The sequence below is a fragment of the Gymnogyps californianus genome, chromosome Z (assembly GCF_018139145.2).
Source record: "Gymnogyps californianus isolate 813 chromosome Z, ASM1813914v2, whole genome shotgun sequence".
Classification (NCBI taxonomy): Eukaryota; Metazoa; Chordata; class Aves; order Accipitriformes; family Cathartidae; genus Gymnogyps; species Gymnogyps californianus.
In genome coordinates, this window is record NC_059500.1 from 12,054,996 (window position 1) to 12,199,174 (window position 144,179).

Sequence of the window (144,179 nt, forward strand, 5' to 3'; positions counted from 1 at the left end):
TTCAGCACTGACCTTTCCTCTGGGCAACCGCACTTATAACTGATAATTTTCAGTGTTGCTCCTTGACTGCCTGCTTATCTGCAGCTAACCCTCTAAACATAAGCAGTTTTGATTTTAAACTGAAGGCAATTACATAAACACATTTTGTCCTCATTTCCATATAACAAAATAATTCAACTGTGGCTAGTTACACTGTATTCAAACTGGTGTCAGTTGAGAACTAAAACTATCCTTCCGTGGAAGAGTGCAAGCTGAACACACAGATGTCCCTGCTGGAATATGAACTCCAAATATAGCTCCTCATTTGCTGCCAAGCACTGTCTTGAATCCCTTCATTACACCAGCCACCAAAGAACATAACTGCATAAAAAGTCATCAGTACCCACTATTTCTATAATATAAAGAGTCAGTTTGTTACGACTGACATCTTGAGGTACTACCATCTACGTGTGTTGTTCACAGGCTTATGAACCCATCATCGAAGTAAACTCGACTCAATCACACAGTAAAGATGTAAAAGAGAAGGTGAAAGAAAACAGTTAAAAGCTATACTGCATAAGCCACTTCCGGAATTGTATTCTCACTGGTGGAAATTCACTCTCATTCAATTCAGCAAATAAAATGAATTTAGGAGTATATATATTTTAAAAGGGCAAGAGACAGTTGACTAATTTTTGAAGAATTTCTTCAAGAGCTGGGAAGGGAAAAGAACAGCAAATTAAGGTTAACTGAATATCCACTCAATCAATGGGGCCCAGAAATTAATGCAGTAATTAAACAGCAAATGGACATTGCAATAAAGAGTAAATCCTTCCCTCTCCTCTGTATTTATCCTAACACACTAGGGCATTAACATAGCTACACTGAATAGCAGTCTGCTAGACAGACAGCAAATTAATTTTACTGAATGTGTTTAATTTATTCATTTATTATATCTATTATATCAGCCTCAGTATTGAGTGGTTCATAAAACCAAAGTGAACAGATTCGACACTAATTCTAACATAACAGAACTGGTACACAGCTCCACTGTCCTACCTCCTTGTTGGTAACTAGAATCCTAAGCTAAGTTAAAAGGAGCTCGAGAGCTTTGCAGAAACCTTTCACTCAGATTGCTTACCCATTAAAGCAGAGGACAATACAGTAAAAGACCTGCTCGTGACACTCTTTTCCCTTCAACTTTGTTTATTGATGTACTGAACATGAAAAAGTACAAAGGATCCAAACACAAAAGAAAACATGTACAACCTCTTAAATACTCAACAGAATATATTTTCTATTCCAACAGATGTGAATTAAGTCATACTATACAACTTTAAATAAATACCAGCCTTATATTTTACTAAGTGCTCTGATAAACACTGTAAAGTGAAGCCCAATTTACATGCCTTCTCATCAATGCCGTTAGTTGCTACAGTAGTATAGGAAAGAAGCATGTAGCTACTGTTTTCCCCACATTGGAAAGTTTGTGATTTCTATAGTATATACAATTTTTAATGCAGAGGATTAGCTTTAACAAACTAAATGCACCTAAGAATGAGGAAGTGCTCAGGAAGCCAATTGATTTTTGAATAGCATTGAGTGGGTCAGCATGAAAACTCGCTTATTCACTTTAGCACGCGCTTCACAGTATATGTACTGTACTATACTGAAAAATTTAACTACAATTTAAAAGAATAAGAACCAAAAGCAACTGCAAAGATAGTGTACAACTATGTTATGCATAGAACATTGCTTTTTCTAAGGGGAAGCGTATGAGCATCTCAGTTTATACAAAAAGCAGGACGTAACTACATAGTTGTCAGTGCATCCTGGTGAAGGCATCAAACCCTCAGCTTTTTTTTTAAAAATTTAATTATAAGCTAGATGCTAATCAGAAAATATTCTGTATTTTTTTCTTAAATTTCTTCAATACATGGTAAAGACTTTTTCTATTTCCCCAAATAGTGTTTTAAGCATCATACAAAGTTAAATTTCAATAGCATACAGGTATTTATGGTTTTTGTATGAAAAATGTAAGGAAATTTGTTCAAAACCTATGATTATACTCGTTTTTTTACCACAAACATATTTATAAACAAAAATGTAGCATCACCATAAACAGCTGAAGCTAGACTATCTACAGACAAAAATAGCAACAGATCTGATGCACTGTAAATTCAAGTCCTCAGGACAACAAAAATGAATAAGCAGACCTCAAGTAACAATGTTAATGCCATTTACAAAGAAAAAACTCATACAAAAACATTCAAAATTGAACATCACTTGGCATGTAACTTAAAAAATAAACTAAAATCAAAATTAGCTGAAAAGGTTCATAACTCAAGGTCTTATTTACATTACACAAAGCTCAGGTGTTAGCCTTGAACATAACTTTCAAAATACCTCCAAATATACCCAACTCAGGCCACTTCTGATTTGCTGCTGCGCAAACCATGCTCAATGTCTTTTCTTAAGACAAAACAATTCTTCAAACAATAGCAAGTACATCACTAAACACCATGAGCTCTATCTGAAGGGAATTCTTTAGGAAGAACAGATTTTTTTCCCCCATCTCTCAGTATTTTAAGTTTCCTGCTTGCTCTTATGTTCTTTTTTTAAGTTTTCATTTGTTTCAAAATCACAAATTAATGTGAGCCAGCTATCACTTAATAACCAGGATGATCAAAGACTCCACTGATGATTACAAAAATGAAACCAACAGTGCATCCCATTGACTCTACTTCTTAATACAAAGGTCTCAAAAGTATTTCTACATCATAAATCTTTCTGAATTTTCCCCAACAATTGCAAATTTCCTGGTAAGTTTTAAAAGCTCACTAGGTGTCATATGAAGAGATTTCTCAAAGTATTCAAGTCAAAATATTTGTTCCAGGACCAGTAAAAAGTTTCTCCAAATTTTTTTATTTTTTTTCTATAAAAATAGATGCTTTTTTAAACCCACATCAAAGAGGCTCTTATCTCTTTGGCAAGGTACTGCTTTACGAAAAGTTCTCCAGTATTCTTACAATAAGCTTTTATAATGTGTTCCCATTCCCCAACCCAAATGATAATTATAAAATAAATACTGCTTATAACTTTATAAATAAAATGTAAACTTCAAATACTTTTCTTGAAAAACAAACAGCAATGCATTAACATGTAAATTAAACACAAGGCAAATCAAGAAATAACAGAAAAAAACAACTGAAAAAGTATAACACAAAGCCTCAATATTTACTCATAGGTTAAAGGCAGTCATGTAAAAAGAAAAAACTTCTTCCCTTAGCTGAAACATTTTAAAAGGTCTGCCTTCTTCAAAGAAGGCAATAGAATATGCATTGTGACAGGCAAAAACCCTGTACCTCTTGTCAATATTCAAACACAAAAGATATTTAAGAAGTTTTAATTCAAATATTAGCAATAAAAAATCTCACATATTCTTAGGATGCTAAGTAGTCATTTTATCCCCATTTCCACACTGGCATACAACAAAGGCATTTACTAATGCATAAAGCTTCTTGTAAATTGCCTTTGTTGTATAGTTTTCATGTATTAATGCACTGAGAATAACTTGTTAGGCTTTGTGCGTTTTGTTTGTTTTGAAGGAGACCTGCAATACTCTGTCCCCGAGGCGGTATCCATTCAGGCTGGCTATTGCCATAGCTGCCTCATCATAGTTTGTCATAGTCACAAATCCAAAACCTTTGCACTTGTTGGTGTTAAAGTCACGGATGACCTTCACATTGGTTACTGCTCCGAAGGGTCCAAACATTTGCCAGAGGATACTCTCATCAGCATCAGGGGCCAAGTTGTACACAAAAATGCACCATCCAGTTCCTGCATGTCCAGGGATATTAATGCCGGCCAAACTGGTCATTCCATCAATGGTCATTGGAGGAAACCTACTAAAGAATGGGGGAAAACAAAACAGAATCATAAAGTAGCTGTTCGCAGAAAATCTCAGCAAAGAAATTTCAAAATAAAAAAGAAAATGATACAGGGCTTTTCACAGTATGAACATGTTGGCCAGACTAATAAGGTAACATCACAATTTTTTTTTTTACCCCAACTGCACAAATACTATGTACAATGCTATACACAAGTAGGGGGAACAGTGCTAGGTCTGTCTGAAATGAAGTAACATAGGAAAACAAAAGAAAAGCATGCTGTAAAACCAATGAGGATTAGTAAGTCATTTGAAACAGGAATTCCATGGAATTGCTACAAAAGGCTTGTCTCTCATGCACAATGCACCAAAATGAACAATTTCAGCTGAAGTCTCAACATGCAAAAAACCAACATAAGTCTTACTGGAAAAGTAAGAGTACGCAATATACTTAACAATAATTTGGTTATTATGAACCTAAGTCCTTTATTACCTCTTTACTCCATAAGCCATGTTGAGCAGATTGTCCAACCTGCAAAACATTTAGCAAAGTGTTCAGTCTTCAGACTTTTCCATTCTTTAATCTTAAGGAAACTTGGTATATTACTGCCACGACCCTTGCAATGTACAGAACCTCATGCAAAGTTAACGTATCACCACTGAAAGAGCTGTGGCACTTTACTACACCTGATACAGTTAATGAATACAAAATAGATGTTCTTGTGTAGTACCCACAACCATATATAGTTCAGTTCAGAAAGTGCACCACTACCACAAGTTTAGCTTAAGTCAAATACTGTTAGCATAAAGTTACAGTCAGTGATCACCTCAGTGAAATTTTCCAGATTACTAACTTGTTTTGGATGAAGACTTTACTGAGGATTCTGACAGTCTGCTGACTTGAATACCCAGACAGACGCAGGTTTTGGGAGCAGTAACAAATGTTAAAACATAAACTGTAAAAAAGATTTTTCATTTTCCTACTCTTTTCCAGAATAAAGTGTTTTTAGAATACACACACACACATATATATATTAGACTGTAAGCTTTTTCCATGTATTTCTTCCCTCACCTTCCCCCAAGCTGCTAAACTGTAGCGTGCCACCACAACTCTAAACTCTTTGGAATTACCAACCAATACCCAGAACATGCAGTGCCTACCAATCTTATTCCTGAAGTCCCTTAAGTGCTTCTCTAAGAAAACTTCTACCCTAAAGAAGCTCTGGTTTCTTCCTGGCAAAGCCCAGACATGTGAAGAGAAAGTCTTGTTAAAGGTTCTCTTCAGGACTCCACAAAATATGAGCTTAGGTAAAAAAGGTACACTGGATTTCTTTTTTTAGCTTACAGTTACCTTACAGATCTGTACCTTATTGTGATTTCTCTCCAGTAATGACCTATAGGATTTAAGAACCATTACTGGTATACAGAATCCAAACTCAAGTGCTGCACCAGTGTAACTACACTTGTGCACAAAAAACTTGAAGAAAAAAATATTTGGTCTTGTTTGCAGCTAAGTAAAGATCTTAAACTACAGAGCATTATGATTCTGCAGTGAGCAGGGTTTGCATGATGCACTGACAAGAAAGCAAAGCACTGAACCCCTAAAAGAGCAGAAAAGAGGAAATTAAAAAATGCTTGACTACTATCAGTAGTCTTAGTGTGAGAGAGGTCTACTGTCATTGACATTTGGGGGTGGAGAGGAAGGTGAAGAGTTCCAGAAACACCACCACTTACAGGTCCTTGCTGTAGAGCAGTTGGCTGAGGACTTCTTATAGTAATGGTATCACTGCAACAGTTTTCATCAGTTACGCGGATGACTTAAAAATATTCTGGAATAATTCTCAGGGGCATTCACTGGACAATTTTTAAAGATGCTTTACGTTACACGTTGTACAGAAACTGAGGAACAATTATATATAGCTGCTTTTGAAAGTCCAGCTCAAGATTTTTCTGAACAAGAAAAAAAAGCATTGTAGTGATCCTATTGTTCTTTAATACTAAAGTTTATGCTGAGTGTTTTCAGGCCTCTGTCAACCTCTTAACAGAGACAGGGCAACTGCATCAGGTAATCCTATCTGAAATGTCAACAGCTAAGATATCTTGCATGTGAAAGACACGCAAGATTTGAAGCATTGGTGCAATTTGAACTATGTAGTCAGCAACAGAGCTGGAATGCCACAACAACTGAAAAGCAAAGACTTAAAAAAGCAAAAAAGACAACTTCCCTTTACAGTTATAAAATTTTAAAATTTGGCAAGGCTGCCTCTTTCAGAGATGAAACAGAAGCCTGAAGGCCTTCCCAAGAAAATTATTTAAAAAAATAAATAAATTTTGTCTGCAACTCCAGTTTACCTTTTGACCAGTCAGTTCAACCTTGTTCTTCCTTCCACATCAATAAAAGTGAGAAAGATTTTACTCTCCCTCCTATTCACTACAGACTTGGTACCTAACTCAGTACTTTGTTACCATTATACTTCTAAGTGGAACGAACCACAATATCTTCTGCTTGTTTCAGGCATCACTTTAGACTTAGTATCTCAGAAAAAAAACCAACTTTCCAGTGAAATGTAAATGGGCATTCATAAAAATACACTTCCTTTTTAAAAAAGTCACAAACAATCAAAATTTTTAAGGTTCAAAGCCTAATGTTCCAAGACAGGGGTAGTCTATTGAAATTACTTAACTGCAAAGAACTTTTTAGGTCCTCTCCAAAGAAAAAAACTCCAAAAGTTGAAGAATTCCTACAAATCATGATACATCTGCTTGGAGTATCAGTTAAATACAGATGCTATCCCAGCCAGTATCAGAGTAATACTGAACACAGCCAAGTACCTGGGAACAATTACACTCAGAAGAACTCAAGAAGTCAGCAGGCCAGACTTGCCAGAATATGTTGAATGCTGTAACACACAGGCTGTACAACAGCTCCCTCATGATCTTATTTCATATAACGCACTTGGGTCCACCCTGCAAGTACAACTTCCACCCCTGTGCTCTGCCTATGGAACAAGTATGGCAACTATCACAAGCCTACTTTTATTCAATATTCAGCACACTGTTTAACCCTTTTATTCCCTAAGAAATGGCAAGAAAATTCACCAAATAACAAATAAAATTGCTTATCCCTTCCCTTTGGGCAGAGGGCCTACTCTAGTGCTGACCTTCACACCTGTGAGACACTTGCAGCATGGAAGGCTGAAAAGCTCAAGAAAAGAAGAATTCAGAAGTTCTGCCAGAAGTGTAGTCCATGAACTCTGAATATTTGGCCTAAAAGCAAGGGTAGTCAATGCAGAGCTTTTGAAGTTTGGTATATTCTCTTTGAAGCAAACCGTCAGCTGATTTTATTTCTTGAAAAATAAAATAGAAACTGTTTGAGTATATTACTGTTTAAAACATTCCAGTCACATAGCCCAGGGGCAGAGGGTGGGAAGAAACGATCAAAATCACTGAAAAAATCTGAGGTACTCATGAATGTAGATAAGACAATATTTGCTTCACTGTGTTCTCACCATCTGTTCTTTTCAATACACTAAATATCACAGGAAACTGTATGGCTGTAGTTTCAACACAATGGGAACATATATCCACAAAAAAACACATGGAGAAAATATCTGAATAATCTTCATTACAGAAGTTTGTAGTAAGAGAAGCCAAAGTGTGGCATGCAGGATTTACACAACTGACTAGGAAAAAAACTGAAAGCCAGAACAGGGAGGAAAGATAGGGAGTGGGGAAGAAGAGGCTGGCTGTGGCACACCAGATGGCTAAGAAGAAAACTGAATTGCCTAGGTCAATGTTAACTGAATCAGCTTGCACATTAATCAAGAATAATCTAGGAAATTAAAAGTAACCTTTAAAAAGGGATTGTAGTGACTGTGTAGAAGAAAAAGATGTCATCTCGGCTTAATGCTAAGTAGGTTTATTAGATACTGAAATGCTATCAATAGGATGGAATGCATTTTTGCTTTTAGCTGTATTTTAGGAGCATAGCTGAAGTTCAACATTTTCATATGTTTCCTTCACACAGAAATCAGACAAGCAGGGAAGGGAAAGAGTGAAGGTGAAACAAACAGGCCCATGGGAACATGTGGCTTCCAGCACAGTTGCACACAAGGATTTGACTTACCTGAAACGTTGAGCCTGCTGAGCTAGAGGTGCCGGATACCTTCTGTTTGGAGAATGGTACAGCTGGGAAAGGATGGCCTGATTTGTTTTTTGGCTTGGATTGTTAGCAAACTTTACAGTGATGGGCTCTGTGGCACCTGGAGGTTTCTGGCCATTCAAGCCCTTGATAGCTTCTTCTGCTTCAATTCGCTTGTCAAACCGGATAAACCCCACGCCCCTTGATACCCCTGCACAAGGTGAAAGAAGCATATAATAATGAATTCAGAGACTCTGGAATATTAAATGTTAACATTTGATTTTCGTAGCTAATTGCTATGTTAATGGCCAATTGCTGTGAACGCATGATAATTTTGAGCTTTTTAGAACTGAGCTTTTGCTCAAAGTAGTAAGACTTTTCTACTGTAATTTTTTTTTTTTTTTGAAAATTTAACTGATATAAGATACATTGTGTAGAAAGCTTGGAAGGTTGAGGGAAAACAGTGGAGACAACTTAAACACAGTGAGCCAAAGGGTAATTCTGAAACAAAGCAATTTGGGGGGATGGAGATGAACCCAGAACCAGCTGTACTGTAACCACTGTTCAGTTCATGCTACTCTGCAGTATCTAAATTCAAAGAAATTCTGTAAATAGCTTAGTCATCTGCTCCCTAGCAGCAAGAAATGGCTTATGCTCTCCTGCAGCACTCCTTGAAATTCCCTTTGGGGCAAATATGCTGAGAGGACAAAGAATGGAGTGCAGGTTCTAGATTGCAGTAATGGGAGTTATGGCCCTGTTTTAACAGTCCATGGTTACCTTTAAGTAAAAGATTCAGTTTCAGCATACCACCATACTTTTGTAGGTGTTATTTTTGAAGGAAACTTTTCTTGGGCCATAGATTCCTCCTTGGTATAGAAAAGTCAAAGACAACATACAAGGGAATCAGCAAGTGTTTATGGAAGGTCTTAGGAACACCACACCTCAAAAATTTATACTGTGGCTTAAATATATACACACTAAGGTGTCAATACTTGAACCAATTAACATTAAAGCTACTACAGCCAACACTAGTTAGTTGCATGCTTTGTTGTAATATTCCTAAGTTCATTCAGAGACCCCTTGTCTGTTTATTCATGAACGAAAATATAAGTTAGATGCTTGTCCTCACTTGAGAAAGACATTAATGACAAGAGATGTATTCTGTTCATAAACAATGACAATTTAAACCATCAAAGAGACAATGAGCAGGCGTAAGAAAGCTTTAAAGAGGCAAATGTCACACCTTCAACTTCGCATTTTTCATCTGTCAGTTTGTGTCACAACCTTATTATTCATACCATTTTGAGTCTACCTCTTCCAAATTACTAAGAATGGAAGAAAGCTTAAACCTGAACAATAATCTATGCAAGAGAACTACTGTGCACATACGAGGATTTGTGAGTACTTAGAATTACAGTATACATTTAAAAGTTTAACTACATTTACTTATTTGGCCCATTTGTCAAATCCCACCATTTCTGTGCATGAATATACAGAAACATACTGTAAACAGCTATTTATTGCACAAAGACTGGAAATCTGACCTGCAAACCTGCTGCTTCTACAAGTCACTATTTGGCCTTTAGCTTTCCTTTCCCTGCCTCTCTACACTCTCACCAACTCACACTATTAAAACCCTCCATAAAGTATTATGTGTCAATATTGATATTTCTGTTAACATAATGGAATTGCAAAGGAGTACATACGAGGTCCTCTACAGGTGAGCCAAGTGTCAAACACTGGCATGCGCAACCCTTTCAAATAAGACCATTTGAAAACTTTATGACTTCCTACAGCTGAAAGCTGTTCGTCACCCACGATGATATGCGACTTTGAGAAGGTAAAATTGTAACAAAAATCCAAGCTACCTTATTACTCAGGGAATAATTATGTGTGTAAATGAATTCTTCTGCCCCACACCCCTAGTTTTTTTTGAAAGATGAGAATTTGGAGAGCCCTGCTCCTTTGTATTTTGCTTTGCATGCTCAATACTTCTGTCATGTACTTCTCCTTTCATTTGATTGCTTATTTTTGGAACAGGCCTGCTGGAAGCAGATGAGGCAGCAAATTATAAAGCTCCTCAAGATCAACCATTTGAGCCGGCAAAAATACATGCATTACTGTCCAAGTCTGAAGAGTAACCGCAGTGTCACTGACACACCCACTCACTTGTTAAGACACATATTGTAACAACGCAACTAACCTGCTAGAGCTCAGTTCTTTAAGGCACTGCTAAGCACAGACCTTATCTGCTCCTGAGGAACTCAAAGTTCATGTTCTTCAGCGTGCCCAAAATCAATGAGGCAACCTTGAAAACAGTCTTAACAGCAATTACCAGTCTGGGTCTTTTGTAATCCCAGGCTCAGAGAACCAGCTGTGCATTTCTGCATAAAATTTTATTTTTATAAAAAAAAAGCATTCAACAGCATTTCCTAAGGCACACAGAGACTACTTTCACACAGTAGCTTGGAAAGGAAGATTATAGCAGCTGTACATTTATTACAAGCCATGAAACAGGCTTCAAACCTGCACATTCAGGGTGGAAATGACTCAAGCTGGCTCAGTAAACTCCACAATCTATTTTTGTCCATGCATATTTATGAACAATTTCAGTAGAAAATTGCATTGTATGAAAGGTGTATGTAGGCCAGAAATTCTAGAGACAAGACTATTGTACTGAAAGGTGAGATATTTCTTAAACTGCCAGTCCAAAAATGAGAGGAGTGCAAAACTGCCTGCTTACCAGTAACTTGGTCAACCAGAATACGAGAAGTAATAATGCGTCCGTATTGGGAAAAGAGCTGTTCCAGTTCTTTCTGGGTCATTGTTTTTGGAAGTCCACTAACATACAAATTCGCATCTCTGATAGAAGCCGAACTTGGTCGTGCATAGGAAACCTTAGGAAAAAGAACGTAAAAAATACTAGAAATCAAACATTTCAAAAACAGTTGAAACAGGACAGTGTCACTTGTTCCGAGACATTGAAATGTTTTTAAGGGCAGCCAGAAAAGTTACCTTGCAAAGCCAGTTAAGTGGTTTTTTTGGTGCTGGCTTCTGTGAAAACACTGAAGGAATGCAACATAGACCACGCAGGAGAAGCTGACTACAGGAACTCATATATAATTTAAGGAGTACTTTCAAATAAAGGAGAAAAGATAGGTACAACATTCCAGCAAGCCTTGGTGTAGAAAAAGCGTTCTCAGCTTACTATAAGATTAAAAAGACAAATTTAAGAAGATCCAAAAATGTTCTCCTTTTAATTATCATTAAAAAAATACAAGGAATGAAAATTTCAGTTTGATATCCAGGTCAAAAACACAGAAAGACAGTACAAAGCACTGAGAGGTTTGCAAGTGTTTTTCAAGTGCTGTGTCCTTTGTACATGTGTTGAGCTTGCTATCAAATGACACGCAATCATTCATGAGGTCAAGATAAACTCTGCTACATCACTTTTATAGGCCTAAGAATGAATGGCAGAAGTAGGAACACAACTTGCATTTTGGCTGTTCAGCAGCTCACCAATTTCTGCAACACATAGGTCTTACAACAAAATGCCAAGTAACAGTGAGCTTCTCAGGTCCTTTTGGACAGAAGTTTTTACCTGCTGCCTCAAAGTGTCAGTCAGAAATATCTTATCAATTAGATTATTCAACCCTTAGACATATGCTACAAAAACAGCATGTACAGACTTCAGTGGGAAGTACTGACAAGTGGTTTATCCTTATTACAGGAAAGATTAGAACGTAACATCCATGCTTGTGGAACAGGACAAAATAGTTTATTTGGGGTTTTCCCTGTACAAAACGTAAAGGTAAAAAAGGAGTCCCAAGAAATGGTCAGATTTATCTCCTTTCCTTCCCCCTGCAATGCAGGATCAGCCAACTCTGGGCAGCTGGAACTTAACTCTGTAAGTGTATCTTTTGCCTAATTCTTTGACATTTCTTTTCAAATCCTCCCCGTCTCATTTCCATGCAGATCAGCAGACTCTTAAGACTCCTGTGGAAGCAAAACAAAAAAGCAATGGAGATACAGCACCCCAGAGACTAAACAAGCAGCACCCTGAACACTGCTGCGATCATTTGACATTCTACCCAGAGGCTTTGTGCAAAGTATCTTCCAAAGCTGGCTGAACAGGGCTGACCTACAAAACTTGTAGCTGTCCAAGATAACACACTATCTAACACAGAGCCCTGTGAGCCACAGTGCCTTGCTCTTAACATGAGAGCCACACAAGAGCTAGAGACCTGTGTTTAAAGCGCTTGTCTTCTGATCTCCCACACAGGCAGCTGGGAATAACCTCAGTCTTTTCTCCTAATTTACTTCTTTTTTGTGAAGATGTGCAAATTTAATCATAATAGAAGAGCTGCCAGTGTCCAGTTTTACAGCAGGAATGACAGAATTTCCCAGTTTCAACACAGTTTGTTTCAACTCCAGTAAAGCTGCACTGAAGAACAGTTTATTTTCCACTGGAGCTGAGCCCACTGAACTAAAGATTACTTAGTTCTCTTTCTTCTACATGCCCCTCACCTTTTTATACTATTAGAAATACACACTAGGGAAGAGCTCATGAAAATTACCACCATCAAGGTACCAGGTAGAAAGCCACAGACCCTTTAGCAAAAATGGATTCAGTGTGTATGATGCTAAGTGTAAAACACCATCAAAAAAAGACCCCACCAAATACTAAAAAATATTTCTGACATCTAGTCATGGCAGGAATCTACTATGTGACTTGACAAATTTTTCCACCTCAGTTTCCCATGTCGCAGGGACCTCTTCTATAATCTAGTCACATACACTGACAACGGGTATTTTCAGTAAAAGTTTTTCTTTAAAAATTTCTTTTGATCTCTTGCGATTCTTTCAAGATACAGTGTGAACAGAAAGTAGTAGTTCATTTTGTAGACTAGCTCAGAATTGATAGATTAGATTTTATATTTTGACTTGATTCTTGCCATTTAAGAAAGTCAACATAGGATTATTCCCAGAAGACAGTATCAACTACTAGCTAGAGTCAGATTCACACAGCAGGAGTGTTCAGGACTTAAGTACCTGTAACCTGCTGTAGGAAGCCTCTCTATCAGAATTGTAGTAGTAAAAAGTGATTATGGCCATTTTGCAGCATCAGAAATAATTTATCCATATATTATGCAGTACCACTTTACAAGATTCCATCGTTGCTGTAATTTAAACTACTGGAAACAAGATACCAGATAATAAATGTTACAACAATAGCAGTCGTGTTCCTGCACGTGACAGAATACTTTATTCCCAAGAGCCTTTCAGAAGACGAGAAATTTAACAAGTCCTTCAGGAAAGACAAATATGTAATTCTGATTTCTTAAAACTTACTAGAGTAGATTCAATACTCAAGTCCAAATCTCATCAGCAACATTAGCGCTTTCAGAGGAAGAAAGGAAGAGAGAGACCCTGCTGTTGTATCATTTTGCTATTTTTGTTTAACTAACCATGCCCTTTCTTTAGATGAGTATTTGCAAAGTCAAGGACAACAAGTACCAGTGGAACTACAGAAATAAAGATGAGGGGAAAGCACAGTCTTGCAAGTCAGATAAAGGGAAGAGCAATCAGACTTCAGCTACCAGCTGTATGGCAGATTCTGACACAGCTAGGTCAAGTGACTGATTTTGCCAGTTCTGTGCTGAAGGGTTGAAATGGTAAATCTGCTACCAGTGTATAGATGTGCAGCTAAAGCCCAATACTTGCAAGTTGTGTTTGAAACCAAATTCTTTTTTCATTCTGTATATTCAACCCTCACACTACATACACCTATATTTGAAGGAATAGTTTCTAGATCTTGAGTCATTTTCCTACTCTTCTACAAGCAAAAGTATACACCTATGATATTCTCAGGTGCACAGAGAGTCTGAGAGGTAAGCTGCACCAGAGACAGGAAAATAGAGATTAAAGCTTGCCTACATTCAGCCAAAGAAGTAAAAAGGACAGCGAAGGCTACCCAAGAGGTAGAAAAATACAACATCTAAGGAATGAACGAACTTGCTCAACTTGCCCACTTGGCTATGAGCTTAAGAAATAAAGCTCCATGCCACACTTGGCAGGATGACCCTTAAGGAGACCTAAGGCCAGAGAATGGAGACAGACTGCCTGGGGGACGGACTAGACACAATAAAATCCTGAATTATCAAAAACAAGCAGTTCTCAACAGCTAAGTTAATGTTTGTTTTCCAAGGGAATCCTTCCACACCCCACCCCCCCATTTTAATTGTACATGGTAGGAGGGCACAGCAACAAAGTCCACTTTGTAACTGAACAAAATGAACTGTTATTATGTAAAGTTTGATGCCAATGGAAGCAGGGGAGGGCAGGCACTACTTACAGATAAACTAGATGAAGAAAGATGTATAGCTGCATGCATCACTGGCACATATCAATTTTATCTGTCAGTTTTTAATTCTCTCTGGAATTGAGATACACTGAAAACTGTTCTATCCAGTCCTTAAGCTGTCAGACACAACTTTTTCTTTCCACATGCATTTGGTCAGGCCCTCTGGAAAGAAGTCAGAATTCCTGGCAGTGACCATCAGTGAAGGAAGGAATGAAAACAGTGACTTACCTTTAACAAGAAAGCTATGCGACTGCTGGTCAAACATTTCACTACTGAGAAACTCAAAACACCCCCATGGTATACTGAAGATTAAGGAGGTATTGTGGACTTTATGTTAGCTTTGAACTCAGATAAATACCTATTACTAAGCTGTTTTCTAACCATGCATGCTTGCAAGCACTCAGAACAGAAGTTGCAGAATGTAAGCCTCACAAACTCTTTTCAAACAGGATAAAACAAGTCTGTATGAATAGAAGATACCAAAGGCCTGCCAAAACCCCTAAGCTGTACTTTTTGGTGCTACGGTTTTCCCAGTCTCCAAACTATCTAGACTTTGCTCTAGAAGTAGTTCTATAGATGTTGATAAATAGCTCCATTTTCTAAGCAATCTAATGCAGTAACTGGACTTTCCATCCAGCCGCCCACTGCTATCAAAGTCATTCTGATTCAACACATTAGATAGAATAAAATTGAGGAAGTACAATGTAAGCAGAAATAATAGAGTTGTGTTCTTTATGAACCAAGAAAGATACACACATAAAAAGCAAAGAAAAACCTTAAGTCAATTAAGTGACTTGTAAAGCAATGCTTAATACCTAAAACTTCTTTCTCTCCTGGTCAGTGACACTAAGGTAGGCTAGAAGCAAGTAACTAATTCACAAGGTCCGCCTGATCCGCAGTTCAAGTTCAGTAGTGCTGAGAATGAAATTAAAGTTCTCCCTTCTTACCCATACAGCACCCTGATGGACCTCCCTGGTGATTACCACAGCCCAGCAGTACAGGCGTGGATACCACAGTTCTTACAAAGCAAGCCGCTAGAACAGCTTTTTAGGTCTGGAAACCACGCTGATGTCCCTGCTCACCATCTTCAGGGACTGAAGGATCACCTCCAAGCCAAAGGTCCATCCCAGCAAGCAGGAAATCAAGCAAAGGTCTCTGGAGGCCTGCTTGGATGAACAAGGGATTAAACTCTAACATAAAAACAATGTGTACAGGATGTGAAAGCAGGAATATATAAGTGGTGTCCAATCATGCACACATGAGGTTAGGAAAGCTGAAGCCCACCTGGATTTGAATTTGGTGAGAGATCTGAAGGGCAACAAAAAAGACCTGTACAAATACATTGGCAGCAAAAGGAAGACTAGGGAAAACATGAACAGACTGCTGAACAGGGCAGGGAAACTGCTGACTAGGGACACAGAAAAGGACAGGATACTTAGTACTTTCCTTGCCTCAGTCTTTACCAGTAAAACTGATCTTCAGAAATCCCAGGCCTACGAGACAGTAGAAAGTCTGGAACAAGGAATACTTACCTCAGTGGAGGAGGACCAAACTGAGCAACACTTAAACTGTACAGACAAAAGTCCATGGGGCCTGAAAGGTTACACCCACATGTGCTGAGGGAGCTGATGGATGTCATTGCAAGGCAAATCTTGGTTGTCTTTGAAAGGTCATGGGGAACAGGGGAGGCTTCTGAGAAGTGGGAGGAAGCAAGTACCACCCATCTTCAAGAGCAGCAAGAAACTCTCTTGCTCTCTGGGCAACTACAGGCCAGTCAATCTCAACTCAATCCCTAGGAAGGTGATTGAGGAACTAATCAGGAAAATCTCCAGCTACATGAATAACAAGAAGGTGACTGCAAGCAGTCAGCATGGATTTATAAAGGGAAAATCATGTCTGACCAACCTAAGTCTTCTACAATGACATGACTGCCTTGGTGGACAAGAGGAGAACAGTGGATGTTGTTTATCTCAACTTTAGTAACACTTGACACTCTCTCCCATAATATCCTTACAAAGTGTACATTAAGTACACCTATGTGTACTTAAGTACATACTAGATAAGTATTAAGTACGTACTAGTTAAGTGGGACAGTGACAGACTGAAAGCTGGCTGAACTGCCAGGCTCAATGAGTTGCGATCAGTGGCGTGAAGTTCAGCTGGAGGCTAGTCACTGGCCTCCATTGACACTGGATCCAGTATTTGTTAGCATCTTCACTAGTGACCTGGATGATGGGGCAGAGTGTACCCTCAGAAACTTCTCAGATGATACAAAACTTGGAGGAGTGGCTGACAGGCCAGAGGGTTGCACTGCCATCCAGAGGGACCTCAGCAGACTGGAGAATTTTGCAAACAGGAACCTCAAAGAAGTTCAACGACAGGAAAAGCAGAGTCCTCCCCGGGGGGAGGAATAATCCCATCTTAACAGTACATGCTGGGAGCCGAATGGCTGAAAAGCAGCTTGGCAGAGAACCTTGGAGTCCTGGTAGACACCAAGCTGATCAGGAGCCAGCAGAATGCACCCTTGCAACAAAGACAGCTAACAGCCACCTGGGCTGCGTTAGTAGAAGCATTACCAGCAGGTCAAGGGAGGTGATCCTTCCTCTCTACTCAGCCCTGGTGAGACACTTCTGGGGGGCTGTCTCCAGCTCTGGGCTCCCCAATACAATACATACATTTACAACTAGAGTGAGACCAGTAAAGGGCCACAAAAGTGATTAAGGGACTGGAGCATCTCTGATGCGAGGAAAGGCTGAGAGCAGAGATTGCTCAGTCTGGAGAAAAGGCAGCTCAGCAGGATCTTAGCCATAAAAATCCGATGAAGGGAATAAAGGAGACGGCAGGCAGACTCTTCTCTGTAGTATCAAGTGACAGGACAAGAGGCAATGGGCACAAACTGAAACACAGAAAAGTTGGTTCAGAAATTCCATACAGATTTCATTCCAGAAGAAAACACCTTCTCATGGTATAGGGTGCTCAAACATTGGAAGAAGTTACTCAGATTGTAGAGTCTAACTCTGGAGATGTTCCAAATCCAACTGGACAAAGGCCTGAGCAACCTGCTTATGGTGAACCTGCTCTGAGCAGGGGGGTGGACTAGAGGCCTCCAGAGGTGCCTCCAACCTCAGCTGTTCTGTGAATCTGCAACAACACATAACGATTCTTACGGTAATTCTTTGAAATGGACTTCTACTCACAGTCTCGAAGTAACTTGATTCAAGTGAATGTAGCAAAGCCAGGAGAGAGGATTCCCACTCAGCTTTTTGTATAAAACCAGTGATAGAGTCATTTCCCCCCTATTCCTTCCAAGAGGAATTCAAAACAGCGACACTGTCTTCCAAAGGGCAATTCACACTGCTGGACACATGCTGTCACATATCAAGGATGTAAACTCACTCTGAGCCCCTCAGAAGAGGGTAAGTCCACAAAAAATGTTTGCTAACTTACTGCAAGTTTACCTTATGCTACAGAACTGGTATCTGTCAAGATATAAAACAGTATCTGCAGAACTCCTCTCACTTTTCCCCTGTCAAATGAGTATGAATTCTTTCACAGTGACAGTTGATCCAGTGATGTCTATTGCCCATGCCCTAGCTGGTAAATGCTATTTGGAATAGAGTTTGACATAGCAGTCAAGGCCTATACTGAATGCAATTTAAAGAAAGCAAGTAAATGAAAGCAATAAGCTCTAACCAGTAAATACTACCATTACAAGTTCAGTTTCAGTGTCATTCCCTTTAAATTCTTGAAGTATGTTTACAAGGTATTTTTCACATCTAAGAACATATGCCGATCACAGATTACCCTACATGGAAAGTATCCCAGTGACTAGTCCTGTATCCTAACCGAAGCATACTGGAATCTGAGCAGATTAGTCGCAGGAATAACATACCAACTGAAGTCAGTACTTCATTACCAATATCCAAACACTATCTGTAGCCATCTTGCTAAGCACCAGAAGTTCTGGCTAGGCAAGAAATCTGAAAGAACCACAGAACTTCAGAAACCCAATGTAACTGAAGTTTGACCTTCTTTGGCAAAACATGACTAGTGATCTGTGATTACTGCAAGTCAGCATCACTAGAGAAAAACAAGACCACCACAAGATGTTACTGGCATAAGGGACATCATTCCCATGCAAAAGAAGCTTGCCTGGAGTATGGGATACACAGTTTCTATTCATTATTGATGTCAAAGTCCAACTATTTCACTTGTGATACAGATTTAAAGCAGAGATTCTCCAGATTCATGTCCCTACCTGTATCCTGTCAGTTTGCTTGTTCAGTAATTACTTGCCAATAGTTCTAGATACAGCCTCTTCAAACAATATACATATGCACTGAATTAATAGCTGTGCTAAAATATTACTTCCACAGCTACTTCAACACGTGAATATTTAATAAACATTAAAGTGATGCAATGTCAAAACCATTGACCACAATGCAAGTCAAGAAGCAGCCAGAAAGCCTAGTTTTAAATATTTAATGATGACACACACTGTACAACACTGAACACAGCTACTCTGGAGACACCAATTTAAAAACAGTTTTACTGGAATTTTCCACTGCAGTTAGTAGGAAAGACACTTGTTTCTAGAAATGCAAACATCACACCACCAAATCCAAGTATTTTCACTGCTTTAGTATTTCATTTCTTAACATCAAGATGAACTGATTCACAATTTTCAAGTCAAAACTGTGAAAGTTAGCAGGTTAAACAAAGAAGTTGCCAAAAAGAATAAAGAGACCCAGTCCCTACAAATGAATGCTTCAGTTTCTTACTATCTGCTACTACTTTTAGACACCTCAGCACCATACTTCCATTTTTTTTCTTATAGCTTATTAGTAGTATAGAGGTCAGAGTGTTTGTATTACCTGCAAGAACTTTAGGAAAAAGTGATATTAAATTCTAAACACCTCTACTTAAGATATTCTTGCAAGTCTTTAAATCTGAAATCTTTAAATGTTAAAATCAGGATTTCAATAAATGTTTCAATTCAATAACTTCCAGTGTAAACTTTCAGCTTGGAACACTGTTTGCCTTACAGACAGTATCTGGTTCTTTTAAAATGCATGTTTCAGTGGAAAAAAATTCAACAAAAAATCCAAATAAATTACCATTCAGTCTGTGCAGATGAAAATGGGTTAAACCTTCCTGTGAACCAGACAAATTTATATTGGGAAGAGGAATACATTAGAAATATATAAGCCCCCTTGGCAAGTACAATAAAAACAAGGACATATTTCTTTGTTTTTGTTACAGCAATGTTCTCGGAGACCATTGTGCCAAGCAAGTGTTCTTAACTTGCACTTAAATTGGTATATGAGACACCATGACTCAAGAACTCTTCTTAATTTGATTTCTAGTAACAAGATGCTGCAGCACACAGCAGAGACCAGGTCTCAGCTGTCACTAGTCAGTGATAGGTTGTTATCTGAAACAGGAGAGTACATTGCTGTATATTCATCAAGTTTATTTTCTGTCTCCCCTCAAATGAAAGACATTCCATTCCAAACAAATCTTGAAGGCCACTTTTCCCAGTATACGCAAGACTGCCTTGTTAAACACGTACATGCTGTGCTGAGTTTAAGTTCATGGTGCAAGCTTGCAGCAGCGTCTGTTTCTGTGGGCAAAGCAAATTGGAAACACAATAAACTTCTCTCTGTAAAGGCAATTTAGACTCAACTCTGTGGAACTACCAAAACCTACTACTCCATACAGCTTCACTTATAGTGTGTAGATTAAGCTAATAAAAATAACCATATCCTAATACAGGCTTTGCTTTTACAGCCTGCCCTGCAATAGGTAACATTAAAAAAATGGACACAGAAGTGACAGCCTTTCAGCCCTACCATCAGAACAGGTTTTGCTATTTTAGTCCACGTCTCATGAAGAGTGCCAGCTCTGACAGCTACTACCAGTGACAGAGTCACAGGTCTGAGGTCAGCCATGGGATCCACGTCTGTTCTGTGCCTGTGCAGCCGAGGGCATGAACAGACCAACCTGACAGTTCGTTCCTCCACAAAACAGACACAATTAGAACCAGATCTGGCCATGAAGTAATAACTGGTGGGAATCATGATGAGCTACGCTTCAGAGAAAAACAGCTCATCAATACACTGCCCTGATATCAGAGCTTTCTCTTCAAGGATGGCACAGAACAGGATATATTTATAAGGGACCTGTGAAGACTGTAATTGTCTCAGGATATTGCAGCACAGAGTAATTATGTCAGTTGCTACATGCACTCTTGACAAAGGATCCCCTTCAACCCTGGCACGCAAGGAGAGCTACACCCACCAGGGCAGCCATTTCCACGTCCAAATCAACAGCCTTGCTAGAAACATATTGAAGGTCCAGTTCTTTTACAAGCTTCTTATACATGCAGGCCTAAAACATGGTGTTCAAAGTGATTACTGATAGGCATAGTAGTTCACATGAGCATGACTAGCCAACACAGGAGTAGCTGTATTTTATAAAGCTCTTCCTTTGAACTAAAATAATTTTATCTAGATAATATGAATTTGCCAAAGAGCTGTAAGCTAAATATACCACATCACACCTACTAAGACTCACAAACACAAACTCAACACGGTTTTTGAATTGGGGGAAAAAATAACAGGGATGTGTTTTTCAAAACTAAGGAATGACCTCTCTGCAGGTAACTTCCACCGAAATAAAGTGAAGTCTCCTTGCAGATGTAGTCTTTGGCAGCTTTTGATAACTGCTCACAGGACAGTCTTCCACCTTTACATATTTACCACCTCCACTCTTGAGCATGTTAGTGCACAGTACGGACACTGGATATAAGGTCTCCAGCATCTGGAGCTTCCATCAACTTTCAGATTAGTTACTGGACAGAGAGGAGCATCGCTGATACAGAGAGGAGCATCACTGATACAACAATGAGTACTGGAGCCCAGCAAGATTTCTTACTTTCATTCCTCTTTGACCATGTTTCTCTATTTGACTCTTGTCAGTCAGGGAACAACCACCACAGCCACTTGCACTACTTGCCTGCAGCACAGCCCACGCTCACCCCGCTTTCCAGCAGGCAGTGGGTCAAAAGCCCTAGCTGCACAACTATGCTAGGAAACTGAGCTAGCTGCTCAGGTTATTTGGATCAGCACTAAATCTAAGGAAAAATCTGGTTTCAATTCTGTCTGTAAGTCCCAGCTCAGCATTTTAATCCACTCCTCCCTCTCACCTTTGCAATTTCCTCAGAATGGGACATGATTTTGTCATTATTAAAGCATAGGCAGCAGCAAGTTCAGCACAGCAAAGCAAGTTTTAAGAGGAACTCAGACTATGAGCAGGTCTCGTCTGGATGAGAAGATTGACGACAGCCTAGGACAGCAGTGAGACATTAAAGACAACCAGACCGAGAAGCTGAGAAAGCCCATAATTAATTCTTGAGATGAAATGTTTTTTAAGAAAGTATGGGATTCTCCAGTCTGTGAAGCATTTTTTCCCAGTACTGTTCCCAAGGTTATCTTGAAATGAAGTACCAAAATACCTCCTTGTGAAGCCAAGATATTTTCCCATATGCTGAAGACTCACTATGTAAAGCATGTGAGCACTCACGTTGACATAGGTAAGATGAATCCTTGGTCTTTCATAAGTCATCCACTCATCTTCCCTGTCACCATCGAGGCAGCCATTATGCCATGAGTCTTCTAATAAACTATGGCCAGTTCTCATCACTAGGCAGGAGCAATACTGACCAATAATGGTATGAAATTCAATACACATAGCAATAACAGACCTGATCAGAGCTACAGTTTCAAGAGACTTTTTTAATGGGCCCTTCCCGTCCTCCACCCTATGCTCAAAGTACCCAGCTAGATGGATACCCTTTGCTTTGGATTCAAGGAGCCTTGATTCTAGCTCAGTCTCACACCCTTGGATAACACTACGTTATCCAAGAGAACCATCTTTCATTTGGAAAACCAGCAGTCATGATGTTGGAAAGTGACATCGTTATGGGATTTCAGGCATCACTCTGTGTAGCAATTCCCAGCAGCTAAACCTGCTCCAGAAGGACTTATAACCTCGGTTCTCTTACAAGTCAGAAAAAACTAGCAACTACGGTTCACTGTGTGTCTGACAACACTGTCTGCAAGCAACAGAAGGTTGCTTTGGGTAGTGGAGGTGCTTCAATTACATCAGCAGGCCTGCTGACTTTCAGTAGCTACCAGAAAACAATCACTTGTTCCACAATTCTCAGCAGGAACATGGCTTCTAAAAAAGTTTCTTCCAATTTGTAAAAGAATTTTCTGCAGCCAGCTACTTCAAAGGTATCTGAATTTCCTTCATGTAAGAGTGATAAATTTGTGACTCGGCAAGCAAGAATAGATCAAGTTGATCTTGCACTTAAGAAATACACTCTTCTGCTATCTTGTACGTTTGTACGGTTCTATGAGCTCTCTGAAAACATTCCTTGCAAACATCAGTGACATAGATTAAAAATATGCCTTAAGAGTCTTAAAACACAAAAACTCTAAAGTACAAACAATTTTTCATGGCTAGACTTTTTCCTGAAGTCAAAGCCATGACCAAGGTCAGTGAAAGGATCTTTACAGAGCACATCACAGTACCAGATGAGGTCCTTCCAACATTACAGAAAAAAGCAGTCTTCCTAAATTTGTTTTTGGCCTTACTCAAGCTAGGAGCCAAGTGTAAAATGGTAGCACAATGTATTTTGAATGCGGTCAGCTTATGCAAAAGCTGCATTTGTGTTCTCAGAAAGGCACTGTGAGAGACAGAAAGAGCAATCAAGCCAGAGGACACCTCTGAGCAATGGTTACCATGTTCTGTGAGGATGGCTCAATGATTTTTAGATTAAGTGTCCACAGAGATTGACCTTGCAAAGGGTGAACTGGCTTTCCTTCTCTGTTTCCTGCTATAAGCACCAATGAAGACAAGAGGGCCTGTTTGCTGCAAAGGTCAAGATCAGAAAGGATAGGTATGATGACTAGGTTGTTTGGGCCCTAAACTGCATTGTTTCTATCAGAAGTTAAACTTCAGGTAATTCTAAACACATGTATTCTACTGTAAGAAAAGAATGGATAAGGAGAATAACTGAAATACAGAATTCACCACATTTGTTGGTTTGCTCTTCTCCAACTTTGACATTGCACTTCATCTCCAGTTGGCAGCTCCAGTTCCTAGCTCTTGATTGTATTCTTTTTCTACGTTTTGTTTGTTTTTTTCTCTTGTTTCTCTTTGCCAGATTCAAGGTCTACACATTTCCATTATGCCAGCATTCTCATATGACAGCCTTCTTCCAGGACGAATTTAGACTTAAGACCAGTCTTTAATATGGCTGAGAGGAAGAGGACCAGGAGTCTTCCTTAGGATGTAACTGATTAAGGACAGCACGCTACTCAAAGAGGATGACCTCTTAAAACTGCTGCTGTATATACCACAAAGGAACACCAAAAATAGGCTTTCACAAGACTTGGTCTGAAGCGGATACATGAGACTCAAAATGCCATTTGGTGAACGGAAGCATATGTAATAGTACATACATGTTAACAAACCAACTGGAAATCCTGCTACGGACAAAAACAGAAACAGAGGTTTTCCCAGAAGTACTTGAGACAGTACAACAGTTTACCTGTATTATTAGAAGTTTATCACACTACTTTAAGAGAAAGACAATAATTAAGTTCACTGACCTCTTTCTACACTAAAACAGGAGATGAGAATTATGCACTACAATCACAGAATAGCGACTGCTGTTTTACCTTTAAAAGGACTAATACAGAAGAACATTTTAAAATTTGCAGTTGTAACTATCATTGTCTCTTTAAAAATAAGAAATACTTAACTTAGAATTTAAGTACAAAGAAAAGATAAGAAACAAAAGGAGATCCAGTGTCCAAACATTTTCAGTTTCCTGCTTCTCACTTTCTCATAGTCTGAAAGTCCTTCCTCCATACTTTGCATTCCTGATTCTGATCTGATGAACACTCCCTCCACACTCACGCCCAACCAGTGAGTAAGAGTACCACAAATTTCAGACACATCCAATAAAAAAACCCCATACCTTTTCATACTTTAGAGGAAAAGAGTACACAGGATAATATCCAGCCCTCCACAGGAATAATACGAACAGGAACAAAATCTCAGAACAGCAGACCCCAATTCTCCCTCTGTTTTTGGAGTTGAGGTGAATTTGCTCACAAGTTTTCACTTCTTCTGAAAGATACAAGTATACTTCAGCTTCTCCATGTTGTGTCTAGGGAGCTGCTGCTGCTGACAGAGACACTGGCAAGCACATCCCTTCAGTCTCTCTTGCATTATTCATTTCAGAGGCACACCTTACAGAAATGCACAAAACACATATCCATTGCCACTTACAGTTACCGCTTCACTGGAGTATCTTACGACCTTTCAGGAAAAACTATTACTGCATGGATGAAAGACACCCAGAGTCAATATTTAATTAATATGTCAAAAAACTTGAAAGCCGCTAGCTTAATAGAGATCAATTTGTCTCAAGACTTCCACAATTTCAAAAATAATTGCAGCCATATTTTACAATAGTAAAAGCATTCTTATGGAGAAAACAAGCATTTGGATTTAAAAAAAAAACAAACAACCCAGGCAGATCTCCACACCTGGCATTCACAGCATTTTGGACCCATGCAGAAAGCCATATCCTACTTAAAGGACTTTGCATAGCATGGAGAGGGCAGAGGAAAGGAAGATGCAGCATCGATCTCAGTAGTAACAAACAGTTTTTTGTTGCTTTTGTTGGCTTTTTTTGCTTGCTTAGAGCTTGGCTTTTGATCAATGCTTGCAGTCTTCCTTCAGCTCCATACAGTACTGTTGACCCCTTCTAACATCTCCACTTTTGGGTCAGAAACCCCCTATGCAGGCTCAGAAAGGACCTTACTGCACCACTGACGTTTTTGGCCGCAAACTTGCTCAGCAGCCTTAGGGCGAGCTGCATTGGTCTAAGGATCCTCTGCCCCAGGAAAAGCAGTGACAGACTCCTGCAAGAAACTCTAATCAGCTGCAACACAGTACTTGGGGTCCAAACAGAAAACAAGCTATGTAGTAACTGAAGGTGAGATTACCACATTTTGTAGTTGAGTCTGACACGCTGTCTTATTTTCCTCAGAGTAGTTAGGCATTAATGAACAACCCTGCGGCTGTAATGTGGTTTACAGGAAGTGACAGCAATATGCATTCAGAAGTGAATCCTCCTCTCAGCATTATTCAGCAACATGAAAAACAAGCATCCAGCTTAAGCTGGTTAAGTAACATTCAAAGTCTAAGGGGATTTGAATTTCAGTGAAGAACAAATTTTACCTGGGGGTGAAGAGGCATGTGTGGGGTGGGTAGGGGGTTTAAAATGGAAATGCTGTCAAAGCTTTAACTGTAACATAGCTAAAAGATTGTATAATTACCATTTATATAACTCCTGCAGTAATTTAAGGGGAAAATATACCTTTACCTTTGTTCCAAGACAAATTGTTCTTCTGCTTCAGATCTGCTAGAGCACTTCAATTTTACCTTCAGAATACAGTCCTGAGGTATTTAATTACCCTGTCAAGACCACTAAATGGTCTGGCACCATGCCCCCTCTCTCAGTCTTTGCTGATTGATAGCATCAGTAAAACTCACTAGCTTTAATTAAACCTCCAAAGAGGATCCCCTTTTGCTACTCACTAGATCAATGTTCTTTAGTACTGAGAGAAAAAAAATTGAGAAGGTAAGGAGGGTTTCTTTCACCTTCACAGCTCACTTGCCTCTGGTATTTTAATAGACTTTTTACACAACTTATATATTTCGTTGCTTCCCAGGACATCAGTTAATGAAAAAATTACTACAAACTGTGACACTACCAAAATTTTCCTCTACAAGTATCAATGGCAAAGACAGGAACAATCTCAATCTTTTATCTGCTGCACTAACTCAGAAATCAAACTAGCATGTTTCTTTTTCAGCATTTTGTTATTTTCCATTAAGTGTACACAGCGTTTTCAAGAGTACTATCGTAGGTAAAAGTTCATAAGGGTGGAGATCTTGAGCAGTTAAGTTAGAGGATAATTCCTTTAAAATGAATCTTACTGTAAATCTAAGTAATGGTTTAAGGCACCAAGTGAAATTGCATTGCACAATGCCAAGTTTTAAGGACACTCTGCCTCAGAGGACCGTAATGAAGTTGTGGCACATCTCTTACTTCAAGTTTTCCCTTGCTGTACTGCACTTCTTTGGGCACTTGTAAAGCTGACAGTTCAGTATTCACTCTTCTACTGAAGTCATAACTAGCTCTTCTCACTACACAGCTTTCTACAGTAGGGCAGTTAATTAGGTGATGACAGCAAAGTAGGACATCTGTGCTTGTAGCCAAAGAATTTGTCAAAGTTCATTCCAACAGGAAGTTGGCAGAACGTTACGTGTGCAGCCTGATTTTTTTTTTTAATATATGCAAAGCTATAAAAGGAGTGGGAAGAAAACCTACAGATTTAATACTTTAGATTGAATATTTCTTAACTCTCTATTCCCCTGACAGGTGATGATTACTCATGTAAACACCCTAACAGTCCAAAGAATTTGAGAGGAGGAAGCTTTACCAAATCTGATTTTAAGAAGCACTAGCTAGGTAAAATACAGCTAGATAATCAATGCTCTCTTATAAAAAAGGACAATTCCTGGGCCTCCAGCCTGGAAAACCTATTTTCCTTCCCGTTTCCAACACATATTTGCATACATGTCTATACATGTATCATCAGCATTAATGAGTATGAAAACCATCTGCCAGCTCCCGCATGCAGCGGCTCTGCCACTTCAGGCCCTCTCACACTGCAGAGCTGGGGACAGGACAGTGAGAAGCTCCTCAGCCCCAGTTCACCTTGCGAGGGAGGAACGAGCCCTGCATTGCTGCTGTCTACGGTGCCCCCTTGGCAGCTACAATCCACAAAAGCCATGTCCATCATTCAAGCAGTCTAGCATCCACAGAGAAAAGTCAAAGAGATTTGCCGGTGTCCTCCTGCTACCCCTAATAATCTAGGTAAAAAGCTGCCTCCTATTCATCATCTTACACAGCTCCATGCCAGTTCAAGGATAGGCCATTTGTTTGCCCACTCCTCTTTAGACAGAGGATCTTACTACACTTTCTTGTTAATGTAGAAGTCTTTTATACCACACTGAAAGATATCCCTATTCGGATAATCTCACATTAAATTCACCTGTATTCTTTTTTTTTTGAAGAAGTTTTCCCAGGAACAAGGGGACGGGAAGCGACTGAGGGTTTCCCGTCTCCCAAGCAGAAGCCAAGCCACCAAAACATGCACTGAATTTTCATATCACTATGTGCAAGTCAATGACTCTTATATGCCGTTTGCTCCTCTGAATTTTCCACGTTTGGGAAGAACTGATATTTCCAGGACACCCCAAATGAAAAAACTCATGGACAAGCAAGTGGGTAAACAGAAAAAAAAAAAAAAAATCTCTCCAGGCACAGAAATTGGCATTTTCACTGGCTCTTAAAAAGAACAGAGCTGAAGTGCTTCCTAGCAGCAGCTTCTTCCAAAAGAGAAGCCATAGAAAATGTTCTACCTCTTCTAAGATACAACTTGTTTTCACACTAAAGTTGTACAATTAAATGAAGCCCAAACCTCACAGGCTACCTGCAATACAAATAAGCCTGTTTACATTGCAAATAAACCATAAATTATGCCACAGAGGGCACCATCTAATATATGTAGGTATAGTGCCTAGCAGAGGGGGGTTCAGGTATCTAACATACCTAGATGTGCCTTCAACATCGATGCATACTTACCCCACAGTTTCAATATTCAGTTCAAATCAGAAGGCAACACAACTGCTACCAGGTTAGACAAGACTAAGACTGCTATGACTTGCTTTGCAGGTACGTATCTGAAATTTGGTTAAGATACTTTGCAAACAGTTCAATAAAGTATTCCATAAAGCATTCCACAGGATGATTTTTTTTTTAAAAAGGTATCAGGTAATAGGTTTTAATATTGCTACCCATACAGAAGAACTTAAGCCAGCATTTTGCAAATCCATCTTTTCAATGTATTTTATTTCAAGAAAGCAGTAGGTGGCATCCCCTTTTACAGATCAGAGAAATACATCCAATGACTAACAGGCTAGTACAGCAGCAGTGGATCAGAGGTATGTGTCATGGCCCCAATCTAGAACATCACACATCAGGATCAGGACTATTCCCTCTGAGCGGGAATGCTCTCAGTTCAGCCACAATGCGAGGGTCCATCACCTAACCAACAAAGTTCCTTCCAGTTTTGGAGGCTAACAGGGAAAAAACACTTTCAACCCTCAATCTAGTAAGCTACTTAAACATTTCTACCGAAGTCCCAAAAACATACAGATAGAACAAGAATCTAATTTTTTTCTTTCGAAGTCAAAATATCCACTAACACTATCCTATTCCATCATTTTCATATGAAGTTATATATAAAAATCTCAATGATACCCATTTTTTAAAGCTGAAAGTAAATCTAAGGGTTGGATTCTAAGTTTGCCAGACAGATTTTTTTTTTTTTTAATTGAAGTATCAACTCTGGACAAATAGGAACACTGTGGTCTATAAACTGTAAGTAGTCTCTGCAAAGGTCCTGGCACTGACATTTCCTGAGTGACTCCCTCCACCCCAGATCTTGCCCCCAGAAGCAGCAAAGGCCTCAGACATCAACTTTACCTCTGCTCAGTATTACCTCCAGGCTGATCTAAGGAATATGTAAATTACTAAGAGCTTCACAGTAGGCTGGGCATTTCTGTTGGTTCACAGATAAAGGCAGACACTCTTGATAAATCTCCTTTCAAGTCACTGCCACACAGACATCTTAGTTCTTTTAACGGGAGAAGCAACTGTCCAATGTACAAATGCCTTAGTCTTAAAACATATTAGGGAACCCCCTAGCCTCTGCCCCTTCTGCAGTATGGAAGGAGGTAAAACCAGCCTCTTTAAACGGCATCTTGGGAGAATCCAGTCATGAAAACTTGGCCTGAAACCCAGCTTGTGTCCAAGAAGAAAGAAGAGTAAAAGAAGGGAGTAAAGCAGCTTTTCCCCCTCAAGTCATGCACACTAACACTGAAAGACGCTGCTGAAGTTAAACAGGGCGGAATGGGGATAGCTAGAGTCAGAATTTTACCTGTAACATGAACAAGCAACATTTACAGATACTTTTTTCTAACTAAACACAGATTTTATTTTGGTGAAGAGGTCATCATTTTGGCTTGTGACAACCCAAATGTTTCAGATTTTTTTAGCTAAGGACATCTAAGGCAGAAATCCCTGAAAAATTACACATAAGCTTTAGTCTCACTGCAAGGGTCACTGTCTGGTATTGTTTATAACCTACAATTCTACTTTCATGTCCTGGGAAGGCAGGAAAGGAAAAGCACCAGTGTCACCACCCACATCTGTCTACTCCATTTTCACTTTTTTCCCCAGACTTTTTTTTACAATCAATTTTTAGTTGCAGAAATACAGTGACTGTTTGCATTAACCACTTAGCAAAGTGAAAGAGGATTAAGAATTCATATATTGGCAGCATAAATTAAGTCACTGGAAGCCCCCTTAAGGGATCATTTTGATTTGGGAGACCTGGCTTGATTCTCTAACAATGTACTTTTTTGCCTGGCTATATAGTCACCAGAACATCCAACTTACCACCCCAGACAGATGCATTTTTTTATTTCACCAATCCAAGACATTAAATGCAAAGATACAATGGACCTGCAATACTACTGGAACGCAATGCCATTCCCTTTCTCACCCCCACCCAAAAGACAGCTTCAAAAAACCCGCAGCACGAAATGACTTTCCTCAATTTTCCCCCAAAGCAGAAAATGGGAGAGTGCCTGCGGGCAAGAAGTCTGCCAGAAGCACATCGGGAGCTTTCTGCAGCAAAGCATCTATCCATGTCTTTCATCCATTGTTATTGTGAGCCATGATTCACTGCTTGTTAAACAGCAGTATTTAAGTTTCAAAATAGTAAGTCTTATGAATCCATAACAGGGAGGGCATTCTAACCATAATTACTGCCATATTATTTTTGTCTTGGTCATCTCTAAGTGGCTCTGCATTGCTTTTTAAGTTCAAACCTTTTTAGAGGTGAGCTTTATCTTATAGCTCAAACATGATCCTAGTTAGAGGGCAGTCACTATCCAAGTGATCAGCTAGCAAACTCTGCTGTTTAACATGGAAGAGTGGGCTGGTTGGAACATGGATTGCCTTCAGGCACCAACACCTGTGAAATGTTCAAAAGTCCGCATTCCCTGATAAATTTTATTTCATCTCCCCTCTCTCAAGATTTCAGAGCTCAAACAATTACTCAAATGAATATCCTCACTCTTCTGATAATGCATTAAGACAGTAGGTGAGAGTAACTCTTAAGATTTCTGCTTCTAGAAACTTAAGAAACTGAATTTAGTAAACAAGAGATGTAGGAGTTACAACACAAACAAAAAAACAGGAATCCCAAACATTAGAGACCTAGAGACTAGAGCTCTAGGAGTCCAGCAATTCACAGATAACCAAAATAGTTATTTCAGCATTTCATTTTAAGGATTTGTAAGAGAAACAAGACACTAGCAACCTAAAAAAAGTATTAATAAGCAAGTTATACCATCTTCTTTGAGAATGTAAGGAGAAAGCACATAGTGCAGTGTTCACACTATATGCAATATTGCATTTCTGCAACTAAAGTATACAACACAATTTCTCAGTTAAAACAATTCAAGCTCACATCTAAAATGTTATCAGGTGCATAAAAAAACCCCAAAATTTTCTATACTTAATCATAATCTAACCCTAAATCTAAACAGACAACAAAGGACTAACCACATGCTACGTGCTGAGGTTCTAGTCTATTCTCTTGACATTAGCAGAATGCTTAAGTTACACTTGGAAAGGGAAAACAAATATGCATCTGATCAACAAGAAGTCACAACACTTCAGTTTCAGTCATAATTAACACTACATACTTTTATGGTTTTAGTTTGAAGTCTCAATCCGTTCAGAGTGTTGATAGCTTTTTCGGCATCCTTGGGGTCAACGTAGTTCACAAAACCATAACCCAAGCTCTGTCCTGATTAAAAAGAGGAAGAGGAGTGATCATTAGTACTGCAGTGCTACACAATGGATAACTAACTAATAGTGTTTAAACCTGTATAGACAAACTGAGCAAAAATTGCTTATATTAAAGAACAGTATCTGCCCCAGGTAACAAAGTTTCAAAGGCTCACAACACCTAATTTTTCCAGTAAGGTTAGTGTTTTCTAACTAGCTTCCTCTGTTCCCACGGACTGCCCAAAGTTCAACACAGAAATGGCTACAGTCAGTTTAGTGAAAGACTCAAAAATTGCTATGCAAAATAGGTTCAGGAGATGGTTATGATCTGTTAGAGACCAGAGGACATGCAGGAGCTTAAAGGTTAAGACAACATCAAAAATCCACTACTCACTTTTGAACTTTTTAATTGAACATAGAAAGTATAGTGGCAAAATTCTGGACCACTGCTTGAAAATAAGTGTGTTTCAAATATACTTCAATATCAGAACTTGAGCCAAATTTGAAGCCGAACATTTCTACAGATGTTATTCATAGAGTAAATAGATGCAACACTTTCAGGTTCTTTTAGCATTGGTAATTCCAATGCTAGATGGACATAAAGCATTTTTAATTAGCTCTTAATCACTGAGCCACAGCCCATTTCTAACAGTGTATTCTAAGCACTTAAACACTTGAAAGTTTAGCAGTAGTCATCTCTTGACAACTTCAAAACCTAAAGTATACCATCCTTAACATCCTTTTAATACCTCTTTAAAAATATTTTTAGTGCATAAGAATGCAAATAGGTAGAAAAACTTAACATAGCAAAAGGATACCACTTAGTAAGAATACTAGACTTCATTAGCACTGACCTTTTCAGAAACACTCTCCTATACTCCTTGACCATTCTTTTTTTTTTTAGAAACTGAAACAACGAGGTCCAAAAACCAGTCAACAAGCCAAAGCGAAGCACCCAGTATATCTAATTCACAAAATGCTAGTTTGAAAGATTAGCTTGGAGATACAATATAAAAGGATAAACAATATTACATGAAGCACAAATGGCAAATTCATTTATTGCCAGAAAAGATATAAAAGAACATATGCTGTATTGAGTTCTTGTATGGTATCTATACAGAATGTATTAAATCATATATAAAGCAACAACCTGATGGGAATTTTGTAATTGATTAAATAAGACAAGAGGATTTAGTAACAAGCCCACTGCTGCTGGCATTCATAATTTTGCACAAGTTAGTCTACCATAGCACCAAAAGTTAGAGGACACCACCACCGCCCCACTCCCCAAACTCCTCAAAACAGCACACACAAACACAAATAAACTGGCTAGATGAAGCCATGAACAGGTTAATATATACTAAGCTATTAACAAAAAACTTTCAAAACCCACTGGACAAAGTCCTGAGCAAGCTGCTCTAGACAACCCTGCTCTGAGCAGGAGGTTGGACTATACAATCTCCAGAAATGCGTCCAACCTCAGCAGTTCTGTGTTTCTGTAACAAACAATATGGAAATATGCAGAAGCATTTCTGTATTTATTTACAGCTCTACCTAGATACACGGAAGTTCCTTATCCTAGAAGTGCCTTCTTCCTTATTAGTTTCATCACAGTAAAGCAATTTCTATACCTGTCACCTCCATCACTCCCACTGTCTGCAGAAACTCTTCCCACCAGTGCCTCCAAAAAAGAGCAACTTAAAGGAATGTCTCTCTTTGTGCACGACTTTTATTTTAGTCTTATCTCCTAATACAGAAATGCTGATTTTTGGTGTTATTATTAATCTCCTAGGAAGGAACTCATTTAAATCACAACCTTAAAAGATGTTAAAATCTCAAAGAGAAAGCTATTTCATGTAAGACGTTCCCAATACACTACTCACAAATTCCAGAGTGAACGGAGAAAGATGCGCAGAAATTATTTCTACTACCCCTCTGTCCATGTGATCTATTTTTCACATTAAAAACACCCAGATCACTGCAGGAAAAGAGCATACCCAGCTGTTACAAAAGATATCATTCATGACCAGTTCTTCTGGAGACATTCTATTAGTTAAGCTTGACGAGTATTAGTAGACTAGCCTAGGAAGCTACACAAACAAAATCCAGTAATTTATTCAGGACAAGCTTGAACTCATTTCTGCAGGTTTATTCTGCAATTTTGCAATTACAAAAAGCTTTCACTATGAGGGTGGTGAAACACTGAAGCAGGCCACCCAGAGGAGTTGTGAAGCCTCCATTCCTGGAGATACTCAAAGTCTGACTGGACACGGTCCTGGGCAACCTGCTCAGGGACAACCTGATTGAGGAAGGGGAGTTGACTAGATAATCTCCAAAAGTCCCTTCCACCCTCAATGATTCTGTGAATGATTTCTTTTATTTAATTCAGTTTTGTTTAATTTGGGCTATTGTCTAAAATTCATAGGTGTTCAGATCTGACATTCCAAAGGCCTTATATATTTGAAAAGGTTAAGAAAAGGTGAAACTCCTTAAAGAGATTGAAATTTTGCCTGAAGATTAGTGGTTCAATTACACATTATCAATAATTCAGAGTCAAAAATCACTTTCTTCACAGAAGCACATAGGAAAGATGAATCTTGGCTCTCAACAAGCAATACAAATAATTGGAAATTGAACCTGATTTCTGGAATCAGATGCTTGAGGGACCACTCTTAAGTCTTCCTGCTTGCGTTAAGGGAGGATGCTTGTTTAACAAGTTTGCCAGTTCATATACAGATGGCTGAGTTTTAGAAAATCTAGACAAGCATTTCACAAAATGCAGTAGAAGTAGCTATTTCAAACAACCCATCAGATATCCCAATTATTGCAAAGTATTTCTGACAGCTGGTGGTATTTCTCACTTGGTGGGAAAGTGCCAACTGGGTTACAAGAACTTAGAAGCTCAGTTCTTCCTAAGTGTTTCACTGATGTACAGGACTTCAGTTCAAACTTATGCTAGTACCACTGCAGCTGTACAAGCCAGAGAGAAGTCCCATCTGATTGTGCATTTCAGATGGAGAAAGAGCAGCATACCCACTGCACACAAATTTTATTCAAATAAAGTTAGAGATACCTGGCCAGTATAATTCAAAAAAGTTCTCCTTCTGTGCAGCTTTTTCCCCCTCCTCAATGTCTAAACTTTTTGCTTTCAAGACAAACCAAGTAGAAGCTAGATGCACTTAAACCAAATCAGCCACCACTTAGAATATCTAAAAAGAGAAACGTCATTATTTAATAATTGTAATGACTAATTTGTATTGCCTGAAGCCAAGGATTAAACCGAACACTGACAGAAAATAGCTCTGGACTCTTCCATCTGTGCCTCTTCTACATCAAACTCCATTCACCAATACAGACATCTCCTGCCAAACACACACTTGTTTCCAAGTCTAGTAACACACTTAAAGTAGATGGGTCTGAGTTCACAACAGGGTGATGGAAGAAAGAAGGTAAATCTGTAGTTCTCCACAAGTTAAATAATCCTCAGATTTAAGTGTGTATCAAAAAGCAGCTTAGTCTCCTACTGTTTTAAGACAGGGTCAGCTCCATCTGGCTTTTGCCTCAGCTCTGTTTTTCCACACTGTGCTTAATGACACTATCGTCTGAGAAACTTATGACACCTCTCCAGGTTAGCTGTCCTGGTGCTCTGTCTACTATTATGTGTTTAGGTATTCTGAGTATCCAGTTTAGCCTTTCCTAGATCCTCAAAATTATGGCCTACTCAACCTCAACACAGACAAGAGACTATCTGTGCACATCAGCTATTTATTCCATAACTCAGACCTATAAACAGTACTAAATTCAGCTTATCGTAAAGAAAGGAGTGACTGTGAGTTTCTTGGTTTTGTGAGTTATTACTTGTGCCAGTAAGAAGAAAATATTCACCACCTTCAAGGTGAATACTCCGCTTATTTGCAAAAGTCAGCAATACTTCCGAAGTTACATGCTCAAACTATCAGTTGAGCTGCTTCTCCTCAATAGTTCTTGTGGCTATTCCACAGCACTGTTTAAAGCTGTTTCTGTACACTTTCTACTAGATTTTATGCTTGGGACACTATGACTATTAGACAATGTGGTGTAGAATAAAACAACAGTTAGCTACATGATTGGTAAAAGAAGAAATCACCTGAAGTAGGAAAAGTCAAAATGACAAAATGATCTGGAAGGAACGAGGAAATGAATAAGGAAAAGCAGTTTGACTTGAATTTTGCTTCAACAAAATCTGATGGAAAACCAAAACCCACATAGCAGAAGGGCATCTCACAAGCCTGGAAGACAGTAAAGGACTTAAAGCAAAGGTTATGATTTGAAAGTTCATATTCATTAATTACATTTTATGTTTTATGTAACTGACACAAAGTCAAATTCAAGCATAAGTGGCAAAAAATCCTTTCAGTCAGGCATCTCTTTGAACCTAGGCATGCTATATCTACCACTAAGTGGATAACTGACAAATGTTCACCTCGAAGTATGCAGCCTACGAGAAAACATGAACTGGAAAGCACTATGCTACTCACTTTAATAGGGGAAGCTGTTCCATTTATGTTTCAAGTTTATGAGCTTCACAAATATCACTTGACCACCACATATGATGATGATGCAAATTTAAGAGTAATTTTTAGATAATGCCACATTACCTTTAGGCGTTACAGTCAATATACGGAATGGATTTTGAGAGGAGGGGGCAAAAAGTAATTTCAAACAATTCAATTCTAATCAGTCTTTGAAAGGACTGCTCAAGAGTGAGTGGAGATCCACATGCACATGAGCAAAGTGTAGACGAAGTAATTTAACATTAAATAAGAAGCAAGTGAAGAACACAGTGATTCAGCATTTAGGAAAGAAAAGTAGACAGACTTCACAGGCACTGGTCAGCGAAAGACCAAAAAAATTTCAAGTTGAAGAGGGAAATAAACAAGTAGGAAGGTACAGCCATGGTCACAGTGCTCCTGAATTTACTACTGTGCCTTGAAAAAAGTGACTTTTTTTTTGCTTTAAAGATGCACAGGCTCTAATTCACAGTCCGTATTAGAGGAAGAATCACAAATAAACTAGCTCTATCCTGCCCAAGTTGTTTCTCACATATACTTGTTTACTATAAACAAAGCCTAGTTAAATACTGCACACAGCTGTAAAAGCCCCAAAAAATTTCTCTGCTATACAACATTCTGAGAAAGTCCCAAATGGATGCTATCCCCAAAGGAAGTGGTCATACAAAGTAGATGTGATAGAAGTGATGCCTGTCGTCCATTCTCAGTGTTTGCTTTTAAAAGTAGCAGCAATGTTCCTTCAAGCAGAATAGTGCCTTTTTAATAGAATTGGTAAAACAACATTTTCCTCCTTCTGACAACAAAAATGTTCAACTTTCTGCATAGGAATAATCTCACTCTAGAACTCTACTTATGTGAAAGGACTCCTTGGTTATTTCCAGCAACTGCTTCAATGTTTTTAAGTGGACAGATTCTAGCAGACTCCTGTTGCAAGAACTGAATTTTAGAAGTAAAAATCATGATGAAGACTTAGGTTGGACTACTGGAGATGTGACACAAGTGAAGAAATGACAAGAAGATCGAGAAACTTTACTGGTTGTTTAGCAAAATCCAAGTCAAGTCTAGTTTTTCCTTAAGGTAACTCAGAAGGATTGTGGGATAAAAAAATGTATCACTACACGTCCTGTACATTTCCATGAGGCACAGCTATTTACACCACGCAAAAGAGGTTACCGCTGAATTACTGAATGCTCAAAAGCAATTACAAGCCAGCTCACTTCACTTTTTCACCATTACTTACTTATGCAAAGCTCTCTCATGAACTTGTGGAGGAATAAGAGATCTAGAGATAAGACAATTTTTCCTATTGCCCTGTTACTACCCAAATTACTCATAATGGAAAGAAAAAGAAAAAATAAATACTGCAGCTGTCTGAACACTGATGCATCTTCCTACCTAGAAAAGTCCTCTGCTGGAGAAGTGTTCACGCATAAAACATTTGGTTGCATGAAACAGCCTAGGTGTCCTGAGCCATCCCCCAGTTCAGTGTTGGGAGACTAGCTAGTGAGACCTGTCACATAAGAATAGAGATTGCTCTAGATACAACAATTAATAGACATTATCAAGTAAGAGTGTGGAGCAATGTGTCGCCTATTTGCCTGCCGGTTGCTGTAGTCTAATGGTTTCACTTGAAGTCCATTTCCACAGTAAATACAGCTTGTCTCCCCCATTTGAACGGGGAACCTAACATCACTTGTTTCTTGCAGTGTCTGCTGTCATTCTCAGTTGCATACACACCCCTTTCTACTTTGTTATCAATTTAGAGATCATATATTCTGATTATAATATGAGGCACAATTCTTTCTCTAGATTCAAATGAAGTGTGTGCACTCTAAAAGCTGGTGGTGTCCCCTCACTATTGTTTGCCTACTGACAGACAGTTTTAAGGGCTGGACTGCTAGTGGTGATCGTCTGTCCAAGGCAGCAATTTATGCCTCAACTGGACTGAGGGCAGCACCTGTAAATAGTAATGAACAGTTAAAGACATGTGCAGGATAACATGACAAAGGTTTTACTCTCCCTAGATAATCTATACATAATTACCATCTCTTAGCAGTTTGCTCTTCTCAAATAATTTTTACTGCATCTTCTAAGCTTCCTGTTTCTCTGGGAAATCCAGAGCTTACTTCCAAACAGTCATTCAACTACACTGGAACATACGCAAAACTGAAAGACAGTCCAAACTAAATCATCCACCCCCAGCAAGCCTGTTTTCTTCTTTACAACAAACCTGCATTAAGATTCTACTGTTATGTTAAGGAGTTACACAAGCAGCTGAACTGTGCCATTTAGCCCAACCACACCAGGCCAACAATTAAGATGTTTTACAGCCTCTCCTCTCAACCTCCTTGGGAAGTGGCCTGCCTGACAACTTTTCTTGCAAGAAAAAGTATACTCACCAACATTCATTTCCTTCCTTTTTCTCTTTGGAAGCAGCTACAACAGCCACAGGCAGTGGCTTTTCTTCTAAAGCTTTAATATACCTGCCACATAACAGCTAAATTCCTCCATGCTGCACTTCCAAAAAGGACAGAAAGGACAAGAGCCTTCAGATCAGACAGCTTCCTTGAAGGCCAAGTTAAAGAAATCCTCTCCCTTTGACTACTATACCCATAAACCTGGAAAACAGGTGAAAGGAGATAAAGTGGGACTACAGCATGCAACAAGAGAAAACTTCCATAACAGACCGATACATAGGAATGTCTCTGTGTACCTGCCCCCTTCTGCAGTGGCCAAAAGATGAGAGCCTGTATTTTGTAACAGACATTGGAGTGCAGAATTGCTGTAAAATGCTTCTGTTATGTTTTCAACCTATGAGCTACCACTCAGTTTCGGGAGGAACATTCCCTAAAGCCTGCAGGCACCTCAGAACCAAGAAGAAATACTATTTCAGACACAAGTGCCAAAGGCAGTATCTTCAACAGCTCTTTACTCAATGCTACTGGGCTGGATGCACAGTAAGAGAGAGTTCAGCCATCTGAACTATGTAGTCCTGTTAACAAGAGTTTGCCTGAAAGTGTTCAAGTGTCATTTACAATCTGTTATACCTTAAAAGAAAGGCTTGAAAGGTAGACAAGTATGAACTTTAACTTAACAGATGTTAAGTAAGCCCTTTCAAAAGCTACTTCTGAAACACTGAGAATCGTATCACATAGGAAAAGTCCCTGCGAGGTTACAAATGCACAGTGAACTCAAGTGCTGCGTTTTCAGTAGTCTTGAAACATTTTATCACTCCTGAAAAAGAATGCGCATTGTTTTCTGCATAACAACATGATTAGAGAGCAGCTGATTAGTATGGTAGTTTTATTTCATGACTGATTAAAGCATCTTGGTAATTTATTAGGTCTTCTCTAAAGATTTTTTGGGCAGAAACATGAAGTCTGACCCCAGAAATTTCTGGGCAATATCAAGCCTACTTACCTTCTGCTCTTGAAGTCTTCTGCTGTCCAGTTGTCTACTGAATCTGTGTCCTCATGATTCTCCTCTCTGAACAGCTACTGCTGAAAATAATTTTCCTACATGCATGATTGAGAAGCCTGCCTTTCCAGACAAAATCCAGAGCCAATACCATAGAACTTTGCCTTTGCTTGAGCACACAGCTGGTATTTTTTTTTTTTAACACTGCTCCATTAGTATATAATGGTATTAATACCATAGGACTAACAGGTGCTGAAAAACCAGCAACTTCAGTACTAGAAGAGTTTCTATTGCTGCATTTCTTCCCGGGATCAACTACTTGCATTACTTCAACATACTCTCCCTACTCGCGTGAACCAGAACACTCGCCTTTTAACAATGCAGCAGGAGGCCTTTGAAAGCTTGGCACACCCACCACACGAGGGAGTCCTTGGCTGCTGTTTCCCATCAGAGCTATCGAATACCCAATGCAAGGGCTTGACCAAGCTGCCTTTTCGAGGTAATTGTTGATTAAATTACCAGAGTACTCAGCTAATCCTGCACCTTGTCTGGAATTCTTAAACATTCCTGTAAGGTCTGCAGACCAAACAGAATAGACAATCAACAACTTCAGGTAATCGCTTTTTCCACACAAAAAATAATTAGAGCCAAAACGAATACTACAATCAGCTGAGCTGTCAAAACCTGTTCAGTATGTACTCAACTTCTTACAAGGTAAGACTGAATGAGTTCTGTGAAACAAACTGGTTCATTTTAAGGAGCAAGCAGACCTAGGTTTGCAAGTTCCACCTCCCCTCCTCCACTTACCAATCTCCTTAACAGGTAAAAGTAATGTAAGAAAAGTAGCCCCACTAATTGAGTGCTATCAATGCTAATTCTTAGAAGAACAAGAACTCAAAACTACCATTCAAATGATCATCCTGATATGCATATTAAATAAAAAGCCACAGACTCCAGAAGAACACTTACATTTGGTTAATAATACATCTGAAAACTAATACACACCACTAAGCTATAAAACTAGTTTCATGGTCTAGTACAAAAATTTACCACAAGCACACACTAATCATATTCTGGAAAATTAAAAATCTCAATAGCAAATAACACATTCACACACTTACCTTCCACAGAGGGCAATCAAAAATTCTGAAGATAAGCAGGCATTTAAAAAAAAAAAGGATTTTTCTACAATACAGTCATTGATTTCAGCAGTGACTTTTCAGACATTTCAGGCTATTTCAACCTCTGCAAAAGAGATCTTATTGCAAAATAATGAATTAAAGGCATATAACCAGTAAGAACTACAATGTTACACAGAAGTGCTAAAAAAGCCTATCTTCCAAAAAAATTACATACTATTTGCATCAATATATGACAGTGAAGAACATACTTCTGAGGTTCAGTAATAAAGTCTAGGAGCTGAAACTCAATGCCTGTAAGTCTACAGAAAAAAACATAAGAATTCTAGCGGACTGAGGACCTTATTTTTTTATAATTTAACTTCAGCTACATATGCTGCCTTCAGTGCTTTACTCCTTGAAGATCTGTCAGCCAGTCCTTGACTGAAAGAGAATAGTCCATTTTCTAGTGAATATTAATACACTTTCTGCAACCAGCCATGCAAGTGTTCATTTTACACCAAACACTATTTTCAATACACTAAGCATAACTTTGTTTAAAGCTGTAAATTTCTGTCTCTGTGTATGAAGTTAATTGGTAAAGATCCACTAAAGTTCTGTAAGAACAAGTCAGGTCCTAAAGAGGACCAAGTCAAGTTCACAGCAACTTGACATGAGGCTTTATTCGGCCTTTCATCACTCCTGAAGTTGCACACACTGGTGGAAGAATGCTGTTAAAAGAAATACACATGACAACATTACAAGCCTATGTACAAAGGCTCTCATTTGAGTTCATCTCATGGATCCATATAATTTTTCACAAGTCTCCTAAAATTTCAGAATGGAGATGTGTTCCCTGACCAGCACACAAAAGCAGAAGTGGCACTGCATAAAAGACACAGCACTATGTTAAGATCAACCAAAAAATGGCATGTAGTCACAGCCTATGATGTCCTGAAGGTAAGCCAGTGTGCCCACAGGAAATATCAACAGTACTTCTGGCCTGTAGTCCAACTTCGAGAGCATGAAAAGTTCAATAAAGAGTTTCAGATATAGGAGTAAGAAACACTCAAACCTTTTGTTTGTCTCGATTTGCAATTCAAGACATAGGAATGCTCCACAATATGCTAGGGTGACCCTCCTCCACCCCTCCAGGGTGCCTCCTGGCACTCGTGTGCCAAGATACGGGGACCATTCAGCTGGTACCAGCTCTTTCTCAAAAAAGTTACTGCAACTTCATAATCACCAGTTAACTGCATCTGATTTAAGCCACCGAGATTACCACAGTATTATTTTGACACTGAATAAGGCCAGAAGCACACACCCAGACATGCAATTCACTTAACCGTAGAACTGTACCTAAAACTACCTACATAGCTATGGTCTCACTAACAAGAAGGGCTAAAGGAATAAGCACAGAATACCATCAGTGTTGCTTTCTTCCCACTTACTTTTAACATAAATTATTGTTCAAGTTTCACAGTCCTTTGAAGTCTGCATTAAGGCTTGAACTGCATTTTAAAAGCAGCTTCAGCAAAATGAGGGAAACTGCCTAAGTCACTGAGCAATCCCCAACTTAATCGCAGTTTGCTTATAGTTCCAGTAGATGGATTTTATTTACTGAACACTCATAACTCCTACACCACTGAGCTAGGAAGCTAGGCAGCTTGCAAGAAAACACCTGTAAACCATGATCGCAACTAGATTTTAATACTTGATACTTTGATGCCTCTTTCTTCCAAACCCAGTTTCTCAGCTATTGCTCTGAAGCTGGAAAAATGGAAGTTGAAAACTGAATGAAAAGGATCAAACACTGATCAAAGTATTTGACAGTTTATCCTGCCATACATTAAAAACATTATGTCTGTAATTAAACAGCTATTAACAGAGCTGTAAGTTATCCTAAAAAGCACAATTTTTCAGGAAGAAACTGAAGTTTCATCTCAGCCAGGTTCAACTCTACCCTTTTATTAACTTAGTGCCATCCTCTTGCCTGACATCTTGCATGGTTCTTCACATGTGAGGAACATCGTCATCTGCTGCTTCATCAATACAAGCTTGTTGATGTCAGACAAAAATGAGGGTGCCGCTCTGGTTCTTCCCCACAGTAGACAGAGGAAGTCAAGGGTAGTTGGTATTATGGATGCTAAGATTTACATGAACCTGATCAAAGATGTTCACTAAGCCAGAAGAGACATTAACTGAGGGTACTAACAGATACACCATGTCCAAATAGGAAATCTCAACCCCAAAAAACACAGTTGGAAGCAGGGACTGCATGGGAAGGCGTATGCTTTTGCACAAGCAAAAGTAACATAGCATTTGCTTAAGGATGCTACAGGAGTTTGAACACTGGTAGTCTTGCCTGTTATGACCTCTCGTGTTCAAACATCACTAGTGACAACCATGAACTGTTTGAAGTAACAGACTGACCTAGGGAGCATGCTTTCTTACAAACTAGCTTGTCGTATTACAAGTAGAAGCTCCTTACTATGCTAAGGTGAAAAGCATACCACGGAATTTGCTAAATCAGTTACTTTTTTGAAAGCTGGCTTTACCCTTTAATTTTTACCGCTATTAGTAGTAACATGTTCTATGCAGCTGAGAAGTTCTGTGTTTTGCAGTCAACTTGTTCCTTGTCAGGAATACAGCCAGCAGTGTTAAATGTTCTGCCCTATTGTACCACCTAGTCACCTTAAATAATAAGCAGATGGATAAAGCATCTTGTTCTACTGCTGGGGTGTTTAGAAGCATGCACTGATTTGTGCAAAGTAAAAAACTAGCATGACACTTGAACGTAAATTCTTTTCCCAGACTTCACATGAACACATACTGTTGTTGGGGTTTTGTTTTTCTTTCAGACTATCTGCTACTTAGTCTCAGAGTTTTGAAAGACATCCTGAAATGTGCCATGATCAAAAGTCTGAAAACTACTTTTCCTCCCCTAGGGCACATTTTGCAAAAGTTAACTTGCAGTGTTGCTTTCAGTTGTGTGGGTTTTTTCCTGGTCTTTACTGATGATTGAAAAACAGTAACAAAATGATAAATTGTTGTCAAAAGATAAATTCTTTCCCTAGCACAAGTGTTAACTGTCAACTCAAAAAAATATGTCCTTGCAAGTATGTCAAAGGGGAATATCCTTCTTTCAGTTTTAATAGCTGTGATTACCAAACAAGAACAACTACTGATCTGCAATGCTGAGTGGTAGAAAACAAGCCATTTCTCACTGTAGTTGGTAAATACATACAGGAAAAGGATATGCTGCGAAAAGCTGACATTTTCATTACTTGAAACTGAAATGTTTCCACAGTCATTCTTATAGGAACACAGCAAAATTATTCCAGAAGGAAGCCTTTTTATTTAAAAAAAAGAAAGGGGGGGGGGGGGGAAGGAGGGGGAGATAATCAATGCATCTCACTATAGATGCAAGACTTCATAACCATTGTTTAGCAACATTAGGCTTCAAATGTATTTCAAAAAGGGCTGTGGCTTAACATGCATGAAGCCATAGGTACCAGCAAGAAGTACCTGGTACAAGAAGTGCCTTTTTTCTCCTGGTACCAAGACCAGGAGAAAAAAGCAACTCATATTCGATAGCTCCAGAAACTCAGAAGACATGAAAGAATTCAGATTACAAGTCTCCTTCTGGTTTAGTCAGTTATACCAAATGTCTCAAATAAAAAAAGGTAAAAACAAAGTAACTGAAACAACTGGTCAATAGTGTGGAAAGCTTGAAGGTAACATGGCTGTGCCTTTGATAACTCTAGGAGTTGATAGATTTACAAAAATTGTTAAAGGAATCAAAATGAAATACAGGATCTGAGCTGTATTTGTGTCAGTTATTTTCCCTTTACATGTGGATTAAAGCATTTGTCACTAAAATCAGAGGCTTGCAGATTTTTCTTCTGTTGCCTTTTACACCTTTCTACCTACTTCTACTCACACTTGGCATACTCCAGGAAGACAAAGAAATCCATAGAGAACAGTACAATAAATCCTTTCCTGCAGTTGTGCACCAAAACCCATGATGTCAGCCTGGCAAATCTGTACTGTAAGAACTGCCAGTTGAAGTGTACCACGATGAAAGAAAATAAAATGTAGAAATAAAGTGCTTTCGTATAGCAGGCTAAGTACAAATACATGAAGCTAAAGAAAGTTCCTTGCACGTATTTAAGGTCTTGCTTCTATAATGCAATATACAGCTGCTTCAATATATAATGGACCAACCATGAACCAGTTAGGACCATCTACAGCTTGAAGTCTTATTACTTACCACTCTGCTTGTGGTGGTTGAGAGGAAGTACCACTTTCTGCAGGGATACCCAGGTTCTTATAATCCACATGACATCCTTGGAGTGAAAGGGCTTCAGGGTGTGCAGGTCAGTAACACTACTACCCATACTGAGCTAGACTTCACTAAAACACACCTTGATTATTATAAATACTCTGTACTAATCTCACAGCACAGCTACCCTGAAAGGCAGTGATGCCTATAAAAACTTCAGATTACTCAAGTTCTCTTAACACACACTAGTTTCCACTAGAATTAACATTTTTCAAACAGCTGGCCTAGAATCACTAAGACATAACAGCAATACATACCTACAAGCACCTACGAAAGAGTAAGCAGTGATAAGACATGCCAAACAGGCAGCCTGGGGACTCTGAATTGCAGAAAGAAAAGGAAAATTTGCTTTTCAAGAACTCTCTGCAGAAAACCTGAAAATGAGTAAGAATAGGACTGGAACTAGAGTATTCTCTCCCCAGCATCCACAAACACAAGGTAATCTTGCTCCAGTCTACTTAAATCAGAAGTATTGCTCCCAATGCAGTTATAAGGTCAGACACCACATTTCTCAATCTCATTTATATGAAAATCTTTTGGGACAAGACTGATGCAACATTTTTGCTGGCAGCTGAATGTATGCCTCAAAGCTGAGGAGCTGCTCTCTGATAAAGTAGAAACATCACCTCTATCTCCAGTAGTTCCAACCCTGGCCTTCTCACCTAAGAATGTAGTTTAAATTCAGTATCCTTCTTAGGCATGCTTTATGCTATAGAGAAGACATCACACCTTCAAACAAGAGGATTGCGATTAAGTCTTGCTCCATTCTATTCCCAGGCAAGGAGTCTTTTGACACCAAGTAGCAGCAATGTGAGCTTCTAGCATATAAAACATCAAAACCATCATGTAAGGATGTGGGCAATTTGCACATCCATCATTAAGACCTTGAGGCTCACTTCTGTGTGCCTGCAGCAGCCTCCTAATTGGGAGAAGCATGTAATCCTTAAGCAGTTTTAATAAGGAATGCTAAATATGTGAACTCAGATCTGCAAGACAGAGATAAACACTTTGAATAGCCATCCCACTAACTGATCAAGTACCAGTTATATCTTTCCGCTCCTGGAACAAAAGGTCAGGAAACAGCTAAGTAAAGGACCTTTTGTTTTGAAGCACTGAAGTCATTACCTATAGAGAAGACAGGCTTGTTTCCTACATCAACCAGCTGAAGACAGCAAGGTGTGGCATCAGCCCAGTCTAGTTTCTTTGGAATCCCCAAGTACATTCAGTATACTTCACAGTGAAGAGCAGAGATTGCTTTGAGGTTTGGTCAGCCCAGAAGGACTAAAAACAGTCGTTTCAGTAGCCAAGGCTACTGAATACTACCCAATGCTGAAGCAGGGTACTTTACAGATTTAACCATTCCAATACCTAATGTCTTAAGAGCAAGCCACCTGTTATGGGAAGAAGTGCTGGTCATTCAGAACCAAAGGGGAGGCAAAGCAACCTTCATTCAACAGCACAGAATTCAGCCCGAGACTATGCAATAAGAAGGAAGCCAAAGGATCAGTGTTGGGCTTTAAGCAGCCTCTTAGCTTGACTCTTTTGTGCCACTAAATGGTCCCTACCTCAGGGAGGGTAAGTTGTCAGCAAGCACTAATAGAAATAAGGAACAGCCATGAAGCATGGCCTAGTGAATTCACCAAGACAGAGGTATACGTCCTGACAGTCGTCTTTTAAAAGTCATACTCTTCAGGCAGGATTCCCTTGTTTTGGGGGAATTTGCTTTCAAATTAACAAACTGTGTGTAGAATAGTCAGTAGAAAAGATCAAGATTTAAAAAACCCAATTCTTGCAGTCTCAGAAGTACAGCATCACTTCTCTAGGCCTGAGTATGGACAATTCTCCTCTTTAGTTTCTACTCTGTAAGGTACCTAAGTCAAGCATAAAACTGACTGATGCTGTATAGAGCTGAACTGCAGGAAGTCTAAGAAGCAGGGCTTGAGAATCCACCTTGTGACTGGGGACACAGAAGTGTACTTTGACAACAAAACTGTTTAGAGGACAGTAGCCAAGACCTATAAATCAAGAGTGACCAATGCCAAAATATCCCTTTATATGTAACAGGTTATTCTCACACTATGCACAAGTAAAAAACTTATCAGACATGGTCATAAATGCTGTCTCCAGCATGCAGAGAGTGATGACAAAAAAGCATCCTCAAAAATGATGCTGATTATTCAGTGTCATATCAGTATTTTCACTAATTGTCTATTAGCAGAATGCAGGTATGAGCACTGGCAATTAAAGTACTTTGTATTATTCAAAAAAGGTACGAGCTCTGACTAAAGTCAGTCTCACTGTGCAGCAGACTAGATGGTCAAATTTAGGAGAAGCAATCCCTAACTTAGCTCACACTGTTCACCTTCAGCAGGTGGCGATTTAGATGAACTGAACACTTGGGAAATACTCCCCTTAGTATCTTTTTGTTGCCGGATTCTTGTTTAAGCGTCATCCTTGTACTGATGACACAGTAGTGTCTGCATCAGTGTGGGAAAAGGTGGCATAACTTCTTCCTGCCATGCTAGAGGAGGAAATATGTCATCAGGACAAGAGCAGAAAGCACGTGCTGCATGCCAAAGACAAGTCCTGGCATTAGTGCCAGAGCTACCTGAAGGTTTTTAGGCCTTTCCTCCACTACTCATGTACACTGCTGGGGAACACATCTCTCCAGCATATGCAAGCCACCAACAGAAACATGTAGTAGAAGCTAAAGCAACACACAATCTGCGTCAACAAAAGCTTTTGTCTTCCCACTTCCCACTGTTGCTGCTCAGGGAACACTCAGTTCCAAAAAAGTTTTTATTCAGTGAGAGAAAAGTGTCCATATTCTGCCACTACCTTTCGGTAATAGGAAAGTATTGGCTTCTATCCCTTAAACCAAAGCATAGAGAACATGCAGCCCCGAAGAGGTGTAGTTTTAAACACAGAAGCTAACCAGCACATTCAGGAGTTGCAACCAAGAACATAAATTAAAGATGTTTTCTTGAAAGCTGGATATTTGAGGACTCTGCAAAAAAAGCCAGGAAATGAAGTACCAAAGTCAACATTTCTGAACAAAACTAATGAAACGTTGACATAAATGGCACATCAATGTTTTTTACTTTGAGGAAGCTTAGAGTTGAAAAATGGAGATGAGACAAACTGAACTTTGCCAACCATCCTTTCATTCTTGTCTTGAAGTGCAGGCATCCATGTGGCAGTTCTATCAAAGTTAAACTGGTCTAAATACATGTGACCTGTGCACCAGCTGTTGCTAAAATAAAGTACTAATAGAATTAAGTACTAACAGTAGAACACTGCAATTCACACTTGCACTGTCAGACAGCACACGTTGATTCAAATGTGCATCCAAAAGAAATTGCTCAAGTGCTGCAACGCAAAAGCGGCTCTACCTACAAAGCAAGGTAGTCTGCCCTTTTGCCAAGGTACAAGTTTAATTACCTGCATCCCTGAAAAAGGAAGTTTTGCATCAGCTAGGGCTAATGAAGTCATGACTCTAATGGAGTTGAATAAAAACAAGTAAACCTTGTATAAATATCTGCTTTTCCACATCTAAATCTTCTTTCCAAAGACTCTAAAGCTCACAAGATTTAAATGCCCTGTTAGCATTTATAGCACTCAAACAAACCTGGATGAAATGCAAAGACAGACACTTAATTTTCGGGTGTCTAACCTAGATAATGATGAACCTAAGTTCCTTCTGACTAGCAACATCAGCATTGGTTTCTTCTGCCTTTATTCCATGATTTAAGAGAATTGCAAAACACCACCTGACAGCTCACTGCTTGGAAAATGAAAAGATGCAGAAAACCCCAAAGCCAACATACCTGTTATTTTGTCCCTGACAAGCTTGCAGGATTCTATCTCACCAATGCTGCCAAACAGACTCTTCAGTTCTTCTTGTGTCATGTTCTGTGGAAGGTAGTTGACTATTAAATTGGTCTTGCTGTCTTCCGTGTTTCCAGAATCAACTGGTGATGAGCAATTATTTATGGTGGTTGAACCATGGGCTGTGTTATTGCAAGTTGGTCCATTAGACAGTTGTGTTTCCATGGCAGCAATTACCTGCTGAAAAACACAGAAAACAGGAACCATCAAAATTCCTATTTCACCAACTATTAGGAGAGTCCAGACAAGAATCTAAAAGACCTGTCACTATGCAGAAATGGTATTGCCAGGGCCATATACTGCCTCTGTATGCAAAAAACCCCCACCAATACAGAAGGATTTTAACTGTTAGTCAAGGCAATACTTTAAAAACTTACAAGCAAGTAAAGTTGTCACTAAAATCTTCTAGGAGCTCTCTCAATGAAGTCAATGCTCAAAGCTTAGTTTCCATCCTCCCCCATCCCTTCATTTAGGGGCACCACAGCCTTTCTAGTATAGAAGTTACCAAGCAGAATTGGCCTGTTGCAAGGGTCATCAGTTCTAAGTTAATAGAACTGATAACTGAAATGATATGAAATGTAGCTTTTAAAGTGATAGTATTTACTTTCAAAAGGTGGGTATTAACTGTATCCTGAGCCTATTTCTCATAAGCAATAGCAGAAAGCAAGATTAGTAATTTAAAGAGATACTTAGAGAGATATATGAATGTGCTGGGATGGAAAACAAACTCTTCCTTGATAACCTCTAGGTCAACGTTCTGTCACCACAGGTTGGAAGCAGGTTTCTAAATGCTTTTATTTGATTAAACTGACAATTCCTGGTTCTCACTTCTTCCCTCCCCTGCACCCTGAAAACAGTTAAATTTGATACTTTATTTTGATGTCTAAAAGTAAATCAAGTTAAGGGACTGATCACCACTCCAGGAACTACTGTGTTTCACTCCAAAGTAACTGACTGTATGATTGGCAGATACAGCAGCAATCGTTTGGAGAAGTGTCAGTACTTGCCCACAAGCTATCACATGTACAAAAGCCTCTCTGCCATCCCAGTCAGTCACTGAATGGTAACAGTTAGCAAATGCAGTGGATTTTTAATGGCAGCCTAAGAGCCAAGACTTGAGCAGCCTACCCTCTTTGAGACCAACTATATAGGACAACATCCAACAGAAAATTCTATACATTAGTTCTCCAGTAATAAATATTTCAACACAGAAGCAAGACTCATCAAGAAGTTTCAATTAAAAAAATCCAGCAATCACTGAAATCCAACCTCCTACTTAAGTTTCTAGGAGGAGTTCTCACACAAAAAAGCCTATTGTAAAATTGCAGTGTAATGTCAGGACCTCTGGAGGTTATCTGTCCTAACTGTCCTGTTTATAGCAGCACATGCAATCAATGCATACCCAAACAGCTGATTAGGTCAACTGTACTCAGGAAGTGCAAATCTGAATTTCCTAAAAACATGAGGGGGGTAAGTTGAGTGTCTTAAACTACAATTCAGACATTCCTGGGAACGCATTTCTATGTTCTGCATACAGATGTATTTTCCAAGAGGTTACTTCAGCACAACACAAAAAAGGAAAAATGCATCTATTAAGAACATTTAATATAAAAATGTGATCTAGTTTTTCTGAGGAGCTACAACTAGAACATTTTCTTCCCTTGTGACAAACTCCAAGGGGTAACCTGCTCCTAGCACTGTGATGAAACAAGTCTGCTCAAAAGACTAGGAAGTAGATGATCTCAATTAAGATAAATTACTTTTCAAAACACTAGTGTATCTGGCAGAGCTACTAGCCACAAATGCTGTGCTCTGACTGAGGCTCTCTAGGATTGCTTCCCCGCCCGCCTTTTCTTTTTTCTCAAATTTAAAAGTGTTCATTGACCAAAATTAGCAGGATTTAGCAAGGACAACAAACAATCCTGACTTAATTGCACATTTATTTTCATGTTCAGGTGGCAAGAATGAGATCCTAAGCCAACATTCAAGTGAACAGCTGCAGTAGCCTGTGTGTGCTGAAATTACAGCATTTCTCAGCTATAGAACCATCTGCTCTGAATAAAGTGATACTAATATGTTTTACAAATAACGCATATTCCATTGATAGGTTGAATACAACTGTTCATAAAACACAAAGCACATCTTCAGCAGTTACTAAATATTTTCCACCCAGAAAAATAGTTTGAGATAAATTTACAGTTTTCAAACAATTTCTTAGAATAAGACTTGTAAATATACTTTTAAAATAGTAATCATAAATACATAGTATACAGGTTTTTAAAGTTACTGCAATTTAGTATTCAGACCATACCAAAACTATTTTAATACAATACTACTCTTCAATTATCCACCAGGTATTTTGAATTAGTACTAAAATCTAATTGACATTAGAAGAAAGGCAAGCCACTGCAGTATAATTTCCACAGGAGATCACCATATTATAGAAAAAGTTGTCATGGTACGCCAGTGTGCTCTAGGCTCTCACAGAATAGGGACACAACCTACAGCCTATAACATTCCAAATGGAAGATTAAAGAGTTTGGTATGGCCTCAGCACTATTAACATGTAAAAAGTAGCCTACAGAATTTAAGAAAAATCCCACAGACCCCAGTCCAAGGCTCTGCTGCCCACGAACCACTTCTAAGCAGAGAAGCCACATCACACAGTCTGACTGCCATGTTAGTTTGGAGTTGCCGTCTGCAATGTGGACACAAAAAGTACCGTATGTTAGATTAGCAAGATAATGCAACAAATCAGTTTGTACAAATTTACAGTAATTGCATTTATATTCCCAGCACGTCCATGCAGTGTGGCTTAATTGGATTTGAGGCAATTCCAATCTAATCTTTCCAAATTCAGTTCTGAAGTTATTTTTCTTACATGAAATAAGATGCTTATTTTTAAGAAGATTTAAAAGATAATGCAGTCTAGTTACCCCTGCGCCTGCCCTGGAAACTACTTCCAGAACCACACCATGCCTAAGAGGGACTATACCACAAAACAAATTTTTAAATCTTCAAGACTGAAGGAAGAGGAAAGAAAGAAAACGCAGTGAGTTGATTTTCCATTAGCACGTAAGATGGCCATGCACCACTGAAAAACAGCTCCCCTTACATTCCTTTCCCAGCCCACAAAAAAATACACAAGACAAACTACTTTGCTAGAATCCAGTCTGTTCTTAAAATCATAGGTTTTAAAAATTAAGTAAATTAAAATCTTGCACAGATGGTATTAAGTTTCCTTGCAATAGCTGTTTAAGAGTACCACTGGACATACAAGTGGCACTAGAGTCAAGGATTTCTCAAGTGGAACAACAGAAGCAAAATATGCATGAGATACTTCTTCATAAGGGTATTTTTGTCCCCAAGCACACTGTTGTTTGTTTTTAAATAAAACATCATTGCAAACCCAGTTGGATTTGAATTGAACAGTGCTAGGAGGAAACCACAAAAGCTAATAGGCCATTCACAGATGATTACAAGTAGTCCAGATGTTAAATATAACCACAGTACTGGCACAAACAGGAAGACTCCTGACTGTTGCCACAGCTTAAGACTGGTGTAGATACAAGAGATCCTTCTTGCCCTTAAGTCTAAACTTGATAAAAACCCAAGGACTCAGATTTTGGATGGCTGCAGCATCCAGGGTTTATAAACACATACTTCAAAACAACTTTTCCTGTTTTAAAACAGTGTAAATTAGTCATCATTTCAGTTTGCTACCAAAGTCCATATGGCTAGCTGACTTCATGTCTGGTCTTTATTTCTAACTTAGGTTGATAAAAACCTTTAATCTTCTGTTTTTATGCAAAATACTGAGGCTTTGGTATCAGCTGCAAGCTTGCAAGCCATTCCCTCTGGTCTCAATCCAAAAACAATGCTAACAACCGTACTTCTGAAGCTCTCCATTGTATATAGGCAAGTATGTTTGATGAACTGCTTACTACATGAAGAAAAGCTGAAAGTCTCAACCGACTTCTTTTAAGTCCAGACAAGCTTTATTAAGCAGACCACATTAAAGTAGCAATCTACAAAATTCTCTGTCCTACAGAGACTGTAGTGATGTGCATAAGATGATATATTTCGATCTCTATGGCTCTCAAACCAGCATGACCCGATAGATTATCTGCTTCCTGTGAGCCATGGGCTGCAGATGGAAAACTCCAATAGGACAGCTTACTTGTGTGCAGAGGACTTCAGTGTACTCGCTAAGGAGACTTCACTGTGCCCTCCAGCATCACAGCACTTCTCAAAAAAGCAAAGAGCACCTCTCATTTGAAGTACTTTCAGTTTGCATAACACATCTATCTTCACTGAAGTGTTCCACAAGGTACTCACATCAATGTACAAGTCAGTTCTCTAACTACCACACCATTATGTCACAAAACCAAATTTTGCTCTATCGATTCTTTTACCATTTTTATTACTTTCAAAGCTGTACAGAATGCTCTTTTATATCTAGTTTGGAAAATGAGAGTTCTTACTCTTTTATTTACACTTCTACCTGACCTAAAAAAAATAAGGGATATAGCTAATTACACCAAAGAAAAAAGTCATTTTTTAAAAATCAGTTTCCAGCCTAAACACTGTACTTTAAGATTAAAATGGCACGTTAATGTAGAATTAGAACTGTGAATAGTCTCCAAAAAAGCTGTAAAATACTGAAGTACTAAAGAATCACTAGTACCATTAAAAAAGCTAATACAGTTTTTGACTATTAGCCTCAGAGACAGTATTGCATTGAAAACCTAGGAAATCAGTAAGTTCAGAAAATAGGGCTCTATGCCTATTAAAGAAATGTAAATTTGCCCTAAAATACATTCAGATTAAGAGGAGAACAATTAAATGAAGTTGGAAAAGGAAATCTGTTCTTTCTTTACAGTCCTGAAAGGATGCAGAACTGAAGACTAAGTTGTTCAGTTCGGCAAACTGAGTGGTCCCCTTTGTTAGCATACAGTAAATGGGAGCCATCTACCTTTCAATAAACTTAGTTTTAATTCACCAAGCACAGTTAAGATTTTAAATCCAAACACTTAAACACTGTTTGCAGTGTTAACTAAACCCCAGTTTCTAATTAGCTGCAGTTCAAGTAAGTCATGAGTAAGGTTTGCATAGCAGAGAAGCAAGTAGGCTTTTTTTTTAAAGATCAAAGACATCAGGAGTTAAAAAGCCATATGGTTTATACGATTAGTTCTGGTTGCCATAGAACAGTTCCAATTATATCAACAGTAGATTTTTATATGAGAGCTTTAGAAAAATAAAGCAGAACTAGCAAGATGAAGACCAGCAAAACAATAGTCACAGTGGTCTACTAATTTTCCCTGCAAAACAGGTATTTTGGTATGTAATATACTCAACCGCTCCTGCTCAGCTGAAGAGCCAAGGTGAGGTGACAAAACAGAAAAGCCTTCAACCACTGTTACCACCTCAGGTGCATATGCTAGGGAGAAACCTTTAATGCATCACACTTCTGGCCAAAGCCTTTCTACCACTTGTTTTGATTAATACCTGTGCATCCCTGTCATTGAGGAAAAAAATTATTTCACATAGGTTTTATATACAGAATTTACTACTATTTATAGACACCATACCAAAATCACTCCACAGATGCCTGCCCTGGTTAAGCTATATACTTCTAAATGGTATTATTTCATAAAGGTGACTACAGAAAAATCAGCACCCTGAATTTAAGTGGCCAGACACCAGATATTAAAACACGTCTGCCTCCTCCAACAGGTTACCACTGTTCAGAAGCAAGTGAAGCTGCACCATGAGATGTCTCCAGCCTCAAGGGTCACGGCTGATAGAACGCTCTTGATAAAACCTTAAGAGATGCTAAATAAGCTCCTGAAGATCCTCCTGAAGACCAGGAGACTTTCAGAAAATGCTTTAGAATTCAGTATTTGCCTTTTTCCCTCTTGGGTACAGACAGTGCAATGGAAGCATAGGACAACTATCACAGGTTGCTATTTGGACAAGCAGACTTTACAGATTTTGTTTTCATAATACCAAATAGCAGAACAAGCAGAACCCCATGGCTGAGTACAACGTCCTTTGTATCTTCCAGATATGAAGGTCTAAGCTAGAACTTTAGTCTCGGCTTGTAATAAAGTTGTTCTTTTTTAAAATTTAAATACCCAGTGTGTTTTACAGAGGATTTATACCACCTACTTTGACTCACAACAATAACAAAGGTAATTTAGCAAGGATAAGCCATTTGTTGTCTGTGAGGAGTGTTGATAAACACCTTAAAAGAAAAAAAAAATCATCATTGAGGGCTCAGTGAAAGGCAATAGCCCTGACACAATCTAGATGCTGAGTTTTGCTTTAAAAAACAGAACTCAGCAAAAAATTTTAATACCTCCAAAAAAAAAATTTAAGTTCACGGTTATTTGTACTTTGAATAGCTGCAATTCTCAATGCTTCCCCTTCACTGATGTGTATCTTTACTGGAGTGTTAATTTGAAGGGCTCATTTTTTTTGTTCAAATAGCCAAATGTCTTATGAGCCTGCATGAAAGCACAGCATTAATTCATGCATACTCAAAAAAGCTGTACAAGACGTAATGGAGGCTCTTGAATCCAGCATATGCAAAAACTATTACATAGGCTGCCAGAACATCCCAAACTTCTTTATGGGTAAAGGCACATACAGGCCAGAGGGCATCTCTTCAGTCAACAACCTTGCTTGTCAGAACAAAACACTACTCACACTTTCAGTTTCCCTGTAGGAAGGATAGTTGTCAAGGACAGCTTGATGGTTACTGTGATGTTCACACATTAACAGCATATATTGTGCTTGGTGAGTTTGCACAAAAGGCTAAACAATGCTAATTTCTTAGTCTGTGTTTTCACTGTTATTTTAGAATAGTATAAACCAGCATTTCTGTATTAGCAGCCCTCCCCACTTGCATGTCCATTCATTCGTGTCATTCCTTCCATTACACTGTTGAAAAAAAAAACTGTAGCATGAACTAGATTAGGGCACTGCTCCAGGAGAAAACTCACTCAGCCCAAGAGAACCAACCAGTAGAGTATCTCTTGATTTACGCAAAGTTATGAGGAAGAACTTTGTGACACAATACAGATCAAACACAAAAAAAACTCACAGAAAACTTAGAATTTCCTTCTGATAAGGTGGTCTCAAAATTTTCGAAGTAACTTAGAAAGTTACTAATGTAAACACAGGCAACTAAGACCAGAAAGCAGGATTCCTATGCAACAATGAATCCCAACTACCTAGCCTCCCTATGGTGGCAGGTTAGAAGGGAAACGTTTTCACACTGGCTCTTCTATGAATCACTAAACAAGTAACACCACTTAACACTTCTATACCTTGGCCTCAAAGGTATGGTGAGAAAGTGAGTGAAGAGATTGAAGATGGATATGAAAAAAGACATATGGGAGGTAAGCAAAGGCATTTTAATTCATCCTTGTGATTGGCGCTGCTAGAGTTAATCTGCAGAAGCTTTCAGCAAGGATGAAGAGGCAGCAAGACAGACTTGCCCATTCCAAGTAGGCAACGAGAAGACAAGTTGACAATTGCAGACAGCTGAACAAGAAACAGCCATCAGTACAGGCATGAATTCTGCTATCAGGAAGAGAGCTTGACAGTCCTGCTGACCACATTAAAAGGACAGAAGGAAGAAAGGGCAAGTTACTTATTGAACGTAAAAATTTATAGGGAACATTAAAAATGTATACACAGATTTAAAAAATGTCTCCACACAGTATGCGATGCTTTTGGAAACTCTTAGCATTCCTGCAAAACACCTAAGAACCTATAGGATGTTCTAAACAATGCCACACTAACACTACTAGTGTATTAGGAAGGAAGCCAGCATAAAGATTTGCAAGCGGTTCTGAAAAAATAATGCATGTACAACAAGGTGAGCACATTGCTTGACAATGAAGTAATCTAGAGACCACGCACGAGCTCTTCTGTCTGACTGCAATTACTTACTACCTTGTCAGCTGAGATAAAGGGAGGGAAATGCACAGGGTAAGTTATCTTAGAAACCGTACTAGAAATATCAACTCTAGTCTTCTGTAAAGAAAACATACACCTGCATTCTGTTAAGTGACTAGTTCAAGTGAGACTCCAATAAAGTAAACCCATTTTTGTTCCTAATTATTCAGGTCAATTTAGACACATAACCACTTTACCAACATAACTTACTCTGAGCAAGAGAGTATCAACATGCAGCATTAATTAGTTCATGCACAGGATGAAAGAACTCAGCACAAAAATTACACTCTTTTCATTGCTCTTTCATTTAAAAAAGTTTAAAGCCAGCTGAGGGAAAATGATTACTTTTGTTATATTTTAAATCCTAACTAAATGTCAAGGTGGGCCTGTCTGAACACAGCCAATATTGCTGAAGTTCAGCAAGAGTTCCACCAAAACTATCACTGAATCACAGACAGCTGTTCAGGTCTCAAACAAATAGCAAACCTCAAACAAGTTGTGAACAATTCCAGACTTGATCGATACTTTAAATGAGACTGCTGTTTAAAGGAAAGGATATGCTCAAACTTTTCAACTGCACCCTACCATTCACAAAATCTTGCCTACTACAGTTTTTGCTCTTATTCATTTAAAGACGTGTGCATGCTGTCCCAACCTCATATGCTAGCTCCCAGCCTTCTAGCAAAGTGCTCTCCAAAGCAATACAAATCTGTCAAAATGCATATGTATCCCGCAAGAAGTAACAGTATCTTACTGCAGACATTTCCCTTCAGCCTTACACATCTGCAGTCCTCTTGAGCCTACTGAGAATAACAGAAGAAAACAGATTCAATGGCTTGAAAGGAGACAACTTGAGGACTCTTCAAATACAGCATCTTGATAGCCTGAAGGGTTTCAAAGTCAACATCCACTTTTAGACACACAGCGCCTGCTCCACTTGAACTGGCTAGGATGCCTACTTCAATTTTTCAGCACTTATCTCACTATTCCAGTTGGGCTGTGTAAAGCTTTTTCCCCTTTCACACTGCAGTTACATCCTTCTGCCCCACTGGCAATTTCAAAAGCTGCAGTTTTACCAATAGCCAGAAAAAGGAAGCAAACCAGGTTAGTCTGACTCTGAAGAGGTGCCCAAATTTAAAAAAAAGTTAGAAAAACAGCTTCTTCCTAATCAAGAAAGCACTGTGTCAACTTCAAAGGCACCCAACTACTCCATTTACTCTCCCATTCTTCTCCCTGAAGGAGAATATAGCTGTCGTGGTTTAACCCCAGCCAGCAGCTAAGCACCACACAGCTGCTTGCTCACTCCCCACTACCCGCTCCCAGTGGGATGGGGAGGAGAATCAGGAAAGAAGGTAAAACTCATGGGTTGAGATAAGAACAGCTTAATAACTAAAGTAAAATATAACAATAATAATAATGAAATATAATAATAGTAATGAAAAGGAATATAACAAAAAAGAAAGAGAGAGAAATAACACCCAAGAAAAGACAAGTGATGCACAATGCAATTGCTCACCACCCGCTGACTGATGCCTGAGCAGTGATCTGCCCCTCCCGGCCAACTCCCCCCTGTTTATACACTGAGCATGACATTCCATGGTATGGAATAGCCCTTTGGCTAGTTCAGGTCAGCTGCCCTGGCTCTGCTCCCTCCCAGCTTCTTGCACACCTGCTTGCAGGCAGAGCATGGGAAACTGAAAAGTCCTTGACTTACGATAAGCACTACTTAGCAACAGCTAAAACATCAGCATGTTATCAACATCATTCTCACACTAATCCAAAACACAGCACTGTACCAGCTACTAAGAAAGTTAACTCTATCCCAGTCGAAACCAGGACAATAGCTATAAAGTCTTGTCCCTCATGCACCCAACTTTCCTCAGTGCAACGGAGGGCCCAGCAATGGATGACAGAACTCATCTTCCAGGCTGAAGACGACAAGGTTAGAGGAACACTTCTGCTCCACTGATTTTTCACAGCAGCGCTCCTCTTGCTCACAGCTACCTGGTAAACTGGAGAGATGGCTGGGCCCAAAACCCGGCAGTACTGCAGATACTGCACCAGAGGCATGCCCCAGCAGACCCACAGGGCCAGATTTTGAGAACCTGGTATTCTCCATCACACCCTTCAAACCGCAGGATGAATCCCTTCGATTTCCTCCCTTCAGGGGAGTTTTTGTTCTCTCACAGTAAAGTTTGACCTCAAATGTAGAGTGGACAAGGAAGAAGTTGCATAACTGAATATCCCTACCCCTTAAACCCTCACATACACAGCCAGTTAGCTAAGCAACTGACATCCTCTATCTCATAAAGAGTGAAAAAAAGCAAACAGCTGAAAGTCAAAAACCAGCAGCCTCCATGCCTCTCCCTTCCTCCATATCCTTCTTTACAAGTCCTTTCAAAGTGGTGTCATGCTGGGACAGCAACACAAAGCCTGTGCACTCATATGCCTCCACTAGCCCAGATCATCGGTGGCCTGACAGACAACCATGTCACAAGTTGGAGATGGCATCCTTCTTTTAGTTCTAAAACTGACGATAAGCAAGTCTTACGTGCAACACGAAAAAGTATTCAAACCAAACTGAAATATGCACTATTACACACACATAGAATCAAGTCATTTTTGCACAGAAAAAATTCATCCTTCCATCAAACCTTCCGGAAAAGAACAGATCTTCAGTAAGACAAAAGCTCAACTAGAGGGCAAGACGCACTGGAGTTTGCCATGAACTCAGCATTACAGCAGCTATGACAGCAAGCAAACTACCTGAACAGCCTGGGACATGACATTGTCCAAAACTGCTTCAGTGACCTAGGATCACGTCTTACAAACATTAAACACTATTCAAATACTAAATACCTGCCTTCCCTCATTGGTGAAAGGCCTCAAAGTAGCATGTCAGGCAAAAAACAGAGATTTGTGGCACCAACTGACTTGAGCTGCACAATTTTTTTTTCCACAGCTGGGCATGAGGGGTTGGAGGAGCAAAAGGAACACTGTTCAAAACACTTCCAGTCAGCATTTTCTGCCCTCTTCAGTCAAGAGCAGCTCAGACTTCACTTACAGCCTTGAGGCTTCCATCACTTCTTAAAAAAGATTTAAGATCATCCAGAAAGAGTGAAGACATCAACAAGCCATTCTTGTCCAACAATTCATAATGAACTAATATCAAAAAATATGGCCAAAGCCAGTTTACTCTGAACACCTATTACAGCTAAAGACTGACTATTCAGTCTCTAAGTAGCATTCTTAACAGTCTGAAGTTAATAATCACCTCTTTTAGAAAAAACAACAAAGTTTAAAGACAGCTTGACTCCTCCCCGCCTGCCCCACCAGGAGTAGGAAGTCACTGCAGTTCCATGAATGCAGCACAAAGGCTTCCAGTAGCAGATGAAGAGAACTTCATTTCTTAATCCTGCTATAACATGAGTAATGAATAATGCAACACAGATATAAAATGACAGATCCATATGCTGTACTGAGATTACTTATGTGCAGAAATCTTTATTTGTATAATCCAACTAAAAATGCAAAGACAGATACTTAAGAAGTTTTCCTATTTTAAAATAGTCTTGCTCTTGATTTCAGTCAGCACAGAAATCTTACCCAAGACTTAAGGTTTCTGACCTCTGTGGATGGGAATCCCTGCACAAACATAAATTCAAGAACAGAATTTCAAACACAGCAGCCAAGATGCCAGAACCCTTTGTTAAATCTCTAAGAATTGGATACATCATAATTAATACTGCTAATCATATTTTCCTATCATTCTGTCCAGAAAATATGAAGTTTCTGGGGCCATCTGGCTTCCATACACTCTAGCTCTTTCTCCCAACCTTTTGTTCATGGAAAGCTGTATCTAATTTGTCTTCCACCTCTAGTGTTTTCCAGTACCCCAATTTCCATTAAACTATGTACCACTAAATTGACTTAAGATGCCCTTGTTCCTTACATGGGGTAACCTACAGGTTTTTATTTGATTCTTATGCTATATTATTTCATATATTATCCTATGCTAGGTGTTATACCCCAAACCTATTAAAAGTTCAACTTGATATATATTTATGCAGTAGACATTTCTATTATCTATGTCTAACCCACTAAACATTGTATATACATACTACTGAAATCTAGACCTTGTAACAGCAAATTCTAGATAAGGTAATCTTCTTTCAAATTAGTTTTGAAAAGCTGACTTCACTGTCTTAGGAGATTTATCATTGCATCAAAAAACTGAATACCCCATTTCATGGTAAAACTAATTATATGCCTAATTCAATAGCAAGAGAAACAGTAGTCACAGAAGTATACCACTGCAACAGAGCTCCCAAATACTCAGAATCATATCTTTCCCAATTTATTTTATTCTCCTGTGCACATCTTCAAACTTTAATATCAAAGGAAAATCAAGAGAATTGTTTACAAAAAAGTTGGTAAGAAGTCTCAAGACAGCATGACAGCAAGAACGAAGTCAGTCCAACAGCACACAACTCCGAATAAACTTATACTTTCCTGCCCTGTATCAATGCACATCAAGCACTATAAAGTCCCCTATGCTCTGAACACCACCCTGTAACACACACTACAGGACAAAAAAGAGCCCGGACAGAGAAATCAGACACACAGCACCAACCAAAAATTTATTCTGAGAACATCAACAGGTGGAAAATACAACGCTGATGCTATCTGACTTAAGACATGCAGGGCTAACCTGCATATTTTTATTACCATTTCACTACAGCAATGTAGCAACTCTGAGGCGTAGGAGAAGGGCAGCTGCTTTTACCCAGTGCCCAAGTTTGAGATCAGGAAGTTAAGACCTTGCTTATCTCTAGCACCCTTTATAGCAGACCTGTCAAATCACATTATTTGCCATGGCACCCAAACACTGACCTCTGAAGTGCTGAAGAATACCTCAAAATAAACCAGATGGTGGATTTTATGCTGTGACATCCCTCTGACATGGAGACAGGAATCTGAGTTTGGAAATTTTTGTCTTTGTTTCATAATGAATTACTTCCAAAACAACAAAAAGTCCACTTTCACAGGGTGAACATTATGCTTGGAGGGAAGGGGATGTCTTGTGAAACAAAGGCATCAGTAAATTAATAAAGGCTGTTCAGAAACAGTATGCATCTTCTGTCCCGGCACTTTTACCTTGCAAAAAAGATGACAGCGGTTTATACTGAATCTCCTAAACTACAGGGTACTTACACATACACTTTACCAGAGTCAAGTCAAGAATGTGTTTTACTACAGCAGAAAAAAAAAAAAAAATCAAAAGTAAGCACTGGAGACATGTTGACAACAGGGCAAAAGGCATCAGTGCTATGGAAAAGTCTGAACAAACTCCTATTGTAAGTATTAAAGACCTTGCTGTTATCAGATACAGGTTCTCACTGTCCTATATGATTATACATTCCCACTAAATACACACAGGAGTCCCAAACAGTTAAAAAGGTAGAAGTTACACTACTAAAGTAGTTTTGGTTTTCTCTGTAGGAGTTGAACTTCCATAGATCCCATTTTCAAAAAAGTGCCATCCAGATTACATTGGAACAGATTCTTCAACAAGTTATAACAGCAGCAGCTCTGAGTTTGAAAATGTCTGTTTCGTTAGGTGTCAGCACAGTCTAGCTCTAAAAGAAAGCCTATCGGGGAGAAAACTATTTACTCCACACTATTCATTTGGACAGGCTGTTAATTTAAGCCCTGCTGCCCACATTTTAAATGTGAGCATTTAAAAGAACAGCATAACTAAGAACATAAGGACACAGGCATACGACAATCATCCACTTCCGGAAATGAACTCACAGTCAAGATGGCCAAAATTTGAAAGGATTCAGTTTATACAAAGTGCTATATTGTCTCACAGCCAGAAAGCAATAATTTTTCCTTCTTCGCACTGTAGGTTACTACTTAAAGATATTACATTTTCCTAGAAGTAGTGCCATCATTCCACCTCCTCTCCTGCTACCAAAAAGATGACAAAATATATTGGAACTATCGTCCACCTACTTCCTAATACACAGACCAGCACCTCTAAATCCTGAAGCCCTGATATCAATGACCCACACATCTCTGCCTGAAAGATCAAAACTGTATTTCATTGTTCTATTATATAAATACAACATTAAACAAGAACATAGGGTTGTTAGGTTATTTTTAAACCAACTCAGAAGTCAAAAAGGATGTTTATCTACTTATTTCACTCTGCAGGCATGCTATACCATTCTATATTAAATGGACCTTTCAGTCGACGCTCAACTTTTAACCTTCAGAATTTTATTCATTGCTTTGTAAAGTTTTTGGGGAAAGTAGTAGAAAAATAGGTTCAAGTACACTTCCTAGCAACAGCAGTAAGCAAAAAGGAATTTAAACCTTTCTTACTGCAAATCTTGCATAAATACTGTACAAAATGCATGGTCACTACAAGTTACCTGCAAGTCAGTTCTGCAAGACAGTGCCTCAGCTGAAAGATCTGTAAATACTCAGTCTATGCATAATGGGTAATGCAGAAGCTTTACAGCTCTTTTACTCTAGGCAGAAAGAGCACATCAGGACTAGTTGCCTAAGGCTAGCAGTAGCTGCATCTGCAGTAAACTTGTTAACTTATAGAAAAAAAATATTAAAAGAACATTGGTTTGAGACTCAAGACTGCAGAAGTTCATTTAACCATACCAAAGCTCTGGAGCCTCGTGTTGCAAAGACTTTTAAAAAGCCAGTGCATGGGAAGGCTGGAAAAGTCATGAAGTTGAAGTCACAAACCTGCAAGTCACTTTATCTGAAGTCCATGCCATCAGAAGACACAGGGACAAAAGGAGGGTGAGACCAGGATACTGCATAAGTAAAACATGAAGAGCAGCATCCTGACACTGAGGACCTGCCATCAAGCATTACTTGACTGATGATGAAAAGAGTTTGTTGCACAGTAATTATTTCCAATTTGCAAAAAGTAGACTATTGGTAACTTATCTCCCAAACCTACCAAAAACTGCCAGCAGAAAAACACCAAATAATTACATATACTAATTACAACCTGTGCCACACAATTGTGTGCAAGTTTAGATTTTGCTTTCTTTACTGCACATCTTGAAAGGACATGCAACTGCTCTGTAAGGATTATTCTATTTGTATACAACAGCTTACTGGAAAATGGACTCAGCATAGGCAAGTTAGCAAATGTTCTCTTACTTCTCTCAGCAGTTTGTGAACTCCCTACAGCAGCAATAACAACTACTGAAGTAGGGTCTGGCAGGCATATCTCTGAATAACCTCCATTGAAGGTACAAATTCTCAGTAGGTTGCTAGAAGGTTAAACAACTGTAACAGACAGGCTTGAAACAGATACAAGTCAGGTGTTAAGATTAAAATGTGTTGTATTTTTCACTGGTGTAAGATCAAAGTTTTTTACTTTTTTTTTTAAACTCAGATCTAGAACAGACCCAGTAGAAAAAAGATCAAACACAGAATGCTGCCATATCCACCCCTACTAAATTCAGAGAAAGTAACTCCTTTTCCTCCCAGATCTGTGGACAATGACAGCAGCTCTCATTCAAAGCCATATGACGACTTCATCTAGTTGAAGAAACAGCTAAAAATGTTTAGGCACAGAAAGTGCTTAAACACAGAAAGGTTCTCAAGTAGCAGAGGCTGTCCTCACAATAAAGACATCCCATATGGTAACTATTTTTAGACTGTTAAGTGTCAGAGGTTAGAGAAATCACATGGGTGTCTCCAAACTACCAGCTCCTCAGCTGATTTTTATCCTTTGCATAAAGAAAAGGCAAGTTGGGATGATTTTTAGAACTAACATAGCTCAAACTCAAAAACTGTGTCCCCTTCAAAGTGTATTTAGCTTCCATAACTAAGCATAAGAATTCTTTCTAGTAAGGACCCGAAAGGAAAGCAAGCCCATAACTTTTGACAGAAATACCTAGAGCATTCAAAGCAGATCAGCTGAGTTATATTTAAGCTGGTTCTAATTCACTGCAGCTGCATCTAATGAACCACAAAGAAAAGCTTATTATTACAATAAAAGCAACACAGCTCAGAGCTGAGTGGCTGAACACTCTCCAAGTTTCCAGCATCCTTCAATTGGCTGTACGCAGCATCAGCTACTGAATGAGCTCTGTACTGTAGCTAAGCATGTAGAACCAACACAGACAACAACACCCCCCCATTTGTAATCTCTTGGATACATTATCAAGGGGGTATCAGACAGGGTATGCTACCTCTATGTTCAAATGGTTGCTGGCAGAGAATGTCTGCATTCCTTGATCCCTGAAGCACTCACCTGCTTTAAACATTGAAAAACAGAAGTCCTTCTTGTAAAGTTAACTTATACACAGACTTCAACATAGGAGTTTGTTATCAGCCACGCTGAAATCAGGTGAACAACCCAAGCTACCTGTAGGATTTTCAAGCTCATCTTGCCAAAAAGTGACTATGGTTGATCTAAAAATATCAGGTCTTGATGCAACTTGGACAAACACTGGTTAAGAACAGATCCATGCATTAGTTCTACACAAAAAAATCATTTAGGGATTCCTATATAGAACTATAAAGAAGTTTTACTTAAAACAAACAGAAGTGTACAGTGCACACTAAGTCTCAGTGACAGATTACTAAACTTAAACTCAAGACTTTGGAATACTGTCAGTTATCTCCACCAAGAACTTCTCCAACCTGAGCTTGAGCAGTTTATTGGTAACAAGTGGGAGTCATCAACTTTGATATACTAGTACATTTTTAGGAAGGTCATTGTTTAAGACCAGGGATGCATCAGGAAGTTCACCATATCCTCCTCCAAAATTTTACAAGTATTTTTCCACTCTTACAAAACGCTTCTGGTCTCCAGAGCGTTTCCTGAGTCATTTGACTACAAGTTATCCAGTCCCAAACAGAATAGTACATAAAATACATAAATCTAAAAACATACTAAGCAATCCAAAGTATTCAAGATTAAGTTAAATGCATTTACTTCATTTTCTTCCATCTTCTGTGTCAGAAAGGGGAGAGGGAAGGGAGGGATGTGGTGCAGGAGAAGCTGCAGAAGCTACTCAATGTTTTCAGCTTTGACAAAGACAGATCCATACCAGGTGCTTCAAAAAGCACTGTCTATATGGAAAATTAATAAGATTAAAGGTCTCCCTTCCATCTCTGGTAACAGGAAAGTCACTGTTGTGGTTTAACCCCAGCCAGCAACTAAGCACCACGCAGCCGCTTCCCCCTCCACCCTTCCCAGTGGGGTGAGGAGGAGAGGGAAAAAAGGGTAAACTCGTGGGTTGAGATAAGAACAGTTTAATAACTAAAGTAAAACAAAATATACTACTAACTAAGAATAATAATATAATAATAATAGTAATGAAAAGGAATATAGCCAAAAAAAGAGAAATAAAACCCAAGAAAAGACAAGTGATACACAATGCAATTGCTCACCACCCGCTGACCAGTGCCAGAGCAGCAATCTGCCCCTCCCGGCCACTCCCCCCTGTTTATATACTGGGCATGACATTCTATGGTATGGAATAGCCCTTTGGCTAGTTCAGGTCAGCTGTCCTGGCCATGCTCCCTCCAGCTTCTTGTACACCTGCTTGCAGGCAGAGCATGGGAAACTGAAAAGTCCTTGGCTTAAGATAAGCACTACTTAGCAACAACTAAAACATCAGAGTGTTATCAACATCATTCTCACCCTAAATCCAAAACACAGCACTGTACCAGCTACTAAGAAGAAAATTAACTCTGTCCCAGCCGAAACCAGGAGAGTGACACACTGAATACAAGAAACTTCACCAATTTACTCTTGACAGCTGCACTCCTTATTTCACAGTAGCATTTAACACATGGAAAGATTCACAAATCTACTGAGAAGACACAGAACGAGGGAGGGACAAAAAGCATTTTGTTCCAGGAAGTTTAACAATAAACTACTTTTTTTTGTTTGTGCTACAGAGAGCTTTGAGCTTTCTACCTCATTAGTCAAAGAAAATACACAAGTCAGCATCCTTAAATAAACTCTTCAGAAGGAAGTCAGGTAAACCTCAAGGAGAGGTAGATCAACCACACACCAAGCTGTAACACACAGCAGCAGTGCCTTTAAACGGTCTTCCAGCTGAAGAGACACTAACAGGTATTTCAGAAGTAGGTTAGTATGCTCAAGCGCTACAGCCTAAAATTAGAAGGATTGTTTCCCCCAGAATTGCTCTTGTATTTCTCTTCCCTTTTGATTTTTCACACAGCACCAGAAACATTTTATGTTCTATTCATCCAGAATTTAAAAAAATAATGTGAGTGCTGTTCAGTGAAGCGCTTCCTCATGGCTGACTTACAACACAGGTAGCAAGTATTTCTCCCTCTACCACCCACCCTATGCTCCCAAAACCAGCAGAAACAGTGTTAGATGGGAAACAGTCTTTGAACAGTAAATCAGAAACTAATATAAAATGGTAGAGAAAAAAACAAAACAAAAACTATCCTTAGTTCCAATATTTTAAAAAACAGTAAGTAGTGCAGTCTCCCAACTGTCACACCAGTCTGTTACATTCCAATTTGCTTATGCAAAGTACAGATTGTTATAGTTCTCTACAAAATCCACTACAGTAAGTGGATTAGCTACACAGACTAACTTCATTAGCAAGATTCTTCCCTGAAGCACTAGAAGAGGTAGGACTCTGGGGGTGGATTTTTGCATTTATTGAGACAGGTGGCAGAAGAGAAGCAGCAGGAATCTTTCAACAGACCTCAGAAAGGAGTAAGTAGTAGAAGTGATTCAGCTGGCTGAGAGCGCCCACTTGACAAGCAAGTAGAGAAAAGTGGCATCAACTGTTTTGCAAGCCTATCACAATTGGATTACCTGACCCAGAATAAACTGCACCAGTGTAAGCTGTCCTAGCATATTCTGTTCACCTCGGGGACCAATCTGCTCCTGGGACTGCTTGTTCCTTCTGGTTTTCAGCAAAGAGTTTGTGATTCAGTGATTCAACAGCACAATCATGGGATCCTGGGAGTCCATTATGGAGGGAAACGCTCTCACTACCACCTCCATGAAACAAACTCCTTCACCCCACAAAGCTGTGTCCCCTGAACACTGGTGCTGCACAAGAGTGCAAAACAGAAAAAGAGTATTAGTCAAGTTTTTCTAGCTAAAAACAGATGCTCCTGAAAGCTTAAAAAAAAAATGAACTGAAGACTCAATACCTTTTAGTATTTACAAGAAGAAGCTTCAAGAAGAAGATATCCCAAGTCAAACCTGACATAAAGTGTTAAACCACACCAGTACAAGGTAAGTGATGACAGTGAGAAATGAACAAAATCTTCACCAGGTGAGCTCTAGGATGCTGGGAGCCCTCCATTACACAGAATCTTTATTTCCAAGCTTTGTGTATTTGAATGTTTCATTTACCCCTTTAAAAAGGTTATCGGTTATCAATCCTTACAGCCTGCTATCTTAGACATCTGAGACACAGGATGTGTCTCAACAGCTTTTAGGAAGTGGCTTTTAGACATACACTAGCCATGCCAAGACTGTCAGTGGTACTGAGTGGTCAATCAAATCACTGCTCCTAGAAAGAGCATGCCTCCATCCTGTCTGGAAACCCAGACTGTCCACACCATACTCTTTCTCTAGCTAGAGAGCTTTGGGGGGCTTTCTAAATTTAGCACATCAACTTTGTCTTGTTACTAAGTGAAAAAAGACAAATGTCTTAGTAAAGGACATTAGTGCTTAATCCCAGTGTCTATCAAATGTAGAGTCACCTGCAAAAAGCATAACTCAACAACAAAAAACCAAACACAAACTTGGTAACTGAATTTGAATTATTAGAAGATTTCATAGTCTATGCATAGAACACAAACAAAAGAGACCTTTCACCTGCAAGCCTGATTTTGCAGACCCTGCCATGTTTCAACTCCCGCAGCTGCTCCAGCATTAACATCTGTTTCCCAAAGGTTTTCCAGAGTTGAAATTCAGCTCAATAAAGCACCATCTACACTATTCTTAGAATATCTGACCAACTAAATCACAGAGTGTTTGAGGTTGGCAGTGACCTCTGGAGATCATCTGCTCCAACTCCACTGCTCAAACAGGGCTACTTAGAGTCAGTTGCCCAGGACCATGTACAGACAGCTTTTGAGCATCTCCAAGGTGGGACACCCCACCACCTCTCTGGGCAACCTGTGTCACTGCTCGGTCACCTTCACAATAAAGAGTGTTTCCTGACATTCAGACAGAGCCTCCTGTGTTTCAGTTTGTTCTCACTACCTCTGGTCCTGTCACTGGGCACTGCTGGAAAGAGCCTGGCTCTGTCCTCTATGCACCCTCCCTGCAGGTATTTATATACATTAATGAGATCCCCCTGAGCCTTCTCTTCTCTAGGCTAAGCAGTCCCAGCTCTCTCAACCCTTCCTCATAGGAGAGATGGTCCAGTCCCTTCGTTGTCTTCATCACCCTTCACTGGGCTCTCTCCAGTATGTCCATGTCTCTCCTGAACTTGGGAGACCAGAAGAAGAGTGTCCACCTCTAGGCATAAGCCAGGCAGAGGCTTCACTAAATAGAAAGTTAAATTTGTTTCATTCCTAATAACTAAACACAGAAACCTACCTCAAGAATTTGAACAAGAGTGAAAATAACTGGAAGTTTATCAATGGATGTGAAACCCTATCCATGTAAGATATCACTGGCTGCCAACTTAGTACTTTAGTAAAATCTAAAAATACACCATTGTAAGAACACAGTGCAACAGACTCAACTCTCCACTATCACTCCCCAACAATTTCACCATCAGAACATTTTGGTCAAGCTTTGAAGAGTTATTAATTTAAGTAGACTGTTCCTGTTTCTAAGTGACAAGTAATTTTCTAACTCTCCACTGTGGGCAAAAGTCATTTGAAGCCTTCCCCTGTCATGACAGCTAGAGTATTTCCCATTTCAGTGGCTCGACAAGGAACCAAAAATCCAGATTACATGAACCAACAGAACAGCAGTCCCCATGATATACTTGCAATGGGTTTCCTTGAAAGATGGGCAGAATACAAAGATACCTGATTTCAGTCGTTAATGATACAAACCCTAGATACTATTACCCAGGAGGTTATGTTCAAATTTGGTAAGACATTGATCTAAAATCTCATTTTGCCCACTTCTGGGATGCTGTGAAAGCACTTCTTTCACTGATGCCACACAGAAGATCCATCTGTACCTAGGGCACTGTGCTTAGTCTCAGAGCTCAGCAATGACCCCTTGCATGTTTACAAGCAGTACACATACACAAAAAGATACAAATGATGGAGATAGAAAAAAACATAACCCTGTGGTTAGTTACCCAGGGCACTATCAGGTGAAACACCCAACAGCCCTGCAGTTCTTTTTTTTCCTTTTTCATACCAATAATCCCTGAAGTTCCACCTGCAACTCTACATACACTCAAAAGGCAACTTTCTTTACACCTGAAGTTTCAGAATTCCAAACTGTACAGTGTTTGCACAAAAAAGGGAAATCCCAAATTTGACAGTGGTAAGCAGTAGCCATATATAGGCATCAAAAGTTACTGATAATTACCAGCATCATCAGTTTATATCTCAAATTTAAGGCAAAACATTTGCTTCCCGGCACTGCTCCAATAAACCTGTGGCACAAGAAATGCTGCAACAGACAAGCTGTTTCTTCAAGCAGGTTTCCTTTAATCTTTTATATACCAGTACCAACAATCTCACCCAATTCTAGCAGATGAAGTGTCAGATAAGATACGTCTAAAAGTTTCCCTTTATATTGTCTGTGAAAAAACCTCACTTTAAAAACAGTTGCTTTCATCAGGAGACAACTGGAGTTCAAAAAAAGCAAGTCCAGCCCCATCTTTATTCTAGCTTTGAAAATATTTGTTTTAAGACTACCTGCTTCTCTTCAGAAATTGCCTGCATTCAATAGCAAGTTTTGACACACCAGATACCCAGCACACTGTGCATTACACCACCTGGCATCTGAAGAGAAACTTGACCTCAAAAAAAAAAAAAGAAACTGTGCCAGGCTGTGTTACCATGCTACATCAACTTCACTTTTCCCAAATTACTACCCTACCCAATTCCTTTTATTAAATCAGTTTTTAGAGTAATTTTCATGCATCAAGCATTCCGCTGCCATTCAAATTTGTTTATACTGAATTTCTTTCAATCCATTAACTCAGTGAGTTAAACCCTTACCTTCCTCCTCAGCGCAATCTGTCATACAGGGGTAACACTGTCTCACAACCAGGAAATCTCACATAATGAATGATTCAAGCTTATTGGAAGTGTTAATGGGCATGAGGCACAAAATAGTAACTTTTCCTTAGCTCATAACACACTTCATTTTTGTACAGATTGCCAAAGTGCTTTTAATTCTATTTTCTATTCTTTGCACCAGCTCAGCTCAACTGCTACACAGGACACAAAGTTTTGGCACAGAATGAAGTTATTTAAACACTGACAGTTACACACAACCTAAACAGATGGCCAGTTCTCCTGTGAGTTTAAGACTTAAGAGAAAGAGCCATGCAAGCCTGCATGTGCTCACTAGGCCTGTTTTTCTGATAAGCCACGGAACTTAATGAACCTGCCAACTGCAGTTATTGCTTTGAAGCTACAGGTCTATATAGGTCTAGTAGACTTACTCAAGAAACACTACCCTACACAGGTTCAGCCCGTCTTCTACCTTTTCATCACCATCTTCTACTACATAAACAGAAGCCAGACATTTGCTGTTTCTTCTACTCAAAAGAAACAATTTGAGTCAAAACCTGTTAAAGCACTGGAGTTCCTATTTGTGCCACAAAAGCTAAGCTGGCCAACATCCATTGAGTCAGCCAACACAAGAGTTTCTGTCCAAGGTACTTCAGTCTTGCTCAAACCATAGAAACAGTAGCTCCAGTTCAAACTTTGGTCCACTAAGGATAAAGATAATTGAAGGGTTTTTTAACTCTTGGGATTTTTCTCTCACACAAAAACGGTTCAGAATCTATAGTATCTTCTACAAAGTGTTCCCAGAGATCATGACTTTGGTATGCTCTAACATTTTCTCCCACAGATCTTGTCAACGGCTAAACTTGTCAAAATAGAGCCCTTTTACAGAAGTGACATTGAGAAGTACTACAGAACTTTCTTGCTGAGCTCAAAGACTTATGACAGTTTATTTCCAGTTCCATCATTAGTATTTTTGTCCTTTATTTAGAAATCATTCAAAGATGAGGAAATGCTTGAGTTTGTCAAAAACAGAGTGATGCTAGAGAACTGGCTCAGAAAAGTAAGATATTTAGCTATTTCTGTAACAAGAAAATTATTTTTACCTTTAACTTTACCTGTGATTTTCATTGGTAGGTCAGTTTACAGACAGAAAGACATCATGTAGCACCCCGGATGCAAAACACAAGCAAAAAGAACAGCAAACACCACAAACAGAAAAGGTAAATGCCAGCATGCAAATGAAATTTTCAAGCAACATTACAAATGAGGATTTCTTCCATTAGCTTACAACTAAAACACAAACTTACCAAGAGAAACAGCCATCTTCCTAAATAAGAAGTGTCTACTATAATTTCAGGTTCCACTACAATCCAAGCAGCTCTGTATGCAGATTAGAACTCTGAGGATTACTTGTTAGCAGTAAAGCCCAAACAGAGGAAGTAAGAGTTCCTCTAACAACTATGTAAAGTACTGTGCAGATGAAAGACCTCCTACCCCCAAAACACTTTCAGTCAAAGGTTACAGAAATGATGTGGAGACAGCTGTGGGAAAAATCTATCCTGAGATTAAGCAATAGTTTCTACAGACTCAAAGACAAGCTTAATACACATTTACTCAGCCATCAATTGTCTTCAGTCTTCACCAGCTTATTAGATGCTGCTGCTACTGATAAATAATGCACTTTACTCCTCTTCTGCAACACCAGAGTTGATTTTTTTCTCCCCATGTAACATCCATGTAAACTATTGTTTAGATAGTGCAAGGTTCCTCTCCTAAAGGTTAGAGATGAAATGCAAACTCTAGACATACTTGATATTATTGGCATTCTGACAAGGTCAAAAAGACCTTCATCTAGACCTCCTACTGGACACATTCTTTTAGGCAAGTTCTCAAAACAAGAACTTAGCTGGTATTGTACAAACAGAGCTTTCCCAAAACCAGATCTTCAATAACTACTGCGCCCTTCACGTGCAACTCACAACATGGAAAACAGATTACAAATAAAACAGTACTTTCAAAAAGAACACTCATTCATTCACTCTATACCATAGCAAGTCTCCAACTATAGCCTAACAGCCTGCAGAGGAAACAAAAAAGAGTAATACCCATAGTGTGACACAGGATTCTGAACTACTGCCCAAGTTGCATCTTTAAACGCAAGGATATTAACTGCTTTTAGGTAAGATGGAAAGCATGGTAACTTTTCAGTAAGTCAGAAAAAGTTAGTTTGCAGATCTTTACTTCATAGCTCTTTTTGTTGATGATGGTAAGAAGTGTAAAAAGCAGAACTAAAAACAGCCAGTGAAAACAAGCTCTTAAAAACCAAGCACTTATATCTTAATATAGAGGGAGGAAAAAGCATCCTGAGCATTTTTAAGTGCTAGCAAGTTGGCTGATTACACAATGTGTACTTTAAAACTGTGGAAGTTAATTCAACTTACCAGCATTGCTAGAGACTTAGGTCAACTTAAGAAAGATGTTTGGAAAAAGAAAGGCGGAAAGACCACCACAGAAAACACAGGCCTGCTGCTGAATGGGACCGGGAAGCTGGCGACAGTGGACATGGAAGAGGCTGACATAGTCTATGCCTTCTTCACCCTGATCTTCACTGGTAAGACCAGTACAAATACCAGGTGGAGAGGAGTAAAGAAGACTAAGCCAGACTTTTTTCAGAGGTATCCAGTGTCAGGACAACATATTATGTTTAAACATACAAAAACTTAATCCCACAGTGAACATGGACAAGCACTGAACAGCTCGCCTGTAGAGGATGCAGACTCTCTCTGGGCAGAGCAGAAGACATCCAAAACCCAACTGGACCCTGTCCTGGGCAGCCTGCTCAAGGCTGACCCTGCTTTAAACTGGGGGAGTTGAACCAGAAAATCTCCCAAGGTGCCTGCCAACCTCTGCAAATCTAAATCTTTTCAGTCATTAATATAACTGAAGTACCTTTGGTAGTTTTTAATGGACTAAAAAAGATGAAGTATGCAGCACAGGGCTGTTAACCACTAGCACCAGCTATAGTCACTAAAACAGCATTGAACACAAGCAGAATACATTAAGTCTGTGTCCCTCTGTTTTCCTGCAACTGGAAAAACAGGTACTGAGAAGTTTCCACCATCTGTAAGTGGTGGAAACTTAAGGATCCATCATGGAGTCATCCTATTATTCTATCTGCAATGGCAAATAGTGTTCATTTATACTGTATTTCATAACATTCAAATGCACTTGCAGGTATAGGAATACATTATAGTAAATCTACACATCAACTTTTACCTTTCACAACTGTGTCAGCAGTAAAGATGCTTAACAGGCAAGACAAGGCAATGTGAAAGAGGGGAAGAAAGACCCAAGGAGTATCTGAGACCTAAATTCCCAGCTCAAGGTCATGCTATTAATAAAGTTTCAAACTTGTACTGTGTTATAATCCACATGAATGATGGAGAAAAATAAGATGGCATATCACCCACACGTCCTGTGGATGGACTGATACCTTCGAGGTGTCCCTTACAGAAAGTACCAACAGTAAAGCAAAGGATACACTTGTGTTACTCAACCAGCATAAATGGAGAAAGAATTCACACACACAAGACTCCAGAAAAATCATTTGGCAAAGTAGCATTCAACTTTTAAAATATTAGCTCAATATGGCTTATTACACACTCATTAGATTACAACTCTTCACACAGTCCTCCACTTGCCAGGCAATTCCATTCTCCAGCTTATCAGATAAAATACCCTCTAGAACGTGCCCCAGGACAACAGTGTTCTCCAGAATACACTAAAGTATTCCACCTGTGCTCAGAATAGCCGATTTTGTCTAATAAGCACCATTTTTTCCCCAAGCTTATAGCCCTGCCACTGTTACCAGCATAAATAGGTAAGTAAAAGCAATACCTGTGTCAAGACAATGTTTCTTCCAAAAGAGTCCTGCCAACAGCACCCTTACCTTCTAAGGAAGTCAATGCACTCAATGAGTTAACAGACTTAACAAGGAAATTTGAGAAACAAAGCTTTATGCTTCAAAATTTTTTGATAAAGATACAACTCCTGATATATCAAATTGGTATATCTCTCCAATTCTGTTCTGACATTTCTACTGCACTGTCTACCTCCTCAAGGCTGTTTGTGACAGCTTTGTTATCAACTGGAGACAGACAAGATGTGTCATGCCTTTACAGAGGCTTCAGAACTGAATTCTTCAATGTTAAGGAACAGTTGTATGCAAGCTATAAAAAGAAAAGACACACTTGGTAATGAATTGAAGCAGAAGGAAATTGCTTTGAACAGCAACTGTTGCTTGATCCATCATGCAAGTTCATCATCACTGTTCTGGCTTCCTGAGATTTTTGCCTCCACGTATCAAATCTTGCCTATGGAATTCTTCACCAAGCAGAGTCTCCACTGACATCTCCTGAAAGCACTAAGTTTTACAGCTGTGTTATACTGAAATAATTCCACCAGACTCCCCCCCATCTGTTTAGTCTTTTTTTACCTGAAGCACTTGTTAGATTATTGAGTACACCTGTGTTCTGTTACAACCACCTTTGCAGTGCTGTAGCTACCAAGCACCTGCAACTTTAGTTAACTGTTGACAGTGGTTTTGCTTCCTACTCATCACCCTCCATCCTAACAGATGCCACAATGAGAAATTTCAAGACACTGTTTTAAAATGCTGAAGGACAAAATGACTGGACAACAGTTCAGTGATACCACTCAAGTTAGCAATCTTCCAATTACTTCTAGCTTAACATCTACACTCAATCTGACTTTCAGCAAATACCTACCCAAAAACACAAGAGTCTGCCTATTCAGCAGAACCATAACTACAAACAATTAACTGAAGTTGAACAAAACACACCCTATTCTTAACTCTGCTGGTTATTCAATACACTCATTTTCTTCACGTAGAATAGGGTTTTGAAATGCCATACACGTTATGCACAAGGAGGCATTAAAAGCAGAGTAGAAGCACTAAACTGATGAACACTTCTAGTGTTGCATAACCAGTGGCCCTGGCTTTTAGTCTTACCAGTGTCTCGGCTCATGCTGAGGGAGAAAACTGCCATCAGAAACAGCTTGTACCAGAACCAGCCACAGCTATGCACAAGTGGCCACTTCTGCTTCCAGGAACTCCACATAGAGCATCAGGCAGGTGAAAACTTCAGCACGGTTGCATATTTCACTGCTTGACTCATCTTACATAAATTTAGCATAAGATTTACAGGAAAAAAGGAGAAGACAGCTGATACCTTAATATGAACAATAGTAGCTTATTGCTACTGGACTGAAAGTATACAACTGCAGTATTAATTGTTTGCTTATTGGCAGGAGGCCCCATAATGAAGATGGCTACCTGAAGTCCTCACAGGTTCCACTCACCTTCTCCAAATCAGACAGTATTACATGTAAGGTAGACAACTTCATGGAGTATTACACCCTGCTTCTCACAAAAGAGAGGGGAAAATACGTAAATCCCAGGTCACTTACAATCCATATGTTTACACAATCCTTCCCCTACCCAAATATTTGTAGGGTGGAGGAAGAAGGAGGGAAGAAAACAAGCACAGGTCTGTGTTCTTGTACTACTTCCAAGGAAGTTTCACTGATATGCAGCAGTAGTGCTGCAGGTTTTAAGGGTGGCTACATTTAGCTTGAGCAAGATTAGTTTCGTAATGCAAAAAAAGCAAGAAAATGTTGATTAGACAGCAAGAAGCTGTGCTCTAGCTACACCCACACAGCACAATAAGTCATAAGCACTTCCTAATCAAGGAACAGCAAACCAGTTCACAGAAAATATACTGCAGATAACTGTTGTGAAGTGTGCTTTTAGAGGAAAAGCCACAGAGATTGCCAGCTGCTCACCGTTAAGAGTATTCCAAACGCCACTCTCCTTAATAAACTGATGACATCACTCTGGTTCACTCCAGAACCTGACTTTGAGGAGAGGCTATTTTTTATTAAGTTGAAAAGTTGTTACAATTCATTGGATTGAAAAGATGTATAAAAATTCAGGCAGGTTTCTAAAGAGGATCATCAAGCATTCCTTTTATACGATTCCTTCTTGACATCACTTGGAAAGGGTGAGTTTGAGGGTCTCACCTAGATATTAGAGAGCAGCTATTGTGGTAGAACAACCTATAAACATCTAGTCATAGATCAAAGATTAAATAAGGACATCCAAGAATTTCATCTGACTACTATAGCTCTGGAGGTTCTCGCTCGCTATGGCATCAGCCTGTTTCCAGGCTTCTCAAGTTTTCTTTGTACCTGTTCACACGACTGGATTCAGCAGCTTGGACAGAGCAAGTTTCCACATGCCATTGCTCCCACATTTTGATTGCATGGCTGGACCTTTGCTAGCCCCACCACAATCTATTTGGTCTACCTCACTCAACTTTGATGCATCAAAACTATTCTCAGGATTAAATCCTGAGCAACAGGCTTCTCCTGAGAAAAGTGGGAATCAGGAAGGCAGAGAGAACAAGATTTTATCACTAATTCTATTTTATTAGACTGAAACATTAACTTCTGTTAATCTTCTAGGTCTATAAAGCCCAAGACAAAAAGTGACACATTTCAGCACCACAATGGCTAGCTACTAGTGGTCCCACATGAACAGTTTTAGATTGCTTATCTCCTCCCATTGAAAGGGAACAATTTCTTGTTCATCTTAAGAGCTATCTTTTGGGTTTGAAGAGGTATCTTGACTGTAGAAGACAGCAACCATTCTGGTTTTGATCTGCACAGACAATCCTAACTGCTAACCGGAATGAACGGCCATGAGATGGAATGCACTAGAAGTACAGTTTAGGATTCTTATTTTTAAGTGCCTTTAGAGGCCGCTCACATGAGGTATGCATTGCACTCAAAAGGACTGCAGGCAGTAAAGAACACGTAAGTACCAAGGCAAAGAAGTTGAAGCACAACCATTTGCCATTCACTCTAAAATAGCCACGTTTTCCAATTCTCCATAATCCTCTAGGTAGTTACCTGGTTTTCACGACCACTACTGTTTGTCCCACAGAAGACACTGGGAAAGGCTGCTTAAACATGTATTCTGTTCCTTCCTACCTCCAAGTCCTAAGAAAATTTTCCACATCATATTGCAAGTTAAATATTTTTTTGCAGCGAAGTGAAGTAAATGCAGAACAAGGACAGCTAGCTATTGTTAAGATATCTGAGCCAGAGGCAATACCTCAACTACTTACAATCCCTTTCTCCCTCCTCTGCCACCACTGCCTCTCATGCTCAGGAGAGTTCTTCACTGTATCTCTGCATCCTAATCCTCCTGAGATCACCCAGTATTATATAACACAGAAAAATGGACAACAAGTAAGGTACTGTTGATACAAACAAGTCATGACCAGTTGGCCACATACTGTTAATTGCAGAAGAGGTGTGCCTTTCACACATTACCAGCTCATAACTGGAAGCAGAAGTACATGCCAGAAGCATTATTGTCAAAAGTAAGTGGTTACAGACAAAGCTTTTGCTTTTTTGATTTGCTATCCAGAAGTCCCTCTATTGCATAAAAGCACAGAAGAGCAGCTAGTCCTTTGCCTCCCCTATTTAAGTTACCATTTAACTATACAATGCCACAGTCACTTCCACGGATCAGGAAGCTGGAAAAGAAGCAAAAGTTACCTCTGGAAGAACGGGGATATCCAAGTCTAACACACCATAAAATAAACCAGACTTACATTATGTTGCTGCATGAACAGATTTACTCTGATCACTACAGCCATGTTCAGTCTTCTGACTCAGCCACATCTTTCCATTTTTAATTTCCTCTCAAGCCACGTTTCCTCTGTTATTGCACCAAAGACTGTTCTAACAAAGATGGGTATTGCCCGTACCAAGTTACCCTGATCCACAGGACACTGGAGGACCTGCCTCTGAAAAATCCTAAACCTGGCAAATGCTCAGACATGTTCTCCTAGAAGTGTGCCCAAAACCCCCTTTGCCATCTGAACCAGTATTCTCAAAAAAGCCAAACCCCACACTTAAACTGATATAGAAGCAACAACTCTGAATAGCTTCTACTTGGCGCAGACCAACTGGGTCAGCGTTGGCCAGTAGCTCTCTCATTATAGCTCAACTCTTATCCAGAGAGAGCATCACTAACATCCCCACATTGAACATCCCAGCTGTCAAAGGATCCTCATTTGGCCCAGAACTGCCCTTAGGGATTTCCAGAAAAGCCTTCTGACAGCCACTGCTCTCAAGAGAGTGGTTCATGCAGAGGTGCATCCTTTTAGCTCCAAGAGGGCTCTGAAGACTACTTAAAACCTAAATATGGAGCCTGTTTGCCTCTAGGCTGATCCCCACCAGGAAAACAAGTTCAGACAGATCACTATTTATTCTTTGAATAGGTCAACTGACATAGAGAAAGAGACAACTGAATTCTTTCCTCTCAAAAGAATGATACCATACAGCCCCTCAGAATCAGTAAAGATTTGGGTCTACTGCTGTTCATGAAAAAGCTTGGGGAAAAACTGTTAACTGATGATATGCATTAAGTGTAGGCTCAAAGGCAGCTGCCCATGTAGCAGGTAACAATACTAGGTGTCTAATTGCTATCCCAAATACCTACAGCCTGAAGGAGAGGACAGGGAGAGTGTGTCATAGTATTACAACTGTTAAACAGTGCAAAGGACTGAATTTCACCTTGAAAGGCACTCATAAGAACAGTCAGTAGTTTCATGCTGTGCTGGCATTTCTGGTTATTAAAATATTCCAGCTTCTTCTCTACATAAAGCTCATGTCACATGAAACTGAAAGCTACAACACATCTTCCAAAACACTGACCTCTTAAAGAGCAGAGATGACAAAGCAGAATCTGATCTTGACATCTTCTACCTACCCCAGCCTGTCCCTCCAATACAATTTGAGCTTTTTAGGTCAGATACAGCAAGTCAAAGCTACCCCCCAAAAAAGATCTTTCAACTATGCTATGGTTGAAACAAGGGCTTTGTTTACCAGAGTTGAGTTTGTTTCTTCTTTCTATAAGACTTAAACCAAAGGACCCTGTCATGCCTCAGTTCTCTGTCCCATAAATGCATTTCATAGGCAAAAGAGGTAGACAGATCAGAGCCATTCAGGCCAGCAGGAACTTCAGGAGGTCTCCAGTCTGATCCCCTGCCCAGAGCAGGCTCAGTCACGTGGTCAGCTCAGGTTGCTCAGGGCTTCATCCTCTGTGGGCTAGAAACCCTCCAAGGAGGGAGGCAACACCATCTCCCTGGACCCCAGACCCACTGGCCAGCTGTTCTTGTGCGGGGAAAAAGCTTTCCCTGATCTCCAGCCTCTCTGGCCCTACTCAGCTCACTGCCCACAAGGGCTCAGGGCCTTCTCCCCCTAGTCCCGCTGGCATCACTGCCAGATCTCTACCTGCCCAGGACAGGGCTGCACATCGCTCCTGCCTGCATGGCACAGGGTCCCTGGTAGCCACTTCCTCTCACTGGTCCTGGTCCCTCTGGACAGCAGCCCTGCCCTTGAGAACATCAGCTACAACCCTCAGTTGCTGTCTGCAAACTTGATGACGGTCAACTTTCTCCCCTTCCCCAGGTCACTGAAGAAAATAGTAAATACGATAGGTGGCACAGAGTCCCCAAGACCGCCACTTGCAACAAGCCTCCAAGAAGATCATGAAGTTTTAGCCACTGAACTTCAAGCTCCAAAATCCTACCAGTTTTCTGCCTATCTAGTTGTCCACCCACCTAAACCTTCATATCCCAGACTTGTTACAAGGATTCTGTGGGAAACCACATGAAGAGTTATGCTCATCTCAATGTAGATGACATCTATCACTTCTCGTCATCCACAGACCTTTTAATTTCAAAGATAGTCTGTTCCACCAGAATTTACCCTTGATAAATCAATGCTGGCTACTTCCAATCAACTTTGTTTTAACTTGCAAAGAAATTACTTCAAAGATGACTCACACAATGATTTACTCAGGGAGTACACCAAGGCTCCCCATATGATCCTTACTACGCTCACTTTTACTAGCAGCAAAACTTGCTTTTCTCCAGTCATCAGGAACCTTCCTGATCTTCTTGATCTGCCAAAAACATTAGACAGTGGCCTCACCATGACAGCAGACAATTCTCTCAATAGCCTCAGACCCATGGACCTGAAACAGCTGAGATTTCTCAAGAGATCCCAGACCCAATCCTCTTCTCCCAGCAGCTCTTCTCCTCCTTGCACCCTCTCCCTATGCAAAAAGAGCTTGGGAGACCCTGTCAGTGAAGACCGAGGCAATAAAAGCATTGGGCACCTCACAGCCTTGTCTATCTGCTGTCAGCAAATCATCCATCCCATTCAGCAGCAAGCCCACAGTCTCCTTTTTTTATTCTGCTGCTGCTACATTATTGGTACAAACCCATTTTGTTGCCCTTGACATCTTTCACCAACTGCAGCTGAGCTCTAGCTTCTCTAACACCATCCCTTCATTCCCTGGCAATGCTTCTCCTTTATGTCTTGTCCTCAGTTCCATTTCCTGTACACCTCTTTTGCACTGGAACTCAGTCATGAGTTTCCTGTACAACCAAGCCTGATATAACTATTCATTTTCCCAAGTGCTAGAAGAGCTCCATGCATCTGAGCTGCTCTTCCAGACAAAGGACAGACTGTTCCTCCCTCTCTTTCCAAGAGGGCCTGTATACCTCCATCACTGGACAGCAGTCACATGAGCAGTCCCACCACATCTCAGTTCCTCCACCAGTCCCACAGCTCTGACCTACACAAAGACCTCTGCCTCCCACTGCTTGTCACCTGGGCTGCACACACTTGTGTGCAGGCACTCAAATTGGGCTTTCTTTTGGCCTGTTTTATCCTTCCTGAGGGCTCTCTTATTCCTATAACACTGCCCATATTTAGAGCCCCAACCTCCATTCTCCTCACTTAACTGCAAGCTATTACTACTGCACATAACCACTCATCCCACCCTAGTTTAAAGTCCTTTTCCCCAGGTTGGCAAACCCTTTGGCAAAGATGCTCTTGCCTTACTTTATCAGCTGTCCCACATCTCTCAGTCCTCATTCCTCAAAGAGGGACACACTGTCGTAAGAGAGAAAACACTGTACACAACACTAGCCACAAAGCCATTTATTAACTGTCAAATAGCATTTGCTTCCACCAAAACTCTTATCCTTTGACTGCAGGATCAAGATGATCTCTTCCAGAGCTCCTATGTCCTTCGCTTGCACTCCCAGAGCTCTGTGGCGCACCTGATTTACTTCAGTCTTCCCTTGGCTGCCACTGTTGCCCACAGGGATAAGCAGCAAATAGCGGGCAATTGTCCAGGAGCTGGGTGAGCCTCACCAAGCCCTCTAGAGCATCCTCAATCACAGATATCTGACAGCAACGACTCTCCCGCAACAGCATGTCTGTAAGGCACATGCCCCTGCATCTCACTAAAGTCAATCTCTGACCACTACCATGAGCCTCTACTTCTATACACTCATGGTTATTATCACTCTGCACTGACACTGTAGATTCAGATCACTGTTCATTCATTTACTATGGATACTGAAAAACAGGGCACAGGATAGCAATCGGGACTGACCATCAGTTTATCACTGGCTAAAAAGCAAAGACAATTGAGAAGGCAAGTTTTAATATTCAGCCACTTGTTAAGGGGGACTGAGTCGCAAACTGAAGTTGCAATTACTATGCATCTGAGTATACCACCTAATGCCAATACCCTAACTCTTTCACTGCTAAAAAGAAGTGACAAAGACCTAGCAGAAAGAGACAATTTAAGGTCTGTCACTGCTGGGGAAGGATGACTGCATAACTTTAATCATGGCAGTGAACACAAGACAGTAACAACACTTGCCTAGACCACAGGCAGGTAGCAGGACCAACTTCCACAGCCGATTTCTTTGTTTAGCAAAGAAAAGAAGAATGGAGGAAGTCATACACCAGGGAACTATTCCCTACCTAAAAATTAAGAAAACCTCCAACTTCCAACTCCCTCTTGGAAAGGACAGGATCTGTGGCTGTCAGGAATACCTGTTCTGACAGAAATATCTGTTCCACAAACATTTAACAACTTCATCAACTGCCAGGATGAATGAAGACAGAAATCTGTTGTCAGGTCAGGTACTCATACAGAAACACATCTAGCAGCTATCCTGCCTGGGGACCTACAATACTTACACACAGCAACCATCTCTTCCTGCAAGCACAACTTCGAGTACAGAAGAAAATACGAAGTCTTTCATTAATAACACCCTGGATGCACAGTCCTGGGGCACTTTAAAGCCTGCTTATTCCTTAAGTTTTAGTTTGGACTTATTTAATTCCAAACTTACTCCTTGAGCTATTCCTTAAGACAGAGTTTGGAGAAGCCACATCTCAGAGGCACACAAACATCAGAGCAGACATACCTAAATTCTGAAGCCTTTTAACACACTGCACAGCCATCTTCACCCTTATGTACCGTTCTGCTTAGCCAACTATGTCTGGCCGCCAGTACACTGCCTGTTTTTCAGAGAGTCACTGCCCTCTGACACAGACTAAGCCACTGACCAGTGACCTGTGTGGTGGGCTTGCCAAACACCTACCCAGCCTCCCTGTTGGAGGACAAAACAGCATGAGAAAGCTCATGGGTCAAGAAAAAGACAAGGAAATCACAACTTGAGGAAAATTAATTCAGTGTATTGCCAATTAAAATGGATTTAGCTAGTGAGAAACAAAAACAAAATCAAAACACCTTCCCCTCACCTCCACCCCCACCTTCCCTGGCTCAGTTTCAAAGCTTCATTCCCAACCTCCTCCGCCTCCTCCCCACCATACCGCAGTGGGGCAACAAGGACGGAGGTTTACGGACACACTTCCCCCTGCTCCAGCAAGGGGCCCTCCACAGCCAGCAGTTCCTTGAGGAAACATCCACCTGCTACGGCACAGGGTCCTCCATGGGCTGCTGTGCGTGTATCTGCTCCAGCACGGTCCTCTCCATGGGCTGCAGGGAAAGGCCTGCTCCACAGCGGTCTCCTTCCCAGGCTGCAGGGCCATGCCGGCCCCAGGGCCAGCAGCACCACCTCCTCCTCCCCTCCTCCAACCTTGGTGCTTCCAGGTCTGTTTCCTCACACTTTTTTCCACTCTTTCTTCTCCACCTGCGCATTATTTTGTCCTTTCTTATGTAGGTTTTCATGGAGGCACCAGAGGCTCCCTCGACAGGCTTGGCTGGGTCCTGCAGCGGTGAGGCCGTTACCTATCTGGCTGGAACCGGCCGTGTCTGGTATGGACAGCCCCGGACCTCCTCCCAGAGAGCTCATCCTCCTGCAAAACCCTGCCTTGGACACCCAAGGCAGTGAGCTACCACTCCGCAGAGGGAAAGTTAGGCAGCCAGCTCTCGCCCAAGTCCAGACACAGATCAGCGTTAGCTGACTAGGAAGTTCCTAGGTGGGAAAGAGGAGGGAGCCCTCCTTGAAGTCTTACTTCAAGTTTCCTTGGTCACTGCTTTCCTGCGAAATCCAGGGAGTTCAGGAGAACCACTGCAATTTACGAAAAGCACTGAGACTTCAAAGCTCCTATTTCTCAGCCAGCACAGCGCTACACAAGTAGTAACAGAAGTATCTTCCTGGGGTGAAGCACCCCATATGGGTGCCTACCACCTTGTGAAGTCCTCCACTGACATGCAGCAGGAGAAACTACTGGACAAAGCTCATTTTCCCCGTGCTGCTTTGGCTCCAAGCTTCAAACTCCTGATACAGAGACTGAAATAGGTCATTTTGCTCTCATCCCCTCAGGGAAGTGAGATCCATCACCCCTGGTATGGTGTTTTCTCCTCCCTGCCTCCTCAAGCCCAGACAAGCCCAGTGAGCTTCCTCCCAATAGCTTTGTCACTTCTCCTTCATCATCTCCCAAACGACTGCAGAAGGTCCCGGGCGGCCTCCATCTGTCTCCGCTCCTGCAAGACACTGGCTTCACCAGTCTCTATGGGAACTGACACCAGCTGGTTAAAGGGCAGGCATGTTCAAGCTCACCTAAATCAACTTCACCCCTCAAGCTTCAGATGCAGACGTACTGGGGACTTGCTTTGCTGGAGTGGGGGAAGAGTAAGGGGAGGAGAAAAACTACTTTTAGAAATCCTCGTAGAAGAATAAGCAAGGAAGCAACCTGCTTCATAGACTATCTACGCAGGGAGTTGAGCATAGAGGTCCCTCTGCTATGGGAACAGATTCTCACTCTTTAGTCCCATCTAGTTTTGTGCTAAACACAAAGCATCCATTTTTGAACAACAGCTAGCAGCAGCAAGAAAGGCTTAGGCTCTCAACTAAGGTTGCCTGGTACCAAGGAGCCACCTGTGGGAAACTGCTCCTCAGGGAACACTTTTCTTGACCCAGTAGCTAAAAGCCTGGTCTGACACTTTTTTTTGGTTCAAGAAGGTGTGAAAAATGACTCTTCAAGTTAGGAGATATAGTGCATAACTCCTCTAGCCAAACTTAAGACCTACAAAAAAAATTACCAACTAGGATTAAGAAAAATCTTCAATGTTTGCCGATCTATCTTGAAGTCAAAGCAGGGCAGAACCTCTGCAGTGAGTAGACCATCAAGTAGCATAAGTCTTCAAGCAAAGTTTTTTAAACGTTTAACATGAGAGCATGATGATGCCACCAAAGTTTTGATTTGGAGGTTGTTATTGACTTAAGACTGTAGTGTCATAAGTGTGCAATTAAGCTCATGATCTTCCTCAGGTCACAAAGAAAAACCCAGAACTGACACATACCAGAAGGAAGGACACATCTGGAAGCTAAGGACTCATCAGCTATACCCACCATCTGCTGAGTTTTCAAAGAGTATTACAAGTTACATGGAGTCAGGCATACCTTAACAGATGTCCCAAGAGACTGATAAGCTTTGCAAGTTCTCAAATTTGGGTCACAGACACTGCCCAAAATATTCATCTTGCATTCAAATATGAAAGGCATCTTCACCTCTTTGCTATATCCACAATACTTCAAATACTTCTGTTTCAAGAAATTGATGCTCCTATTCCCATTTAATCCTGTTGTACAACTTCCGTATTTTTCCACTGAGGATTAAATAATCCTTCAGTCCATACACATTACACATGACAACACCTATCATCCACATTCAAGTGTTCAAAGCTGCCCAGGTAGTATTAGATGTTGCCTACATCATGCTGTACCTGACTGTACCATTTCATATCCATTTCTGTAGGTCAATGGAAAGTCCTGCATACACGTACTGCATTTGATGGGAATTTACTCAGTTATCTTAATTTGGACTAAACATATGATTAAAATCACATGCCTACAGCTCTTCCTAATAGCCAGATTTTTCGGATGTATACAGATAAAAGCAGTATAGCCTTCCTAGGTAAGCAAGTCATGAAAAGATATATAAATCAGTTTTTAAAAGGGCAAGTCAACCCAATTTAACAAACAGGAGGACAGTTACAATTAGACGGTCATTAATTTTCAGTACCAGAATATCTGAGCAAGTACTAGCAACAGCCACTAAAATTAGGTCCCTGATCTTGGGCACTCTGACAGTACATACCAAGACTATGTGAGATTGATATGCAGAAGTGTAAGTTAAATCTGATACAGTTAATTTAAGTCAAAAAAGGAAACTGTTCCTACAGAAACTATCAACTCATTTTCTGTTCTCACGCATTGCTTCGAACAGGAAACCTGGTGCATTTGATCATTCTATGCAATTCACACCAAAGACGGGCAATTTGACTTAGCATTTCTTCAGGAACATTGACATTCCTTGTTTCAAAATACCTAAACATGTTTCAAAATAGGTAATCCTTACTCCACCTGGTTACATACATGCAGTATTTGTAAAGATCAAAAAAGGCCATAACCACAGAAGAAAAACAGGTTGCACTTTTGCCACAGTATAAGTCTGCAGTATATACTCCTTTTGCAACAGCTACTTCTGAAAGACTAGATGATCAAACCCAAAAACTAATAATGGAATCTACTTTTCTCCTAATGTTACCCAACTTGGACAGAAAGTTCCCCTCACAGACAACTTTATCATAGATTCACAGAATGGTTTGGGTTGCAAGTGACCTTTAAGTATCATCTAGTTCCAACGCCCCTGCCGTCAGCAGGGACATCTTCCACTAGATTAGATTGCTCAAACCTTTGTATGTGTAGTCTGTTTATACCACTCAATGTGGAAGCAGTCACCATCTCATACACATGGAGTTGTGCGAGAAACCTTCCACACAAAAAAGTAACCCTACAGCCCAGTTATAATTTCAGCAGAGAAGAGATCCTTGACCATCAGAGCTATATCCAAAAAAGCCTTGGTCTCCATCAGGATGGCTAGTTTTATATCCTTCAGCTGCACTGGTTCAGAAGAAATTCACTACAAGGGCCACTCTCATAAAAATAGCCTTTATCAAAAGACAAGCATGACTCCATTTAATTTTCTTTCAGTTTGCTCAACTGTTACAGAAAAAAATTCAGCTACTCAGTTAACGAGGGTGTAATTCTCATCTTGCCTACCAACATCTCAACCATGGATGCAGTCCAAGGCAAGTGCTATTGCTATGCCAAGTTTCACAGTTTAGCTATCTGAATGCAAAAGCAGCTTCTAAAGTCTTCCTCACCTTATGCAGTTCACTTTGTCAGCAATTTTCCAGTTCCCTTCAGAATGGGTGCTCTGGCCAAATTAGCAATAGAAGTTTTAGGTCAGGAACTCAATTTTTGGTTACAGCTCAAGGTGTAAGCACATCAAAATGAAAAATTTAAACTCATTAATAAACTAATTTCTTCACTACTGCATGCATGCAGTACATGCGTAGTTTGTTACAAGGAGCATATGGTGTTTTAGAGTTATGACTTTAGTTGTCCCTCTTTTGGCAACAGAAAGTAGCTTCTAATGCATATTTGGGTAGAAAGGAACCACAGCAGGAAGTCTGACGAGATTTCTAAGCATGTTACTAGAGATAAAAATAATATCCTTAATTACAATTATAGCAGGTATTAGGATTTTAAGACTTAAATGTAAAAGATTTAAAAGCCCTTCTTAAATCAACTGTGATACGCAAGCAATAGTGTTCACCCCTTTAACTAGTTATGTTTGCTGGTTCAAGACTAGAGATGAACAGTAGATAGAGAAAATAAATCCCAAGATCTTGCTCTGCCTTTAAACTGGGTTGACGCATATGAAATTTAATGTTAATGGATGAATAGAAACAGAGGTCACAGCATTAGTTTTCTGGCATTTCAAGACAACGAACAAAATGGATGGCACTGAAACAAGGACTCCGTTACAAAAATAAATGGGAACATAGTGAAGGCACATATGCTGCCAGCTTTCTTGCGATGTGGTGCCCATTTCAGTGCAATGGCTGTGCAATGGCTATGCATGTATATGCTCAAAGCAAATTCAGAAGTCCAAGTACCCCCTAACAATCTTTTCCTTTGCCATGACAGCCACAATACCTACTCCCTCCTGCACGCAGCTTCCTCATCAGAAACATCTTTTACTAGACCAGAGCTCCAAGGGACCTCCTCCTCTTCCTCCCCACCTTGCATGCACTTCTCACAGGGTCACCTGGAGCAGTGTTGCAGGAACCTTAACTATTTCTGTAGGTAAACAAGTGCATTTGTGCCCCACTGGCTCCATGAGCTATCAAAAGCTATTTGGCCATTCAGCATACTCTTCTTCAAAGGTGCTGCTTAAGGGAGAAAACCATAACTTCAAGAATGCATTCACAGATACCCTGAAAATATTGAAGTTAATCACAGAAAAGACGTGGAAGAGCACTCCACTTTGGTACTGAAGCTAAAAATCACATGCCACAAACATTTACAAAACAAAAAGTGCCAAGCTCACAAGGCCAAGTATAAATACTAGGCAGCCAAGCCCTTGCTCTTTTTCTGGTGTTTAGGTATTTAATTTCTCACTTTTTGATATCCATTAAGGCAAGCTTAAAACAGGGCACCCCATTTCTTGAAGGCACTTTATAGTTCCGTTATTAACAACAGATATAACCATGAAATCCTTAGCTGATTTTATCTACATTTAGGTATATTAACAGTAAGCTTCCCATGTCATTACACAGAAACAAAACCCTGCAGACCCCTGCACACAAAGATTGACTGTCCAAATCTCAATATACAGAGACACAGCTCTAGATTCAAGACTCTCAAAAACACACATAAGTGTGAAAAGCCACAGGGAAGCTCACTCCAAGTACCCCTGCTGACCATAATTCTACTTCTGAAAAAAAGTATAAAAATAGTATTGAAGTATTATCAGCCAGGTAAGAAGCAGGAACACTACTGGTAGAGAAGCTGAATTTACATTACTTTTCCCTTTCCATAGCTGAATCTCCTTCTCCCAACCCTTATAAGTTAAAGTGACTAAGGCATTTGTCTACAAAAATTTATTTGAATTTCCCAGAAATTAACTCTGTTCATCCATTCTGTAAAACAAATCCTACTAATTTAATTTCTGTCATTAAGATTTAAAGTATAGAAGAACATCAGTACTCCAGCAATCATGCAATGGCAGTTTCATTCCACAAAAATACATAAAATTTATTCAGTTAAATCCAAATAAGTAGTTGGTTAAACAAACTCACCCTTAGGAGTCTGAAAGCAAATGCAGCTAGCACAGATCTACAGAAAGGCTACTCAATACATCACAGTGAATATTCCAGGACACCTTGAACAGCCTTTCCTACCTCTGTGTAGACTGTTTTACAAAGCTTTTGAATGTTTAAGTTTTCCCTATTCTACCAGTACTTGGGTATTAAGTATTCAAGAAACTGCACATACACACTTTACATTATGTCCTAGCAATTCAGTAACTGTCCAGCATACAACATTTTCTAAATCTACTCCATGCTCAGCTGAAGACCAGAGAAAGTGCCTGAAGTCCTTAAGACCATCCTACAGTGTCTTCAGCACTTCAGTATTTTCTACCTTCTGAGTCATTTGGTCAGCTATTGCAGGTTTACTGGGATATACCTGTTTTTTGCTAACCACAGCAAACCAAGATATTCATTCCCGCAACGTCTTACAGCCTCATCTAGTCTAAGCATCTGTTTGCACAGTTTCTGATCAGCAGCAGCACCATTTGAGTCATCACTAATGAGGGAATGGAGAACGAGTATCACAAATGTTTTACGAAGGGAAGCCTAGGACTGCCTAGAATTATCCTCATTTTGATCCTAGGCTGGTGCACTCATAATAGCGAAGCATTGCTAAGACATTTAAACACCTAACACTCATCCTGACTTTCTATTAGGAAACTATAGCTCCTTCCAAACCCGCATGATGTCCAGGCTTACTATGACTATCAAAACAAATGAAAACCCCTGTTGCTTAAGTACTGGAGTACCACAAGGAACAGTGGCTCAAACAGAATAGAAAACAGTGTGACACTACTTTAAGCTCCATCTGGAAAGCTTCAGCTGGTTCCCAATCTGCATTTTTCAAATGTATGCAAGTAAGACCTTCCCATTACCATTTCTGTCATTATATAATTACTGCTCCTAAAACTCCAGATATTTTGCCAGCGAAGTCAGATTTAGACTGTGAGCTATTTCAAAAACTTGATGTGGGTTTAGAATTTTTAACTAAGTTTCTGAGAAAGCATGTTTTTCCTAAGATTTCTGCCATAAGCTGTTTGTAACTATTTCACTCAGCTTTAAAGATGAAAAACTGCACTCCCTACAAAAACACTGACTACTAAAGCCAAGTGTTTTACTGAGGTCATCTTTCCAAGGTGTACTTTCTGCAGAGCTGTATGCCAAAAAGTCTACGCAAAACAGCAAGCACTTCCAAATACAGGGAAGACCAACAATCAGCTGTTCTCTAACCACAGCTTCTGTCAAATTTAGCATGATATTTAGTTGCTCAGTGGCAAAATATCAGGTGCCAGGAGTCCCTACAAATCAACAGCAATGCCTAATGGGCAAAAGCAGCTTGCTCAATATTGGCAGTTTCTCCGAGCTTCAGTGAGAATCAATCAAGGAGCCTGCCTCTGTTATTTTGCCACCAGAAACTCAGGATGACTTTTTAAATTTCAACAACAAGGATTAGGCAACAAAACATCTTGATATGGCCCACCAGTTGTAGTAGCTAAAAGCTATGAATTCTAACTCTCTTATACCAGCTTCTCCAGAACTAATCCTTCTGAGTAAGTTAAATAAGGTAGATATCCACAGGCAACAGATCAAAAAACATGCAGTGGCTTCCTTCAGAATTGGAACTACAGATGTCGAAACCCAAAGCACCATCAGCTAATCCTGCTGGACAGTATTGTGATTTTTCAATTGATTTGGGGGCTGTCAGGAAAAGAAAGCTCTGTGCACAAAGGCAACATTCTCTCACTTTTAAAGTCTTAGCAACAGCTGGTAACATCCACTGCCCTCTGTAGATACTAGCATCTATTAGAAAAGCATTACAGCAAAAGCAAAGATGGCTTTAAAGCAAGACTGAAATGTATATTCATCACAAATTGAGTTTATCCATTAGCTAACAATTGGTTTTATTGCTGTGAAGAACATCAGTGGCAACAAATATAATCAAAAGCCATTACGTTTTAAGACAGCAAGAGTTTTACCTATAAAAGCAGCATTTCAACATCACTGTTACTAGGAAGGAGCCTGTGCTTGCATCCTTGTACTATTTTTACCTGCAAAGTCCATCTCTGCAATGGCATTGACTTATTTTAAGAAGCACAGGAAAGCTGAAGTATTCCTTGGGCTTTTACAACACTAGATCACAGGTCACCTATTTCCTATGTAGTCCCCAAATAAAGTAAGCTTAGCTTTGTCCCCCCAAAAATCTAGCTTAGCATTACAGGGGCTTTAATAGAATTCAGCCTGGGGCTTCACTGTAGTTTGAATGTTGCTATCCAGAAACCTGGGAAATAATCTGAAAGCCTTTTTGTCTTTTTTTCTTTAAAGCAGATACTCCAGATCTAGCAGCTGTTTAGAACAATTTCAACTCACTACAGCTGGATCACCCAGCTCAGTCTGAAGTGTGGTAGTTCACAATTTTTGAAGAGGCAATAAATAAATCAGTGACAAGAAAAACCACACTGATAAAACGGTCTTCCCCTCTCACTGAAAAACAGCATTTAAAACGAATCCAGGAAGAAGAATGAAAACTGATGTTCACATTAGTATGGGAAAGTTGCAATAAATTTACATGCAGAAATATTATACTAGTATGACTAAGCCAAAAATAAGAAGACATTTATGCAAATATGAATATATTGAAGAGGTATCCGTCGCAAAGACTAAAGCAATTAAAAATATCCACTGCGTACAGAAAGGATCAACCACTCCACCAGAATAAAAACATACAAAATTAAGCCAGCTACTGCTGAGCGGAAATATCAGTTCAGGTACAGCCATTAGACATTTGAAGGGGGCATTAAAGATGTGCTTTGCCAGATTTTAGTAAGTGTGATAAAATTCCTTAGCAGTGTCAAGGTCATTTGTATGTGTCTATAGTTGCAAATGCTCTCAATATATCACAGGAAAAACTTCAAAATCTACATTTCTCTGACTAAGTAATATCCCATTTTAAACAGTATGTAGAATTACTAATTCTGTATTTGCAAACAAAATGATTTATGCATAACAGCTATAAAACAGATTCAAAGTCCACTCTTAAAACTATCACCCCCAATACAACATTTCAAAAAGGCCAGGGAAGAGAGGGAGGAGGAAAACTGAATGCGGTTGCAGGATTCAGAATCCAGGGGATTAAAAGGAAAAGTGCAAAACTGAACCTCTAATACCCTGGTGTCTGTTTCCTCAACAGAACAGGTTCCCACTTACTGGAGCATTTTCTGGACTCCCTCAGTTTAATTTAAAATTGGCCATCAAGGCAGAGATAAATAACAAAGTCAAATGGCATGGAGTTTTTTAGTGCAAAAAACCAGGAACCTCTTGCCTTTCAAGAAAACACACACACGTTGTGAAATACTCAATTCATCAGGCATTGCTACTTTATCAAATACCACCTGCAAGAAAACCAGACACTGAAGTCCTACGTAGCTGCTGAACCATATTACCAAAGCTGTCTTCAAAACCCCATAAATACAGCAACACTTTTTAGTCTTACAGACTTCAATTAAATCAACTACAATAAGACTACTTTATTTAGTTTTTGCTGGGTATTGTTTTGTGGTTTGTGTTTTTTTTAAACGAAGATCAGTTTTACTATTCTAACAAACTACACCTGTATTTAAACGGATGTACGCAGGGGATTATAGAGGCGAAAGGGATACTGAACTGTGCCGCTGCTCGGACTAGCTATCTTATCATCAGCACTATGCAGATGAAACAAAGCCACCTCGCTCCCCACGCACGCAACGCAAGAACGAGGAGACTGTCTTCTTCCAGGGCGGGACGAACCGCAAAGGCGGGCAACACATGCAACCTCGGTAAAGCCCCCTGCAAAAGGAGGAGCTGACGGGTGATGCCTCAAGTCTGACCCAGGGCGGCCGCCCCAAGTCGGCGTGAGGCCCTGCACCTTAAGCATGAAGCAACCCCCGAAATAAAATAAAACGGACCACAAACGAGCCGCGCACCTAGCTGAGCCCCCCAGCTGCCCCCCCCCGAGCTCCCTTCTCCAGCCTCGGCACGGCCGACTCGCACGGCGGGACCCTCCCCACCTCCTCCCCCCGGCGCCGCCACGGCGGGCAGCCGCCGCCGGACGGGACGGGGCGTTCGGTCCGGGGCTACCGTGCCTTCCTCCATCGGAGCGAGTGCTGCCAGCGGCCACGGAGCCCCGGCGTCCCAAAGCCCCGCCGGCCCTACCTGCGGGCGCCGCTCCGCCGACAGGTCCTCGCACGCCGTGCGGCTCTGCCCCCTCCGCTCCCCCCCCCGGCAGCCGCACAGGTGCGCCGGGAGCTGCGGGCAGCCGCAACACCCCTGCGGCTGCAGCACCCCTTTGCAGCCTCTCTGCAGCAAGCGACAGCCCCCAGCGCGGTTTTACCCGCGCCCAACTGCTGCCCCGGGGCTCAGGCGGCGGCGGCAGCTCCTCCGCCAGACAAGACGGCGCGGGCAGAAGACGGCAGATGCAGGATTGTGGACACCAGCGATCCGCTCGGAGCAAGGTCAGACCTAAACAAGAGGGAAAGAGAGGTGCAGCTCGCGGGAAGAACGGGAGCTACGCCCCAGTGGTAGGGCCCCGCTCAGGAAATAGGTGGGGGAGCAAGTCAGTCAGAGGGATGTTGCAGACAAAACAAAGGGTTTATGGAACAATGTTTTGTCAGGAGAACAGGTGCTAAACTCGCCCAATTACCGCCACAGGAGAAACGGGCGGCGGGGGAGGGGAGACGTTCAGAAAATCCTAAAGGGTAAAACAAAAAGCGATGAAGCCCATCTAGCACGAGAAAGGGGGAAGAGAGAAGAGCCCTTCGCAGAAAAAAAACAGTCAGCAACAGGAAGCCCCTCTTGATGTAACGCCGCAAATACCTTGGAGTTTGCAACTGGGAGTGCAACAAGCCGATACCGGCGGAAAGCCACCCGTCACCTACACCAGGGGAGGGTGAAGGTCTCCGCACACGCCTCGTTTTCACCCCTTTTCCGGGGGGGGCCCTGCTCAGGCACCTGCGGCCCCTAACTCAGCCTCCCCCCGCCCAGGCCGCCCCTCCTCCCGCCGCACTCCCCGCGCGGGCTGCAGCCCCGCTCCGGATCCGCTTCTCCTCCACGCGTGCCCCGTGGGGAGGCCCGGCGTCCCGCCGCCCCTTTGCCGGGACCGCACCGACGGCTCGCCGCAAGCCCCCGCGTCCTTCCCAGCCCATCGACCCGCCCTTCCTTTAGCAATCCGGGACCGGCGCTGCCCCTGCCCGCTGCCCCAGGGGGGCGCCGGCGGCAGGTCCCCCGGAGCGTGGCTGCAGCCGCCCCCCGGGGAAGAGAGCGGGGGGGGTGGGGGGGGCGCTCCGCCGCCCCGAGGTGGTCGCACGACGCCCCGCCGCCGCCTCACCCGCTGGCTCTGGTGCTGCCGGTGCCACCGCCCCAACTAGCCGCAGCCGCCCCGCCGCAAGGAAGGCGAACCCCCCCCCCCCCCCGTGGTGGGCTGATAAAGGCCCCCACCGCCCGCCCCCGCGGCCGCCGCCTGAGTGACGCCGCCGGTGGCCACTCAAGGGGCCCGGCGCCCGCGGGGCCGCGCCCCCAGACCCAGCGGGCAGCCCGCGGCGGCCGCCCCGCTCCCCGCGGCAGCGGCACGGCCGGGCCCCGCCCCGCCCCGCCCCGCCGCCGCCGCCGCCGCCGCCGCCGCCGAGCACCTGCGGGCGGCGTGGGGGGCAGGCGCGGGGAGAGCGCGGCAGCGGGCTGCACTGAGCAGGATGGGGCGGGAGCTTGCCTTTCCCGTTCCCGTCGGTGTTCAGGCGCCGGGTCCCCGGTGGGGCCGGGGGCAGGGCCCCCACAGTGCTTGCTTGGCTCCCCCGCGTTCCCCGGCTTGCCGCCTTCCCCTGCAAAACGCCGAGCCCCGCAGGTCCTGCGCTGCCTCCTCTCCGAAAGCGGCCCGGCGGGGCGGACGAACCCCCGAGCCGCCCGTCCGACGGGGCGCAGCGGCGGCGAGCGCTCCGCGGGCCCCTCCGGGCAGCCGTGCTGGCTCGGAGCCCCCGCGGCAGGCACCAGCCGCTGCGACAGCACCGTGCCGTTTCCCGACGGCGTCCGACGGCGCGGGGACCCCCTCCGCCCTCGGAAGAGTGCGGCTGCCGAGCGCCGCGGCAGCCCTCCGAGGCTCCGCTCCTTCAGGCCCGCCGCTGCTAGTGCCGCGGGGAGCGCCCCAGCGAGTGCCCGAGGGGGCGTCACTGGGAGAGAGGGTTCCCGTTCCCGGGGGGGCCGCACGGCTCGGTGTGCCCTCCGCCCTCCTGGCGCTGCAACGCGCAAGGACTAGACAAAATAAACCGTCTCAACGCCGGCGTCACCTCCGCTCCTTGGAAACGAGTTGACGGAACACGTCCAGCTACCAATTTTCCCCGCTTGTATAGCTCTCACATTCGTTATTTTCATACGTGAAATAGGTGGGTACGGAGCAACGTGCTGGGCATAAATTAAACAACAACGGCAGTGCTCGGGGCCGGACCTTGCCCGCAGCACACGCTGCAGCGACAGCGTTTACCATCGCCTCCTCCTCCTCCTGCCCGGACCCTCCCACCGCCGCGGGGACCGAGGGCGAGAGGACGGGAGACGCGCCCGAGGACGGGACGCCCCGTCCGTCCCTTTCGCGGAGCCCCGCTCGGGTCCCCGCCGCGGCTGCCGGATGCAAACTTCTCCTCAGCACACCGGGAACCGCTCCCCGGGTCCCCCGCCGCCCCGGTAGGACCACGGACAGAGATCGGGGCCCGCGCCGCGCAAACACCGCGCACGCCGCCCCGCCTACACCGCCCGTGCACCGCCGCGCAGCACCGCGCAGCGCCCCGACGCCCCGAACAAAGGGACGCGCCCCCTCCCGCAGCGGGTTAATCATCTCCACGAAAAGCCACGGCTCCCCCCCCCCTCCTCCCCCGCCGGTAATCAGCTTCTCCCAGGGAGAGCTCACCGGCTCTCCTCACCCCGCCGCCCGCTCTCCGCACCCGCTGACAATACGCGCTGCGCGCTCTTGCTCCCGCCGGCCACGTCTTTGTGCGCCGTGACACGCAGCCGCCTCCCAGCCCCACAGCAAGCCACGAAACGTCGTGCGGCTAATGCAATTAGGCGCGGGGGGTCTTATCCCGGCTAATCTGCAAATGCAGGTTTATCTCCTCAAAGCGATACGCCTCCCTTCACCCGCGCGGTGCGGGTCCGTCCCTTCGGATGCTCCCCGCAAGGGGACGTATCCGGAGCTGGACGGACGCGGTGGTGTTGGGAAGTTTGCAGCTGGGCCAGGACAGGTAGGGACGCGCACGCGTTCCTGCGTGGGCGCGGTGCAGTCCCCCAGCTTCAGCCGCTGCCCTCCCCACGCTGCAAACGCTTCCAGCAAGTCGGCTCCGCAGGCACGCTGCGATATGCGCGGACTGCCTTATTCAGCGCCGTCGGCACGAACGGTGTTGATACGGAGCAAACCTAGGTAATCGACGTAATTCTACACGGCATGCACCCCAGGCGTTCGCGTGGACCCTATCGCACACGTACAATCACGGGAAAAAATCAAGCCACAACTTACCTTCCTCTCCTCGGCTTAAAAAAAAAAGTAACGGTGCAGTTCTCCCAATAAAGAGGAGTAAGAGGCAGATGGATAGTTCTTTCAAGACAACACACAAGAGCTAAATTGGGGACAGTTCTAAAAGGAAGAAAAAAAAAAAACCCCAAAACAAAACAAAAAATCCTTTCCCCCCTCCCCCAACAGTCCAACACTGGGGGAAAAAAATCAAAAAGAAAAAAAATGGAAAATTAAAAAATAAAAAAGGGAGAACTCAAAAAGAGAGAGAGTGACAGGACTACCCTCCTTGCGCGACCCAATCGAACAAAAAGAGGGGAGGGAGGGAGAAATAAAGGAACAAAGAAAAGAGGGATGGAAGGGCGATTTTAAAGACGGTCTCTCTCTCTCTCTCGCTCCCTGCCTGCCTGCCGGTCCCTTCCTAGCGGCTCGCCGCCGGAGTCAGCTGCTGCATCGCGGAGTGCGCGCGGGGCCGCGGGGGGAGGACGCCGTGCGGTGCGGTGCGGTGCGCTGCGATGCGGTGCCGCGCCGTGCCGTGCCTTGCAGGGAGGCGGACCGCTCCGCAGATTTATAGCAGCCCCGCCGCCCGGCTCCCTGCCTGCCGCCGCGCCGCGCCGCGCCGCGCCGCGCCGGGGTGCGTGCGTCTGCGTGCCGCGCCCGGCGGCGCGGCCGTGGGGGTGCGCGCGGGGGGCGTGTGTCCGCGGGCGGCTGCACCCCCCCCCCCCCTTCCCCACCCCCCCCCCACCCCCCCGCCCGGCGGCCGCCCCGCGCCTACCCCGGCGCCACGCGCGGCAGCGTCTCCGCACCCCGGCGCAACGCAAGCTGCTGGCGGCGCCGCGCGCCCGCATTGGCCCGGCCACCGCCCACTCGCCCCGCCCCCGGCGGGGCGACGGCCGCCCATTGGCCGCGCGCGCCGCCACTCTGGCAGGCCCCCATGGCGCCTCGTTTCAGGCTGCGTTGCGGCGCGCGGGGCCGCCTCCGCGAGCGCGGGTGGGCCCCGCCGGGGTCCCGCGGGCGGGCAGGGCCCGCGGCCACGCGTGTCTGCTCGGCAGAGCGCGGCGGCCCCCTGCGTCCCTTCCCGCGCCGCGGGGCGGCGGGCGGGGCGCTGCTCCGGCAGCGCGGACAGCTGCGTGGGGAAGCGGCGACTCCTGTCTTCTCGGGCGGCCACGTGGGAGCGGGGCGGTGCATGACGGCACGGCCCGGGGCGGCCGGCTTTCGGTGGACCATTCCTTCGCAGGAAGAGCTGCCGGGAAAGAAGCCTTTTATTTTTTTCTCCTTTCTTTTTTTTTTTTTTTCCTTTTTTCTTTTTATCTTTCTTTTCAGGTTTGGGATTGTTGTTTTTTTTTTTTCCTTTTCCCACTCCACGCAGTTCTGGCCACACATGTGTCGGCACCACGCATGATAAAGTTTATATCACTGCCCAGGGAGTGCCTTTGCGATTTGCCCTTCTGAGAGTGGACGTATTAATGAGTGATATTTCTCATAACAAACATTCTGGGGGAAGGGAAGGGAAGGGAAGGGAAGGGAAGGGAAGGGAAGGGAAGGGAAGGGAAGGGAAGGGAAGGGAAGGGAAGGGAAGGGAAGGGAAGGGAAGGGAAGGGAAGGGAAGGGAAGGGAAGGGAAGGGAAGGGAAGGGAAGGGAAGGAAGGGAAGGGAAGGGAAGGGAGGGGAAGGGAGGGGAAGGGAAGGGAGGGGAGGGGAAGGGAAGGGAGGGGAAGGGAGAAAGGAAGGAAGGAAGGAAGGAAGGAGGGAAAAAAGAGCTTTTACTCATTATGTGATCAATTCCTATGTCTTGCACAGATAAGAAGTGTTCGCAGAGAAAAAGGTTGTGTTGTATGGAAGAAAAAAAGTCTGCATGGTATTCAGAAACATGCCTTTTATTCCTTATACTGCTTGACCTTCATTGCACTTGATCATAATTTCTTTACAGAATCCGAAGTGCTTCCCAGACATGGCTTTTCTTTTGTGTCTTTTCTGACACAGAACACACAAGTGTATATTATGTATTTCCAATAGCAAAGCACTTAAACCCTGCAGAAGGGAAATGCTTATTTAGAATATTCTGGTATTTGCATGTAGCAAGACGCCAAAATAAAGGGGCATGCGATTTCAAATAGAGAAATAAAGTAATGTTTCTTGAGAGTGTCCTTGAGTGTTTATAAATGATTCATACAGTGAAAGAGAAAACATGCTTGTTTATGTATCATCTGTTTCTTATAATCTCCCTATCCTACCACTATGACAATAACTGAGTGTTATAAAGGGCCTGATTTTACATTTTATGTAATTAGCTATGTGCTGAATGCGTCTGATGTTCTTCTAGAACACACAGTCTTTAGCTGATTATTTACAATTTATCACCAATGTTTTGAATCAGCAGCACTCCGAAAAAGGGAATAACTCCCTGGTGGAACAAGTGCCAAGCTAGCGGCTCTAAGGACTGAATAAAGAACGGGGTGGGGGTGGCTACTCCCTCAAAGCTGCTTATACAGAAGTCCTACATGAAGTAATGTCTATTCATACACTGTTTGTGGAATTGCATGTGTAAATTGTGCTCTCAGCAGTGTCTGTTAGTATTTGAGAAGGTCTTCTGAGTTTACACTGTTGTTCAGCTTATGTCTGATGCTCACTCTTGTCTAATTATGGCAACTTTTACCCTTTGATACAGCAAAACTGCTTTTGAAAGTCTTCTAATGATACCACAATTAACAACGAACTTGCTCATGTTCCTTGTGCTGTGGGTGTATACATCAACAAGTTTTGTATACATCTTTCAAAAAAAAAAGTGATTAGTTGTTCTAGGCTGAGTTTTAAAGCATTGGTTAGAGCAGAGACTGAGTAGAAAACATCTGTAAAACCTGTGCACTGTCTTGCCATCTTTGGAATTACTAGATTTAGTTGCTGGTTACTTTCTCACCTCATTCAGTTTGTGCTGAATGTGTTTAGGCAAATGACAGTGTTCCTTAGCAGAACACGAGCAAGCTATAAGAAGAGAAGAAGAAAAAGAAAGGAAGAAAGGAAGAAAATAAATAAGCTCTCTGAAATTCCTAAGCAGTTCAATGCATTGACCTCCCCCAAAAAATTAAAAAATAAAATCATATGAATACACAGCTGTTCTTAGAACTAAAGACACTTGGCTTAAAGGGGAAGCCAAAATGTATGATATTAGAAACCAGAAGTGTGTCTTTCTGAACTTTCAGGAAATTAAAGGACTCTGCTCTCAGCAGCTTCCCAGTCAGGTCTGATACTCAGGACTCCGATTTCATCTCCCCCCCTCCTCCCTCCCAAAAGGAACAATCCTCCAGCTGTAATTAGTGGCCAGCTTTTAGCAACAAAAGCCAAACTTTATGCATTTTCTTTTGAGGCTTAATATCTCTACCAATAATGCACTCACGTCTGTCACGTTTGTTGGTACACGGTGCTAAAGTGAAATTAGGCAGAAAATAGCTGTTAAAGTGAATTGTCTTGTCATCGCCCCTTTTCGTCTCTGGTGCATTTTCAGAGGCCCTTGATGTCAGCAATGGCAGAAGAAGGAAAGCTAAATTCTCCCCTGTCTCAGGAAAAACACCTTTTTCTGCAAAGTTCCCCTTTGCTTAGGTAATATGTCTGGAAAAAAAGTCTTTATGATTAGTGGTAGCTGCCTGTCTGGACATAGCCTTAAGCTAAAACGTGTATGGCTTATTAAAGAGTCGTTGGACATGGGAAAGCTATAGGAGGAGGGAAGGGGACTGCTTGTTTAGGCAGGCCGAACCCTCCGACAGGGACCGACAGATCAGGGAACGGCAGCAAAAGCGGCAATTGCAACGCGCTGGCGGAAAGAGGTTTAACAACTAGCGCATCAAGGGGGAAAAAAGAAAAAAAAAAAAAGGAAAAAAAAAGAAGAAATGAGGCAAGCCGAGCACGGCCTCGCCGCACGCTGCAAGCCGCGGCTCCCCGCGGGAGGGGCTGGGCCGGGAGCGAACGGCGCGGCCGCGGGCAGCCCGCGCCGCCGCCTCAGCACCACGGACAGCGGCGCGCCCCGACGGCGCGGCCCGGCCCGGCCCGGCCCGGCCCGGCCCGGCCCGCGGCTGCCGGCGGCGGCGGGCGCTGCTGCGGAGGCAGGGGCTGGCTCCCGGGGCCGGCGTCTGGCTGGCTTGCTTCTGGCACTGCGGCGACCAAGAGCATGGCGTCAAATGGGAACTTCCCCCCCTCACTTCCCCCCGGGAAAAAAAAAAACCAACAACCAAACCCGGTAAGGTCCGTGATGTCGCCGTGGGCTTGGCTCTCTCGAAGGCACTTCAGACGAATGGTTCCTGCCTAGGGGTGTTCCTGCGCGAAACTGTATGCTCACACGGGTACGTGTGTGTGTGTTACTGCACCCCGGGGGACTCCACGGGTCATTTTTACAGCGCAAGCTTACATTTGTTCCCATTACTTCAACAAATAAACGGTAATACGCATGAAGGCTTCAGACAGACACTTCCTGGTACAAAACATACCTGCATGGACTCTGCTCTTCAGTAGGTGCGTGATTGTTTTACTTCCTTCTTCTCTGAGCCTCTCTGTGGTCACAAGATATGGATATTGTATAAAATTACAATAGTATGAACACTGCAACTGAGGCTGCTATATTCTTCTCTATTCTATTACGCAGCAATGTCTGAGTAAAAATTATTTTTCAAAAAGAGGTTAGCATTTGGATGGGGAGAGGGAAGCAGAGTGTTTCACTTTTTTCAATTGAGACTAAAAAGGTATCTTAAAACTCAGTTCCACACAAGGGAACCACAACTGCTCAGATTTTCTACAGACAACTGTAAAGCCTTAATCCAGGTAAATATAATACCTGAAAGAAGCTGTCTATTTATGCAAATTGTTGTATCTTTGCTTGTTTCCTACTATGACCAGGCAACTGCAGATTTCTGCTGCACCACAGCTTAGGTAGCTTCTTTTATTGAGGACTTGTATTTCCGGTGGTGTGTAATGCACGTTTAATTGTAAAATAATAAGACTGTGTCACCTGCCAGTCAATCGCTGCCATCAACCTCTTTTGTGCCGGGATCAAACACTTGCACAACAGAGGAACTGACAGCATCAGGGCACAGTGACAAAGCTGTACTTTGCACCGAAAGAAGACCGAGGCCCAGAGAGACACTGCAGCTACAGAAACAGCTGTCTTATCAGCACATTGCAGAGATGGAGATGGCTCAAGAGGTCCTCAACAGATAATAAACCTGAATAGGTTTGCAATGCGCCAAACTTCACGCTTGATAAGACCAGCCCAGTGTAGAGAGCAGCAAAGATCCAGCTCTATTCTATTTTATCTGTGCTGTAAATTAAGAAATTGAAATTCAGGTGGCACAGCCAGTATGTTGCTGATAATCCAGTGAAGTAAACTGTCATTAGGACGTTTTCAGCAAACAGAAATAGGTTTCTCTTACTTGATGCTGCTTTAATAAAAACACCTTAACATCCCCATCCAAAATCGCTGTCCCAGCAGTACCTGAACTGAGGTGGGGTTCCTCATCTGTTTCACTGTTGTGACATGTCTTTGAGTCCCAGAACAAACTGTCCATTTGGCTGTCAAGTTCTTTACAAAGGACAAAACACTTCCACTTTGAAACTGCAGTAGCTTATTTTCAATTCCCCATTTCCTCTGCAGGAGAAGGAACTGCACTGTGATTTTTAATAAACAACAGTTAAGCTCACATTAAAGCACACAAGCTCAATTCTGTAACAGAGAATAGAAGCATGTGTTTGTGAGCACAGATAAACAAAAATTAATTGCTGATGTGAAAAGGATCTGTAATGACCTTTGGAATTATTCACTTGACAAAACATAAGCCATAGTACACACTAAGACATTTTATAGGAGCAGAAAATCCTGTTTCAAACTGTTTTTTCATTGACTAATGGCATCAGATTAGAAAGCTCCACCTTTTTCCAGCAGAAATATTTAGTTTAGACTGAATTCAGTTTACCTTTGATCTGGGTTTTTTTGAAGAAAGCTTTGTGGAAAATGCAATTAAAAGGAATGTAGATTGAACATATAACCTGAGGTCACAGAGCATTATTTTGTAAAGAAGGGTTGGCTACATTCACTTAACTCCTTGTGATTGATTCCTGAAGAGCCAGCGTAAGTGTATGGGCTTGTAAGCCATTATGTTATCTAATTTTGGCCATTAAGGCTAACTTTCCATCTTCTTCGGATGGTAATTTAAGACAAGGTTAACTTTATTTCCTAAAAAAAGACAAGTTGTTAGGTATAGGAACTTGAAACCAAAACAGAAACATAAAGACTTACCACTCAGACTTGTTAAATGGAGGGCAGAGAGGTGAGATCAGTTCTATCCTCCTGATAATCTAACCATACACATTTGGCCTTAGCCTGTCACTTAAACATATCTGACAGTGGGACCTAGCAAGGAAGATGAGGAAGAGGAGTAATAAGGACCCAGAAGATGACTCATTTCTTTCATGTTTTAAGACAGTAAGCTTTCTCAGAGTCAAGAGGAAAGGCAGAATCAGGTGGGGTGGGAAGGGAGGCGTCTTTGGCACATGCATTTTGTTGGAAACACCTCTTTGCTTGCCCCTGAAATTTGGGGGCCTTTCTAATGGTGTGGCAGAGAGTAAAACCACAAGGTGACTGGGAGAGAGCAGAAGGTAGATGTGGAAAAGGTCAAACTTGTTCAGTGACTTACGTGGACCGTACGGTTTTAACACATGCAAATTAGTGCCAGGTGGCTACTCCAAAAGCTGAAAAACACTTGGTTTTTAAGATGCATTTCAGTAGTTCACAAGTAGGTAGGTAGTTTAATGAAGGTCACAAATCAGAGAACTCAATTATAACAATTTGTCCTTGCCCCTTCTAATTTGTGGGGAATGTGTAACCAGAGCCTGAAGTGATTTATACCCTTGCCAGTGAAGCACTGTGTAGATATGCTTGTGAAAAACAGACAATCAAAAGCAAAAATGTAATCAATATTTTTAATGCTGTTTGTTATCCAAAAATAACAAGTCCTTTTAAGTTCTCCAGTGAATCATTGCAAATACTGTCAATTCAGTTAGATTAGACTTCCACCATAACAATAAGTTTTTCCAGGAAAGAGATGTATGGTTATAAACTTACTGTAATTAGTATATCCTCTCATGGTATTAAAGCTATAGGAATATTGACTTTAAAGATGGATTTTACCTTTTCAAAAGCCTCTATTTGTTTTCATTTGTTGAGGGAAAAGCACGTATTACACAAAGATAGCTTTTTTAGTATGCCAGCGTATTTCCTGCTGACAGCATAGTGAAGTAAAATAGTGGCTGTTGCTACTACTATTTTATTGAAAAAGTCCTTATAAATTCCAGAGTGTTTGTATAATATGTAATGAGATCATTTTCAGATAATCAGATCACATGCATAGTAGATGGATTTTTTTTGACCTTGTAAAGCAATTCTTTAAATACATTCCACATAATTTTAAGTATCAACTTGAGTCTTTTGTTTTATTCAATTATGATAATATGAATCCAGCTGGCAATTATGATTCAGTAGAGGTACACATGGTGTTCTGCTCTAATGTGTAAGGGTTGGAGTTTATAAGGTCTATGAAAGTAGTATATTTTCCGCCTGCTCCAAATAAAGTTCATCTTATTTTAACATGCACCTACTATAATTGCTCAGTGGTGGGGATTGGACGACTATCTATACACTCTTGAGAAGGGATACTAAAAATGCTTTTTTCTTAGCATTACGTTAAAGGCAGTTACCTCCTTTTTCATATGTACCCCTTCATGCTTGTCACATAACTTCACCCAGTTCTTCACACTTTTCTTTTACTTTTATATGTTACATATGTTACAATTGGTTTATAAGGAAGTGGCTCAATATTTGAAAGCAGTAGAATTAGACTTTGCTGATTACTCCTTGCAATTACTAGCTATGAAGATCAAATCTCACTTCCAAAAAGCACTTCTCTTATCTTACACTGATTATCAAGATTTTACTTTGAAGGATCAGGCTAAAAATTACCTAAATAACTACTTTTTCTTCTTTTTAATGTCAAAATTACTCACTTGTGGATGACTTAATGGTCTTTCACTGGTGCTGGCCTAGTTTTCTTGTCTTTAAATGCTGGAGGTTTTGTTTCTTCTGCTTATACATCTCAGTTTTTTGCATCAGAAGTATTATGCATAACTCTGTACTACTTTGATTCTGCTGGAGATGAGTCATCAGCAAAATCCAGACCATAAATGATCATGTAGCTGCAAATATCTAAAAGGTTGTTCAAACTAATAGTAACGTACTGCACTGTAATATGGTTTAGTGGAATAAAATATGGGATAAAATTACAGCAAATTATTCTGATGATGTCATGGACATTTACTCATTGCTGAAAGTTCTCCTGTATATCTGGTCATTAGGTAATACATATACACACTGCAGAATGGGTTTAAAGGTACTATATTCTTTCCTTCTTTTAAACAGAGATTCCGGAAAAGGGAGACTACTCACTCTTATTTCTGCTTCTTAACTCAAAAGAAGCCCCCAAAATTACAGCACTAAGAAGCATAGATCTGCCAGGAACAAATTGTTGGGCAAATCCTATTTTCTTCTACAATCATAGCTTGTTGCATAAGGCAGAGAAGTAGTATATGTCGATTTTTAAAAGTTTGTTGCCAACCTGCATTGCATTCTCATGGGATAAAAAGGAAGCATAATGTTAATTAAATTACTGTAAAAAGGGTATACAAAAATATATCTACAGAATACTTAATGATAGTTCATTGTCAAATGAATGGCTGTATCAAATAAGGACCTACTGCAGTATATACTATTTCTGTCCATGTTTTGGAAGATGGAACATAGTGAATGGTTATGAAAACTGTGGACTGCAGCAAGCAGAATAGTTATAAACATTTGTTGGTTAAGTGCTGAATACAAAATGATCTTTTCAGAACAGAGCGACTCACCAGCAAGATAAAGCTCAATAAGGATAAGTGGCAACTGACTGTGATTTTCAGAAAGGTAAGATCATAACCAAATGTGCAAACAAAAACCAGAGAATAATAGTAGTACTGAAGAAAAGGTTGTAGGATACTACTGCATCATACTAAAAGACTCATAGGAATATGATGTTGCAAGAAAGAGAGATTTCAGTCTGAGATGCATAAACAAGAAAGTGATTTGAAAAGACACACATCAATACATTTCTTATTTGACATTGATAAGCTGAAAACAGAACGCTGTATCCAGTCTTTCCTTGTTTTAAGAAAATTGGAGAAAGCCCATAAAAGGGTGTTTAAAATTAAAGGTTTTAGAAAACATGACCTATCAATATATTTTAAGAAAGAAATTGTTTAGAAACAGGAACAATGACAAAGGATATATGAAATTGCTTTTAGAAGTAATCATTATTGGCAGATTATGATCAAATAGTCTTCATGTGCATTGTAAGTTAAAAAAAGATAAGAAAATGGCTTGATTTACACCACATAAAATCTAGATTAACAACTGGAAAACATTCTCTAAGAGTAGCTCAGTACTGGACCACATATTACTTAAGCAAGTTGCTAAGGTTCCAAGTTAGATATACACTTTATTCTTCCTCAGAGAATTAGGACAGATTATTTGATCTTTTCAAGCTCCACAGGGATTTACACTTCTGACTGATATCATTCCCCACCACCAAAGTGACTAAAGTTCTAAATAGTGCTTTTCCCTTTTTGTCTTTTATAATTAATTGAATGTCTGAGAGAAAAAAAAAAAAAAAAAGAACAAAAAACTAAGGAAGAAATAGATCTGATAGGCTGAGGAAAAAAGCTGTAAAGTACTAAACAAGTTCTCTACGCATTTTTCCTCTTTTGTCAATAAGCACTGAAACCAAGCAAATACGAGTCTGATGAACAAAGCTATTTGCATTCTAGTATTCTTTCCAGATGAATTCAAAGACTGATTGTTTTGATCTCATAGACCTCTATCTTCAAAGTGCCTTACAACATTTGGCTGTTGATTTTTAATTTGCCTTTTTTTGGTCCACTTGAGACATGGGAATCCAGAATTAAGCTAGCTGCAGACAATCTGCATTCTGAAAAATCACGCGTCCTTTCATGATTTCCATTTGGGCACTTAAAAATGGTGACATACTAACTTACTAATGAAAACTTCGGGCTAAAACCTACTGGATCAGTAGCATAAATGCACATACCTACCAAATTCCGTCTCTACGAGAAGGAAAAAATTCTGCATTTTAGACTTCATTATCAGACATGATCAACAATGCTAGGGATTCACCTGTAATCTGTAGAAAGTGAAACTACAATGAGAGATCTGCTTTTTACCGTCAAATAACAAAATCCTGAAATATATGTGATTAAGGGCCAGGATTCAATTTTCATGGTCTAGAAATAGGTCCTAATGATGGAACTGGTTTTCCACAAAACTTTCTTGACAGTGCAAAACTCTGCTACATTTTCCTCTGAATGTTTCCACAAACATACTTAGGTTATTTTCTTCATCCTTTGCAGCAAATGGAAGATACATTATGAGACCCAAAGCTGATTTAAATCATGTGATATTTAACAGAAAACAGAAAGTGAAGTCACATCACGTCTCAAGAAGCTGTAAAATATCTGTCTTGCTACTCAAATTTGCATTCCAAACCTAAGACCTGCCTTCTTCCCTCAAGTCACCTTTAACTGTATAGAACTTAACCTTTTTCTTCTTTTTTTTCTTTTTTTTTTTCTTTAAATATGTTAACAGGGAAAAAAGGGAGAGAATTAGCATTACAGGATGACTGGATATTGCCTTTTAGATTCTGAAAACACATTGCTCCTTCCCAAAGACATGAGATGAGATCCACGTTTCCAATGTGCATGAAAGACGATGAAAGCAACAAAAACAATTAAGCCACAATTATTGAAAAGGCTTACTTAATCTTTCCATCCACAGTCCTTTTCCTCTTTTTCCCCACGTGGCAAATCTTGAAATTGACAAGATTTATGCTGGATGTATTTATTCTAGCTGGCACTTAATCAGTGCTCCTAGCTGCTACAGTAAGACAAAAGGTAAATATCAGGTTACTCTGCAAAAAATTTAATACTTGTTGGCTACAGTTCCTCCTTAATCCTTGTAAAAGATCCCTATAACTGTCATTGAGCATTCAGAACAAAAGCATAATAATTGAACTGTGAAAGATACATCCATCTTCTCACCTTATACCACTCAGATGTGTGATATCTGTTTGCCTTCAAATGGGATCTTATTTTTCCAGTCTTTCTTTTCTGTATTCAGATCCTCCTGTTTCTTTAGCATGTTCAAACAGGCTAATACTTTCTTGTATTTTTCTATTTTGACTGGGTGGTTCAGGTCTGAAAAGCCTACTATGCAATAACTATGCAAATAAGCATTTTGTGTCATGCAAATATAATGTGTAATGTGATGCCATTATTCTGCGGCATTTTCTGTTTGGAATAATTGCATTTTCTGTGGAAGACTAAGACAGAGGGATGAACTATTTATAGCTTGTACCTGTGTAGAGCCACCATAGTTTCGATATAGTGTATATGTTAAGAGAATCGATATTTAAATGCATACTTCGATGAAGATGGTTTATTAATGTGCTGCCCACTTCCACAACATGGGATAAAAAGGCTGTTAAAGTCACAAGCAAAAGAGTTTCTCATTACAGCCTGTTATACAGCGTCACCACCTAGTCTGCCATAACTTGGTGCTAACTTGTGGCAATACTGCGTCACACAGTGTCTGGAAGGTGTGGGTAGAAAACAAGCAACACCACCAACTCGATGGGCTGTGAGTGTGAGGTCATGCAATGTCTTCTCTATGGAGAGAAAACTGAGGTATTCAAGAACAGGAAAATAAATGAGTGAGGAAAGTATTTTAGACTGTAGGTATTTGAGTTGGGAGAGACTGCCTTGTTTATACACAAGAGAGAAATCAGCAAGAACCAGAGACTCTGGGTATGTAAGGAGCCACACAACAAATTAAAAAAAAGAGAGCTGTTACCCTGGTTAAGCTTGGGGTGGGAGAGATTTACACCGGGGAGATGGAGAAGTGTAGACTGAATTCAGAATAGATCTTTTTCATTCCTCAGAACTGAAATTTTCCCTTGGAACTTTATCCTCAAGCTAATAAAAGAGGGAGATGAGGCTCAGCCCTTCTTGCACCTCCAGAGCAAATGAGAATAATTGATCAAGTTCTGCTGTTTGGAGACATCTTCTAACATCTCCCATCAGTCCACAGGGCTATGGCTTTTCTGGTTCTTGATAACATTGAGACAAGGAGAAACGAGGTCATTTGAAATAACAAAGCTGGGTTTAGTCTTTGTATAATTGCTGCTTCTCTGACTTTCCCTCCCATCTATTCCCTCCCCCAACTCTGCATTGTAAAGTGCTGATTCAGCCATACCCAAGTATTGTCTTGAGTAGTCAAAATGCTTTCGACAGAAAGAAGAGATAACTACAGGATTTTATGCCTTTCTGTTTTTCCTTAAAAACAAAGATACAAAACCAGAAAATGTTTGTATAGTCCCAATGAGTAGACAGAATGTTTTCTTCCTTGCTTTTAAGTTTTGCTGCTGTTGTGGAAAATGACTTTTGTAATTTCTATTTGGGTAAGGCTAAGGAGTAGTGTTGTAGAGCCATAACACTGTGGAAACTTCAACACATACTTTGCTCTCCTTGTTATGGTAATCTTACTGAGATAAATGGAAATATTTATAGTGTGTGAAGTCAAACATGGAGAACACTTCTCATCTATTTAACTGCCAAGAACTTGTATTACTTAACACTATACATGCATCATTTTGCATGAGATAATTCTTGCACTGTATGTAGGAGCTGTTCTCAAATGGAATAGCAATGTACACCAAAAGCACCACCTCCTTAATTTTGCAGTTTCATATGAGAAATAAAATATTATTGTTGCTTTAGGAACTGCTTTAGTAATCATAAGTCAAACGCCTTAATGTAAATTGTAATAAAGATGTTTTTGAATTGTTTGAGTAGCAACAGAGATTTTCATGAATTATTCTGACATTATGTACTGTGAAACATCTCTTTTTATTCTTACTATGCTTCCGTTAGGTTTCAGAGGAAAGAAGAATCCTCTCTAGTCTTACATTGTTTAACTCCTATTATGCTGGTAATTTTCAGTTAAGCCTTTTCTTTTTTCTTGCTTTGGTTTTATTACCATTACTAGATTTTAGTTTTCCGTGCTTTTTTTTTTTTTTTTAGCAATTCATAGAACTCTGCAAAAAAGACTTGAGAATAAAGATACCATATTTCTAAAATAAACCCTCCTCAACAATGTATCTAGTCAATTTATATTCATAGCTGTAAGTACTGAGGCATTGTCTTCATCAATTTCTTTATAACATCATAGCTAATTTATTAGTGTTTACTGGTTCTGTAAGAATATTTTCTAATCCTACGAACTCAGCTCTAAATTAAACAAGGCAATCACACCAGAAGCAGACAACGTAGGATTAAGATCAGGTATCTACCATGAATAAAGCAAAACCTGAAAACTAATAAAAAGAAAGCCAAATACAAACTACAGTTGTTTTCCATTTCAATGAGGTACTCCTAACATGGAAAATTATATTTTGCAATTTATTACAAAATATTCTACTTTTGCAGTTTTCTTTCAATGCTTATTTTGCATTTTTTCAATACCTTCCACGTTAATTTGGCTTAAGATGCTTATTCTGAATGATAACGTAACAAGAAGTAGATGTAAGCAAGTAATTACAGAAGCTGCATAAATACTTCTCCAGCTGTAGAATCTAAGAACACTTTGTTGCTAAAAGTATGTAGTGTGGCTAGTTTGTAATGAGGGCTATGAAGTACCATTTGCCATTGTGAAAATGTACTGTCTGCAAAAGGTTTGGTCTGAGAGCGATATGGCAGAATGCACATTGTTATGCTATAAACTCACTAGCGCAGAAACACGTCTTGAATAGTTTAGGAAGCAGATATGCAATTAAGCTACCTTAGAAAAGGTAGTAAATTTAGAACCTAGATACAGCAGTTCATTTAATAAACCATTTATTAAAAGAATTAATACAAAGTTCTCTTTCTACGGTCTGCTCTCCTAAAGCCACCTTCCACTCCCTTCCTTGTTAAGTGCATGATATTTTGGGAATACAAATTTGCATTCCCAGCAATGGGAAAACTGAGTCCTAAATACACTTAGAGTTTGATTTAATATAAATTCATATTAGATGAGCGAGGATGGAAAGTAAAGCAAAGAAGTGAAACTTTGAGATAGGATTCACAGCTCAGGATTTCCTGACCCCTGTTGCTCTGGGCTGAGCTCTGATTTTTAGGCAGTACTGAAACGATCAATCGTTTCTTGATAATGAATGAAAAGTAAGTGATAGCTCTGATAAACTCTTACATTAGCTGCTTTTATCATTAGTCACCTATTCTTTACTTGCCTTATGGATAGGACTGATCTGTGTCATCATTCTTCTTTTGGCAAGCGATTTCATTTTCCTGAGCAGCTGTGCAAGGAAGGGCGCTGCTGCAGCCTCTGGAATCCTCCTGCCCCAGTGGGGCAAGGGAGGGAGGAAAACGCAGCTTGGTTCGGACAAAAGTGAGGAACTTGTGCTGAAACAAGGGAAACGGAGGAGAATCTAGATGCAGTATCAGGCCTTTGGAGAAAATAAATAATGTTTGCATCTGAAAGCAGTTATCAAAAAGAAAAGCACCTCTGCTATCGCTCAGCCATACTGCTACTGCAAAACCTAATCTGGGTCTGCATGTGACAGGGGCACAATGATCTTTCCTCCCAGGGGTGAATCTTCCTGCTGTGGCTCCTGCATTACACGGGAGACTCGACTTGGTACCATGGGACACTCTAGCTGGAGGTGAAGCTGACCTGAAACTGTTGGTGGTACTGAATACCGCTGCTTGGGAATTGAGCAAGCTATGTTCCTGGCAGCCTGCTACCTGTGCTCTCAGATGTGCACCGTCTGCCTTTCGGTCTCAAGGAGGTGTTGAGCATACTGCTGATGCTTACAAGGCCTCATTAGTTTACAAGAGTGAATGCCTGACTCCCGATGCTGTACCAACAAAACTGCAATCAGTGGATGTTTCAGCTCTGTTTTCTCTATTTGAAACAGACTTTTCTTCCTCCAGTCTGTAGGCCCTGCAATTTTTCTCTCAGCTTACACTGCTATAGCCAAAACTCAGTAACATTCTGGAGAAGCTAGAAAGACACAAGTTAACAGAAGTTTTGCTTCTATAATTGATGGAAAGGAGTTTCTGATGGCTGGCCAAGCTTAACCTCTGCTCTCATATAGACATTTAAATTTAAGAAATAAAAATCCACATTCATCCCTTTGTGAATTCCTACTTTTTTCCTGGTCATCTCCTTGGCATAAACATGTCACGTGGGAGACTAAAGCTGTGAAAGATTCTTGCTTTCTTTGATGAAACAACCAGGTTTTCAGACAGCTGCTGCAGTCTGTCTTTGAAGAAGAAACTGTTGATGGTACTGTTTTTTCACAGGTCCTCTTGAGTGGTAAGCTGTGGTTTATCAAAAACACTGCACTGATTGCCAGCATAAAGAAAGCAGAGGAGGACAAATGGCAACACATATGATCAAACTTCTTCCTGTAAATTGCAGGAGCCACACTTCAGAGAACAGGTAGGAAAAAACTATTTACATTTGTAAGATAAGGAAAACATTAGACGATACATGTAGAAATTAGAACGTGTGAGTTTTTTAACCAATTATGTGAACTAAATAACTGGTTACATGCTTCTAGGTCTTGAGAAACCTCTGTGCCTTTTTACTACTGTTTATGCCAGTGTTCATGGACTGCCAGATATTGCAGTATCTTGGTGCAATTCACAGGGACCTGTTCCTCTCCGACATTGATCTTCAATGCAAAATTTCTCCATTAATGTTCTTAAAATGGAATTAAACTGAAATTTATTACTGAAACAAATTCTGGAGAAACTTTCTGGTCTAGCCCCGCTCATTCCAAACATCACTAGGTCTGACAGATATGAAGAGTGAACCTATGATCAAAGCTTGTAGCATTTGCCTATTTATTATGTTCTTTACTCTCTATGCTTGTGCCTGCTCTAACCTCCTTTCCTCCTCTCCCAAGTTTCTGCTTACGCTGATTTCTCATTTCTTGCAGAGAGGTCAGACCAGCAGATGCCTTGCAAAATAGCTGTCAATCTACTTTACATTTTGTCTTCCAGAAGTGGCCCCAGCCACAGCAGAGACCACAGTATCTTCTGCCGTCTCTGGTCTCTAGCATTGTATTTCAAGCTGACATGAAGGGTCTGGTCTCCCAGTTGGCAATCCTATTATAGTTCTGACTATATTTTAGTCTTTGAAAGGAAAAAGCTTCCCCACTTTAACACCTCCTGTTATCTCACTAAAGTGATGTTTAAATAACTGAACTGGCTTCAATGAACTGTAGTTGCCATTTTCCTGCTTCTTAGTGAGATAAAATGGAGATAATTATGAAGTGGATGAGCAGGTTTAATGAAAGCCAGTTTCTTTTAGTATATTCCTGAAGCAGCAATCATCATCTGTTTGGCTTTTGAAGAGCAACAATTATAATCACTTAAAATCCCAAGGGGAACAAAAATAGAACTTAGATTAGCATATAAAATATACAGCTGGATTGGGCAAGCCTATAAAAATCTGGGAAAATCATTCTAATTTGAAAGCTATTCAAAATCACAAGCAAAATGAGTTCAAGAGTATTTTACATGTTTCTTCCTTTCTTTTCCCTTTCAAAGTAGTAACACAACAACATTTATAGGATTTTCCTAAAACATGGAAATGAAAACCCAATGCCAAGAAAAAGACTAAGTAAAAATAGGCTAAAGGTGTATTTTCAAAATAACAGATAAACATAGGTATTGTAACATCATCTTCAGCAGGTATTAAGCTCCTGAAGCTCTGACATAACTGTATTGCAAAGCCATGTGCTATACTCCAGAGATGAAAAATAAAAATATTGCTGAGACAGAGAGTTACACATTTCAGCTTTATCAGAAAACTGAGCAATGATAATACCTAAAGGAAACTGACAACGGACAATAAAATAAGTTGCAAACAATGACACTACCTGTGTAGCATAACAAAATTGAGGCTTTCAGTGATCATTTTAGATGGTCACTTTTATAGTTAACACATATTCAGCAATGAGTAAAGAAAATAGTTTTCCTTACGCTGCAATGTTCACATTTTGAACTGTTAACTAACAATTTGAGCTTCTGGAAATAAATATTCATTTCAGCAAACTGTGAACTCAAAGATGGAATTACTTTTTTTAATACTACTGAATATGTAGCACTTTTAGTAATTTTGACTTGAAATACTAGGTCTACTTATTCTCAGTTAAGGTTAAATAAGACAGTATGCAGCTGCAGGAATAAGATTCCAAAAAAACCAACTTCTGCCAAAAATTTTTTGTGGACAAGAACATGAGGAATTTGGATTGGTTACTATTTACAATACCAAAAAAGTGCAAGCATATATGCTGAGTATATTAAATATCTCCTAAAAAGAGACTGTCTTGAAAACTCAAGTTTATACAGTAGGCTCTGATTTTCATGCCTAAGGTTCTCTAGTATAAAATACATTGTTTGCCTTTGGTTAGAAGATACTACGTGCTTAGGGATTTTGATACCAAAACCAAGCAGGTCTTGAATGCACAACTCTTATTTCCATAAGGAGACCTCTGAAACAATAATTTAAAAAATCAAAATTAAAGATTGTAGGATTTAGCTTCTCCTACATTGTACACAAATATATTTTAAAATGGCCTGTGAAACTCCTGAATAAATTTATTTTTCTGCATTGCTCAGCCCTGTGATGAGCATCTTCAAGCAAATGTCTACCCTTTCCCCCTCCTCCACTCTGCAATTTTCCATTTTCTTCCTTTCACTATCAATCTCGATTTCAAATAATATTTATTGTTCCGTTACCCTCAAATAGATACTATGTGTTACTGTGATTGAGTAAGCATTCCTTCAGAAGCCTGAACTTCCTGAATGCCGTGTTAAGGCCAAAAATTACAGCACACTTACTCATCCTCTCTCTTGCTTTAAGGTAATAGCAGAGAAGGCCCAGCAGGTCTTTTTGACAGTCTTCCCAAGCCATCTGTTTCATATTCTGCATGCTTTGAACAACATAGTGTACCATGGGATGTAAAACCCCATCACAGCACATTCAGTTTAATGTGGAATCCAACAGTCACTTATTTTTAAAGAAATCGTAACTGAAGGTGGGACACTAGTCAGGGAACTAGGTTTGCTTTTGTTTCTTCCCCCCCCCCCCCCGAAAAAAAAAAAAAAATTTGGTCCTGTGATTTTTTTTATTTTTTATTTAATTTTTTGGTCTTAGTTCATCTGTATTTTTAAAATGTTATATATACATACACATATACATATATTAAAACATTTTACAGCATCTGGATTTAGTATCCCAGCCTGCTTTAATTAACATTGCATAACTAGAGAGACAAAATGAACTCAACAGGCATTAAGATCTTCATATAGCTCAAGAAGAATCGAAACCTTGACTTACTGGTAAATATTGGCTAAAACTGAGCATCCTGTACTCCCTGGGCCTCAATGCCCACTCCTGCCTCTCTGTTTATAAATTATCACTTCTGCAGATTGTCTGAATGGTCAGTAGGGCTACAGGAACAAGAAAGTGTGAATTCATGCCTAGAGGGAATACCCAGCTTTGCTTCAGACCATACTGACCCCAGTAGCTACGACACAATGTAAAAGAAGTAGTCACTGAAGCTGGAAACACTTTATTTACATTAAATTGTGCTGTTGGAGGGGAAAAAAAAAAAAGTGTTTGAAATTGGAATGTTTGTAGATTTGTCCCTATGCTGAGGCTATGTGCAGCCATACCTCTTGACATTGTTAATGACATTAAGTATTTAGACCTCATACTTAAAAAAAAAGAGTTCTCAGAAAAGTGCCACTTTTGCACTTCTGTGGCCACAGATGACTGTATAGATTTCATTTCTGGAAGAGAAGTAAGTCTTAACTCCCAGGCTGAACATAAGCATCAGGTAAACAGTCTTCTCCTCATAACCCTGAGAAAAGCATAAGAACCAACACTGTAACACTACCAAAAGACTGAGCAACACCTTGTGCATTTCACAGAAACAACTTGTCTAGCCATAAAAACTACTCACTGTCCCCTCAGTGGAATAACACCCGGGTCATGTTAACCATGATTTTTGTACCTGTAATTTCTAACAAATACAGCTCTATTTCTGCTAAGGTAGACTAGCCTGACATTTTTGTCATTGGGTCACTAAAGAAGACCCAAGGCAAGCAACACAACTTGTGAAGCTAACTAGACCCAGGGCAAGCAACACAACTTGTGAAGCTAACTTTCAAGAAAAACACAGCTTTGATGAATGACACTCTCTGCTGCCTAAATGGTTTGGTTTCAATACAGATTCTTCTTCACAGATACTTATGTACATTTTCTTCTAATGCCAGGGGTCTCTGAATGCCTGAAATCTGAAGTACTGATCTTACTACCACCAATACATAAAAAATTAAAAGTTTGTTTTAAGCATTGAGGTTTTAAAAGACTTAGTGACTTAAAGGATAGTTCCTAAAGTATATATTTTAATGTGTTTTGCACTTCTATGATGTTTAAAGAAATTTAATTCCAAGGACTAGGCAAAATTACAAACGTTTAGTTCTCTGTAATAAATACGAGGAATGTGTATCCATGCAAGTATATCTGCCAATACCCTGTTATAAATATCGAATGGAAGCAGATTTGGAACACCTGATAGTATTGTTGGGAGCATCAAAGATATATGCATTTCTCTAAGAGCATTTCTAAAGTTTTGTTGACTTTACAGGCGTGCAGAATTATTTGCAGGATTTGGGTCAACAGCTTTCCTTATGTGAATTACCAAAAATTCAAGTTAGGAAAGTTAACTGGCTTTAATAACATTTGCCCAAAAAGACCCAGATAGTTCCTAAACAAAGCAGTGTGGTTTTTTTATTTTTTATTTTTCTGCATGTAAAATCTTAGAAGTCGGAAGACTTAAGCATGCAATTAACTAAGCTTAAAATCTGAAAGGTGCTGCAGTGACTTCCTGAATTAGGCTGAGATCAATTCTTAAATGTTTCTCACACTTCTGACTAATAGACATTTGCATTATTTGAAGATGGAAACCCTGCAACACCTGCAATCTTATTTTTCCATGAGTTCCAATCTGTTCTGTAAAAATGGGCAAAGGAGTCTCACTTAGAACTTTGATTCCCAAAATTTCAAACTCCTTTCTGAGGAGGAGAATCATTACTGAAAATTAGTAGTTGAACCAGTAAGTAGTTTGATATGAAATCATGCTTTGATTACATGTAAGTCTGCAAAACATAAACTTGAAAAGTATCACAAATCAAGACCTAATAAACTCATACAAATACTGTGGCAGATAGGAAAGCATTTGAACTGTGCTTATTTGATAAGAATATCGTTCTGTATAATCAGTTGACAGTAATAATCCTTCAAGATAAAATAAATGAACAATTATATTAAGCTGCTAAAACAAGATGTGCTTGTTACCTTGTTTTTGTCTTAAGTATGAAACTATTGCTGTAACCAGCTTTTTTTCTTCTAACAGAATAAATATCCCATGCCTTCTGTGCATTTTGGGCACTTGATATCTAGCAACTGACAGGGACTTTCACACCTTTTAGGTGGTTTTATAAGGAAATAAACTCAAAGTATCATTTAGAAACTCATGAGGAAGCAGAAGAGGGTGCCCAGGAAGCTTCAGACAATCACCTTTACTTTAAAATTTCAAGAAAATCTTTCCTATTTGATGCAGTTCTGGTACTTTTGCTGTTGCCCTTCAATTTGAATTCTCATTCTTCACACTAAGGCTGGACTTTGGAATAAGAAAGTGTGATATTCACATGAATTGGAAGAATTTCAACTCATTTCCTACTTTGCTGTAAGGTGTGTATATGGGTTTCCCACCCCACGCTTTGTAATTTCACACAGAAGTCTCTGTGTATATTTTGCTCACAGTCACTGCTCTAATTTCCAGTAACACTTCCATCAGAACATCCATCCATGTATTCTTCAGGAAGGTAATATACACAATGTGTTTGCACCAGCACGCAGACATTTTTCCTAGGTATTTCTAATCACAGAGGAACATAAAGCCTTCCCTCTACTATCATCTACCCAGACTATCAAATTCTTAGCCACTAGCAAGCAAGATAATTCTATCAAATCTTGTATCCTCAAATCTTCCAGTTTTCTTGGTTGTCAAAGCCTTTTATCAGCAGTGTGCGTTAAATTTGATCCATTGCATTCTTAGCTTTTTTGTTTGTTTTAAATTTTTCTAATATGTCCAGTGTCACTAATGCATAACCTGTGATATCTCCACAACCAGATGCAGGTGAGGGTAAATGAGGGTACCCCCTGTGCCACCCCGCTGTGGCGGAATGGGTGGGCTCTGGGCAGGGAGCACGAAAGGGCTGCGTAACTGGTGGGTGCTTGCTGCCACTGAGGCTGAGTGCATCTGTTTGAGAGGTGATGAGAAAACAGACTAATGGGAACAGGTAAATCTACCTACTCTCTACCTATGAAGTTAATGGCATTTGTGGAGAACATCTGCAAGAAAAGTGAGTTCCCTCCTAGTTAGGGGAGTTTCCTGACAAATTCAACATCTTTTGCTCTCCATGCTCACCATGTTTCTCCTCCATAGTGCTTAAAATATAATGGAAATAAAGGGTAAAAGTGAGCCATTAGTGAAAGAGACTTCAAAATTATAAATACTTCTAGCACTTACATTCTGTGTGGTTGCTATAAAAGGAAAATATTAATACATGTGGTGGATCCAGTTTCCTTGGAGAAACAGCCTTTCTAACAGAAAAAAAACCTAGCTACAGAAAGCTGTGTACGGTTTACCACCTGCAGTCTATTAGAATGGTTCAGCTAACTGCAGCCAGCACAGGGTCAAACTCTGCTGAAGTTACCGACCCTAATGAATATTAAACTGAATACACTGATATATTTCACAGAAATGTTAGCTCTGACTTCATCAGAGGAAGAATAATATTTTCGAAAAGAAAAGAAGACAGTTTGAGGCAAGCTAATGTTGGAATACCTGCATGTTCATCTAGCTGTATTTGTGGAAAATATTAACCTAAACATCACTGCCTTTGCACACCCAATATTAAAAAAAAACCCCAAAACCAAAAAAAAAATCCCCGAAGACCAAAAACTTGTTTATTAAAGATGAAATGATCTTAGGAAAAAAAAACTCAGTCTGTAGCTACAGCTGGACGTACACAGTTTCTTCTTACCCATTGCAGACTTCAATTCTTTTTTCTCCCCCCCCCCCCCCACTTTAGACTACATGTAAGTTCTGGTCACTTTCAATAACAGACAATAGCCTAAAAGTGTTATCAGAACAGTGACTAGATTTACCACTGCTGACAATTATCTGTATTGCTTTAAGCAATGGTGAAGTTAAATAACACTGACTTACAGCTACTTTCTATAGAAATGATTCTGATATCCACAGAAAGAAGTCAGTGCAAGTTAATTATTACTGTCTACCATACGACGTAAGAGCTAACCTATTGCTAAATGTTGCAATGAGGAAAGTTACCTCAGGTAATCATGAAGTGAGGAAACTTCCTTATTATTCCTTTAGCTGGCTCAAGCAGCTGTAAGTATCCATCCCTTAAAAAATAAATAAAATAGATACAATAAATAAAATAAAATAAAATAAAATAAAATAAATAAAACCAACAGCAAATTGCACTGCCCGGCTTGCTTTGTGAACTAGTGCTCCTCAGGAGTGAGATGGGGTTCTTGCTGTACAAACACATGTTTCGGTGTGCGAAGGTGCTATTTTTAAACCCACCCCCCGCAGCAGCGGTCTGTAAAGGACAGACGACCAGTGTGAAGGTCGCTTGCAGACGGCATCAGGCCCGCCCCGCCCTTCACAACCGCGGGTGGGGGGGGAGGCCGGCAGCGTGGAGGAGCGGGAGGGATTCCCGACGTGCCCTCGGGAAGGTGGGATCCCTCCCGGTATTTAACGGCAGCGACAGGGTGCGGAGCAGGCTTTGACCAGCTGCCATCCGCACTCCCGGACATCTCCTGCTGCCTCCTCCCCTCCCTCCATAGCCTCCATCCCGCCGTCTACCCCCCCACCCCCCCCCCGGGGCCGTCCCCGCTGCGGGGGTGTCCGGCCCGGCCCGACGAGGCAGCGGCGGAGCTGGGATCCTGCTCCCTCGGCTGCATCAAGGCGCGCTCCTCAGCTTGCACCTCGGGTAGACACGAGGTTTATGTTATGTGTGAGGATTTTCACCTCCACCCGCCCCCACCGACAGTGCTTGCTGCTTTTTTTTTTTTTTAACCCTGATTCCAGAAGAAATTACAATAATTTAAAAAAAAATACACTTACCATTCTGACCTCATAGTGCTTTGTCATGGGCCTAGGGAAAAAACCACAGACACACACACACACACACACGTATTTATGCGTTTTCAAAACAGTTGTGCTAGTGTCAAAGACGGAAGGGGGAGATAACGCCGGCAGCGTGAAGTACCTCTAGAAATCACCGCACAGAAGGAGGGCGAGCTAAGCAGCCCGGACCAAGCACTCTCCCCCCCCCCCCGCCCCTCCAGAGCACGCAGGACAAGCAAGGGAGGTGGGTGGAGAGGCGCGGGTAGAGGGGAGGGATCCACGCTCCCATCCGACTGTAGGAAACGCCCGCCTTAAAAAAGAAAAAAAGGGAAAAAAAAAAAAAAAAGAAGAAGGGCGAAACCCTCCGGCATGCAGAGCGAGCTGCACTTGCCTGCAGAGCCGGGGGGAGGTCGGCGCGGCGGCCGAGCCCCGGGGACGCTGCTGGCGGAGCCCGCACCGCCATCGGGACGCAGCGTCCCCGCCGATCGCCGCCGCCCCCGGCGGCGCAGCCCGCCGTGCAGCTAGCCGGCTGTCTGGGCCTCGCCTCGTCAGATCCGAACATCCCTGCGTATTTCAAGCTCCTCTTGAGATATTCTCCCCTTCTCCTCATTTTCCCCCATGCAATTGATTTGGTGCAACTGCAGCAGCAGCAGCAGCAGCACTCCTTTCCGCACTGCTGCCCCAGCGGGACTGGCTTCCCCTAGCCTGGACAGCTCGTATTACCCTCCTGGCACCCTCGCCTTTGCCTAAAGCTGTTCCTCTGCCTCAGCGCCTGCAGCTGGAGGTGGGGAGGTGTAACACCATCAGTTCAGTGAATCTTGTCCAAAATTTTTCTCCAGGAATATACTGCTTGTGCATGTTGGGGAGGAGGGGTTTCATGTTGTCAAGTGCCATGTGGAGTATTGGTGGTCAACGTGCACATCCACACATAAACTGTCACGTTTGCAAAATACCCTGCACTGACACACCCCGTCCCACGCAGTTCCTCCTTTCCTTCCCAGATTGGCATCACCCCTCTGTTACAACCAGTCTGTTAGCCCATACGCCATGGAGCTATGGGGCCCATGGACGTAGACACCTTTGGCTGGAAAATATTGGGCTGCCTCCTGATCTGCCTTCCCCGCACATCACGAACTCACGCTGCTGCCTCCTCCTCCTTTGCTCAGCAACTTCCCTTCATGCCCCCAGGCTGTCCACTGAAGACCTGAGCTCCTTTCTAATGGTCGATCCCTGTCCTGACACAAGGATGCACTTCATTCCTTTGCTTCGTGGTGTGAGTTTGGATGAGCCACTTTGGATGAATCAAATCAAAAGGAGCTGGGCATGCAAGGGATAGTGACTGTGGATGTCTGAACTGTGGAAATCTAAAACCTGTTTTGCTCTATGGTGGCCTAGGGGGTTATTAGGTTCACCGCCTCGTCTGAAGTGAACGTTTCATCGGTGATGATTTCATTTTTCCAGTGGCTCAAATACTGCCTGAGACCTGCAGCATAAAGCTTCTCAGGATGGAGGTGGCTTGGCCACTCCAGAGGCTCATTTTTATCTGTCCTGGTGCAGAGGACAGAGAGCTCTGTAGCCCTTCTCCTTGCTCTTATCCAACCTCTTCTTGACCTGACTCTTCACAACAGGCAGCTGTGATGCTGGTATTGATGCTGCTGATGCTGTCCATCTGATACAGGATGCTGTACCAGTCAGAGAACTTGGGCAGGAAATGCGAGGAATTCAGGAATTCATTTTTCATCTCGGAATGCTCAAAGGCACATCTCCCAACTCCCACCATGGCTAGAAAAATTTCTGGGAGTGGGAACTACCTACCTTTATGTTGAAGCTGTGCCAGTGTATTGTAAGGACTTAAAGACTTAGTGGATAAATAGATGAGAAAGAAGAGCGTAACTATACCTTTGTTAGCACACATAGGACAAAAGTTATCTCTGGTCTCTAACCTCAGGATTATTCTGGGAAATTTTTCAACATAAGATTAAAACGGTTCAATGTTAATTTCTGAACTACTATACTGAAGCATTTTTCCCTATGTGCTGTTTAGGGACCTTGTATACTCTGGGTTTTGTGGTGCAAAGGCATATGGCTGCAGTGCTGCAAAGACATATCTTGGAGTATCTAATTCTTATTTTTAAAATTCTTGAAAGTCCTTTATTTACCCTAGCTCATCTTCTCTCTATTGTTTTGCCACCTATGTTAAGCACCATGAATATACTAACATTGCTGAGATGCTTTTATCTACTGAATAATATTAAAGGACAGTCTGTGTATATTAGCTGCATTTCTCTATACCTGAGCTGGAGAGCAGAATACACAAAAAATTCTCAATTTTTTTGTTTCCAAACATGTTATACACAGAATGCATACTTAAAAAATAGCATTATTCTCATGCATAAAAATACATACTATAGGCTGACTGTATGACAACCATGTCTGAGAACCCAGGTTTTGGACCCCAGTTTTGCCAGAGAAACTGGGAGATAAGAACCAAGTTTAATGTTTTCCTGGTTAAGTCATTATGCTGGCCTCTACAGGAACCCGTATCTGTGGACAGAGAAGTGAAGGTTCATGTTTGGAGAAAGGCTCATTCCACCCATAGCCCACATGGAAATGTCGCTCTTCTCCTGCACGAAGGCTCATTTTGAGACCTAGTGCACAATGACAAAGGATGATAGCTTGTCATTAAATGTTAGGAGGAACAAAGCCCTCAACAAAGTCCCTAAGCATTTGGCGCTTACAAAGTTGTTGCGTTCAGTGTTTGTACAGGGATGTGGGAAAGGAGAGCATAATTCGTAATGGAAGAAATTATAGAAGTAAGAAAAAATGGAGGTTATGTTGAGCGCTACTTCCCTTCCTATTTTCTTATTTAGAAAGTATATACTGGATATGTTTGCTCCAAAAGACCGCCTAGGCAAGAATCCTGTAGTACTTGCAAGGACAACTGATTTTTAGAAGCCATGTCCTTCTCTGCCTATTTCATAATGTCCCTAATCCCTCTTCAACTTTTATAAGCACTCTGCTTCATTGATGGTATGTGCTGTTAGCTATTGAAGTCGAAGGAGAGATTTCTATACCCTGCAGTGGGTGTTGAATTGAATATAACTTCTTTTCTTTAGTTTGCTCTTAGGTTCTTCTATGTATTTCTATCCTGCTTTCTACATTTGCCCAGTTTTAAGTTACTGAAAACATTTGGAAAATTAGTGAATTTCCTCAATATTGTCTGGAATTCATGGAGGTCAGGATGATCGCATCTTTGAAAAAAGGAGTCCTTTACACTGACGAGAGTTCTGTCCCTCCAGAAATGTAATGAATGAGAAAAAAACATAATTAATGTAGAACATTAGAGTAGATGGTAAAGATTTCCCTTTTGTTAGCCTACAGATGTATTGAGAAATGTGTTTGAGAATAAAAATTGATCAGATAATATACCACCATGTTGATTACCATGGATCACTTAACTTTCTGACTGAGAGCTTTTTTATTCTTCTTACTGGAGGTGGTTCTTGCTTGTCTGCTGTTCTGGTGGATTTCGTACCAGACTGCAGGTAGCTGAACTGGAGTGAAGTATGGATGTAAAGTTTCAGCTCTTGGGTCATTACAATGTCTGATTATGAGACATTTCAAAGCCAAAATTCTTCTAATAAAACTGCATCTCCTGTTTGGATATCTGTCTTCACTGTTTCAGCAGATTTTATGCTCTCACAATCTGTGTTTTTAGGTCGATGGTATTTATGTAACATATGACAAACAAATAACAGTTAGTTTCTCATTAGCTGCTAGGCAAATGTCATGCCCTCAGATTTTAATCAGCCAATGCAAATATCATCCGAATATAATCTATTTGCTTCATTCTTCTCATTATATCCTCTAGGATAATGGCTAATATTTTTCATTTCAGTTCATGTGTGTGAACTTATTTTTAGATCTAACTTGCTGAGTATCTATTGGTTCCATAAATACTCAAGCGTTTTATTTTATTAATAGCATTGTAAAAAAATATATATAAGCTTGATTGTTCAGTGTGGATTTGGGTGAAAACGTGTCTTCATTCTGGACTCTGGAAAATGAATATTAATAAATTATAAATATTTGGCCTTGGCTTTCTGCCAAGATGAGATGGTTTAGGCTTTCTCCTCTATATATCTCTTGGCATCTGAGGTGACTTTGGTATACCATCCCCAGTGTAGCTGAACTGCCTCCTTAAGTTATAGCCACACCTGTGGCAGAAAAGAATGGGAGTCTGCTAACCTAAAAGACAGGAGGTGGCTTGTTTCTTTCTGTCTTTCATTTTGGGATTCTGTATAAGCAGTTTCGAATTTTCTCCTCTGCCCTGGGGCCTGGACATATTTAGGTACCATCTGGAAAGCAGGGTCAGAATAAAGTATGTAAATTTTGTCTATTAATAGAGTAATGTCTTCTTATTCTAAACACAGAAGTACTCAACCTTTAGCAGTAGGAGATACATCATGTCATCAAACAGTACTACAGAGAACCACAAAGCCATTGCATTGTGGTATCTTTGTGTCAACAGCTAATGATGCATCAGCATTATCAGTCGTTGTCGTAATATACTTACTCAGTTTCATGATACAGATGTAACATCACTTAGTTTCCACTCCTTCCACTCCAAGACCAGTTGCAAAAGGCAGTGAGAGATTCACCCCACTTCATGTCCTCATGATGGTTAGAGAGGTGCCATCTTTCCTCTCGGTCCTCCCAGCAAACATATTTGATTTCTGTCTGTTCTGTGATGTTACACCTGCTACTGTTGTGAACCTCCACTCCTTCAAAGGTAGTTATTCAAGGGAGTGTAGGGGAAAAAAATATGCCAGTGACTCTTTTACAGAAGGTTGTACCTATTTTTGCTTGGGAGCACCTGGGTAGGAAGTGTGTTAACTTTCAATTTGGGCCTTCCAGCTGCTGTTCTGTCTCAGTGCTCTACAGCCATCCTTGCAGGCTTTGCCTTTAGTTAAGAAATAAAAAGAACCCCACAAGATGTGAAAACACAGGAACCAACATGAAAATGTAGTTTAAAAGTCAACAGAGTATAAACTCAATAAGAAATTTTCAATCAGAAAGTGAATATACAGACTTGAGAGTTGTGATGAGAGATCAGCTAGCTGATGGCTGATAAAATGTCTGCACATCCAAATTGTGTACAATTTGAAGGGTTGCATTATTTATCTATTGTCACAATTAACAAGAAGCATATGAATCACACCAATACATCTGAGAAATTACTTTGCCTTTATTTCTCCACTCCTTCCTCTCCCCATCCATTAGAAAAAAGACCTTATGGGAATGCTTTTCATCTTAATGAGAAATATCTGTATGTGGTTCACTCTTTTTTATCTAGTTGCATGGCAAAGAGCTTTTTCTCTCTGTCAGGATTTACTTAAGCCACTCTGGAGGCTGGTCACTGAACAGAAGTGGAAGTAGGCTCATTACGATGACTACAGTTAGATATGTGCATTAATGCATGTACAGTCATCACCAGGAGACTCTGTGGTTGCTGGAGGAAATTTACGCTGTTTTTCACACTAACTTGGTGTAATCTTAGGGGGAACGGGTACTTCCATTACTTTCTTTTGAACAAGATAAACTTACAAACATTGCGATGAAAGATGGATTTTTGGAAGACAAGTCCTTGCCTTTAGGCAAAGAAAGATTTAGACAGATAAATAGACTGACACATTTGTTTTATATTGGTAACACAGTTCAAGTGATTTGTTTCTAATGTAAAACTATTTTTTACTTTCTAAGTGCCTTTCACTCAAGCATCTTAAAATGAATTTACTTCAGTGTCTTCTTCGTCTTGTGAGATAAGTGTGTTTTTATCGTACATTGTGTAAATGGGTAAACCGGGTCAAAATCAATGAGAAATTCTATTATTTCCGTCATCACTAGAATTCCTGTAATGAAAACCTGAAAATTTGAAAAAGGTTTCAGATGATTTTACTATATGCTTGAAAGATGTGATGCAACAGGTCTTTGCAGCTGTACTTCATTTTAAGCACAAATTCTCTTCTCCTTCCATGCCAGTTCCTGTTGCTGATTCCAATAGGTATTGGACATACTTAAAGGCTTCAGGAGTATGCACAGAAAATAGAGAAAAAGGAAGAAACAGAACATACACAAAACCCAGTATTGGTACAGTTGGTAATTTAGCTAGTGAATTGTGTGACAGAAGTTCATACCAAAGGTAAGTACCAGACCATATGTGCAAAATTGTATGTATACAAACCTTTCTATCTTATGCATGTGTTATTACTATGTGTAATAGTAATAAAATTCTACTATGTGTAGAAGTCTTTGATGGAGCATCACAGAAGGTTACCAATAGAATTCAAGGCTCCTAATATTCTTCAGAAAACATTACTTTTCAATTAAATGTATTGAAAATTTCTATGATTAATTAGTGATTCAACTTAATTTGGTGATTTGTTCTGACAGATGGTACTTCGCTGAAGTCAGGCTTTTGAACATACTCTACACAGACTGACCAGGCTTTTGAGGAGGGGGAAACTAAGAAGGATGTAAACAGATTGAATGGGCATACATAGTTAATTTTCTGTGCAGGATGTTTTCATGTTAGACTAGACATCCAGACAGAGTCGAAAGAATGCATGTAATAGACTTCTGGTCATATGCCACATGAAAATCTGTGTTGATATTCCTTCAACTTTAGTTTCTCTGTAACTTGATATAAGATGGTTGGTGGCAGGAAGAGCTCATGTGAACCCGCGGCCTCACAATCTGTTGGCAAAATCCTGGCTGACTGTCATGAGGCCACGATTTCCCTTTGCATTTCAGACCACAATAAACTTGGTTTGTGAGTGCAAGTGAATTCCTGCAGGAAACGCAGCACACAACAGGCGGTGCTGGGTTTTATGTGAGAGTCTGGCTGCAGCAGGACTTTACAGCCAAGCAATAATGTTGTGAGTAATCTGGTGAATGGTTACAAAATGTGAAGGATCAATAACAAGAGCTGTTAATTTGCATTCTCACCTCAGACCCCAAGTCTGTGATTATATGTAATTCAAAAGTCATATTTACATGTAAAATAGAAAGGAGGAAAAATCAATTTTTTTCTCTATAGACTACAAGAATTGCTTCCTAAGCCTGAATGCTTAACAAAACTCAGAAAGCACTCTTCACAGCAGGTTGGAAAAGTAGCTTAATTTGGAAGACAATGAGCTTGCCATGCATATGTAGGAGGTCCCATTCACTAACGGTACTGTTCTCTCTAGACCAAATTTTTCGTTTCCACCTCAGATCAATGGCCTAATGATGCTTGAGCACTCCGGCTGCATAGTTTGGAATTCCTAAAATAAGGAATTTTTCTCTATCCAGTATTCCTTTTTTTTTCTTCTTTGTTATAACTAACAGATTTTTTAAATAAGTAATGGATACTCTGAATTATTTAGGTTGTGGAAGTGTAATGGAATTGGTAGCGCACAAATTCAAAACACAATTAAATTTCCATTAAAAAGCCACAGACCTTTTGTGAGACTTTAGTATGAGCACCTAACTTTGTAATGGGCACTCAAATGTAGCTTTCATTAGCATTCTCCTTGGATTTGGATTAATTTTTTTCAGCTACTACTGGTTTCTTACAAATAATAATAAATTAAACTAATTTCCCCAAGTGGAGTCTGTTTTGCCCATGATGGTAATTGCTGAGTGATCTCCCTGTCCTTATCTCGACCCATGAGGCTTTCATTATATTTTCTCTCCCCTGTCCAGCTGAGGAGGGGGAGTGATAGAGCGGCTTGGTGGGCACCTGGCATCCAGCCAAGGTCAACCCACCAAAATTATATAGGCAATTTGCAACTGTGTCTTCCTAATAAATTTTATTTGATCAGTTTCTTCACTGGAGAAATTTTACATAACTTATGAATGTTTATGGCTCTCAATAAGAATAATGTTACACGATATATACAAGATTTTCCAATTTTGTAAACATTCCAGCAGTAGTACATAGAAGTAATATCTGTTCTCTCTGATGGATGAAGTTATTTTATAATTTACCATTTACTCCTGGGCATTTGAGATAATGTAAAGGGTTCCACTTTCTAACTTCAATTAAAATCAAATGAAGCTGTTGCTGGAGTTTTGAGATCCCAGTAGTGATGGTGTGAGCCTCCACATTTGTAAGGACTATAAACATGTGTGTGCAAAACAGAAGACTAAGAACTTTGTTTCTTTAAGGACATGCTCCAAGCAAGTATTTTGCAAGAGCTTGGTAATGTAACAGAGGCTGTTTACAAATCTCTAGGCAGGAACTTACTTGTTAAAAAAGGTGGACTCAAAATGCAATGAAGGCTATTTTTCAGGACTGAGATGGTGTTATTTCTTCATTCATTTTTTTTTCTTTTTTATGTCATTTTTAAGTGCTCATTAGGTTTGCTGCAATCAGTACTTAAGGTTAGAATATAGTTTTGACATAAATGATATGCACATTATACCAGAATAATTTTATTATCTTCTCTACTGACCATGATTCTGCTGTCTCATGAGCAAGAGACATCACTGCAATTTCACCTTGTTGGAAAGTATGTACAGGAGAGTCACTTCCACTTCTGCTGAGTAATCCGAATCCCTCCTTCTGCCCTGTTTTGCCAAGGGCAATTTAAAAGGATCATGCTAGGGTTTAGCTAGTGATCGCATCCCTGGTTTGTATCTGTTGCTGCAGAAACTCAGTCTAAATGGTGTTCACTTCTTGAGAGCCTGAATATCTGAATATTTCTTCAGTCATATTCAGTTAGAATATAAAGGATGATAAAAGTGTATTTTGGCAGGAAAGCTGAGAATATGATTTAAGGAGATGGTCTCAGCTAGGAGAAAAAATGAAAACAGGAAAAAAAGCCCCCCAAAATGTTTCAGAAGGAATTATACTAAATGTTGTCCCCCAGGGTAGAACATCTTAATGGCTTTAGCACACATTAACTGTCGGGGTACTACCAGTCAATGTTTTCATGATCTTCTACTTCGCCTGAATGTATGCTCTGCTTTCCCAGATCAGTTCATATGATTAATTGTGTATGTAATGATATAATGTCACATTGGCAAAACGGTATTTGATATATTCTTCCACTACATGTTTCAAATGTAGATAATAAAAAAAAATCCTAAATCTTTCACAAGTTTGAAATAAACAGCCACTAACAATATCAGAAATTATTTCAGAATTTAACATCAAAAAGAATGGAAGGATACAGGTTGAATTTTAGAATTGTTGTATTCTCATAATCCTCTTAATTCTCCAGTTCCGCTAAGAAATCTTATAATGAAACAGAACAGGACCAAATACATAAGTTCTGCATGAGTGTGGTGGGTTGACCCTGGCCGGATGCCAGGTGCCCACCAAAGCCGCTCTATCACTCCCCCTCCTCAGCTGGACAGGGGAGAGAAAATAAAACAAAAGGCTCGTGGGTCGAGATAAGGACAGGGAGATCACTCAGCAATTACCATCATGGGCAAAACAGACTTGACCTGGGGAAAAATTAATTTAATTTATTACCAATCAAATAGAGTAGGATAATAAGAAATAAAACCTAAATCTTAAAACACCTTTCCCCCACCCCTCCCTTCTTCCCAGGCTTAACTTTACTCCTGATTTTCTCTACCTCCTCCCCCCCGCAGTGGCATGGGGGGACAGGGAATGGGGGTTGTGGCCAGTTCATCACACATTGTCTCTGCTGCTCCTTCCTCCTCAGGGGGAGGACTCCTCACACTCTTCCCCTGCTCCAGCGTGGGGTCCCTCCCACGGGAGACAGTCCTCCATGAACTTCTCCAACGTGAGTCCTTCCCACAGGCTGCAGTTCTTCACAAACTGCTCCAGCATGGGTCCCTTCCACAGGGTGCAGTCCTTCAGGAATAGACTGCTCCAGCGTGGGTCCCCCATGGGGTCACAAGTCCTGCCAGCAAACTTGCTCCAGCGTGGGCTCCTCTCTCCATGGGTCCACAGGTCCTGCCAGGAGCCTGCTCCAGCGTGGGCTTCCCACAGGGTCACAGCCTCCTTCAGGCATCCATCTGCTCCGGTGTGGGGTCCTCCATGGGCTGCAGGTGAATATCTGCTCCACTGTGGACGTCCATGGGCTGCAGGGGGACAGCCTGCCTCACCATGGTCTTCACCACAGGCTGCAGGGGAATCTGCTCTGGTGCCTGGAGCACCTCCTGCCCCTCCTTCTTCACTGACCTTGGTGTCTGCGGAGTTGTTCCTCTCACATCTTCTCGCTCCTCTCTCCCAGATGCTGTTCCCCAGCTGGTTTCCCGCACCCTGCTCCCCGCTGCCAAATATGTTGTCCCAGAGGCGCTACCACCATCGCTTAGTGGCTCAGCCTTGGCCAGCAGCGGGTCCGACATGGAGCTCTGTCGGACACAGGGGAAGCTTCTAGCAGCTTCTCATAGAAGACACCCCTGTAACCCCTCCGCTACCAAAACCTTGCCACAAAACCCCAATGCAATGAGTAAGTAGCACATTACAATATTGCTTTTGCTGTTCAACGTGGAATACTCAGGCATAGGACAAGTGTGTAATGGGTCACTTCCTCAGAGTTTTTTCCTCTGTTCCTCAGCAGATGTTCTTGCACATGTTTAAAGTATACTGCAGAGAATATCTGTTCACACAGAGCTCAGTTTGAGGGGGTGGTTTTGAGTGTGCTGTTCAAGATTTATCTTTCTTTTATTACTGTAAAGAGGTTCTTGATAATTGTGCTTAAGATGGTTTCCTGCGTCCTACAGAGATTCCTGCTTATTTATGATTTCTTTGAAATATGCATGCATTTTATAAATGATAATCAAATGAATTTATGTCAGAGCATCCCGGTCAAGAGAAAAAATAAAAGTGTTTTTTCTTCCTGCAATACGACAGGAAGTCTGTCAGTAAATATTTATTTCTCTTCTGTTGTCTTTAGCACTCCATAGCTTCAGCTGGTTCTTTTTATACTTTCTCCTGCATTGGAATAGAGGTTGAAGCAGTAGAATGATCCTAGTCCATCTACTTTTCAATAAAGTTAAGTTGGATTACAAAAAAACCTGAATTGATCCCATTTAAATCACTTATGTCACTTTATGTATTCTGAAGATGAAATATTATCATTCAGTTTAATAAATGATGGCTTCCTTCTTCAGATTTGAGCAAGTACACTGTGGACAACTACTGTCTTTTGATTTCTCTAGCGGTATTTATTTCCCTGGGGCAACAAAGCTTAACTCAGCCTTATACAAAGGGCCCAACGTAAATTTAGATTTTATCCCTGTGGCTGTGCAAAATCTGCCAGTGCAGAGGTGTGATTACAGCTCAGTGGTTCACTTTATCTTCTGTCATTCAACGCTGCAGAACGGGTGGTGCACACAATGTGAGGAATGAATCAGCTGCTGCTTTTGCTGACTTGGTTGAGGATAGTAATTCCTAGGAAAATTCTTCTGCGAGGTTTTGGTCATAATTTGACAAAGGCTGGGAGGTTAAGGACATAGAAGGTTAAAGAGCATTGCGGATACCCTCTGTATTCACCTGTGTTGACTGTACACTTTAGTAGACTTATGACTGCTATTAAATGAAATAGCTTAATGTACCAAAGCCATTCAGAGCTTCTCCTGTAATTAACAGATCTGAACAGCTCAAAATGGCTTAATTAAGGGCTATATCTGTGTTGACAAATAACTTAATCAATAAGACTTATACCTTCTGAAATTCTGTTTCTCCACTCTTAATATTGTGTTAATATTAACCATAGTGACCCAACTGGCAGTATCTTTGAAAGCTTCTGGAGAACATCCTAAGGTGCACGTAAAAAATGAAGAGTTTTTAATATCTCTAAAAGATAAAGGTCTTGATGTCCCTGTAGAAGAAGATCTCTGAACAGTAACAGAGATATGGACTCTATGTTTCTTAGTCTTCCATTATGCTCTACATTCTGTTTGTTCTTTACAAAAAGTTTGCATGGGATACATGCCATGTTCTACCAAAATAGTCAGATAGTTAGCAAACTGCAGCATCTGCAAGTTGGCAGACGCCAACCTGTTCGCACCACTTTTATTCTACCCACTGTTTTTATTTTGGCTCGTACATTGTTGCTGCCATCCAAACTGGTGGTAGTAATTCAAAACAGCTACTAAAAAGCATATTTATTTAAATGTGTCTGAATTTACATTGTGCCATAGTTAGAGTTGGCGAGCAACCTCTCTGTCAGTTCAAAACTCCACACTTATTTGAAAACTATTGTAGAAATTTTCCCATTAGAGACAGATTTTTTATACCAATTTCTACATAAGATTCAGTGTCGCCCTTGTCTTAGTTACAGCCTCATGAATTTGTACAGCTTTAAGTATACCAATAGGTTATATTTGTGAATAAATATAGATTCAATTATATTTAATGTGAAAATCATCAGCCTAGGAAAAAATAAGGATTAAAATTAAAACTGTATCCTCACCATATACTATACTAGTAAAATACTTCTGGTAATATACCCCTGTTTCAAATTCATATAAAAAGTCAGACATTATGTCCTAGAAACAGAACACAACAAGCTAAGTGTGGATAATAAAAGATACCTGCAATCTCCCTTAACACAGCTGAATAGATGCCAAAAAACCTTTGCTGACTATAGGAAATGTCCTCTAGTTATCATTGTATTATGGAAGACTGCAATATAATTGTGTGGAAGTCCCTCCAACATTATTTATTAGTCCTACTTCTTTCTCAGAGGGTCATAAAGATGCACTTTTTCACAAATTAAGGGTTGCAGTGCACCAGAGAGACAGTATTTTGTTCACTTTGAAATTGTGAAACACCTAGTATGTTAGGCCCACATTTTTGATCTGTCCTTTAGTGTTTGTCCTCTCTTTTATGTTTATTTCTCAGGCTTGGAGCTCATAGGTCATTACTTTTCCAAAGCACTGAATGCCTGCAGACTCTGTAGGTCTATATGACCTTTGAAAGCCAGACTCTAAACCCACTTAGGCAGTGACTGCTTCTAAAAATTTGATCTTGCATGACTTTCCAGACCTAACCTTTTATTCATACCACTGATATAAACTATATACTTTTGCAGCTTACATCTCAGAAATGTTCAGAATTGCCATGCCTCTGTCCCCCCCCAAAATGGAAATTTTAACATCGACCTCCTGTGGAACTGAGCTTGTAGTAACTCTTTCCAGGCCACTTCCCTGATGCTGTTAGATTCATCCTAAAGTTGTAAAAGAAAAGTCTGTGTATTTACAGAGCCAGGTAGTACTTTGAAATACTGATGCTGATATGACATGTGCTACACACAAGCTGATGTCGGATATGCTGTTAAATCAAGTTATTAAAAGGGAGACTTCAAAGCTGAACCTCGAGTAACCAAAGTTTGCTTGAGCCACTGAAGTAATAGTGAACATCACTTGAAATTTCTGAAGTAATATGGTATGGTAAAGAGGGGCACAGCTCTTTTATGTGTACCCATTTTGAAAACATGATTTGCTTTACCACTTATCTTGTGTTCACATTCATAGTTGAAGCTGGAGCACTGGTCAGCTGGATACGTTAAACATAGAGGAGCACATGATGCCTGTTCCGAAAAGTTTGCAGTCCTTTTAAAGGACTTGAAGTCAAGACATAGTGCATCAAACCGTAAGTTGCAGGGACACAAAAAGGATGCAGGGAAAATAAAATTTGGAGTTGATAGGGGGTAACAAGGTGACAGATGTAAAATTCATGGAAGTGAATTGCCATTGCTTTCCTCAGGTGCTGGGGTACGATCCACTGTTCCAATTTTTAAGATACTAGAATCAAGTGAGCATTTTTACTGTTTAAAAATATTTTTATCCAAGTATAGTCCTTCAAACAGTTGCCATTCCTCATGCCTTTCCACACTGAGAAAAAAAGAAGACCCTTATCTTTGTTATTATTTTAATACTTCGTCTTTGTACAGGGACACCCACCTGCTCACATCATTAGGTTGAGACTGTAGGGATCACAGCTCTGCGACCAGGAAAAAACAGGGGCACTCACCCCCACCTTTCTCTTCAAAAACCACTTGTAAATGGAAATGGACCAGCTTTATCAAAGGTGCCCAGTACTGATGGCTGCCCTACAAGTCAGCGGCTGCTCTACCCCATCACTTTCACCTCTTCTTATCACCTCCCTTCCCTGCGCTCACCCTCTGCATCAGGACCTGGCTTTCCGATGCATTGAAGGTTATCTAGCTTACTCCAGCTGAGGGTCAAGCCCTCAGCTTTTTCTGCATAAAAGTGATTGTTTATCACTTGAAAAAGAACTCCATTTCTATGGTGGTTGCTGTTTAGGACTCTGGCTTAGCAAATCTTAGAATTTTGCTCTCCTGGTCACATAGGTTGCCAAAGTAGTCCGTTCATTTGCTTTTCTACAGCTACTTATTTCTGTGAGTTTTGTTAAATACATGTAAACCAAAGGACTTCAATCTTATTTCAATGTAGTCTTTCCCATTTAGAAAAAAAAAAATCTGTGAAACCTCTTGCTGCAGGAAAAAGAGGGCTATCTTTCAAAAGCGCATAAGGAATATTTAGCAACACCATTTTGTAAATGAGGGAGGTGGTCTCTCAAATGTTAAGTAAGAGCTGAAGGCCAACACTTTGTTATTACTATTTTTAATGATAATCAAAGTCAGCAAGAGTTTCTGATGAGAGGATGAAGTATTTAAATGTCAATTATTTGTACCCCAAACATATCACGTCTGTCTGGGTGATAATTGTAGTTGTTGGAGAGATGGCTGCTGAATGAATATGATAAAATAATAATAAAAAAAAAAGGCACCTTTCATTCAATTACTTGCTTCCTGGTATGAAATTTTTCTGTTCTGGCAGCTAAGACCCTCAGCATGAGATTTGGCAGATTCTATCTGCAAAACTGTTGAACAGTACCATGACAGTACCGTGAACATTGACTTGTCCTTGGCCGGGTCAGAACAGAGCAGAATCCCAACCAGAATTCAGGACTTTCGCACTCTGGAGTTTTGGGTTTTTTAGACCTTACTGCCTCATCACTGTACAGCAAAAACTAATTTCTTTGCCCAGACCGCCTGTATATGTTGTGGTTGCTTTTCTCAAACAAAGTTCTCGCCAGTTTTACTGTGGAAAAAAGTGCCATTGACAGCTCTGGGACTTTGATCTTTGGCTGTGTTCTCGTCATATATCCATTGTGTCAGTGCAATCAGGTGAGTGAAGAATGTCTGTTTATGATTAAAAAAAAAAAAGGAAAAAACCCAAAGAAGATTGTATTCCACTTTAAAGAAAAATCCCAAACTTTTGAAATTCTGCATTTGTCTCTCCGTCTTTGGGGCACACCCTGAAGAACAGTCAGTCTAAGGGCCCAGGAACGTCCCATTTTTCTAGACTCACTGGTTGCTGCCAGTCTCCCAGGCAGTTTGCTGCAGTGTCAGTCCTCTGTGATTTCCAATAGAATTTGTTAAATTTGTATGATCTCAGCAAACATTTTTGTTTCTGCAGATTGGTAAATAACTGAAAAAAAGTAGTTGGAAATGATCTTTATCACTGTGAGTGATGGATCTGTAGAGAGAGAAAGACAGATTCTGCAGGATTCATTTACTCTCCACTTCATTATATACACCAGAGCCCAGGCTTTGATTGAACTTACATAATAACACCCTGATATCAAAGTATCCAGAATCAAAATAGGATAATTTCTGAACTGTTTTATTCAGTGACCATGTCTGATTCCTAAGAGTGGCTTCACTACTTTATTTTAGAGGTAATCCATCATTCATTTCTTTTACATATAAGTTTGCAGAAAAAATCTCTGGAGTTTCTCCTGACACTTGGTTTACACAGAGATAGGAGTCTGGATGACAGCCTCTGCTGAGCAGTCAGTGGGGTTTGTGGAGGTAGGGATGGGATTTGCTGTGCAGAATTCTTCCTTCTTTCTGACAGCCTGAAAAAACCCTGAGTGCCTAATGATGATCTCCAAGCAGTACCTGATACTTCTGTCAGAGAAACACATGATGGGAACGTGCATGGATGGAATGAGAGAGAGAAATTTGGTTTTATTCTTTTAGTTTGGTAAATTTCTTACCAGTTTTACATAGAAAATGAGCCCTGATGAGGAATTTTCTTAGAGTTGGATATCAGAGACCCGGGCTGAGAAGCAGAGCAATCTCACATTACTCACAACAGCCAATATCAAGTATTTCAAAAGAACATGGAAAACTCACCTCCAGGCAGCTTTGGAGCAGAAAGTTTCAAACTGTTTTCACCAGGAGTGTTTATTCATCATCTGCCAGTAGCTTGACATAGGACACCTGCATTGTATATGAAAACTTTCCTTTAGAGGACCCATTTTACTCTGTGCACCTTACATAGCTGCTGGTTGCTGTTTGTAGACTTTTATGTATCATGGTAGTCTACAAGTGGCACAAACTCACATGAAATTCAAATTAAGAAAAATGTATCTATAATCTTTTCATTACAGTTTATTCAGTTTCTTGCCATAAAAAGGCATCCTTGTAAGTGTAGGTTACGTGAGTTATAAATAACATCTATGATTACATTTTATTCAACCTACTTTTAACGATACTAACTAAAAGTAGATTATAGGTATCCAATTTAAAATAAGATTATCAGTTATTTATTATGGCACTTCAAACTTCATATGCCATCTATATACAATAAGGTATTTCATTGCTTCTACATTTAATCTTTTATGTTTTTCTGATTCTCATTGTGTGAATTAGACATTTGGCTAAATTTGCTTCTGGTTTTATTACAAAGACAGGGAAAAAATTTTGGAACTCTAAGAAAGACCTAGATAAAAATAAAACACCTGCATCATTTTAGTTTGTATGGGATAGTAAGAAGTTTAGTTTAATAACCCACATATATTTATGTTTAATTTTCAGATTTCATTGTGTTTGAGTTATGGGTACACGTTTGTGATTCTGGAAGTAGATATGCACTGTACTGTTGAAGCATGGGATGCAGTATTAAAGAATCTTTATCTAATTTGTCTTGGTTATCTTGAAGGGAAAATACAATTATTAAGGAGTAAAATATTCTCAGACTTGATTCTATAATAATCCCACAATTTTTGTATGTGACCACTGCAAAACCAGTGTTTTTAAGTTCTGAAGGTGAAAATAAGTGCAGAAGCCAAAGCTTTGAAGCAACTGTTGTTTCTGAAATGACACCTAGGACAGACAGAACAACGGAATTGGCTTTTACTCTTTTAGCTAAAGAGAATGGTGTGTCCAGGCCAAGCATGAGGTGAATTAACACAGCTCTGTGTAGGGAAGCTTGCATTATGCCTCGCTGCCTTATCTGCAGATAAAAAAGCAATCGTTTTTGTTGCTAAGGGTAGCAATCTCATGTCTTCCATACAATCAAAAAGTAAACCATCACAATAAATAAAAGAAAATGGCTTGAAGGGCTGAAAGAAATGTTTCATCCAGTCATACTATTTATGAAAGCTGACAATTTGTAATGGGTGTTGGCAACAGAAAGGTGCAATTACTTCTCTGCTGCTGCTGGGTTGTGGCACTGCTCTGCCTGCAGGGAGCCTAGGAGCAGTGAGGCTGGGGGAGCTGGGGGGTCCTGTCCTATCCGCTCTCTGCTGGCTATTGCTGACAGGTACAAAGCGGCAGACAGAAGATGAGGTGCCACATAGCACATATTACAGATAAATGGGATCCTCATGTTTACATACAGAACTCCTGCGGCACTGCCCGTGAGACTCACAGAGGAGGCGGGGGGGGGGGGGGGGGTGGCGGGCAGAAGGCACCCGCAAAATGCCATTCATACCTCTGATAATTGCAGAACTGGAAGCATCTTTACCATTGCTATAGTACTAGAGGGCTGTAGTTTTAATTTCCAGTTTAAGTTACACAGTATTGTCATATCACAGGGACTAGAGTTTCAGAAGCTTTACCTATTTTTTTAAACAACATGGCTTTCTTGGCTTACTTCAGAATCACAGAAAGAGTAAGCTTGCAAATCTTCTAATAAGGCAATTACATGCAGACAAAGATTAGATCTCATGGCACAATAGATTTTTGCTATATTATGCAGTATCTTTTTGATATTCCACTGTCACTAGACAAAAGCTCTGAATAGTAATGTGACAAGTCTATTCAGGAGACAACAATACAAGATTCCTTAATTGTGCTCACTTGTATGCCACATAAACCTGCACTTAATTTTCCTGCCTGTTTTGAAAATGTGGAAAGAAAATACTATTTAGATTCAACAGTGCTTTTAGTGCTTTATCTGTGAAATCTGCATTTTGTATTTGTAAAATGAAAATGTTGAGATAGTCAATCACTTAATTTTTCCCATACAGTGAAAAATCTTATAATCTACTGATTCAAAATGTCAATCTTAATATAGAAATGAATTTCTTCTTATTAAAAAAGGCAAAAGAACTGAGCAAAATATACACTGCAAAAGGGAGGCTGTGCTGTTTTCAATATGTGGAGTCTGTAACCTCATGTTTGTTTTCCCAATGTCTGCCTGAGAGATAAATCAAGAAAGACATGGGAGTATATTTTCTTGCCATAGTTTATTTTATGAGGGGCATTACATAAGTAAAAACGTTTTTACATTTTTCCTTGCTAAAATGATGTGCATAAAAGAGCTAATTATCATTATTCCCAGATTTAGAGGGAGGCTGAGGTAGAAGTGTGATGGCTGCAGGAGGCCACACTGTATGTTGACAGCAAATCAAAGGTTAAAACCGGTGCTGCCTGGATTCCAGTGTATATCCCTATGGACATGGAAAAAGGTCACAGGATCTTCCAAACAGAGGTGGAAAACTCCTGCCATAAGTTAACTTCTCACTTCACAAAGACAAAATTATAATCAATACTATGTATTAATCCCAACTCTATGAAGCCATTCTGGACACGTTTCAGAAGACCTGAGGGATGTTCACCAAACAAGTAGTGATGATGTTTTTAATTTCAGTTATACAAATAAATAAATATACTTGTAATAAATGAGCATAAATACATGTATGTGTATAAATAATACATTAGCATAAAAATAATAACTAAATCTTTACTTGTTTGCTCTTGTCTTATCGAGGAATAAGCTCTTGCCTGTAGGAGTCCATTGTATTTGAAAGATAACTTTATTTAATTCCATGTTTAGTGCAGTAATACCTTTCTGTTTCATTGCTCTTGTTCAGAATATGGATCTTCATGCTTATTGTTTATTCAGAACAAGACTTAATTCAGATTTTTAAAAGTAGTGTTTGGCCACTTTACATATTTCGAAATTTTCAACAACAGAAAGTCCTTCATTGGTCAAATATAATCAAGACCTCAAGAAAGAAACCAATACACTTTACTCAGGTTCATCTTCAAGCTTTATCTGTGAATTTAAAAATTTTACTTTTGTAACAGTTCTAGGTTTTGGCTGGGATAGAGTTAATTTTCTTCTTAGTAGCTGGTACAGTGCTGTGTTTTGGATTTAGGGTGAGAATGATGTTGATAACACTCTGATGTTTTAGTTGTTGCTAAGTAGCGCTTATCTTAAGCCAAGGCCTTTTCAGTTTCCCATGCTCTGCCAGCAAGCAGGTGTGCAAGAAGCTGGGAGGGAGCACAGCCGGGGCAGCTGACCTGAACTAGCCAAAGGGCTATTCCATACCATGGAACCTCATGCCCAGTATATAAACAGGGGGGAGTTGGCCGGGAGCGGCAGATCACTGCTTGGGCATTGGTCAGCAGGTGGTGAGCAATTGCATTGGGCATCACTTGTCTTTTCTTGGGTTTTATTTCTCTTTTTTTTTTGTTATATTCCTTTTCATTACAATTATTATTATTTTATTATTATTCTTAGTTAGTAGTATATTTTATTTTACTTTAGTTATTAAACTGTTCTTATCTCAACCCATGAGTTTTACCCTTTTTTCCCCCTTCTCCTCACCCCACTGGGAAGGGTGGAGGGGGAAGCGGCTGCATGGTGCTTAGTTGCTGGCTGGGGTTAAACCACAACAAACAGATACTAAAATTGCGAATAGGGTGCATGACATTTATTGCCAAAGATGCTGTTATTTTTCAGTGAAAGTGTAATTTTTCAATATATCATTCCAGCACCACAAAATCTAATGAATAAATAAATTCTTTATTGACTTTGGCTCAAATGGTAGGGCCATGTGATTAGACAAATAACCAAATGTTGGCAGAAGGAGAGTGAGAAGTCAAAAGCCATCAACTGTTTAAACTAAAAATTTCAGGGTATTCGGCAGGATTTATATCAAGTCCAAACCCAGTAGGACATAATTCCAGGTTTCTGTGTGTCTGGTGAGCTGTTCTCCTATGTATTACATTCAATTTCCCGTTAGGATTTCAAACAGTAGGTGCAAATTGCAGAAACACTTTATAAGGAATTCCATTTTTTTACAATGGAGTACATGATCTTTCTGCATATCCTTTACTTTCCCGCCCAAAAGAGTGCTTCCCGCCTTTTTCTGATATTTTTAACTGCCGTACTGCTAAGCCACTGGAGTCACAGCAGCTAAAGAAAGTCTTCGGGAGTCTATTGTCCATGTTGTGTGATGATGTTGAATGAATCGAGAGGTGGAGGTGCAGGAGCTCTGGCTGATCTCAGCCAGTTCAGGAGTAGTATCACGAAATTGAGAGCAAGGAAGCACGACTGAAAAAGATATAGCACCATGTGCCTCTTGCACACTGCATCTGCCACATGAAGTCATGGTAAACTTAGAAGCCTTTTAAAAAAATTACTATCCCCACCAATAAACGAAATAAATTAAACCTGGTAGGTATTGGAAGTGCAGAAAATGATGATCAAAACCTGCTGTGCTGCCTCCACATGGGTACGCTTGTTTACCCTTCTGTGCTTGGAACCCCTGAGCTGCTCCTGAATTTGCAATGACAATTTGCAGACAGTGCCATAGCATTGCCTTAGATCTTTTATTTCCAGCTGTAGTGGGGAAAATAGTGCAGTAGGTGAAAATACAGAATATAATCCTGACCATGCAGATGTTCAGGGTTAGGTCTCGGAAATGGATCTATGTAAGCAAACCCATTTGGAAGTTGTAGCAGTGTTTACTACCATGAACAATCCTGTTGATTTGACTTGACTGCAGTCATGAAGACAGTGGACATTAAGCCTTTTACTATGTGTTAGTGCAGGACTGAGCCTTATGTTGAAAGACTGTAACAACAGTCCTTGTAATTAACACACAGTGTGAAATTCAGTTTTTGTGTATCAAGGAAGAGAGAACTAGAATTGGAATAGTGTTAATGATTTTTTCTGTATAAGCTGCTTTTTGTCATGACTACTGAAGATTAAACTGGGTAAATTACAGAAAGGTCTATTAGTTCCAAATAATAGTTACAAATCTGCACACAAGGTTGCAGGTGTATGTTAACTACCTTTTTGCATATACCCAATTCAAAATAGACCTATAGGAACGCATCCTACTCCTGAATGTCAGTCAACATCATATTTTAAGAACTCACAGGTGACACCTGGGAACTCTTCTAGTTTTTTACACTGATACAATGTGTATCTTTTAACCTGTAGCTAATTTATTGGCTAAACCCAGGGTGTATCCTCACCCTTCTTTTCCCCGTCTGCTTCTTCGCCTTGGTCTCCACTTTTGTGCACTGGTTGTTGTAAATGCGTTGCTTACTTTGCTTTGAATGCAGAAAGTGCATTTTTCAAGATGCTGTAAAGAGAGTGTTTCATGCAGAATCAAGGAAATGACTGGGTGAGCTAGGTGCAGAGAGACATGGCTGCAGGCATTGTACCCCGGCCCACCAGGTGCATCTAAGAGGCGTATTTCTTGGTTGTTGGATGTCTTCACTGACCCCAGTGATCATAACTCTTGACTAAGCATCAGATGGCCTGGATAGCACAGTCAGTAGTGGCAGCCAATAGATGCAGTAGTTTGTACTGCAGTTCCTGTGCTCTGCTTCTTTGAGTTCCTCTTGAGATCTCCTTGAGCTTCTGGGCACTTTGTATAGAATCATCGGAGGATTCACGGGATCCCACTGAGGAACTGGAAGGCTCCAGCTGCAGCCGGGTAAAGACAGAGATGGGGCTAAGGTAAGAGTAGAGCTAGCATCTTCTAATGAACTGTCAGCTGCCCTTGACAAAGGATACTTGCAGTCTTTGTTCTAGTTGACCCCTGATTAGAGAGGGTTGAGCACCCTTCTAGTCCATGCTAAAAGAGAGGCCTGGTTAAGAGCCAGCCTAAATCACAGCTGATGAGGCAGCAGTTTGCACAGCAGGGCACAAAGCAGAGGCCAGCAAACCTGCTCTGTCCCGCATACCCATCCCTAGCTATGGTGGTTACATGCTCCAGGGCAAGGTCCCCAGCAGTCTCTGGAGTAACTCTTCCTTCACTACCAGACTCCTGGACCTAGCATCTCTGCAAGTCTGAGGCTGCTGGAAGTGCCTGGGGTCTCTCTCTGAGGCTGCAACACAGGGTCTTCTGGCCTGCACGAAGTCTGCAGCTGCTGAGAAGCTGTACCACCAAGTGAAAGAACTGTGGGAAGAGGACAGTAGACTGCACAGCATCAGAAATTATGAGAAAGAGATTGACTGGGTCTCTTCCAGGTACCTGCAGTTCAAGAGCCCAAATCTCCAGCTGTAGTGGAAGTGTGGGAAGAGTCTCTGCCTATGAAGTTGGAAAGTGAAAACTCCAACTGTGATGAAAGTTGAAAGCTGGTGACTTCTCACACCAGGATGAAAGCTCCTGCTCCACCTGAAGACTTGTTGTTACAGAAAGGTTCACTACCCTTGTAGCCGAGGACCTGGAAGTGCCATCCAATGGAACATCTCTAGTGGCTGAGCCTGAGCTGCTCAGGAGCACCAAGAAGAAGCTGCAAGTCATAGTGGCAGGAGACTCCTTGCTGCAGGGGACAGAGGTCCCCATCTGCCAACCTGATTTGTCATCTAGGGAGATCTGCTGCTTGCTGTGGGCTTGCTTTTGGGACATTGTGAAGAGGCTACTGGGTATGGTGCAGCTCTCAGACTGCTTTTCCACCAATGTTACTGCCAGGGGTAAACTGGGAAGTATGAAGTGTGACTACAGGGCTCTAGGGGCAGTGGTCAAGGGCATGGTGGACCAGGTGATGTCTCCTTGATCCTGCTGCCTGAGGAGGACTGGGTAGATCTTGCGGGTCAACAGTTGGTTGTGCACCTGGTGTTTGCAGCAGGGTTTTGGTTTCTATGACAATGATCTTTGAGGATCAACAGCTGCTTGGAAGAGACAGGATCCACCTGAATAAGTGGAGCAAAAGTACCTTTTCCAACAGGTTGGATAACCTGGTGAGGAGAGCTTTACACTGGGAATGATGGAGGAGGGAGACATTCTTTAACAACCAAGTGAAGGATAAGGAAGGTGAGACACAGTCATGGGAAGAGACATAGCAATCAATGAAAGAGGGCTGAAGTGGAATCCCTTTGAGCATAGACGTGTAAATAGGGAAGTGCCCAAGGGATAGTCTCATGTGGAAAACGCTTATGCTCTTTCTGGGGAAGCAGCATGGTTGAGTCCCTGTCTGAAGTGCCTTTACTAATGCATGCAGCATAGGGAAAAGACAGGAGGAATTAGAAGTCTGCATGCAGCTGCAGGGCTATGAACTCACTGGGATCATGGAGATGTGGTGGAATAGCTTGCACAACTGGAGGACTGCCGTATATGGATATGGGTGCTTTA

The 144,179-nt window shown here is 40.8% G+C and overlaps 1 protein-coding gene across 9 annotated transcripts; it reads right to left on the minus strand.

Annotated features, from left to right (window-relative positions):
* Window positions 1-3,416: 3,416 nt before the first annotated feature.
* Window positions 3,417-94,954, minus strand: ELAVL2 (ELAV like RNA binding protein 2). 9 transcript variants are annotated; one of them, XM_050912609.1, is made up of 9 exons: window positions 94,911-94,954; window positions 51,376-51,466; window positions 48,708-48,945; window positions 31,366-31,469; window positions 10,753-10,906; window positions 7,995-8,220; window positions 4,723-4,824; window positions 4,362-4,400; window positions 3,417-3,887 (listed from the first exon to the last, which is right to left on the minus strand). In XM_050912609.1, exons 2-9 carry the CDS (start codon window positions 51,445-51,447, stop codon window positions 3,557-3,559), a joined length of 1,266 nt encoding a protein of 421 aa, XP_050768566.1. In that variant the 5' UTR covers window positions 51,448-51,466; window positions 94,911-94,954; the 3' UTR covers window positions 3,417-3,556. The 9 variants fall into 9 exon arrangements, with proteins under 9 accessions (XP_050768566.1, XP_050768567.1, XP_050768565.1 ...); XM_050912610.1 differs by having other exon boundaries at window positions 3,417-3,884; window positions 48,708-48,948; XM_050912608.1 differs by having other exon boundaries at window positions 48,708-48,948.
* Between the last annotated feature and the right edge of the window lie 49,225 nt (window positions 94,955-144,179).

Coding starts and splice junctions, on each gene's coding strand:
- ELAVL2 (XM_050912608.1), bottom strand. CDS start 51,447: ATGGCAGTCAGACTGTGTGATGTGGCTTCTCTGCTTAGAAGTGGTTCG. Junction 48,949..51,375: donor CAGCAGAGCCTTGGACTGGG/GTCTGTGGGATT, acceptor TGTGTTTTTCAG/CAGGTAATTGCTGCCATGGA. Junction 4,825..7,994: donor CAGCAGGCTCAACGTTTCAG/GTAAGTCAAATC, acceptor TCTTTTTTACAG/TTTATGTTTTAACATTTGTT.